At 41.2% G+C, this 144179-nt stretch overlaps 2 protein-coding genes across 7 annotated transcripts; both read left to right on the top strand.

The window, feature by feature from the left end:
- The first annotated feature begins 43435 nt into the window (after positions 1 to 43435).
- Positions 43436 to 90358, top strand: CPT1A (carnitine palmitoyltransferase 1A). Of its 6 annotated transcripts, XM_075711754.1 has the most exons (21): positions 43436 to 43554; positions 44427 to 44557; positions 47379 to 47561; positions 57069 to 57223; positions 58557 to 58696; positions 59098 to 59269; positions 62497 to 62598; positions 63297 to 63434; positions 64033 to 64110; positions 64779 to 64886; positions 65961 to 66048; positions 70244 to 70439; positions 71528 to 71716; positions 72747 to 72852; positions 74673 to 74789; positions 75651 to 75815; positions 77079 to 77213; positions 81719 to 81871; positions 84114 to 84218; positions 86246 to 86338; positions 87898 to 90358. In XM_075711754.1, exons 4-21 carry the CDS (start codon positions 57083 to 57085, stop codon positions 88030 to 88032), a joined length of 2361 nt encoding a protein of 786 aa, XP_075567869.1. In that variant the 5' UTR covers positions 43436 to 43554; positions 44427 to 44557; positions 47379 to 47561; positions 57069 to 57082; the 3' UTR covers positions 88033 to 90358. The 6 variants fall into 6 exon arrangements, with proteins under 6 accessions (XP_075567869.1, XP_075567871.1, XP_075567872.1 ...); XM_075711756.1 differs by lacking the exons at positions 58557 to 58696; positions 59098 to 59269; XM_075711757.1 differs by lacking the exons at positions 58557 to 58696; positions 59098 to 59269; positions 62497 to 62598.
- A 5366-nt stretch (positions 90359 to 95724) lies between these two features.
- TESMIN (testis expressed metallothionein like protein) lies at positions 95725 to 117769 on the top strand. The gene is given in 9 exon segments (XM_075712438.1): positions 95725 to 95758; positions 96492 to 96550; positions 98562 to 98682; positions 110455 to 110531; positions 111949 to 112040; positions 113792 to 113894; positions 115280 to 115417; positions 115969 to 116144; positions 117577 to 117769. Coding segments are annotated over 9 exon segments (993 nt in total).
- The last annotated feature ends 26410 nt before the right edge of the window (positions 117770 to 144179 follow it).

Below are 144179 nucleotides of genomic sequence, written 5' to 3'. Positions count from 1 at the left end.
GAAATATTACAAATGTTAAGGGATTTCTTCCACAGCATAGGTGTAAAGGCTTAATGCTGTTGCTGGTTCTCACCTTCCCTTGCTTGAGCTTGCACAGACGCATAAACACTGGGGCTCTCACATTGCTTTACATCCTATAGGGTACCCATCTCTCTCTCTCCCCATCTCTCTCTCTCTCCCCCCCGCCTGAGCTGCTCCAAGTGGCACAGCCTTGTTGAACTTTTGCAAATGTTGAGGGATTACTCCCACATCATAGGTGTAAGGGGTTAATGCTTTTGCTGGTCCTCACATTCCCTTGGCTGAGCTTTCACAGCCCCACAAGCATTGGGGCTCTGCCATGGTCCTACATCTTATACAGTCCCAACGCTCGCACTCTCTATTTCTTTCAGGATCGGCGCATGCCTACGCAGATATTGCATACGTTGAGGGATTTCTCCCACACCATAGGTTTAAGTGCTTAATGCTTTTGCTGGTCCTCACCTTACTTTAGCCTAGCTATCACACCTCCACAAAAAGTGGTGCTCTGTGATTGTCTAACCTCCTGTATCATCCCAACACTCACTCTCTATTTCTCTCAGGATTGGTAGAGCCCTACTGAAATATTAGAAATTTTGAGGAATTTCTCCCACTCCATCGGTGAGAAGGGCTTAATGCTGTTGCAGGTCCTCACCTTCCCTTGGCTGAGCATTCACAGACCCACAAACACTAGGGCTCTCCCAATGCCTTACCTTCAATAGGGTGACAACACTATCTCTCCTAGGGTCAGCACAGCCCTTTTGAAATATTACAAACGTTGAGGGATTTCTCCCACTCCATAGGCCTAATGGCTTAATGCTCTTGCTGGTCCTCACATTCCCTTGGCTGAGCTTTCACAGACCCACAAACGCGCAGGATCTGTCAGTTGCTTACCTCCTAGAGGGTCCCAAAACTCTCTCTCTCTTAGGGTCGGCACAGCCCTTCTGAAATATTACCAAGGTTGAAGGAGTTCTCCCACACCATAGGTGTGAAGGGAGTAATGCAGTTGATGGTCCTCATGTTCCCTTGGCTGAGCTCTCACAGGTGCACTAAAAGTGGGACCCTGCCAGTGCCTTACCTCCTATCTGGTTCCAACAGTCTCTTGGTGTTTCCCCCATGACCTGCAGAGCCATACTGAAATATTACAAGTGTTGAGGGATTTCTCCCACACCATAGGTGTAAGGCATTAATGCTGTTGGTGGTCCTCACCTTTGCTTGGCTGAGCTTGCACAGACCCACAAACACAGCGGCTCTGCCATTATGTTACTTTTTATAGGGTCCCAACAGTCTCTCTATTTCTCTCAGGGTCAGCAGAGACCTACGAAATATTGCAAACATTGAGGGATTTCTCCCACACCATAAGTGTAAGTGTTTTATGCTGTTTCTGCTCCTCACCTTCCCTTGGCCTAGGTTTCACATCTGCACAAAAAGTGGGGCTCTGCCATGGCATAACCTACTATATGGTCCCAACACTCCCTCTCTCTCAGGATCGGCACAGCCCTATTGAAATATTACAAATGTTGAGGCGTATCTGCCACACCATAGTTGTAAGAGATTAATGCTTTTGCTGGTCCTCATGTTCCCTTTGGTGAGCTTTCACAAATGCACAAACACTGGTTCTCTGACATAGCCTTACCTCTTATAAGGTCCCAGACCTCTCTCTCTGTATTTCTCTCAGGATGAGCATAGGCCTGTCGAAATGTAGTGAACGTTGAGGGATTTCTTCCACACCATAGGCGTAACTGCTCTATGCCATTGCTTGTGGTAACCTTCCTTTGGGTGAGCTTTCACACTCGCACAAAACATGGGGCCCCGCCATGGCCTTACCTCCTATAAGTTCACCACAGTCTCTCTCTCGCTCTCTCCCCCCGTTTCTGCAGAGCCCTATTGAAATACTGCAAACATTGAGGGATTTCTCCCACGCCATATGTTTAAGGACTTTAGGCTGTTGCTGGTACTCACCTTACCTTGGCTGAGATTTCACACCTGCACAAAAAGTGGGGCTCTCCCGTGGCCTAACCTACTATATGGTCCCAACACGCTCTCTCTGTCAGGGTCAGCACACCCCTACTGAAATATTACCAACATGGAGGGATGATTTCTACACGAGAGTTGTGAGGGTTAATGCTGTTGCTGGTCCTCACCTTCCCTTAGCTGATCTTGCACAGCCCCACAAACACTGGGGCTCTCCAATGAACTTACCATTTATACGATCCCCCCACTCTCTTTCCCTCTCCCCCCACCTCAGATCTGCAGAGCGATATTGAAATGTTGCAAACGTTGAGCGATTTTGTCCCACACCATAGGTCTAAGGGCTTAATGCTGTTTCTGGTCCTCACCTTCCCTTAGCCTAGATTTCATAGCTGTACAAAAAGTGGGGCTCTGCAATGGCCTATCCTCCTATATGGTCCCAACACTGTATTTCTCTCAGGATCAGCACAGGCTGACCGAAACATCAAAAACATTGAGGGATTTCTCCCACACCATAGGTGTAAGGGCTTAATGCTCTTGCCCCAGCCTCACCTTCCCCTGGTCTAGCTTTCACACCTGCACAAAAAGTGGGCCTCTCCCATGGCCTTACCTCCTATGGCTATGGCGATCCAGAGAGAAATAGAGTTTTGGGACCATATAGTACATTAGGCCATGGCAGAGCTCCAGTGTCTGTGCAGCTGTGAAATTTCAGCCAAGGGAATGTGAGGACCAGCAATAGCATTAATTCCTTACACCTAGGGTGTGGGAGAAATCTCTCAGTGTTTGTAATATTTCAGTGGGCCTGTGCCGATCCTGAGAGAAATACGGAGAGTGTTGGGACCACATAGGATGTAAGCAATGGCAGAGCCCCAGTGTTTGTGGGGCTGTGAAAGCTCAGCCAAGGGAAGGTGAGGTCCTGCAGCAGCATTAAGCCGTTAAACCTATGGTGATGGAGAAATCCCTCAATGTTTTTAATATTTCAGTACACCTGTGTCCATCCTCAGAGAGAGACATCATTTTGTGCACAGCCCTGCTCCGAAATTGCAAATGCACAGCGATTTCTCCCACAGCAAATGTGTGAGCATGGAAAGCTCCTGCTGTTCCTCACCTTCCCTTGCCTGCGCTTTCACAGCCAAACACGCACAGGGGATCTGACCTTGCCTTGCCTCCCAGCACTCCGAAAACACATTCTCAAGCTCACTTGCTCCCTCGGCAGAGACCAGCTCCCAAAGTGCATACATCTGGCAATTTCTCCCACACAATAGCTCTAAGGCCTTAGTGCTATGAAAGTGATGGAACAGGAAGGTGAGGAGCAGCAAGAGCTTTCCATGCTGGAACCTTTGTCATGTGTGAAATCACTGGATGTTTACAGAGTTGGACCAGGGGACTGCTGATCATGACAGTGAGACAGTTTTGGCAGTGTTACGAGCTGGGCAAGCATGCAGCCCCTGTGTGTATTTGGCTGTTAGAGCACTGGCAAGGGAAGGTGAGGACCAGCTAAAGCACTAAGCCCTTAGAACTATGATGTGGGAGAAATCGATGGACGTTTTCACTTTGGGAGCTGGTCTGTGCCAAGAGTGAGAGTGAGCTTGACAATGGGTATTGGGAGTGGTGGGAGGCAAGGCAAGTGCAGTTCACCATTGTGAGTTTTGCTATGTAAGCGGTGGCAAGAGCCCCAGTGTTTGCTGTGCCATGAAATCATTTCTATGGCAAGTGGAGGGCCAGCAACAGTTTTCTGTCCTGGCACCTCTACTGCAGGAGAAAAGGCTGGATACTTGCGATTTCAGAGCTGCGCTCTGCCAAGAGTGATAGTGGGAGATATAGATTTGGGACCTTTAGGAGCGAACTGAATCGCAGAGCTCCAGTGTTTTTGGGGCTGTGAAAGGTCTGCCAAGGGAAGGAATGGACTAGCAAGAGCTTTCTGTCCTTGCACCTTTTGTGCAGGAGAAATCAGTGGTCGTTTACAATTTCAAGCTGGGCAAAAGGGAGACTGAGAATGAAAGGATCAAGCTTGAGAAAAGCAAATGATTCCCCTCCAGTGAAACAATCTAGCCAAACTTGGAATGTTTCAAATACTTTATGGGTAGATGGCCTTAGAGCTTGCTCTAAGATTAGACAAAAGGGAATTCATGGGACATTGTATCCTTCAGTAGAATACATAAGGAGGGCATACTAGAATAAGCTAGTTTTGTATCAGTAGAATTGTGTAACTAAGCCAAAAATGAACCAAGCATGCCCAAAAACCTGAGTTCAACCAGGAAACACAGTGAGGAAGTCTATCGATGACCACCAAAAGACCCCGAAAGACCACCAATGGACATAAGTATGCATGCGTGAAGGACATTTACATATGTTAATGAGTTCCAAGAAATAACATGACTATGGTAACCATTTCTTGGAAATATAATGAATATGTATATCTTATATCGTATATAATCTTTGTAGTTAAGTAACCTGGTGTGCATGTTAGGTAGAAGTATCCCCCATGCACCCGGCGCCGTAATAAAGAATGCCTGCTTTCTAAAACTCCAAAAATGATTCTTAGAGAATTCTTGCAGCTGGCTTTTATGGTAACAGTTTTGGCGACCCAGATGGGACACAGCTCTTGAGTCTCGACAGTTCCTGGGATTGCGGGACTTCAGCCGGCACCGAGGGATTCTCGGGAAGGACCATGATCCCCAGACCGAAGAACCCCTGAGTGAAGACCACAGTTTTGTAAGTATTAAGGCATTCTTGTTGGAAATTTGGTTACCTGTCCGTCAGTTGCAGTGAAAGCTCCGCAGGGTTGGGTTAAGACTGAGGCTGGGGTTAGAGTCCCCGTTGGTGGGGTTAGAGTCCCCATTGGTTTGATTAAGTTTTGAAAAAAACCTGCAGTTGTCATTATAAGTGTTGGTCTGTTTGTGGTTTTGATTGTTGTTGTGGTTTTAGTGTGGCTTCATTGTTTTACTTCTTGTATTTGAAATGGACGCTGGATCATCTATGGGTGGGGGAATTTTAAAGAAATCACCTTTGGAGTGTGTTCTGGAGACAAATTGCTGGGCCTCCGGGTGGGGTTGCGAAAAGGGATGATTTAATTAAATATTGTAACCAATGATGGCCGCTATATAAATTGGAGGATGGGGGAAGGTGGCCAGTAAATGGTACACTAGATTACAATACCATGCTGCAATAAATTAATGTTGGTTTTAAGGCAGGAAGGAAAATGGGATGAAGTCATGTATTGTGATATGTTTTTCACTCTGAGAAATCACCCTGAATGGCAAAGAGAGTGTGGGGTTAATACACCACCTAGTGACTCTTTTGTTCTGTCTTTGGAGAAGGGTAAGAATGCTAATGAAAAGGTAAATAGGCTGACAAGATGTTTGGCTTGTAGTACAGGGCAGAGGTGTTTGAAATTGTATGAGCAAAAACGAGAGGAGGACACCAAGCTAATCATTGCACCTCAAAGGCAAATGGGTCCTCCTGCAGAATCCCATGCAGATTCGGGACCAAGCAATAGAATAAATGATCTAAGGAATATTGAACTCTCCAATTCTAGTCCTATAGAAGGACAAACTAGAGGCAGACAGGGAAATGTGCTTCAAGCCCTTCTCTGCCAAGCAGTCGGCAACGAAGGATTGGTAACTATAAAGGTGCTGCTCGTAGTATTGGGGAAAATGTTTCAAAACAGAAGAGATGTGCACTTGTTGGCTTCCCCAGATAGGAATCAGGATGTTGTTGTTGGTATGAGAAGGGGTAGCAAAGAATTTAACCCTGTAGTGGGCAGAATGATTTGGAACGAGTCTGCTGGGTCATATCGGGAAAATCCAGAGAAAATTTATCATGACCCGGATTGGAAAGATGTGCACGTGTTGCTAAGCACTTTATTCCTGCCTAAGGATAGGAAAATGGTGCTAGAAAAAGCTCAGGAGGAAAATGAGAGACTAAATGCAAGGATGGTCCAGATTTTTTTATGCTAGCACAAGAGCTGGACCAGGATCCAAATACAGGGGTGGACTGATTAATGAATAATCAATATCAGCAGTTGATATTATATGGAATAAAGCAGGGGGTAACTAGGCTTAAAAATCTTGCAAAACTATATCAGGTGGTGCAAGGTAAAGATGAGGGCCCCCTCTGTGTTTTATAAGAGATTGTGTGAAACAGCCTGGAAGTGGACGGATTTGGATCTTGAGGATGAGGCTAATAGAATGAGTTTTACTACTTTGGGGGGCAGTGAGCACTGGACAGAAGGAGATAGTTGCAAAAGGTAGATGGCATGTCTGGAATGTCAGTATCTCAGTTCATAGGAATTGCATATAAGGTATACAATAATCGGGAAGGATTGGAAAGGAAGGAAAAGCAGAAAGGGAAATTGAAGGATAGAAAGCAAAATGCTGCAATTTTAGCGGCTGCCTTTGCCCAAGCACAAATTTCCTCTCAGGGAAGAGGTTTCCTGAGAGGGCAGAGGCACGAAGGGGGATGAGGCGCAAGAAGAAATATAGGAAAGAGAGTTCCTTTAGGGAGAGATCAGTGTGCTTACTGTAGAGAAGAGGGACACTGGAAGTGGGAGTGCTCGTGTTTGCAGAGGAGTAAGGAACCATATACATCTATACTGGCTGTAGAAGCTAGGGACTGAAGGAGACCGAAGGAATCTACCCCAGCAGAGCCTCTGGTTAAAATCAAGCTGGGGGAAAACGAAACAGAATAGAATGTTTATTTGATACAGGGGAAATTTATTCAGTTTTAAATACAAAGAAACACAAATTGGGATATGATACTGTAAGAATTATTGGTGTGACAGGAAAGGCAGAGACATGGCCCGTCTTTAAGCCCCTTAAGTTTAAAATCGGAAAACAATGGCTAACACACCATTTCCTGTATTTGCCTGGTGCACTGAAACCCCTAATAGGTTGAGATTTATTAGAAAAATTGGAAGCTGAAATAAAGCTCAAAAATGGGGAAGCAGAAGTGATAGTGCCTGAATCTAACTTTGTTCAAGCTTCAATATTATTATTGCAGGAAACAGAATGGACGGAAAAGAAAATCCCAACTGAAATCGAGAATGCAGTAATTCCTACTGTCTGGGCAGGAGAGGTACCAGGGAGATCAAAGAGAGCTGAACCTGTAAGACCTTAAACTGGGATCAGTGCCAGTAAGTTTGAAGCAATATCCTTTAAAATTAGAGGGTAAAATTGGGCTAATATCTATTATACATAATTTTTAAAGTATGGATTGTTGGGAGGATGTGAATTTAAGTATAATACTCTAATTCTGCCTATTAAGAAAGCTGATGGGGAAATGCTGCAGGTTAGTCCAGGATCTAAGAGCAGTGAATCAAATTGTCCAAGATCTCCACCCTGTGATAGCAAATCCATATATGCTGCTGACAGCTCTACCAGAGCAATATGGGTGGTTTACAGTTCTAGATTTAAAAGATGCCTTTTTCTGCATTCCGCTTGATTTTGACAGTCAGGATTTATTTGCTTTTGAGTGGGAAAATGCTGAAATGGGAAGAAAGACCCAGTATACCTGGACAGTATTACCACAGGGATTCAAAAATAGTCTGACAATCTTTGGAAATCAATTAGCAAGGGAATTGGAATTGTGGAGACAAGACAATAGGACTGGAATAATGCTACAATATGTGGACAATATATTGCTAGCTGGGAAATCTTGGGCAGAATATTTGGAACTGGCAGTCAGTTTATTAACTTTCCTTGGATTTAGTGGTTATCAAGTATCAAAAGAAAAAGCTCAAATCGCACAAGAAGCCATAACATATTTCGGGTTTGAAATCCTGAAAGGACAAAGACAGTTAAGTAATGAAAGGAAAGAAGCTATTTGCCAACTTCCAGAACCTCGGAATGTCCATGAACGGAGAACCTTTTCACAGATGGTGTCGCTTATGGATTGTTAATTATAGGCTAATGGTGAAGACCTTGCACAAGTTATTGAAATCATCAAAAGGCCCCCTGCGATGGACCAGTGACAGTTGAAACGCACACACTCAACTTAAAAGAGCCTTGATGAAAGCTCCAGCCCTAGGCCTGCCTGATTCAGAGAAGCCTTTTGAACTATTCACCCATGAAAGACAAGCCATGGCTCTCAGTGTTTTGACTCAACGCTTGGGAGAATATAAGTGAGCAGTGACATGTTTTTCTAAACAATTGGATACAGTAAGCCAGGGGTGGCCTGGATGTCTGAGAGCAGTAGCTGCAACAGTAGTATTACTGCAGGTCAACCAGGGGATTGCAGGTCAACCAGGGGATCAGGACCAGCCAGCATGGGTTCATGAAAGGCAGGTCCTGCTTGACCAACCTGATCTCCTTCTATGACCTGGTGACCCTCCTGATAGATGATGAAAAGGCTGTGGATGTCATTTACCTAGACTTTAGCAAAGCCTTTGACACAGTCTCCCATAATATTCTCCTTGGGAAGCTGGCAGCTCATGGCTTGGACGGGAGTAGTCTTCGCTGGGTTAAAAACTGGTTGGGTGGCCAAGCCCAGAGAGCAGTTGTAAATGGATTTAAGTCCAGTTGGCAGCTGGTCACGGGTGGTGTTCCCCAGGGCTCCGTTTTGGGGCCAGCCTTGTTTAATATCTTTATCGATGATCTGGATGAGGGGATTGAGTGCACCCTCAGTAAGTTTGCAGATGACACCAAGCTGGGCGGGAGTGTCGATCTGCTCGAGGGTAGGATGGCCCTGCAGAGGGACCTGGACAGGCTGGATTGATGGGCCGAGGCCAACTGTATGAGGTTTAACAAGGCCAAGTTCTGGGTCCTGCACTTGGGTCACAACAACCCCATGCAGCGCTACAGGCTTGGGGAAGAGTGGCTGGAAAGCTGCCTGGCTGAAAAGGATCTGGGGGTGTTGGTTGACAGCTGGCTGAACATGAGCCAGCAGTGTGCCCAGCTGGCCAAGAAGGCCAACAGCATCCTGGCCTGTATCAGGAATAGTGTGGCCAGCAGGAGCAGGGAGGTACAGTCCCCCTGTACTCGGTGCTGGTGAGGCCACACCTGGAATACTGTGTCCAGTTTTGGGCCCCTCGATACAAGAAAGACATTGAGTTGCTGGAGCGTGTTCAGAGAAGGGCAACAAGGCTGGTGAAGGATCTGGAGCACAGGCCTTATGAGGAGTGGCTGAGGGAACTGGGGTTGTTTAGCCTAGAGAAGAGGAGGCTGAGTGGAGACCTTATCGCTCTCTACAACTACCTGAAAGGAGGTTGTAGTGAGGTGGGTGTTGGTCTCTTCTCCCATGTAGTTAGCGATAGGATGAGAGGAAATGGGCTCGAGCTGCGCCAGGGGAGGTTTAGGTTGGAAATTAGGAGAAATTTCTTTACGGAAAGGGTGGTCAAGCATTGGAACAGGCTGCCCAGAGAGGTGGTGGAGTCCCCATCCCTGGAAGTGTTCAAAAAATGGGTAGATGTGGCACTTTGGGACATGGTTTAGTCTAGTCTACCCTTGATTGGTTTAGTGTGGACTTGGTAGTGTAGGTTAATGGTTGGACTGGATGATCTTAAAGGTCTTTTCCAACCTAAACGAGTCTATGATTCTATGATTAATACAAGCGACACAGGAGCTTACTATGGGACAGAAAATAACTGTTTATATTCCACACATGGTGATTAGAGTACTGAATCAGAAAGGCGGACATTGGTTGTCTCCTAGTAAAATGCTAAATTATCAAGTGGTACTAGTGGAACCAGATGATGTAATCTTAAAGACCACTACTATAATTAATCCTGCTATATTCCCCTCAGTTCAACAGGAAGAAGGCAAGCTGGAAAACAATTGCTTGCAGACCATTGAAGAGGTTTACTCAAGTAGGCCTGACTTAAAGGACATCCCCTTGCAGAATCCAGACTGGGATTTGTACGTGGATGGTAGCAGCTTTGTAAAGGAGGGAAAGCAAGCATCAGGATATGCAGGCACTACTGTCAACACAGTGGTAGAAGCACAGGCCCTACCTACCAAAACATTGGCCAAAAAGGCTGAATTAATTGCTCTTACCCGAGCTTTACAATTGAGCAAAGGCAAACATGTAGATATTTGGACTGACTCAAAATATGCCTTTGGAGTAGTGCATGCGCATGGATCTGTCTGGAAAGAAAGAGGATTACTATCTGCCCAAGGGACGGGGATGAAATTTTGAGTTTACTGGAAAGTATAACAGCTCCTGTTGCTGTAGCTATCACGCACGCATTGCAAAGCCCACCAATCAGGACAAACCACTCAGGAAAAGGGAAATAAAATGGCCGATTTGGCTGCAAAGCAGGCTGCAGAAAAAGGCTTAGAAGAAGAAGTATTAGCTATAGTACCGGAGAGGAAAATTTCCCTTCAGGAGAACCCTGTCTGTGACAAGCAGGACTTAAAATTAATTGAAACCTCAAAAGCAGAAAAACAAGAAAACAAGTGGGCAGTTACGTCCTCAGGCCTAGTAGTAGTACCCTATTCCATTATGAGTAGTCTAGTAAAGGAGGAACACAATGTTGTGCACTGGGGAACAGAAACTATGTTAAAACATTTACAAAAATCAGTTATTAGTAGGAATATGGTAGAAATGATTAGATCAGTTACAGAAAGATGTGAAATATGTTGTAGGAATAATTAAAAAACGCAGAATAAGGTTCAGTTTGGAAAAACTGCTGAAGGACAGGCACCGGCAGAATATTGGCAAATAGATTTTACCAAATTGCCAAGAAAAGGAGGGCTAAAGTATTTATTGGTCCTTGTGGATAAGTATACAGGTTGGCCTGAGGCCTTTCCATGTCACACCAACAAAGCAGGAGATGTCATAAAAATATTGTTGAAAGAAATAATTCTGAGATTTGGAATACCTCTCAGAATGTCATTGAAGTCCGCATTTTATAGATAAAGTAGTTACCGAAATAAGTAGAATGCTAGGTATTGGTTGGGATCTGCATACCCCCTATAGACCTCAGTCTAGTGGTAAAGTAGAAAGAACGAATCATACTCTTAAAAATCAGTTAAGCAAAATATGTCAAGAAACCTCGATGAATTGGATTCAGGCTTTACCTTTAGCCTTGCTAAGAATTAGAGTCCAACCTCAAGACAGACAACATTTTCGCCCGTATGACTTAATGTACAGGCAATCATATCAGACACTTGGATTACGAGGAGAGATGCCTTTTCACGCCTTTTGTGCTCCACTGGCCCCCAGGCAGTACGTCCCTTGGTAGGGGCAGCAGGAGAGGCAGGGCCCCTTGTTCCACAGACAGGGTCCACAGCCAATGAGGCGCCTTGGCTCTGGGAGGCTTCTGAGCTTCATGAGCAGTTACGACCACAGCTCAGATCCGACCCAGGGTATACATGGGGCGCCGCTGGAGACCCCCTTTGAGTCATCTTCTCAGAGCAGTGGGTCTGTGTTTGAAACCTCTCCCCTTGGGTTGGGACGCCAGCTGAGGAAACTTCCTGGGATCGAGTGCCCTCACCTCCTTTTCATGAGTGATTTCCTTCTGCATATATCCTTGAGTGAGCCCTTGCCCCTTGCCCCCAGGTGTGTGATGGCATCTTCTGGGTATCCACGAGAGAAAGAGAGAGAGATTTTCCCTTTGTGAGTGATGTGGGTGCACTTTGGATCATCATTCTTGCATGCGTTGACATGTAGCAACGATATCCTGAGTGACACCGTGAACCTGTTCAATGTTATTGGAATGTTGATTGTTTTTTGGTTTAGCCCTCTTTCTCATTGGTTTCTGTTGTGTGGCTTTGGCTGTTTTGTGAAATAAAGTTGAATTTGTCTTTCATTTGGGTTAGCCTTAGTGTACTTCCGTGACGTTTATAATTGGCGCAGCAAGCAGGGTGTCGATGGAGGAATTGTTGATGAGGCATGGCTGTGACCCCTCTCCCTTAGGAATGGAATGGGTGAGGGAGAAGTGGTGTGAGCCCGAGGCTGTTGCAGAAAGGATAGAGAAATGCCATTGTTGTCCAAAACTGACGCTGTTGTAGATGTCCATTATAAGGCCCTACCTTAACTATGCTTTTGTTTAGTGAACAGATTGTCTGAGAGCAGAAGTCTAGGTGATGTATTACTGACTTGATCAGTAAACCATGAGAAGTTGCTTAAGATCTGCCAAGAAGGAAATTAGGAGAAAGGTAATGCCAGCAGGGGGAAATAGCGACCACCGACTCATGAGTCCCCTACCACAATTACATCCCAGACTCAAATTGAAGGACAACCAAGCATGCTCATTCATTTAAAGAGTAGGCAAAGAGATTTGAACCAATCATAGCACTGCATATGTATTAGGGAATTGAATACGGTAACGAATGTGTATAAATAGATGTTGACTTGATTCGGTGTGCTAGCTTTGTGGAATTACCACCTAGCACACCTCTCTGCGCAGAAATGAAATAAAACAATATCTTGTCTCGGTGTGTGAAGCTTGCCTTATTGCACAGTGGGTAAATGAGCCCTGTTTGGCCCAACAGTTTTGGCCACCCGGGTGGGACCGCACTGAAAAAGCCTTGCCCAGATCAACTCGCTGCAGCTAGCAGGGAGTACTGGGCTGATTGGACTCCAGCACGTACCGAGTAGTTTTTCGGGGACTCTGTCGGCTCATCACCTTGCTGGGCGGTAAGTGACACAAAGGTGCAATGCTAAATCAAGCTATTGTGAAAAAGGGGAAACTCTGATAGAGGAGCAATTTGAATTCTGGTATTTGAATTTGAATGTGAGTTTGAATACCTCTGCATAAGTTGCTCCATGAAAGGACTGCTGCAGTAGGATACTTCATCCACAGAGATGCTAATTGAGGCTAAGTGTTTGAAATTGTGGATAAAGCAATTTCCTAGGAAATACGGGATCTGGCTCCTCTACAGAAGTGCCCCCTTTTTCTCCTTTCGGATTCACCTTGAAACATTGGGGAAAATTTGGTGGGGATCCACAGACAACAGAAAAATTGAAAAAGTATTGCAGTCAGTGGTGGCCAACATGTAAGTTAGAGGATGGAAAAAAATAGGCTGAAAATGGAACGTTGAGTTATAATACTATTTTGCAATTAATGTTGTCTTGTCAGAAGGTGGATAAGTGGGATGAAGTTCCATATCTTGATCTGTTTTTCATGTCACGAAATGATCATGATTCTGGAAAAGAATGCAAATTTATAGATGCAGTAGGATCATACAGAGATAATCCGGAGAAGATGCATAGATTCGGACAAACAATTATGTTAAATCATAATCCTACTTGGGGAGATGTACAAACATTGTTGAATACCTTTTTTCACTCTGGAAGAAAAATGACTGGTATTGGAAAAAGCAAACAAGGAAAATGAGAGACAGAATGCGAGGGATGATCCATCTTGGTTTATGCCAAAAAGGGAACCAGATTGGGACCTCAGTACCAGCACAGGGAGAGCAATGATTAAACAGTATCAGCAGTTGATCTTGTACAGGATACAGCATGGGGTTCCTAAACAAAAAAAATTTTTCTAAGTTATATGGGGTAAAACAAGGAAGTGATGAAGATCCCTCAGCATTCTATGAAAGGTTATGTGTAGCAGCTAGGAGATGGATGGACTTGAACCCCGAGGAGGATAGTAACAGAATGATATTTAAGATGTTTATTGGGCAATCAGCACCAGATACTAGGAAGAAGTTACAGAAGGTGGATGGTGTGGAAGATATGACTATTGCACAGCTAATAAGTATTGCTTGTAAGGTGTATAATAATAGAGAGGAAGTGGAAAAAAGAGCAAAACAAAAAGATAGAAAGATGCAAGCTAGCTTGTTAGCTGTTGCAATAGCGAGTGCCTCTCAAAGCTCTCAAGCAAATGTGAGATTGGGGATGAGAGGGATAGTGTTGGGACCTTTAGGAGGGAAGGCAATGTCTGAGCCCCAGGGTTTGTACGGCTGTGAAAGTGCTGTGACGAGAAGGTGAGGACCAGCAACAGCTTTCAGTTCTTACACCTATGGCATGGGAGAAATCGCTGGATGTTTGCAATTTTGGAGCTGGGCTCAAGCCAAAGTGAGATTGTGAGTGAGAGAGCGCGTTAGGACAGTTAAGAGGTGAGGCAAGCACAGATCCCCACAGAGCTCCAGTGTTTGTGGTGCTGTGAAAGCACTGCCAAGGGAAGGTGAGGACCAGCAACAGCTTTCTGTCCTGAATTATTTGATGTGGGAGAAATCTCTGGATATTTACATTTTCAGAGATGGGGTCTGCAGAGATTGAGAAAGACAGTGTTGAGACATTTTGCAGGCAAGGCAATTGTTGAGCCCCCAGGTTTGTATAGCTGTCAAGACTGAGACAAGAAGGTGAGGACCAGCAACAACTGTCAGTTCTTATACCTTTGGTGTGGGTGAAATCGCTGGACATTTGCAGTTTCAGAGCTGGTCTCTAGCAAAGGGAAGGTGAGGACCAGCAACAGCTTTCTGTCTTGGATTGTTTGATGTGGGAGAAATTGCTGGATGTGTACATTTTTGGACCAGGAGTCTGCAGAGATTGAGACACACAGTGTTGGGACCTTTAGGAGGGAAAGCAACAGCTGAGCCCCAGGGTTTGTATAGCTGTCAAAGTGCTGAGATGAGAAGGTGAGGACCAGCAACAGCTTTCCCTCCTGGCACCTTTGGTGTGGGAGAAATTGCTGGACACTTCCAGTTTCAGAGATAAGGTGTTGTGGTTTAACCCCAGCCACCAACTAAGCACCACGCAGCCACTCACTCACTACCCCTGCCCAGGTAGGATGGGGGAGAGAATTGGAAGAGTACTAGTGAGAAAACCTCCTGGCTTGCAATAAGAACAGTTTACTAATTGGAATAAGATAAAGTAAAATAGTAGTAGTAGTAATAACAATGTAATAATAGTAATAATAATATACAAAGCAAGTGATGCACAATGCAATTGCTCACCACCCGCCAACAGATAAGCAGACAGTTCCTGAGCAGCAATTGCTCCCACTGCAAATAAGGCAGGGCTGAAAGGTCTTGCTAGTCCTCCCCTTCCCTGGGAAGCGCTTTCATAGACCCACAAAACAGGGAGGGTCTCCAATTGACTTAGCTCCTAAAGGTCCCAAAGCTGTATCTCTCACTCTCACTCTGACCGAGCACAGATACAAAATTGCAAGTGTCCAGCCATTTCTCGTACAACAAAGGTGCCAGGACAGAAAAGTCTTGCTGGCATTCCACTTCCCATAGAATCCATATCAAAGCACTGCAAACACTGGAACTCTGTGCTTCCCTTGCCTCCTAACACAGCCAAAACTCTTGCTCACTGTCGGCAGATCCCAGCTCCAAAAGTGCAAACGTACAGTGACTGGTCCCTCACCAAAGGTGCCAGGAACAAAAGCTCTTGCTCATCCTGAACTTCCCGTGGCACCACTTTCACAGCAACACAAACACTGGAGCTCTGTGCTTGCCTGGCGTCATTACAGTCCTAACATGCTCTCTCATTCTCAGGCTCTCTTTTGCTACAGCCCAGCTCTGAAATTGCAAACGACCAGTGATTTCTCCCACTGCAAATGTGGCAGGACTGACAGCTGTTGCTAGTCCTCCCCTTCCCTGGGAAGCACTTTCACAGACCCACAAACACTGAGGCTCTCCAATTGACTTCACTTTTAAGTGTCTCAACACTGTAACTCTCACTCTCGGCAGAGCATATGTCGGAAATTGCAAGTGTCCAGCGATTTCTCCCACACCATATATGTAAGGACTGAACTCTGTTGCTGGTTGTCCCCTTCCTTTTGCAGGTCTTTCACAGCCATAGAAACACTGGGCTCTTTGCTTCCCTTGCCTCCTAATGCACCTTAATCTTTCTCACTCTCAGCAGAGCGCAGCTTGAAACTGCAAATGCCCAGCGATTTCTCTCACACCAAAGGTTTCAGGACTAAATGCTGTTGCTGATCTTCACCTTCCCTTGGCACCACTTTCACAGTAACACAAACACTGGAACTGTGTGCTTGCCCTTCATCATTATGTTGAGTAGCCTTAGCCTCTGTGTCCGTTAGAGCTGTCACCCACTGCTGGCTATGATGGCTCAATGTATTGTTAGGGGAATACAAGGGCTGTTCTCTCCCTGTGGGGCCCCACATCCTATTGAATCTTAAAGGGGAATCCAGAGCCAGTCGGTCCATATGAGTTTTGTATATTTTTCCAGTGAGCTACTGAGGCAAGATTGGGTTATTACTTGCTCCTGGTGTACTCTCCTGCTTGTCACTTCCAGATGCATCAGTTTTACTCTGCCCCCTCTGCTCCCTGGTCCCACTCTTGAAGTAGGCATTCTCCTAACTTTTCCCCAGGCACTGCATGAAATTGCAGAGTGCTTTGTGTTGGAAGCAGCCTTCAAAGATCATCTAGTCTAATCCCACCACCATGGGAATGGACGTCTTTAGCTCAGGTTGCTCTAAGGCCAGTCTAACCTGACCTTGAGCACTTCCAATGATGGGCATGCACAGCTTTGCTGAGAAACCTGTCCCAGTGTCACAGCACTTTCATAAAAAAATATTTCATCCTTATGTCCAATCTAAATCTACCCTCTTTCAGTTTATAACCATTGCTCCTTGTCCTGTCACTGTGGGCTGTGTGGGCCTTTCTCAGTTTTTTCCTTCTAAGCCACCTTTATCTATGTAAAGACCACAAGAAGGTGTTTCAGGGACTTCTCTGCTCCACACTTTACAACACCAACTCTCAGCCTTTCTTCATGGCAGAGGCGTTCCAGCCCTCTGAGCATTTTCGTTGCCCTCCTCTGGAGCCACTCTAACAGGTCCATGTCTTTCTTGTACTGGGGACCCCAGAACTGTATACAGTTCTCCAGGTGGGGTCACACAAGCACGGATTAGAAGGGCAGAATCACATCCCTTGACCTGCTGGCCACACTTCTTTTTATGCAACGCAGGACATGATTGTCTTCCTGGGCTGTGAATGCACAGTGCCAGCTCATGTCCAATTTTTTCACCCACCAGTATCCCCAAGTGCTTCTCTGCAGGGCTGCTCTCAACCCAGTCATCCTGCAGTCTGTATTGATACTGGGCTTTGCCCTGACCTAGCTGCAGGACCTTGCACTTGGCCTTGTTGAACTTCATGAGGTTCATTCACATGGGCCCACCTCTCAAGCCTGTCAGAGATGCTCTGGACAGCATCCCTTCCCTCTAGAATGTATCAGCTGCACCACTCAGCTTGGTGTCATCTGCAAATTTGCTGAGGGTGCACTCAATCCCACCATCTATGTCATTGATGAAGGGCTTAAATAGTGTTGGTATACTCCCAGTACAGTCTTGAGGAACCCGCTCTTTACTGGTTTCCAGTTGGCTATTGACTGTAACTCTTCAGAAACAGCCAGCCAGTTGAGTCCTTATCTGTCTAACAGTCCATGCATCAAACTCATCTCTCTCCAATTCAGAGGAAAGAATTTTGTCAGGGGGCTCTAGCAAAGGCCTTACACATGTCCAGGGAGACGAAAACCAATAGTTCTTCCTGTGTTCACTGATGCAGTCACGCCATTTGTTGTGTTTTGGCCTCAGCCAGCAACTAAGCACCACGCAGCTGCTTGCTCACTCCCCCTACCCTGATGGGATGGGGGAGAGAATCGGAGGAGTAAGAGTGAGAAACACTCCTGGGATGAGATAAGAACAGTTTAATAATTGAAACAGAGTAAAATAGTGATGATAATAATAATATAATAATGATGATAATAATAATAATAATAATATACAAAGCAAGTGATGCACAATGCAATTGTTCATCACCCGCCAACTGATACCCAGACAGTTCCCGAGCAGCGATCGCTGCCCCCCCGGCCAACCCTCCCCAGTTTATATACTGAGCATGACATCATATGGTATGGAATAGCCCTTTGGTCAGTTTGGATCAGCTATTCTGGCTGTGCCCCCTCCCAGTTTCTTGTGCACCTGGCAGAGCATGAGAAGCTGAAAAGTCCTTGACTAGCATAAGCAGTACTTAGCAATACCTAAAACATCAGTGTGTTATCAGTATTCTTCTCATATTAAATCCAAAACACAGCACTATGCCCACTACTAGGAAGAAAATTAACTCTATCCCAGCTGAAACCAGGACACCATTGTAGAAGGCCACTGTATTAGACACAATTTGCTCTTGGTGAAACCAGACTGGATCTCTCTAATCACCTCCCCATCTTCCAGATGTTTCAACATGTCTTCCAAGAGGATCTGGTCCATGACTTTTCTGGGCATGGAGGTGAGGCTGACTGGTCGGTAGGTCCCGGGGCCCTTCTTTTTACTCTTTCTAAAAATGGGTGTGATGTTTTCCTTTTTCCAGTCACTGAGGACTTCTTCACCTGACTGCCATGACTTTTCAAATATCGTGAACAGTGGCTTGGCAACTACATCAGCCAGTTCCTGCAGAACCATGCAATACTTTGCTTTGGGGCCCACACACCTGTGCATGTTCAGGTCCCTCAGGTGGTCTCAGTCCTCATCTTCCCCTAAAAGGGGAGGGACATCATTTCCCCCAGCCCATGCCTTCAGGCTCAGGGGCTTGAGACCGATGGGAAGAGAGAGTGTACCATTGAAAACTGAGGCAAAAAAACCTGTTGAGGTGGTGCGCCTTCTCCATGTCAGCTGTCACCAGTTTGCCTGTCTTATTGATCTTACTTACTTACTTTCTTTAATCTTCCTTCTTTGGCCAATGAACCCATAGAAGCTGTATTATTATTCTTCCCATCCCTTGCCAAATGCAGCTTCAACTCTGCCTTAGCTTTCCTGATCCCATGCCGACACAGCCAGGCAGCATCCCAGGATACCTGTCCCTGGTTACACTGCTTGTGCGTTTCCCTCTTACACTTTAGTTGTGACCAGGAGGTCTGTCCTGAGCCATGCTAGTCTCCTGATCTCTGACATGGTGGAATTGAGAGCTCTTGCGCTCTAAGAAAAACGTCCTTAAAGAGCCGCCAGCTCTGTTCAGCACCTGTATCCCTGAGGGCAGTTTCGCAGGGGGTCCCATCCACTAATTCCTTAAACAACTGAATGTTTGCTCTCCTAAAACTCAGGGTCCTGACTCTACTCTTCACTTGGCCCATAGCCCTTAAGAGTGTGAATTCCACCAGGGCACGATCACCGCAGCCCAGGCTGCCACCATTCATGACACCTCTAATCAGTTCATCCATGTTGGTAAGCAGCAGGTCTAGTAATGCTTCTCCTCTGGTTGGGCTGTCTATTCTCTGAATGAGGAATTAGCCTCAGTGCACACCAAGAATCTTCTGGACTGCTTAGGCCTTGCTGTGGTGCTTTTCCAGCAGATGCCAGGGTGACTAGAGTCCCTCAGCAGGATCAGAGCCTGCGAGCCATGATGCTTCCTTGTAGCTGACGTAAGAACGCTTTGTCAACAGGCTCCCTATAGTAAACACTGACCACAAGGTTTCCTTTGTTGGCTTGGCCCCTAATTTTTACCCATAAGCTCCCAATCTGTTCATCTCTGGTTTTCAAAGACAGTTCTGCACGGTCAGTCCACTCTTACACAAAGACCAACCCACCCCACCAGGCTGCGTCGTCCCTCCTTCCTGGCCTGCACTTTCTGAACAGTTTATAGCCGTTGATTGCTATGCTCCAGTTATGTGATTCAGCCCACGACATTTCAGTGACAGCAATTAGAGCACAGCTTTCTAGCTGCACTGTGGCTTCCAGAGCCTCCTGTTGGTTACTCATGCTGTGTGCATTGGTGTAGAGGAACTTCAGCTGGGATATCAACCTGCAGCCAGGCATTCGTCTCCTGTTCATTTCATCTCTGCCTTCCTCAACCCCTTCTTCTGACAGGGACGCTGAGGAGAACACCACTTGTGCTCCAGAGCCTTTTAACATTTCTTCCGTGGCCATACAGTCTTTTTTGATGGTTCTAAGTTGTCTTGTCACAGTATAATTAGCCTCTCTGTAGCTGCTCTCGCACTCAAGCATCACCATCACCAGAGGGCTCCCACAAATAAGTGGCAACAGCTAAAAGCTGTTGCTGGCCCTCACCTTCCCTTGGCAGGCCATTCAGAGCCCATCAACATGGGGAGTTGCACTTGTTCTGCTACCTAATGTTTTCCATCACCTTCTGCCTCCTCTAACCACACCTAATAAACAACAGAGGAAAAATTCCAGGTAAGGCTCCCACACAGAACAGGCAAGAGCTAAAAGCTGCTGTTGGCCCTCACCTTCTCTTTGCAGACCTTTCACAGTCCCATGGACACAGGGATTCTACCATTGCGCTAAGACCTAATCATCACCCTCTCACCAGAGCCCAGCAAGAAAACAGCCAGCTAGTGCCACAGAGAAGTGGCCAGACAGAAGGCTGTTGCTGGTCCTCGGCTGCCCTTTGCAGCTCATTCACAGCGCCACCAATGGCAGCACTCTGTGTTTGTTCTCACATCGAAGTGTTCCCTCTCCTACATCTTCACTCTAGCCAGAGCTCAGGTCCAAAAGAGGAAAACCTCCAGTGAAGGCTCTGACAAAGGGGGATCAGGGCTGATAGCGCTGAGAGCTGTTGTTGGCCAGCACCTTCCCTTGGCAAGCTGTACCAGCGTGGAGGAGGGGGTGTTTCTGTGCTTCTGCTGCCTGCTGATTATCACCCTCAAAACTGCCTCATCATGTAGTATCATTAAACTGTATGTGGAATAGTAGGAGTGGATGATGATCTGTAGGAGGTGTCACCATGCTCGGCTGCCTCTCAGTGATGCCAGAAATTTGAGTTCCTGGTAGGCAGAAAACTTCTTTATAGAAATTGTCTGGATGGCAAATGGGTGCTTTGGTGCTTCTCAGTAAGGAATCTCGAATTACTAATATTTTAGGTGCTTTTCTGATGGCTCTATTTCTAATGTGGGTAGTTGGATCAGGTTTGCGTAGCAGACTTCTGGATCCTGTCTGTTACTCACTTGCTTTTCTTTCTCTAACCCTAGAGCATTGTATCTGTTATGTAGAGGCACTTTAGGGGAAGTGGGAGGAGTCTTCCTTCTGCTCCTGGCAGAGACAAGGGTCCTGTCTCTTTCATCTCCTCAGTTACTTGTGCCAGTCAGCTCAGGCTTAACTTCCCCTTGCACAGCCTTAAGGTGGGGCTGTCACTCAGACTGGGACAGTGCACAATCTCACGTATCAATCTCCCCCTCACATTCCAGGATACTGTGGTGCCTGTTGAGCTCCTCTTGTAAAAAATAGCTACTTTTTTGAAGAGTTCTAGCTGGGCACTGCAGCAGCTATGAAATCCACTGCCGCCTTCCAGTGCTAGGAGGACTTCCAGGTACTGGAGCTCCATGCAACCTAAGGTCTGAACAGCGATTTCGGTCCTTAGGAGGTCTGTTTGGCTGGAGACATCATTACACATAGGCTGTGCTTCTGTTTGGGTTTCAGCCTCAGCCTTGCAATTGTGGTAGGCTGACACCATTTTCTTCCAGCAGGTCACAGTCTCCTTGTAGCCCTCACAAAAAAATGGCCCAGTTATAAAATAGTAGTTCTTTTGAAAGATGTCATCCTTGTAATTCCTTGGAGACCTCAAACTTCTGGGTAGGCTTGCACAGCCACCAGCTAGCCGGAGTGACCATCGGGGCTGCATCTTAAGCTTTCAGGTGAGCAGAGCAAGCAGCAGCTTGACAGCTGGCAGAGTGTGCTGCCCTTCTTGCACACCCTTCCACACAAACTGCTGATGCCATGCCCTCCTCACGGCAGTCCTGGCCTCTGGTGCTTCATAGGGGCCAGTTATATACAGGTTCCCACAGTCTGAGTTGGCTATGGGGACCGCTGGCACTGCCTAGTTCTCACCTGTTCCTCTGGCGGGACCAGTCGCCTGCCAGCTGGTCCTTCTGACACACACAGCCCACAGGTGCTTGGGGCCCAGAAACCTCTTCAGACACCCCTGGGGACCTCCCAAGCCTTGCACTTTTCTCAGCATGCAGAACAACTGCTGCCGCTGCTGCTGCCAGTGTTTGAACTGCTTTTGAACTTGTGGTTTGAACTGCTAATACAAGTCTGCCACATTCTACACTGATACTGTGTGCAGGGGCACACCAGGAGGTCCTTTTTGCTTTGTTAACAATCAAAGGGCATGCAAGGATTGCTCTACCATTTTTGTCCTCGGACCCTTCAGTCCATTGCTTGGTAGAGGAATCCCAGCTGAGTCCATCCTAATATTCACCGGGCTGAGTACATGACCCCTAATGACTCCATTACCCAGTACAGACACTATACCTTAACTTCTGAACTGTGTGTACTTGGATCTCCAGCATACCCCCCCTGTACTTGGGCTTCCAACAAGATGTGAAGGGGGAGGGGGAATATATCAGGCTTGCCTGTGACAGGCTGCGGGATGGTACGCAACGGTTAGAGGGACAGGGTGCTACTGTGAGCCCTCAGCCTGTTGCCCAGAGGCATGATGGGGATGCTGCAACACAGTTGAAGTCTTGCAGAGATGAGCTGGGGGCTCCTGAGATAGATAGAGCTCGCAAGGAAACCTTCGTGAAACACCCCAAGGGAAACAAGGGATGTTCCACTAAGAAGGTGACACGGCCAACAGCCCAGATGAAATGCCTCTACATGAACGCACACAGCATGGGGAACAAACAGGGGGAGCTGAAAGCTGCTGTGCTACTAGAAAGCTACGACCTGATTGCCATAACCGAAACTTGGTGGGACGAATCCCACGACTGGAATGTGGCTATCGATGGCTACAGGCTGTTCAGAAGGGACAGGCGAGGAAGGAGGGGCGGAGGCATTGCCCTCTACATAAAGAAATCAATACAGTGTGAAGAGCTGTCCCTGAAGAATAGCCACGAGCAGGTCGAAAGCTTATGGGTAAGAATCAGAGACAGAGGCAACAAAGGGAACCTTGTGGTTGGTGTCTGCTACAGGCCGCCTGATCAAGGGGAGCCTACTGACGAAGCCTTCTTCCTCCAGCTCTGGGAGGCTTCACTCTTGCAGACTCTCGTCCTGCTGGGGGACTTCAACCACCCTGACATTTGCTGGAAAAGCAACATGGTGAGCTGTATGCAATCCAGGAGAGTCCTGGAATGCATTGAGGATAACTTCCTAGGCCAGGTAATAGACACCCCTACCCGAGGCAATGCAATACTGGACCTGATGGTCACCAATGCATGTGAGCTCATTGGTGATGTCAAGACTGGAGGCAGCCTGGGCTGCAGTGATCATGCATTGGTGGGGTTCACACTCCTGAGGGACATGGGAAAAGCGAGGAGTACAGTCAGGACACTAAATTTTAGAAAAGCAAACTTCCAGCTCTTCAAGGAGTTAGTCAGAAGGACCCCCTGGGAGACGGTCCTCAGGGACAGGGGAACAGAACAGAGCTGGCAGATCTTTAAGGACACCTTCCATAGAGCACAAGAGCTATCAGTCCCCAAGTGTAAGAAATCAGGCAAGGAAGGGAAGAGACCAGCATGGCTGAGTTGAGACCTGCTGGTCAAACTAAAGAGTAAGAAGGAACTGCACAGACAGTGGAAGCAGGGACAGGTGTCCTGGGAGGAGTACAGGGAAACTGCCCGGTTGTGTAGGGGGGGGTGGGTCAGGAAGGCCAAGGCGAGGATGGAGCTGAATTTGGCAAGGGATGTAAAGAATAACAAGAAGGGCTTCTACAGGTATGTCAACCAGAAAAGGAAGGTTAAAGAAAGTGTACCCCACCCCGATGAACAAGAATGTCGACCTTGTATCAATGGACAAGGAGAAGGCTGAGGTACTCAACAACTTCTTTGCCTCAGTCTTCACCGGCAACCTCTCTCCTCACCCCTCCCAAATCAGTGGACCAAAAGATGGGGAGCAGGGGGGTAAAGCCACTCCCACTGTAAGGGAAGATCAGGTTCAAGACCACCTGAAGAACCTCAATGCACACAAGTCTATGGGACCTGATGAGATGCATCCCAGAGTCCTGAGGGAATTGGCTGATGTAGTTGCCAAGCCGCTCTCCATGACATTTGAAAAGTCATGGCAGTCAGGTGAAGTCCCTGCTGACTGGAAAAGGGGGAATGTTGTGCCCACTTTTAAAAAGGGAAGAAAGGAGGACCCTGGGAACTACCGACCTGTCAGCCTCACCTCTGTGCCTGGGAAGATCATGGAGCAGATCCTTCTAGAAGATATGCTCAAGCACATGGAGGACAGGGAGGTGATTTGAGACAGCCAGCACGGCTTCACCAAGGGCAAGTCCTGCCTGACCAACCTAGTGGCTTTCTATGAAGGAGTGACTGCATCAGTGCACAAGGGAAAAGCAATGGATGTCATCTACTTGGATTTCTGTAAAGCGTTTGACACAGTCCCCCACAACATCCTTCTCTCTAAATTAGAGAGATATGGGTTTGATGGGTGGACTGTTTGGTGGATAAGGAATTGGCTGGATGGTCGCATCCAGAGGGTCATGGTCAATGGCTTGATGTCCACATGGAGACCGGTGACAAGTGGAGTCCCTCAGGGGTCCGTACTGGGACCAGTGCTATTTAACATCTTCATCAATGGCATAGACAGTGAGATTGAGTGCACCCTCAGCAAGTTTTCAGATGACACCAAGCTGAGTGGTGCAGTTGACACGCCAGGAGGATGAGATGTCATCCAGAGGGACCTGGACAAGCTGGAGAGGTGGGCCTGTGTGAACCTCATGAGGTTCAACAAGGCCAAGTGCAAGGTCCTGCACCTAGAACGGGGCAACCCCCGATATCAATACAGGCTGGGAGATGAAGGGATTGAGAGCAGCCCTGCAGAGAAGGACTTGGGGGTACTGGGAGATGAAAAGCTGGACATGAGCTGGCAATGTGCGCTTGCAGCCCAGAAAGCCAACCGTATCCTGGCTGCATCAAAAGAAGCATAGCCAGCACGTCGAGGGAGGTGATTCTGCCTCTCTGCTCTGCTCTGGTGAGACTTCACCTGGAGTACTGCGTCCAGCTCTGGAGCCCTCAGCACAAGAAGGACATGGACCTGTTGGAGTGGGTCCAGAGGAGGGCCACAGAAATGATTCGAGGGCTGGAGCACCTCTCCTATGAGGCCAGGCTGAGGGAGTTGGGGTTGTTGAGCCTGGAGAAGAGAAGGGTGCAAGGAGACCTTATTGCGGCCTTCCAGTACTTAGACAGGGCCTACAGGAAGGATGGGGAGAATCTTTTTAGCAAGGCCTGTTGTGACAGAATAAGGAATAATGGATTTAAACTAAATAAGAATAGATTTAGACTAGACATAAGAAAGAAATGTTTTACAATGAGGGTGGTGAAGCACTGGAACAGGTTGCCCAGAGAGGTAGTGGAGGCCCCATCCCTAGAAACATTCAAGGTCAGGTTGGATGGGGCTCTGAGCAACGTGATCTAGTTAAAGCTGTCCCTGCTTACTGCAGGGGGGTTGGGCTAGATGACCTCTAAAGGTCCCTTCCAACCCAAAGCATTCTATGATTTTATGATTCTATGATTCCAGTTTATCCAAGCTCAACTGGTTCTTCAAACCTTCCAGTTTTGCTTGCAGTTGTCTTGTTTTGTTTGGTCGTTTTCTAGGGCATCCAGGTGTCCAGATTTCCAGTTGTGCTCACAATTCCCTTGTTTTCTTTAGCTCACTTTCTAAGGTCTCCCCCTGTATCTGGGCTTTTTTGGCTGGAGACATCACTACACATAGGCTGTGCTTCTGTTTGGGTTTCAGCCTCAGCCTTGCAATTGTGGTAGGCTGACACCATTTTCTTCCAGCAGGTCACAGTCTCCTTGTAGCCCTCACAAAAAAATGGCCCAGTTATAAAATAGTAGTTCTTTTGAAAGATGTCGTCCTTGTAATTCCTTGGAGACCTCAAACTTCTGGGTAGGCTTGCACAGCCACCAGCTAGCCGGAGTGGCCATCTGGGCTTCAGATTTTGACAGTTGGGTCTTCAGATTTTCCAGTTGTGCTTATAATTCCCCTGTTTCCTTTCATCCACTTTCTAGGGTCTCCCCTGTGAGGGACGAAACGGCTGAACATTTGTCTCAAAGCTTGCCCACATGAAGCTAACAGAATCTTGCAGGAATTTGCAGGCAAGATATATGGCAGCAAGGCCATAGTAACATCCCGCTTGGTGTAGGTAACTGGCTGTGGGCGTGTGTACGCGGTTGGCACATGAGACCCCGGGCACAGGGGGGCTCGGAGACGTGTGATACGTGCCATCACCCTGGGCAAGCAGGATGCAAGGGAGTTCTGCGCAAGCGTGAAGTTGTTGCCTCAGGCATGCAACCTACACAAGAACCCCACCCCAGACCCCAGTGTGATCACTCACTGCCAAAGACCCCAGAAGCACAGACCCCCGGGACACCATGGATCCATGGTGGCGACTATTTGTGCTTTTCTATCCCAAACTCTTTCTTAATTTTCCTATCTTGCCTTCCTTCCTTTTCTATTGCTGTCTCTCTCTCTTTCTTACGAGTGGTTAACAAACAAGTGGACTTATGACATTTGACCTCGTTTGTGTCTTAATCTCACTCAATAGGATCGAACCTGAAATGAGAGGTCAGTCTAGCCGCGCCTAGCCCCCCAGACTCATCTGAGGTCTGCTAGAATGCAAGGGGGGCCTCCTCTCATCCAAATCGGATTGTAACATCCCCTTGTTGCTGGAGGCAAGATAAAAATAACCAGATACTACTTCAGTCTTGTTGCCCTCTGCCTCATCCTACTCCTTGCTTCTCTAAACATTGCTTAATATCCTCAGGGGTAAGGTACTGGGGTAATTCCTTCTTAGATTCCCAAAACACTGGGTGGGATGTGGTGGGGTGGGATGGGGTGGGGGTGGGGGGGCATCACCCAGTATAAACACTGTGTGACTGGCTCCCACAACTGTGTGCAGGGACACCCTGACCTCATTTCACCTTTTCCTGTTCTCCCCTATCACTCATCCAAAATGGCATTTCCTATTGAAGGCCCATCGGTTGTACAGTAAAGGCAGTAGGAGGCCCTGGGATGCATGGGTACATAAGTACTTGGAGCCCCCAGGTAGAACAGAAAGGCACTTGGAGGCCCCCATTGCACGTGGAAACACACTTGGAAGTCCCTGGGGTGCACAGAAAGGCATGCCAAACAAAAAAGCTTTCAGAGGCCCCTGTTGCACACATAAAGTCACTCAGAGGATTCCAGGCAGCATGAAGGTCTCCCAGAGGCCCTGAGAACAGACTGAAAAGGTCTACACACAGAAGCAATCAGAGCCAAGTATCTGCACAGAAAGGCACTTGAGGCACCTAGGCAGCACAGAGATGCACACAGAAGCACATGGGCTAAACAGAAAGGCATCCAGAGGCTCCCTGGGTTCAACAAAAAGGCACTTGGGAGGCCTCTGGAGCACACAGAAAGGCAATGGAAGGACCCCTCGGGACAAAGACACTAAAAGTTTGCACAAAAAAACATTCAGAGGCCTCTTGGTCAAACAGAAAGGCACTGAGAGGCCCCTGTCTCTAACAGAATGGGATAAAGAGGCACCTGGGAGACAGAAAATCACATGGAGGCCCTTGGATTGCACAGAAGCTCACTTGGAGGTCTCTGGGCCTCTGAGAGACTGAAAAAGTTAATGTCTCAAACATTGTGGTGAGGCAAGTTAAGGTCTGCACAGAGACAAGTTAAGGTCTCCATAGTGATAAATTGGGGTCTGCATAGCACCACAGGTGAGAAGCTGATTGGTGCGGAGCTGGGAGGCTTGTTAGAGGATGTGCAGTTCTGCCTTCTGATGCCTGAAGATTATGCAGAGTTCATTTGAGGAAGGGGCTCACGACCACCCAAAAGACCCCTCGCAACCACCACCCCCCCCTCCAGTGGTGCCTGCGGAGAAGATGAAGAACATTCTGGAACAAGCCTCAAGGGGGCAAGACTAGAGACGGGGACTAGCCTATAAAAGACACAACTCCAAGGAGCCACGTGCGCACCCCCACCACTAGAGGACTCCATGCTGCTGCTCCTGCTCTGGACTGGCCTCCCCCACCCAGTGCCAGTGCTGCTGGAGGCCCTGCACTCCAAGAGCATCGTGCCTACGACCAGAGGACTGCTGTGTTTACCATTGACATTGTGGTATCCAAGGGTGGTGATATCTCTCTCTCTCTCCTCTTCCTTCCTTTTCCTTTCCTCTTATAAGTATTTGAATTAGAACCTATGTTGCCTATCATTGTGCTTTCCTGGTTTGGGTTGCCTACCGTTATGCTTTCCAAGTTCAGGTTGGTGTTTACCATTAATAAAGTGTTTAACCAATTGTCTGATGTTGTTTCACCTTAATCTAGCCCAGGGGAATCACAGAACCTCCATGATCCCCTCTGGACAGCCCAGTTTGGGTTGTGACAGGGCCATACAGAAAGGAACTCAGAGCACCCTGCATCTAATAGAAAAGCTCACAGAGGCCCTTGGTTCAAAAAGAAAGGCACTCAGACACCCCAGAGCCACAGAAAAACACAATCTGAGGTCCCTTGGTTGAACAGAAATTTCATCCCTATGTCCTCCAAGTCCCTTTGCTGCCCAGGGAGTTTGAATGTCTTTCTGTTAGAGCCTGGGGCCTATGAGAGCTTATGTGTTTGACCAAATGGCCTTTCTCTGCATTCCAGAGGCTTCCAAGTGCCTTTCCGTAAAGCCCAGGGGACTCCAAGGGTCCTCTGAGTGCTGTTCTGTGCAGACCAGATACCTCCAAGTGCCTCTCCATGCAGCCTAGTGGCCCAAGAGGCCTCTGGGTGCCTTTCTGCACCATCCCCGGGGCCTCCAAGTGCCTTTTTGCTCATGCTAGGGATATCTGAGTGCCTTTCTGTGTGCTTCACTGGCCTCTGAGTTCCTTTTGGTGTGTCCAAGGCCCACGGCCTACCTTTCTCTGCAGCCCAGGTGCCTCCGAGTGCCTTTCCATGCAGCCTAATGGCCACCAGGTGCCTTCTTGTGTGGCCTTGGGTTGTCTACGTGCCTTTTGGGATGGACCAAAGGCCTCCATTTGCCTTTCTTTGCTCCCTAGTGGCAATGTTGTGTTTTTCTGTGCACCCCAAGGGCCTTCCAATGCTTTTCAGTGTCTTTGGAAACTTCCAGAACTTTCTGTGTGGCCCAGGGCCCTTCATGAGCCTTTCTGGTGATCTCTGCCCTTTAGTGGCACTTTCTGTGCAGCCCTAGGGGCTTCCTACAGTCCAGGGGCCATGGTATGGTTTTCTGTGCATCCCAGGAGCTTCTGAGCCCCTTTTGTTGTACCTAAGGGGCCTTGGATTGCCTTTCCAGACACTCCAGGGCCTCTAAGCACCTTTCTGTGCACCCTAGGGGCCTCCAGGTACCTTCATGTAAATGCCTCAAGGGCCTCTGAGTGCCTTTCTGTGTATCCCAGAGGTCTCAGAGGGCAATCTGTGCAGCTGAGGGGTATCTGGATGCCTTTTGTTGTGTCCATGGGACCAAGAGCCCTTCTATGTGGCTGAGAGACATCCTAGTACCTTCCAGTGAGACCTCCATGGCTCTCTGTGCCTTTCCATGTTGTGCAGGTGTCATGGGATGCTTTTCTGTGCACCCCAGGGACCTTTGAGTATGTTTTGGTGCACTCCTGAGGCATCCAAGTGCCTTTCTTTGTGGTCCAGGGGTCTCCAAGGATGTTTCTCTTCACGTGTCAGCCCTCAGTGTCACTTTGTGGCTCCAAGGCCTCCAAATGCCTTTCAGTTAGACCCATGAACCTCCTTGGGCTTTTCTGTGTGCCCCAGGGGCCACTGTGTGCATCTCGGTGAGACGCTTGGACCTCTAACTGCCTTCTGGTGCATGTCAGAGACCTCCCAGTGCCATTCTTTGCTTCCCAGTAGCCTCTGAGTGCCATTCTGTGCAGCCCTTGGGCTCTTGATGCCCATCTTTGCACCACAGGGCCTTTGAGTGCCTTTCTGTGGGACCCAGGACCATCACTCAACATTTCCTAGGACAAGGTTGTTGAATAGAAAGCACCGAGAGCATGAAGACATGCCAGGCATGCAGCAAATAAATAACAACTTGAGACTGCCACAAGAGCTGGCTTTAGTGGTTTGTTTCACTTGCCAGTCCTGCTCTCCCCTTTTTTAAAGCTTACCAGGTTTTGTCTTTTATAACCTGTGGGATTTTTCTGTGTTATAGTCAACTTTGTTCAGTTAAATTGAATGAAATATTTCTGGGAGCACTTAAGTACTTCCAGGAAGTAGGTAACTAACTCATGTAGTACATAAGCACACCTTAGTTTAGTAAGTCATCAGGTTACAGGAGATTCTATCACAATTTTGTGCCTTTGGTTCTGAGTCTGCATGTCTCAGCAACTTGTTCTGTACCTCACACACTCTTATTCCCAAACCTTAAATATATATTTTTTTGAAAAATATTTCTGAAAATTAATTGGTTGTGGCATCTAACAGAGAAGAGTCTTTCAAATACCAGACATACACCAAAAATACACATTCTTTGACTCTTTCTGTCTTATTTGTCACTGCTGTTAAGTGGTGTTGGTGGTCTTGGAAGTTGAACCCCAGGTCCCATTCTCTGTGGTTGTGGAACAATCTAGACTGCAAAACCTAAAGGACTTTAATATAAAAAAACCTAAAAGACTTTAATATAATAATCACTGCTGAATGTAGTTGTTGGAGCATTGATAAAGTTCAGCACTGACATTTCGATGGAAGGCCTGAAAATCTTAACAGTGAGAAGTTCAAATTCAAAAAATTTACATTAATGATGCTCTTGGTGTTACATATTACACAGCATGTTAGGGACTTGGTGTCCTCTCCAACAGCCATCAAAATGGAGGTTCATTTTTAAGCACATGAACACTGTCACAGAATGCACATGTAAATGGTTTAAGTAAGTGCTTTGCTAGGGACTCAACATCTCATGGTAGTGACCTCTCTTGGGAAGACGGAGGATCTACAGCTGACTTGGGTTCTGTTCTTGATAAGAATCCATCATTACAAATGGTAAGGGCCTGCCCCAAAAGTCAGTGAGGACTATATTTAAATGTAACCAGGATGCAGGTGTGGTAAGTACAACTAGTAATTTTACTGAAGTGCTGCAGATTCTTTAGGCTGTGTGTGCACTACAGGCTGCAGCCTAGAAGAGCATGGATGGGCTTGAATGAGCTACTCAGAATAGTCAAGGCAATCAGCTGTCTGAGCCAGGATGTCAGCAGGCCAAATTAGTAGTCTTGCAGTGTGGTGTAAATCTTTCTGTAGCTTCTTCACCCAGCAAGCCAATGCCTTTCATAGAGCATGTCATGTAAAGGTCACCCTAGGCATTGCCACACTGTGGGTGTAGCCAAGAGAAGTGAACTGAGTTGGATTTCATAGGAGACTCCATCAAAGTGCAAGATATTTCTTGTGAAGCCCTATCATTTTAATGAAGCTAAAATGAGTCACTGCAACTTTCTTTCTTCATTAAGGTAAAATATTTTGCTTTAAAGTTAATTTTTGTATGATTTCCTTTTCAAATTAAATGTTTTATTGTTCCAGTTGCTATATAGATACAACACAGGTTATAGTCAGAGTACCAGATTTGTAGCTCTACCTCCCACAGACTAACTCTTCACTCACATTGGAAGAAATGGGGCTAACTGTACAGTACTGTGGTTATCAGCGGGAGCAGGCAGGCAGTATTTGGCTATAAATAAACATCACTGGACCAACTTATTTGTGGAGGAATCCATCTCACTTAATTTTAGGTGTCTAAGAATTAATTATCTAAGTATAAGATAGTGTTGCAGGCTCCTTTCTTATCCCTAGGGAGTGATGGCAATGCCTGTGGGCCATGCTCCAGCTGCCTGGAAGAAGGTATGCTGGCACTGCTCACAGAGGGACCTGGGATCAGACTTAGTGAACTAAGTATAAAAGAGCCACCATGAGGTAAGACAAATTCAGTCTTGATGGCAGATTTAGTTGGGTCAACTTCCTGGATGATGGAAGACCTTCATTAAAGCTGGGTTGCTGGGCCTAAAAAATACCACCTTGGTTTTATGTGCCCTTCTTTTTACTATCAAGCTTTACACTTTAGCCTCCTGAATAAACTGTGTTTTCTCCTTCCATGGCAGAAATCATAAACTCCCCAAGTACATGAAACCATCAGTGCCCTGCTTAACCAGTGCAGACTAGGGTCTATGGCCATGTGAAAAACCTGTGCCACTCTAGAGAGCCCCCCGAGAGCTGGGGCAGCAGAAGCAATGCTTTCTTTAGTAATTTTACCAACCAAGCATGTTGCTTAGTTTTCTTTTTCTTTTGACTTGTGTGAACATCTTGAGCAGTTGTTTAACCACTTCTACCATGTCTGGTTGGTATTTGGTGGGACTCTGCTGAACAAGATATGATTGAGCTACAATTGTCCACCTTGTCTGTCAGCAGGCTGCAGTGTAAACACCAGAGTAGGTGATAGTGTCCTAGCACCAGTATTTACAGAGAGAGAAATAAATAAGTTGCTAAACCTCAAACCATATATCTTTTCCAGGTCAAGAGTCCATTTTGGACAAGGGTGCCAAGTGTTTTTGTGCCTGTGGCCTTCTTTTGAAAGGACAGACTGTTTGACAAAGTCTCTCTCCATTTGTCCCCACCATTTTTGTTTTTAAAGGCAGACTGAAAGGTCTCCAACTGCCTCTTGACTGCAGCAACGATGTCTGGGAGGGAGGGGCAGGAATGGAGAACATGCCTCTATTTTCCCAGTGAAGTCAGGTCGTATACCTGATATTTACCCTACAAATATACTGCCATATGCATACCTTGTGCACCTGCACATGCCATATGCATTACTTAACATGCCTGGTTCAGGTAAAGAGTGTGGACAACTGATAACATCCTACACACGAAACTCCAGGCAAGAACATCTTTGGTGGGTAATGACCTGTCATGCAATGGTGGCGTCTCATTACATTAGAGGGTGGTGTTTTCACTTGGAGACTGCAGGTACAATGTGGGAAGGTCAATCATGAGCTCACAGGGCTAATGTTATCAGTGTAATCACCAGGATTAGAGGAGGATTATGAAGGTATGCACCCTGTGGAAAAAGACCCAGAGACTGTGCAAGCTCATCTGTGTTGCATTATTATTATAGCTGTTAAAAAGTAGTGATGGAGACACCCAGGAGCCCCTCCACAAAAGCTAGCAATGAAAGGGGGTGAGAGACGTCAGCTAATCTCCAAACAGTCCAATCATATTTGCATCAATATTCATGCATTTTGCACACTTTCACAGGAAACCCAGCAAAACTGTGCACTTTTCTCTTTAGAAGTCATGTCCAGCTCAAATCCCATGATAGGGGGGAGAATTGCAGATATCTGTGAGGAGCCTGCAATGTGTGGGGTTTTTTTTATGAAGCTAAACATGAACAAACAAACAAAAAGCCTTAAACTTTCAAGGGGGATTAATAGAAGTACCCTCTGAAAAAGTGTGAGAGCAGAGTAACTCTGCATTTAGCTCCTTTCTCAAATACAGCAATCAAAAACTGTTTAAACACATTTCATGCTGGGTTTTTAAGAGCACTGACCTCCATGCAAGTAATCCTACACTCCTGAGAAAATTATGAAATAACAGAAGATCAGTCACAAAAATTACAGGATGAAAAAATGAATCCATAATTTCCTTCCTGTCTCCAAACAGAAGAGCTAAAATACCTTCTCAGGTTTAGAAGAGCCCAGGAATAGTCAGACAATATAAGATCGCTGGGTCATCTAGTCAAGTGCTGGGGTATGACTAGTCACAGCTGCTTCAAAGGCAAGAAGAAAAAGTTTCACGATGAGAAAAATGTGCACTCTATGCTTTGTGAGTACCTGTTCCTAGTAGTTATGTTGGATTAAATCCTGAAGAGTAGATTTTTAAAGGTGTTTGGGTTTTTTTTAGCAATAGCCACACGAGGGCAGTACGCCTTATTTTCTACTGAAGGGAGTATTTTTTTCCCTCAGGTTCTGAACATGTTGCAGAAAGTGCTTGTTCAATAACATATGCAGCTGATATTTGCACAGTAAGTACCTAATGTGAGACAGTGCAGTACCTCACCAAGTTTTCAAAGGATCACTCTGATATCTTGAATCAAAACCAGGATTCATGAAAATAAGAACATTTATTAGAGACCTATTTTTATGGCCTTTTAAAAATGGCATTATTCTAGAGCATGTAATTTTCCCACATGTTCTTTCTACAAAGTCATTTTCATGTATTTGTTTCTAAAACCAAAATCTGTCTGCATCAAGTTCATGATTCAAATCATATTAACTTCCTAGAAAAGCCACGTAAAATCAATCACTGGCAGAGTCATTAACACTTTGCTACAAACGTTAGGCCTGCATTAACATATCCTGAGAAACACTGTTCTACTATTTTCATGGACTTTGGCAGAAAGCAGTCTTTCCTTGAATTCTATGATGTTTCACAGTATTGCTTTTCTCCACTATTCTTCATTTTAAATCATTCAAATTATAGTCTTTAAAGGAGAGGTGCAATTTCAGTCCCTTCTCTGACCAATTAAATTTCTTCTATATTGTAATATAAAAGAACACTGAGACTTCTCAGCCCTATAGGCTTTTAATAATTACACATAGTGATGGCTTTCTTACCTATTTTTCCCTTGATCCTTCTGTTCCTTCCTTAAACTGTGGGAACATATTTATGTGTGGTGGTATTCTAGTCATCTAGCAAGCCATCTGTGCGATTCTTAAATTCATTAGCTCCCCAGGCACAAATGCAACCAAGACTTATTCTTACAGACAATGAGAGTGTAAAGCTCCAGCAGGCAGATCATGGGGCTTTGCTATAGTCATTCCCTGGCTGACAGTATTTTGAAAAGCAGCCTGGCAGATACAGCTGACATGCCTACAGGTTAGTGAATAGCCCACAGAGTCACGTCAATTGTATTTCTTTAGGTCCTGGAAAACTTATTTGTGAAACATGTTGATGATCTGTGCTTCCAGTCACCTTTCCTTATCTGTTCTCCGCTCTTTATGTGGTTTTGACGTGTGTTTTAGATATGTATGGGTAGAATTTGTGCTTTGTTTATGACCACAAAACTGCGCAGAATTACACTGAATTGAACTATTCAGTCACAAATATGGACAAAGTCCACTGGGTGCTTACGTCACTTCAAAGAGTCAGCCAAACAGCACAGAAGTACTTGTGCACTGCTTGGTTTACTTTCTGCTGCCCTTCTTGATAGGACCTGAAGTTAATGCTGGCAAATAGGTTAGTCAAATATTTTGCTTTCTGTAACAATTTTTATTACTCATTAGGATGGTTTGATAAACACGAGGCTGTTAAACGTGACTAAATACTTCAATTTCTCCAGAAACTGAAAAATACTATGGTGCTTTTGTTAGCTATTTACCCACAGAGCCAATATTTCAACTACTTATATTAAGATGAAGAGTACCACAAACTTCACTGCCTCCTGTGCCAAGTGCAAACCACTTTTTGCGGACTTGCTTTGCTTTTATACATGTAGATACATCAATGTGCTCAGGAAAAACTAAATTATAAAATATAAAGGCAATACATTTTGCCAATTAAGTGAGGAAGAAAGACCAACAGGACAAATTGTTTGTTCTGGAAAGGGCTTCCTCATGCAGGGAGAAGAATAAATACAAACAGCAGAACAGAAGACTACAGAATAAAACAAGCCCCAAACTAACTTTTGAACCTGTAATTCTCCAGCCTTTAAACAATTTTCCTCTCTAGTAAGGCCTTACTGGTAAAAACTAGCCATTGACTTTGTTGGTGTTGGTGTCAGTTTCTGATGGGGTGGGAGGAAGGCAAAAAAAAAAAAAAAATCTTGCTTGATGTCAGAGATTCCATGGCAGATGAAAGAAAGGTTTTGGCTTCTAATTTAAACATTTAATAGCATTACACAAGATCCTGGTTTTGCAGCTACAACTTTGAGCATTATAGTTAGGATCCACCTGTTGTAACGCTGTATTTAAAGCACATTATTGGACAGGCTGCCAACAAGTTCATCACACTATGCTGCTTCACTCTTGGAGAACCAGGGCTAGTATCAGAACATTCCCACTTCTTCATAGTTGTCTTCAGCAGTTATGAAATCTCAGCATAACTGTGGGTACTGCCCATTTTTGGTACTATTTGTGAGTATCTGGCACTGCTTTGACAGCTGTGCTGCCCCCCTTACCCTCACAATATTCTTAGAGACCACTTGAGAGGTTATAGCAATGTTTGCTTGCCTTTTAAATGCACGTTTCTTCTCTTTCCTGTAAGGATGCAAGAAGATTCAAAGCGCCATCAGGGCCAGCAAAGGCAACAGGGCACAACAGGAGCTGAAAGGGAGGAAAGTGAATGCCAGAACCCTGCAACAGAATTCATATAGGCAGAGTGAGGAACTAAAATATCTTTATGCAAGAACACCGTGAATCCACAAAAGAACTGTGATATGTGCTGCCACAACAAGCACACAAGCATACCAGAATATCTGGCGAGGAAGATGACCAGGTGCTGAGGGTGTGGAGGGTGCTGAGGCCCAACAGTCATGGCAAGGACAAACCACAGGGAATCATGCCACACTGGACCTGCCCCCAGCAGCAGCCTACACACCACTGCTTCAGGTGAGGACCTGCATCAGTAACTGGATGTGCAGTATAACTATGCAGGGAGATTTTAAACTGCTTTTCTTCCAGTGCAAACATTGTCCATGCTCAGGCTGCCTCACACTTTCTCATGTCCTGCTCCAATTTCTGGAGGATTTTTCCCTCTTCTTACCCACTCAGCGCTCTGCTTCGCTTGAGTTGGTGGTACTATAGAAGTTAAAGGAAACACATTGCAAATAAATTATGCTTTATTATGGCTGCAGATATAGAAAGATAAGGAAATTCAATAGAAAAGGTACAAAGGTAGATTTTAATCATATATGTGCACTCAACTTTGACTTGCATACACTGCAAATATCTTGGTTATGCATTATACATCTGAAACAAAGTCTATGGAATTGAGCTCATATTGCAGCCTGTTTATGGAAACCTATTGGTGCGATAAGAGAGCAACTACAGCACAGACAGTTTTTACTTTGGCATGAACATTATAATGAAAATGAGCCCTCTTTCAGGATTTTGTGTAATTAGAGTATCCCTTTCTTTCCTGAAATGGTGGTTGGGTCTTTGTAAAGAGTAGCACTGTGGATCTTAGTTTGATGCTGTGACTATGGTTTTCAGTACAGGATACTTTATCTGGCTTAGTTTGGAAATATTTCTGGCACTGATATTAGATGCCAAGAGAAGCTTGATGGGGGCAGGGTTGGTGTGATCCAAATTTCCTGCGTTTTCTGGGAGGTATGCTGAAATGTAGAGCAAGAAAATCACAAAGCACTAGGCAGAATGGAAGAATATGTCCTCACACAGCTGTACTCATCACTAAAGAAAGCATGTCTGAGTGAGCATGACAATAAGGAAAATGAAGTGTGGATGTGCTTCAGTCACCTATGGATGAACTGTTGGCATTTGAAGGGAAAAAAGTACACTGACACAGCAATGCTACGTAACCAACAAGTGAGTGTTGCGATGCTTTGGGGGTTTTATTTTATCTGTTCAAAAGCTATGAAGAAAGTGGAAGGAGAAATCTTTTCATCCACTCAGCTGGAGGCATATAGTGTTATCCTGTGCATTTTTCATTCTGTCTAAAAAGGCAAAATCATGTGAAATAAAGGGAAGTTTCTCCTCCTTACTCTCTACCTGCACTAATTGGTTTTTGCATGGCTTTCCCATGTGCTCTACTTATCTTGAACTATGAATACCATTGAGGAACTCAGCTGATATGCTTTGTCCCTAAAGTAGAATAGCAAGGAATTGAACTCACTTCCTTCATTTTAGGCTTAGTCTCTAAACAACAGTTCGATCTCCTTCAATCTCTGGACGCAGTCTGCGAATTACTGTAAGGCACATAATTGGTATACTAGAAATCAAACAAATACTCACAAATAGTTAATACTATTTTACTTGCAGAACTATGTGGGTAGCAAACAAACAGTTCTGCTTCCATCCAGTAGATTGCAGTAGGAAATAGTACATACAGTATCTGTTGCCCAATGAGAGAAAAAATCTGCAGTACAAGCCCCTTCAATTATGCTTCCCATTTGAAACTGTGAAGGAAAACTGGGCTATGAATCTGTTAGCAACTGTTAGTCTGAGTGACAGATTTTCTTTTGACAGTGGATTATTTTAAATATTTTACATGTGGACATAACAGTGTCTTCCCAAAAGTATCTGCTAGGTCCTTAAATCTGAACAAACAAACCTCTAAATAACCTTCCAAATAATCTCTAAATAAACCTCTACTCTTTGCTAGAAATGATGGTGTGTATTTTCAGGCCAGAGAGTTTTCTTTCTCAAAGTTTTGCAGAGCTTAGGGGGTGTCACAAACACAACCACTATTAGGTTGCAACATTCACTGTGGCTTTTTCTAATATACAGTGACCTTTAGTATTGTATGTTTGACTTGTGCCCTTACCTTAGAAAACTTCCAACTACATACTTTCCTTTCAAAGCTAGGCCAGGCTCCATTTTGCTACTGTTAACACAACCTTAGGCACATGCTATGAGGCTTGTAAGTAATGTCCTTCATACCTGGGATGTCATCCATCTTCTCACATCCGGGATGGTGTCAGGAGATCCATATTCCTCACCCAATGTGACTGTGAAGGACAAAGCCAGGAGTCATAAATATGCAAAGAAATAGAAAAGAAGTGAAATTGAAACATCAGAAGGAGAGAAATGAAAAATGGGAGATCTAAAAATCTGTGTGTGGGGCAGATCTGTCACTTGCTGTGGATGTTCCTACCAAATAGCCTCTTGACCTATTTTTCTGAGTGGAGGGTCCCCTATGAGCTTGCCCAGAAGGGCTATCTCATCTGTATGCCATGACAGCACTATTCATTTTGCTCTTACTGGTCAATATGTATTAAAAATAACTTGGAGAGACAGTGAATTGCTTGGAATATGGTGTTTTGAGTATGCAGATGTCACTTAATTTCTTTTGGACTTTTCTGACAAAGATGCTCAGGCACTTTTAGAAAATCTCAACAGAGTCTACCCATGGTCACTTGATTATAAATTTAACCTTTCCTGACAAACTTCAGTACCTGCTAAGTTTATGGACATTTTGGTCAGCAGTGTATTAGACCTATACCTATCCACTTCTCAATGGATATTGATTAGTGCTTGTGTTCACTTTGTCCCCTGGTCATCTCTTTGGAGGTAATATTACAATAGGTGAGACTATCTCAGGCATACAAAATAGTAATACCAGACACTGGGAGCATAACCCTAACCATGGAGAATCCTTGGATCAGATCTGGGGAAGTTACATGGGTTTTTACCATCTGAAAAGCTGTCTTGGTGTCATTTCTAAAGCAAGAATGTATTACTTACTGGTTAAATGGCATCTACAAGTGTTCACTTTCCAAGGACTGGCTAGTTTGACAAAGCACTGGAAAGGTACACTTGTTTTATTTTGATTATAATCTCTAAGCAAAACCTGTGATGTTCTGAGTGATTATTTTGCAATTCCTTAATCAATGAATTTAAAACCAAAATGCTTGTCCGACTCGAGAAAAATTAATATACTAAAAGTGAATTATCTGTTTTAAAAATTACATTGTTTAGAAGAAAAGGGGCACATTTATTTTCCCCAAACATCTTCCTGCTGTTGCAATCACTGATGCACACCATAAGTTCTCTGCTAGGTCTGACTGCCACAGGATAGGCTGACAACCCTGTTGACAACTCAGTCAAGTGAGGTTAGTAGTATCCATTTTATCTGATTAAAAAAAGCAGGGCAAGACATGGCAACTCACTCTCTTCTGTTTAAATATCTGTTGAATTGCTACTGTATCTTCATGAGAAAGTATTTAAGAATGGACAAAGATCAAGCCAGATCAAAATCTGAGACATTACTATGCTGGCAGAGCTTGGTGTTATTCAGTATAACAACAGTGGCTGAGTTGATTGACTCATAGCAATAAGGGCTTGGGAGACAGGAGTGGCCTGGAACATATTAAAAAAAAAGAGGATGTGCCAGGACATGGGCATTATTCATGGTATGTGAAATCACTTTGATTTTCACTGGTCAGTAAGGTGCACTACACAGTTTTGCAACATTTCATTCTTGACAAATAAAACCCCAACCCTATACCCTTTTGGACATTGCATTTTGTAAGGACCTTCACTTTTCCTGCATCATCTCACAGAAATGTAAATGTGGCCATTTTGTGAGAGTGTACACGTGTATGTGTACATCATCAGGGCCCTGAGGATATTCTCCCATCACCGCTCCTGCGCTTTTGTCTGCCAGACCTCTGAGCCTGCTTAGACACAGGGTGCAGGTGTCTGGCCTTGAAATGAGCTGTTGGGGGAAGTTGCACTACAAGGCCTCAGTGGGGCTCCCCACTTTGCTTGGGAGTAGCTTTTAAGCTGAGGCTCTCGTCCTCGGTGCCCTCCTGCAGCTGCCTTGCACCTGGCCATGCTTCCTGTCGACCTAGACCCTAATCCTGACTCAGTTTTCCAGCTTGACAACCTTGGACTTGCCTCATCACTGAAGACATGTCTAATGATCTGGCTCACACTGTTTGCTGTCACAGGACCTGTCCTGCTCACCTTGCTCAGATGCCATGGGAAGGTGCCTTTGTCAGAGAGGGCCCTGCCCTGCCTGCTTCATTCTCACACTCGGTTCCCTGGCATACAAACATACATGCACCTACCTATCTACAAAAAGTTACATTTTGAAGCTGTTTTTCAGTTCACTTACTACCAATTTGTTTTGCCACTCAGGCTATCAGTGGCAAGTTGCTATGGGACACTGACTTACCTGTGCTTATGTCACTATGAAGTGGAAACCTTCATTTTCAGATAGCATGGGAGATAACATGAAGGAAAAAACCAAATGATCTTGATCCTGTTTAAAATGAAACTGCAGTGATGTTTTGACTAGCAAGCAAACTGGGAAAATACCTGCTCAAGCAACTAAGACCGCACCCAATAAATTTGTGCTCTGAAGGTCTTGAATAATTCAATTCCTTATTGGAAGCCTAATTCTGTTTCAAGACAGCAAAAAGAATCTCTTGTCTATGTTAAAACTGCTTGACTTAAGCAACTTGAGAAACTGAATTAATTCAAAAAAATACACCAAACCCAGAATACCACACAATCACACTGGAGATAGCCAGGTTTCCAGACCAGATCCAGGTTTAAGGTATAGTGGTTTGCCATCATTAAAATCTGTTACAAAATAGACAAATCTAAAAATAATGAAAGATAGGTATACTGGATAAGAAAAGCTGCTACAAAGCAGCCATGTAGCATATGCAGAAGCCAGGAAGTCTTGAAGGGCTGGGGTAAGACAAGCAAATGTATTTAATTCAAGAGCTATATATCCATTGTGGTAAGCTGAAATTATTTGCATCTGCCAAGGCACAGATAAATGTGACCTGTCATTGATATTTTGATTTCTTTGGATTACAAGGATCAGAATTAATTACTAGGGAGGTCTTACAGCAGCAAGCACATGTGGTCTGTGCTGATGACACTCATAATTTTTTAGAAATTAAAAATATGTCAATCATGGGAGGGGAAATTGACTTACCTTTGCTGAGCAGTGAAAGGTTGGTACAGAAGCACAGGTCACACTGTAGGCCTGCAGATGACTACAGCTGCAGCCATGAGAGTCAGAATTACCTTATGCTCTTAGCTGAAGAAACACGGTTAGCAGAGGAGATAGAGCACTTCAGCAGTGCATGTTGCCACAACAAAAGACACACAATGTTCTTACTAGGACAGTCTTGCAGAAGTATCTAACTTGCTCCTTGTGGGTTAATGGGTGAATAGAGCCTGACCTAGGTGTCAGTGTCAGGACCACTGGGAACTAGTTACAGGATTATCTGTAAGGTTTACATTTGCCAGTTAAACAGAGACAAGTCAGATTTGGCTAAGTTGCAATCATTGCAGCCTTAAGTAACACAATACTTTTCAAGTCTTTACTAAGGTTAGCTGCAGGGAGCTTAGAGTCATGTTAAAGTAAACACTCTATCTTGGTGCTCCCTAATTCATGACAGCTTGCACAATCATTTGGAGAACAAAATAATTAACACCAACATCTGTTCTCAGCTGACTGATTCCCTCCTGATTACTGCATAGATGAAAATGTTGAATGGGGACTAAGCTATGTATGAAACTCCTGGTGAGTTTCGTGAGTGAGTGAAAGCAGATTTGGTTTATGTTTTTAATATTTCAAAGGTAAAAAGCACCTGCAAGATGAAAAAAAAAAAATGACCTAACAACATTTGAGGTTGCCATTGTGCATGAAGAAAAACATACAGATAATTTTTTCTATTTAAGCTATTAATTAACTTCTTGTAACTGTCCAAATGACATTCCTATCTGCTATGGCTAAAAATGTGTAGATATGAATGCTGCTGAATCTGGGGGTGTAGCTGGATTTGTAGTGATTTATTCTTTTGTTTTCATTCTCCTCCTGCTAATATTAATAGATCCAAATTCCTTTCTTCCCCCCCCCCCCCCCCCCCCCCTTTGCTTTCTCCTAAGTTTTATGTTTCTTTCTGAAAGAATAACATCTTCTTACAATTGCATCATTAGGCACGTAACACTAGAGGGGAAAATTCTGACCGGAAGTGGTTTTCTTTTCATTGACATTGCATGATCTTAATGGTAAGGAGAGGCTTAGTCTGTAGTGTCCATGCTTCTGGATTTGGTCATATGTTTGTGTGCTTTGGAGCCTTCAGCCACACCCTGGAAATTGCAGGAGGCAGGAGTGTGTGGCTGGGTGGCTCTGCGCACAAGGGAAAAATGTATGAATCCCAACTCATACTAGTTCAAAGAAGAGACTTCACACTGACACCACTGCAGTCTGACAGGCCATGACCTCCTTTTGGGACAGAGCAGCCTTCCTGCCGTTATCATACTGAAATCAAACAGAGCATGACATATTCAAGCTCTGAGCTCTTGAGTGACTGGCCCTTTACAAATGTAAACTCATTTCAAATTGAGTACCATTCTGCCCTGAGACTGACACATATGCTTTCATTTGAATTACTTTCATGATTCTGCATTTTTTAAAGAATGCAATTACTTTTGCTGAGGTGTATTGAGTGTACTGATTTCCTTCAAATACCAGTGTTTGCTGGAGCAGAGTGGTCCATCTTAGCTCCATGGCTACACCCCAAATAGGTCCCCAACGTGCAGTGCTTCCCCAGGGTGCACCTTTTCCCCGACACATTTACAACTCCAGGGCCTCTCCTCGCAACCCGTGGAGTTTCCTTCCCCAGGACGGCTATAAGACTACAGAGACTGTGTTTCGCTGTGCCTCCAGGAGTCAGCCTCCCTCAACCTCACCCTCACCCTCACCCTCACGCCCACGCCCACGCCCACGCCCCCCGACTTCCCCCTCAGGTCCCGCAGGGCCTCCCTTTGGCCCTGCCCCGGGCTCCCCACCAATCACACAGCCCAATCCGCCCCTCCCCCGCCTATCGGTTGCCACCTCCCTTCCCGCCTCCGCTCCGCCCACACGGGCCGCGCCCTGCACCTCCTCCCCTGCCCCGTCCCGGAACCGCCCCCCTGCCGCCGGCAACCAATGAGGGAGCGGGCGGCAAGCCTGGCTCTCGCAGGGTGCGTGAGGGAGCGGTCGTCGTCTCACTTGCTTCTTGCTTGTGTTGCTGCTCGCTTCAGCTCAGCTCGGCCTGCCCCTCCTGAGCGTTGGTAACTGCCCTTCTCTCAGCAGGTGAGTGGGACGGGGGGCCTGCTCGCCGACAGCAGGCCCTGGGCATATGTGAGGCGCAGGTCCTTGATCGCTGGCTTTCCCGGCGCGGCTCGGCTTAGCTCCGCCGCCTGCAGGCGGTGGGCTCCGGTGGTCCCAGGGAACGGGGTAGGGGGCAGCGGTGGGCCGTGTTCCTCTGTGTCCGGCTGATTCACTGAGGGCTGTTGCTCCCCCTCCCCCTGCTCCCGCTCGAGCTGGGACACGCCCGCAGCGCACCGCCTGGGGCTGAGGGAGGACGAGACTGGGGTCAGGCGGACGGGCTCGGTTGGTCTGTTTTTAGCCGAATTATTATTTTCATTAGGGCGAGCACGAAGTTCTGTAGTAAATGTGCGAGTGCGCTGGGTGCTGTCTCCTGAGCGGGGCTTATCCTTGCTCGAGTAAAGGGTGAAAACGCAGGGAGGGTGGTGGGAGCGGGGCTGCTCCCCGGCGGTGCTGGCGGGCGCGGGTGGGTCCACACGGGCGCGTGCGGGAGCGCCCTGGAAAGGCAAGGTGTCCTTGGCATCCCACTCCTGTTTTCCCCTGCCTTGCGGGTTAGTTCGTTACTGCTGCAGATAAGAGAGCGGAAGAGGGGAGGAGATGGGGGCAGGGGGAGCGGTGTTACAGAGTTACACGGGGAGATGCACTAAACCTACGCCGCGTAAACGAAGACGAACGACATTGGTGACCCGCAGCTTCGCGGGTTAGTGGAGCTGCTTTGACCCATTACCAGGACGAACTTCAGCTCTGTAGAAGTGTGCACGCGGCTTGGTATCAGTGGTGGGTTTTCAAGTGTGCGTAAACTAAATATTTAATTGTGTGCGTGAGAGAGACTAGTCCATATACTCATATAATTGCAGGCTGTGAAAAGTACAAAACCCGCAGTCACTGCAAACAGCTTTTGAGATATACACAGACAGAAAATGTTATATTTTGTTCATGGCATGGCAGGTTTACTGGATGAGAATGCTAACTAGACTTGTTGCAAAAGGTAGGTTAAGATTTTTGCAGCATCTTGGAACTCCATTTTCTTGCCTCATTTTCACACACCTTTCCTATTTTGTGCTATGTTTTCTGGTTTAAATAGAAAACTCAACCTAAAATATGACTTCAGTTATAACAGATCAATACTAGTGTTGATGGAACTGTAACAGGAAGCACCTTTTCTGGAAAGAAAAAAGTGCGACATAGTATTAAGAGAAATATCTCATTCTTCCTCTTATCTGGCAATTTGTCAGCACTTAGAGGACAAGCATATTGATACTGTGCAGTCTAGAGGAGATTACTGTACAGAAAACTACTTGCTTCCTTATCATGTTTGTAGGACTGTAGCACTGAGAATGAATGGGGAAGATCTAATGCCTTCATTCTCCTTTCCTTAACCAATTAAGTTTTCCTGAGTGTCTGACCTCTTCAGTTTCCAGATCTACAAGCTCCTTTATGTGTTTTCTGACCATTGTGAATGATGTTATGTAAAAAAAAGTATTGTAGTCTTCAGTGGTAATTAGCAGGTTCTTTTCCTGTTGTAAGCATATCGATATACTGATATAAACTAATAATTGATAGTTTATAATAGCACAGGTGATAGTGTAGGTAAGTATGATGTGGATCTCTATTAGTTTAGAAAATATAACTTTACACAGGTATCGGGCTCTGTCATAGCTGTGACTTGGTTTGAAAGAGAAGTTAATCTGAGGGCTCTTCAAAATTTTGGGGTGTTACAGCCTTGATTCAACAGCCTCTTCCAGGAAGAAAACATTGGTTTTGGTTAAAGAAAAGTGTAACATCAAACAACTGAGACTTTTTAGCACTGAGAACCAGAATAGAAACTACTAAGTTGTGCAAGGTAAGTACACCCCTTTTTTTTCTCCTCGATACACTTTGAGATACACTTTGTTTCCTTCATTTGCTTGCGGTCCTTCTCTTTGAAAACTTGTTTGGCGTTGGCGGTGCCTTTGCGGCCCGCGTAGAAAAGCCTGGAGATGTTGGGGGTGCCGGTAGCCCGGGGCGGGGCTGCCCCCGCCGCAGGCCTGGCTGTTGTTGGCTTGCGCGGCGCTGCGGCGGCGCGACCTTTCACCCACTTCTCGGGAGTGGTCACGTGAGCAGGCCCGGAGAGGGGAGGAGCGCCTGGGGGAGGGGGTGCGCCCCACAGGGGCCTCCCCACGGAGCTCGGCAGGGAGGATGTTTGTGTTTGCTGCATGCAGGGGTAGCGGAATGTTGAATCCCCAGCATGACTGGTTCTGGAAAGTCTTGGGTAAAAGGCGACTTAAATGAATGCCGGTACTTAAAAACGCCCCAAACCTGTATTTTTTTTTTCTTTTTAATATTGCAAAACCATTGTCCTGCAGCATACTGTATCATAGCCCTGAACACCACAAGTTCAGAAAAACAAGATCTAAATGACTGAAAAGCAACCCCCTTTTTCCAAGTCTGCATTAACTTTATTTTGCATGGTCAATTTAAATATTTGTAAAACGGAACTGGTTCTTCAGTCTTTCAACCTTGTACAGTAAATAATCGTTGAACTACTGCGAGAGCAATCCATTCAGTTTGCCTTTGGTCACCAAACATTGTTGTCCATCTTCCAGGATCTTCAAAGTCCTGAAATGTAACATGTTGCATGTCTTGTAAAAGTTTTGCCATTCCAGAAATATTTGTTGTTATAGAGAAGATAATAATTCTTCTTTCCTACATGAGCATAGAAGCTCATTAGTGCAAAGGGAGAGAGAAGGGATAAAACTCATATAATCTAAATGCCTAGGTATGTCTTTTTATGGCAATATTAAAAAGAAATACCCAGATCCTTGAGCCTGTTTTTGGGGGGTGGTGGAGGTTTCTGCATGGTATAACAACTGTGCAGTGGTTTAGTTTTGTATGTTTATCTCTTACTCAGCAAGATTATTCTCAATTTCTAGAAGGTCAGAGGAGGTAGCTTGCTGGGATGTGTACAATAAAACATCTATCAGAATAGAGACTAGAATAATCTAAAAGGTCTAGGAACAGTATAGTATGTCCTACACTGTATAGGAAAAAAAAACCTGTAAAGAATATGACAGTTGTAAAAGTTTCTGTTTTGATTACAGTTGTGGAGCATGTCAGTGGTTTTGGTTGGGTTTTTTTTTCCTTTTTCCTGAAGTTTACATTTTGGAACCATCTTTTACAGGAGCTTGCTATTTGGGAAGAAGAGAGAGGCCATATGATCCAGAAACTGTAGGGATTAATATTCCTTAGTGTTAGCCTAGTAATTAACACATTATCTGCTATAGCCAGTCTCCTCTACTTCTTTGCTTGACTGTCTTGAGTTTGATCAGGTGAGAAGACAACTTACTATCTGTGGCTTTTCTCCGAAAGTGCCAGTGAAAACAGTCTGTTCTGTGAACATCTCTCCAAGAAATCTTGACAGCATCTGTGTTGACTCTAATGGGAGTTTAAAGCCTGCACGGAAACACTTGGATGTCTTAAACTGAAAGCAGAAGCTAGCGTTGGAGTCTAGCCCCTGACATCACCTTGCTTATCGCACTAGCTAGCAATCACTAATTTGAGCCCTCAGAAATGACTGAGTGGGTAGCAGATGAACTTTCTTTCACCCCACAGCTCCTCACCATCTCAGACCTGTTAAATGAGACAGACTGATCCAGATAATGCAGTCATCCAATGTAATGGAAAACAGTGTTTCAGAACTGCTGTTTGTGACTATTCTCTCCATTGCTATCAGTTTTTCTCAAATGCTTCCAGTCTGATCCAGTCCTTCTGAGCGGTAGAAAGCTGTGTGAATCAAAGCTCAAATTGTTTTCCTTGACTTTCTATTTCAGAGCTACAACTGTTTGCCATTGCTGTAGTGTAATGTCTATTAGGACCTAGCAGCATTGGAATGAATCTGCCTCTCGGTATGTCCTAACCTATTCAAGATCCCAGCTGCCGTGAGCTTCTGTGACAAAAGGTTTCTGTGTGACAAATAGAACTCAAGTCTGCTTTTAAGGAAGACAGCTGTTCAGGTATGCTTACATTTCATTCATTGGTCTGTTTATTACTATCTCTTCCCTTCCATATATGTCCGTTGCTCCAGTTTAACACTTGGGAAGGGGGTAAAGAAATTGGCCCAAGATTCCAAAGGAGATGCCTGCAGAGGGTAGCTAATATTCACCCACAGGTGATCTTGGAAAACAGCTGAAGACAGGACACAAGCTGATAGGTTTGTCAGTGGGACAGCAAGTTACTGCAAACTCCTTAGCTGTTCTGATTTCAAACTGTCTGCTGTGGGTGAGGTTTGCAGTAGGTCCCAGTGTTGCTGTACCTGGGCAAATACATGTATTCACTTCTCCACCTTGGCTTGAACCACAGTATTTGGTAATTTTTTAGGTGTGAGAAATCCTTTAAGATCTTTGCAATTCCAAGGGACCACAGCTGTCAGCTATAGGGGAGGGTGGGAAGGATTGGAGCCAATGATTAGCAATAAGCAAAGATGAGGACTTGAAATTTACATGTCAAAAGATGGCTGTTGGAGGAGAAACTTCTGTCACTTTCCAAGTGACTTAAGCTACTTCAGTCATGGCATTGTAATTTTACTTTGGGGCCCCTATGAGAGAGAACTGCTGCATAAAGAACAGATTCAGCTTTTAGGAGGCTTAATATGGTTTTAACATGTGCCAGTCACAACTGAAGTGGCATGAGAGAACCTGTCAGTTTAACTTTGTTTTTGTCAGATCAAATGATAATTGATTGAGTGCTATGTTAATTCAAGTTTTAAAGGAGAGTGATTCTTTGGTTTCTGTTTCATTTCTATGCCATAGTAATTAGGTTCACCTGAGAAGCCCTGTTGAGTGAATTTAATCCACATGACTATTGCACAGAAATGGTTTGGCTTCACTCCCCTCAGATTTCTCTTAATGATTTTGTGTCTGTAGAATATGATTAATCATTGTGAGGTAGGTGAGTTATTGTTATCAGAGTCTTTTTATATGCTGAAGCATGATTAGATATTATTGAAGGTTAGTATACAAGGAAGCTATTTAGAAATAGAAATTCTCAAGTGAATAACAGTGTCTGGTTAATCTTTATAGTAAGTTCAGCACCTTGTGGAATATCACATGAACTATGAATAAGCTCTCTACTCTTTCTGAGGCTTTGATATCGTGTTACCTTTTTGCAGAAGTATAGTATACAGTGCAAGAAAGTGGCATTAGGTAGCAGAATACCCAAGAAACAGATACAAGAGAGACCAGACAGTCTTTTTGGTCATATGTTTAAATGTTTGAGCTGTATATTTTATACTCTTTACTGAATATTTTATCGATCAAAACTGAAATTTCCTTTGGAAGGCATAAAACTCTAGACAACTTTGATCTTTCTTTGGATTTCTGTTAAACTGAATGCTTTTTCTTTAGCTTTAGTTTTAACTTTGTTCAACTGTGCATCAAAGGAGCACCAGATGCACATGAGTAAAAGCATTTTTGGCATTCTCTGGTTAGCTGTCTTACTTAATTGACCTTCTGGCATTATGGCAGAATTTTGGTATTTATGTCAGATAGTGGTAGGGATGCAGTCACTCAAGAGCGGATGGGACCTTGAGTTACTGAGTCAGTGCTGGATGCTGCTGTACAGCATATTCTTTAGTGTTTGAAACTATTGCATTTATAGCAAACTCCATGAAAACACTTGACTGAAGTCACATCGGTTTTGTTATTGATAATACAGGATTTCTTAATTTGATAGGAAGAGTCAGTGTTTCCTCTAGATAGGTATATACATTTACCATTAAATTCTAAGGGTTTATTTTTTTTATTAGGAGTTTATACTGTTTCCCACCATATCACTGCAGTATACATGGCACTTAAGGTCAGCTCCAGAAATCTACCTGCTGCCTTAAGACTAGCCAACTCTCATTGGACAATGTAGCGGTGTTTAAAATACCAACATACATTTAAAAATCTTGTATAATGATGTGCTGGTGATTTTTACTGAGGACAAAGTTACTGGAATAATGTTGAAAAACTTGGATGAATCATTGTCTGAAAAGTTAATGCAAAATCTCTGTAAAAATTCTACTGCAAAATCCAGCTTCTTTTTATCCTCCAAACTAATAGTACATTTTTGTCAGTTGCAGAAAACTTGCTGGTTTTGAATATTTGACTGCTTCTACCAACTTGACTTCCAAAGTGTGCTGTTCATTTAAAGCAACTGAAGCACACAATTTCTTGTTCAGGCCTTAGTGTTCTAAAGTAAGTTTATTTTTTGAAGCAGATCTATTGTAAAACCCCCTGCCTTAAATTTCATAAAGCATCTCTGCTAGGTATATGGTTAAAACTATATAAAAAAATAGGATTGATACTTCAAGCCCTTAATCCTCTTAGTGGCTCTTCACTGGACTCTCTCCAGTAGTTTCATTTCTCTCTTTTACTGGGGAGTCCAGAACTAGCCACAGTATTCGAGATGGGGCCTCCACCAGTGCTCAGTAGAAGGGAAGAGTCATCTTCATCAGCCTGGTGGCAACACTCCTCCTAATGTACCCCAGGATTCTGTTAGCTGCCTTTGCTGCCAAGGGCACCTTGCTGGCTTGTGTGCAACTTGCTGCAAAGTTGTTTTCCAGCCAGTCAGTCTCCAGTGTGTACTAGTGTATGGGGTTACTCCATCCTGGGTACAGGACTTTGCGCTTCTCTTTGTTGAGCTGAATAAGGTTTCCGCCTGCCCATTTCTCCAGCCTGTCGAGGTTCATCTGGATGGCAGTGAAATCCTCTGGTCTGTTGGCCACTATTTCCAGTTTCAGTCCCTGTACTTGTAAATACATCTGCAGTTTGGTTCTTTTTTAATTTGGTTTTTTTTTTCTGTCTTCAACCTTTTAAATAGGTTTGACAGCTACTACTTTTGCATTAAACATATGGAAGGGTGTCAAATTGATAGACTTCAGAACCTCTGCAGAATTCAGACAGGTGAAGACATTCTTGATGAATGTTACAAAGAGAGCTACACTTATAAAAAGTTTCTTTTGGAAGACTAACCCTTTACATTTGTGTAAGAAGAGATCCTGCTGCGTGATGTTAAGTATTTGATACACTTTTTGGATTGGAGGACCTTGTTTGCACGAGTCTTTTTCAACAAAACCAAAAAAACTCCAGCAACCTTGATTATCCGTAGATTGCATCCACTTCTGGGATGGCTGTATAGATCAGTGTTGCTGTTAAACTGTAGTTAGTGGTGAAGTGTGGAAGTAAATTAACATGCTAGCAAGCTATTTTAGGATGTTGGCACTGGCTTTGTTGTCCTTCACTACATATCATTTCATTGCAAGCACACTATCTAGGCAAAGTCAGCTGCCATAGGGTAGTCTGAGTTACTTTGTGTAGGTGGTACTGAAGGCTTGGACTGATGGGAGCATCAATTACAAAATCTGAAGAGAAATTTGGAGTACTGCATGAAGAGACTTGGAGGGAGATCTCTGTGTTTGGAATTCTCTTGCTTTTATTTTAGTATCTGGTATGAAATCAACAGATTGAGCATAAACAGTTTTTCATTGATTTTATAAAGCAAAATGCATTCATAGTTCTGGCTTTCTAGGAGAGCAGAAAATGCAAATTTTTATAGTAATAGCTTAAAGAGGTGAGAGAAAATACTTGATCACCGTCTCAGCACAAACACTACTCAGGTGTTCTAGTGTTTTAATACTGGCTCTGATTTCATTAGGTCTGTCCTCAGTCTCTTGGAATTCAGTGATCTATCCTAAAGTGTCAAAATATGTTAACAAATGAACATACAATTGAAACTTTTTGGATGTGTGTTTTCTTCCAAAAGCTGTAGCAAGCTCATCGCCTGAAGGAGGATCTGATGTGTGGACAATAAAATACTGGATAAAACTTCTTCAATGTTTTCAATATTTAAACAAGTTTCAGAGTTGAAGTCTTTTAAAAGAACTTGTGAGAGCTCCAGAATTTTTTTCTCCTGTTCTGTATGACTGTTTGTAACATTCAAACAGTAACTCTTATTGCTTTGCATGTTGATAGAAATTGAATTTTTTCCCCCTATTTTTAATTTGAAATAAACTGTTTTGGGGACAAAGACATTGGGACACTTGCTTGGTTTCCCAAGACCTTCTGAGTTCAAGTTGTCTAGCTTTAAATGGAAATCTTAATATAGTTCTAAGTATGTTTTGTAACTAAAATTTGGTTTAATGTACTTTCAACTGATATCTCTCACCACTTCCCATCTTGAAAAATTCCTTAAACAATGTAATTGGAAATGATTTAGTATCACTCTTTTTTTTCCTCACCAGTCTCTACTCCTATCTGAAACCTAAGCACTAAGCTAAATTTTGAAGTTGTAAGTTTATTTTCATAAAGGAATGAAGAATTCTTCGGGGTCAGGTTTGTGGTTGTTTGGGGTTGGTGTGTTTTTGTGGTGGTGGTTGGTTTTTGGGTTGGGGTTTTTTTTTTTTTTTTTACTTTTAAGCTTGCTAGTAGGAACTTGGCAGGAGCCAGAAGACATTATCTATGTGATAAGATGCTTCTCATTGCTTTATTGGTAGTACCTTGCATCTGCATGAAGTTATGAGGGCTTCCAGGTGCTTCTGAATTCAGAACTGCCATCATAGTTCAAGATGCAGCATGTTCTAGCTCTTAGCACAGGGACATGTAATGCTGCAAGTCTGCCCACCATCTATTAACAGCCTGTGGTTTGGGTACCAAAAATGTCTATTTGAGGGCTCTGACAGTATGAAACCTGTGTGGGGTGGTACATAGCAGTGTTCTCAGAGAAACTGTATGCAGCAGTCACTGCTTTTCCAAGAAAACTGTCAGCCTTTGATTGTCAAAGTAGAATTTGTTTTGTGGGCTTAGTTTGGTTACTGACAGGTGTATGCCCTGTATATAAAAGCTAATCTACAAATAGATGTCAAAAATCTGTGAGGAGAGCCTCAAACTAAATTGTTGAGGTAGCTTGCAAGTGAAAGTCATAGAATTAAGTCTTTCACCAAGGTTTTAGCTATTCTGGGCCATGACCTTTCTCTCCAGTTCTCCTCTGCATTTGTGAACTTGCTTCCTTTGCAGGAAAACGAGCTATAGATGTGAAAGCTACATTTAAATAATGTATCTCTTTCCAGTGGATATTTGGACTCCTGCCAAGGAGAAATGGCAGGGTTTTCTCTATTCCAAGAGGAATAGGAAATGGGGGAAAAAATGGATTGCCTGAGTCGAGCAATGTACGGGAAGTAAGTGGCTGAGTTCTGAGAGAAGAGGTGACACGGATATCTCCTTAAAGCAGAACAGTTGCTTTTTGTGAGGTAGAGGTGGTGACTTTACTTTTTTTAGTGCTATCATTTATCCATATAATGCTTATAACACCTACAGAAACATAGAAAGGTTCATACTCAATAGCATTTCCAAAAGTAACTGCTTCAGGAATTAATACTTTTTGTGCAATGTACTGTAATACATTTACCTTTTGTATCATGGTTCGGTGCTTTTTAAGATGCACATGGTAATTCTTTCACTGTCTTTCAGACATTCTGTGTTCTGTGTTGTATGCTTCAGAGAGACGTTATCAACCACAAGTGACTTCTTGTATGCCTGACTAAATGGAAGCATCCTGCACATCCTCTTTTAGCATTAGATTTTCCAGAGCTGAGGCCCTCATCTCCTTCTGTGGCTGTAGGAACATGTAAGCCCTAATACAGAGTTGACTGTTCAGTGTCTGTGACCTGAAATCATAAGGTCTGAGTTAAACCTCAGTCTTTGTAGTGTAAATATCCTGAAACTGCAAAAACAGCAGTTTGAGGAGGCTTTATGCATAGTAGGCATAGCAGCATAGTTTTTCAGACCATCAGGTCTGTCGGGGCTTAGGCTTTCTGGTGTGCTATGTGTTTTCTTGACTTAAAAGGGACATCCAACCTAGCAGTACTTGTTTATAACAGTGGAAAAAAAATTGTGGTAAGTTTTGATTGGCTCAAGCAGACGTATGAAAAGAGAAGAGGAGAAATGTCTGCAGTTGTTACAGAATGTTTAAATTGAAGTAAATCCAGAAGAGAGCAAGGAACAGGCAGCTTTCTCCTTTAATTAAAAACAAACAAACAAAGAAAATGAAACCAAGTTTTAAGGGGCGAGTGTGCTTTTTAAGATACACTTATATTATGAAAGAACACCGAAAGGAATGAAAATAGCCATTTCAGATTACCTTTAGAAATTGTGTTCTTCTTTCCCCAAGTAAGACTTGGCCAAACGGCTAAGAAAGTCAAAAAGCTCTTGTTTATGGCTCTCTGTTGGGAATGAGGTTAATTAGTATATGCTGTACAGAAGCATTTTGCTAACCAAAATGCCTGAAGTTAGAAGTATTGTTTCAGTGTTAGTTAGCTCATTGATGTGGGTGCTGCCTTACTAACATTGCAAGTCAAGTTCATAAGTCTAACGCATGCTCCTCTGGCCTGTGCCCTTTTACCTACTTTGCTAGCAAGCATGTGACAGCAGAGGAATGCAAAGGAGGGGAAGTGTACAGCAGCTTATGATTAAATTGGCCTTTAAGGAGGAAAAGTAGTGTTCAAAGAAAGGGACTTGAGGAAGTCTTTGGTGTTCAGCCATCATAATTCAGAACGGTCTTAAAGGCTTACAGTTTTCTTAAGTAAAGGAAAAGGATATGAAAAGAAACAAGCTATTTGATTGTTTCACATCTTAGAGTCAAGTAATACAGTCCTAGAACTAGACTTGTCTTTGTTTTCAGGGCTTGTTTACTTGATTCAGGATTAATTCTTGCTGGATTAATATTTCTTCACTTGGGAACAAGGAATATTTTCCTTAATGAAGCTTATTTAATTTTATGCTCATGCTAAGTTTTAATTCATTAAAGTATTGGGTTTACTGTTTATGGTTAATGCTATTTATAATCTTTTTCTGCCTTGGACAGTAGAAATGCATGTGCCTAAAAAGGGAAGGGTTCCCGAAATTCTTTTTCTTCAGAAACAGAGAGGAGGATAGTTACAAATTCCCAGGCTAAGAAGTCACAGGGGAGTTGAAGGGTAATAGAAACTAGCTGATCTGGTACGTAAGACATTGGCATTCAAGAATACAAAATTCCATGAGTAAACTGGAGAGCCTGTTGGCCCTTCTTGAGACAAATCTAGGTGGCTGATACTCCGTATGGGGATATGGTTGGTTTTGTTTTCATCCCAGTCTTAATAGTACTGCTAAACGTATGATGAATTCTTAACTTTGAGTACTTTCCCCTTTTGCAAACCCTCTTGAGTCCAGGGTATACCATGTATTACTGCTGCCTGTCTCTGTTTTATTGCTGTCTTGCAGTGTTGGTCTCTACATCTAACTCATGATGCACAATTTAAATGAATGAATGGACAGCTGACTTTGACTTCCTGATACTTGTCTACAGCAAGGCCACTCTGAATAAGCAGTTGTTAGTGACAGTCATTAAGTACTACAAATTGAGCTGTTAGCATACAGGGCTTGTCTTAAAGGTTTCGAAACTGGTGTTCAAAGCTGATTTGGTTTCTTTGTTGTCTTAATCAGACACTGTACATGCGTAGATCAAATTGTGTACTATCTGTATGACACTGTAAGCTTTAGCTACCCTTCTGGAAACCCAGAAGCCTGATTCACCCAGGACTCAGCCTCTAAAACTTGAGCAGTGCTGATGGATTTTGGAGATCTGTGAATTGCCATCAGCCACTGTAGCAGTAGTTGTATTGCAGAGGTTGATCATTGCAGGCTGCTCTAGGGACAGGCACTTTAAATATTGCAAACAGTCACTACCTATTGGTCAGCAATCTTACTAGAGGCTGCGCAACAGCACTTATCTTGTTCATTTCTGCCTAATGCTCCTTCTCTTCCTATATTGTGTATTTATTTCCTAAGCCTACTATTACTGCAGAACTCCCAGTGCTTACATTCCCTTGTTGTCTACTCATACACCTTTGCACTCCTTCTTTGTGCTCCAGATGACTTTGCCATAGTAGACTATGTCAGACTAGAATATCATTACAGACTAGAGGAGCAGCACTACAGTCATAATAAGCTGCTTTTGAAGTGCCCAGCTAAATGTCGCTGGTTAGCCCTCACATGCTGTTGAACAGGGGATGAATGTTTACCAGAATTTAAGTTTAATTACAAAGTCTAAGCTTCAGGTTTGCAAAAGAAATGTAAATTTCAGTGTTTAGGATTCAAAAGATGTGAAGTAGTTGAACTTTCTTTTGATTTTTGCTTAAATAGAAATGCCAGTGCCACCTTAAAACACTTGGTATTGATAACATTGTGTTTTGTACCAGTAAAAATGTGAAATTACAACTTGCCCTTGAATCCTGACCTACAGGTGGGATTATGGATTCCTCTACTTTTTGCCATACTTCTAAGAGGATGTTGTTTTTAGGATTATACACAGAAGTTTTGGTAAGCTAATAAATGAATGTGGATGAAAGACTTTGGAATCACAGTGGTCTCCTCAGGAATATATAGTTTGGACCATTTCAGTGGTATACATAGAGCCTGTCTGCAGAAATCTGTGTTCTGATTGTAAGTGCTCAAACAACGTTACTTTGAATTAATGAGGAGTTGGGGTAACTTCCAGGATATTTATGTAGAAATGCTGGTTAGGAAAGAAAGAAGCTATGAAGATGAGCTGATAAATAAGAGCATACAGTTTGATTCGAATTGGCTGTATCCTCAGACAGGGTTGAGACATAAATATGTAAACAGAATCACAGTTACATTTCTTTTTTAACTTCCAGTGGTTTTTATTTGAGCCTGTTATGCCTGCCCATTATGATGATCTTTTGTCTATATTGGCATCATTATTGATATTTGTTTAGGCAGTTAAGCTGAGGTGCAGTTCTATTCAATTTTCTGGTGAAGGTAATTTTCCTGACAGTTGTGATTTGGTTTCCTCAACTCTGCATAGTTTTGATTTTGCATTTGTTTGCCAGTCAGAACTCAGAGCCACAGGGGCTGCAGTGTTTAATTGCTGTGACTAATCAGCTTGAAATTAAGATATGAAAAAAATTTTAGAGGAAGTTACAGCCAGAAGCAGCTTTGTTTTACTAGCTGGTGTGAAGACTTTAAATACCTTTTGTTTCAAAATGATAAAAAAATAAAAACACCACACCACATTTTCTAAATCTCCTTTATCGTTACAGGGTGAGAACCTGTGTACTTGCGATACCTTTTTTTTTTAAATATTATGGCTTTAATTTTCTGCTGTGCTCTGATTTTTTTATATATTGCATGTATGCACGATATTCAGCTTGCTGCAATCCTGCCAAAAGGCCTAAGTTACATGAGAGTGTTTTGCTTACATTTTCAGCTGTTGTGGTTAGAAGAGGTACCTTAATTGACATACTGGATGCTTAGAGTGAAGTGCAAGCATAGCCTGTAAGGAAGAGACAAGTACTGTATGTAAACCTGGCATACTTTGAAATATTTTCCAAAATTACTGTGTAGAAGAGATTTTGCTAGAAATGGACTAGCTCCTAGTTCTTTTGAACAAAAAGGAAATACTTTTTTAACTTTTCTTTTTGACAGAACTCTCTCTGAAAATGGCAGAAGCTCATCAAGCAGTAGCTTTTCAATTTACAGTAACTCCAGATGGGATTGACCTGCAAATGAGTCATGAGGCACTCAAACAAATTTACCTATCTGGTGTCCATTCATGGAAGAAAAAGTTCATCAGATTCAAGGTATTTTAAATTAGTCAAGTCCACCAACCTTGAGGGTTATTTAATGTTTTATAGGTTTATTGAAATTTTGGTTAGGTAAGACTTAATTCTTTTTCCTTTATGGCAAATAAAGTTCCTTATTGTTCAAGACTTGTGTGGGTATTAGTGGAGACAAGGGATACTGAGGAAGGTAGCACTGGGTGATGCTGTAAAGACTGAAAGGGTATACATCTTTTTGATTTATTCTATGGAAGCAAGATAAAATGTAGAAATTAACAGCAGCTTTAATTTGCTTCATTCTCTTCATGGCACATCATGTAATTATGTAATCTTATGACTTATGTAAGTCAGAAATATAACTAGTTGTGATTTTTAGTGTCATATCACTTAGAGGTACAAGACTACACTCTTCATTATACGTATTCTTTGCCAAAATTACATTTGCAAATTAAGGACAGTGTTTGCTGTTTTCAAAAAGTTACCTTAATATCTATTTTGTACAAGTTATGCTAAGTAGTAATGTTTCTGATGAGGTATTTGATACAAATTGATATAGATTGATTGATTTGATATAGATTGCTGTGAATTTATTGTTTTGTTCATGGGATCATAAATGTTAAGTATCTATTTTATTAGTAGCAGACTAGATAAGCTACATGCTATCTATTTTGTACAAGTTATGCTAAGTAGTAATGTTTCTGATGAGGTATTTGATACAAATTGATATAGATTGATTGATTTGATATAGATTGCTGTGAATTTATTGTTTTGTTCATGGGATCATAAATGTTAAGTATCTATTTTATTAGTAGCAGACTAGATAAGCTACATGCTATCTTCAACACCTCTTTCAAAAACATATTTTTAACAGTAGTCTTAAAATTTTCTTTAAAGCTATGAGAAGGACTGTTTAAATGATATATAAAACAACCCCTTGATTCTGGTTTTCAGTGTCTTGTTCAGTACAATATTTTTGCTGTGTATTCATTTAGAGGGGCCTAACTCAGTGTAAGTGGGAATTATTGAAGTATCACTTTGGAACAAATGACTTTCTAATTTCAGAATTTTTAGTAAGACTTGCAGCAGGATCAAATATTGTCTACAAAAGAACTTAAAATTTCCTTTAATTCTTGATATCATTGTGACAATTTTCTGTAGCAGTCATGCTTAACTAAATCTATTCGCTACTCCCGAGTTAAGCATATGTAAGAAAATGTTGCATAATCTTAACTTCTTGTTTAAAACTTTTTTAAAACTAAAATCACTTAAATGTGTTGATTTTTGTTTCTTTCCATGGTAATATGAAGTCAACCACTTTGGTATGAAAAAATTATGTGAAGGCTTTTCTTTCCAGAATGGAATTATCACTGGAGTTTATCCTGCTAGCCCATCTAGCTGGCTTATTGTAGTTGTGGGTGTGATGTCAACAATGTATGCCAAAATTGATCCTTCTTTAGGAATAATAGCTAAAATCAACCGAACACTTGATACAACGTAAGTAGACTGAGAAGTTACTGTTCTTCTAAAGGAAATTGGTTCTATTTGTAGCTACTCTTAAAGCTAATCCTGTTAAAGTGTATCAGTTTTTGAACAGTATGTTTGTGATGAAGAAAGCCCAGTAAGCAGATGTATGAGGGCTGTTAGGTAGGTTGTTGTACCGGTATTACTACATTGTTTTCTGAGTATTTGGGAAGCACATCTGACAATTTCTGTGGCCTTTGATATGGCTGCATGAGAGGGTGTTTTGGAAAGGAGTTTATGGAAAAGGGCTAAACAGGCACAAAGCTTGTGTGATGCCTGCATATAGTACCATTAGACTTAGGTTTGCAATATTAGGTTCTCTTTAGAACTTAAACTGACATTAACTGGCACATGCTGGCTTTTGTTTTAAATAGTGGCTATATGTCAAACCAAACACAGAACATCGTGAGTGGAATACTTTTTGGCACAGGGCTTTGGGTTGCCCTTATTGTCACAATGCGCTACTCTCTAAAAATGCTGCTTTCCTATCATGGTTGGATGTTCGCTGAACATGGCAAACTTTCCGCAGGCACCAAGTTTTGGATGGTAAGGATATATTGTCTTCCTGTTTCATTTTAACTTCTATCTGATCTGTATTCAAAGCCCAAAAAGAGAAAACTTTGTAGGTTTTTCTTGCTTGTGTTTTCTGTGTCATGGGACAGGAGGCTGTTAGGTAGATATTTCTACTAACTACTGTCATCCTTCTGATGCTATAATTAAACTATTCAGGATGGTCTTGTGGAAGGAAGAGTAAATACTTCAAGAATAACTTCTAAATTTGCCAATGGTTTGGGACTGTGTGACTCAAATATCTACTTTTTCTCTATGTGCAAGTAGAGCTTAAAGAACTTGGGCTGCAGCACCAAAGAATCTTGTCCTCCCCAGAAAGTGCTTTGAAGTTCTTTGTTGAAATGTTAGGATTTCTAGTCATCCATTCTAAAATTAATCTTATGCTTGAAGAAAAGAATATTGAATGTCCTTTCAGTTGATTTAGTGGTATGCATCCAAAAGGAGTTGGAGAAAAAGCGTAAGGTGGGTAGCTTGTTACGCAGTTTTTGCATAAGGCTAAGATGAGAGTGATCTGGCTCCTGTTGATTATTGTGGTGCTTTGGAAAAGGATTATTGAAGGATGTGATGGGTATAAAGTGAAGAAATGTACATATAGGTGCTCCAAGAGATGAAGTGGGTTTTTGTTACTTGGACTCAGTTGTTTCAACTCACTTTTGCCACTATTGTTGTAGAAATAACTTAAGTGCCCCACTATGATAAAATTAGTCTCTGCAGCCTCAAAAATTAACTGACATGTGTTAGACTAACAACATGTCATGATTTATTATGAAATATGTTTAGGAAAAGGTATCCAGAATGGTACACTAAAATAGAATTTAATGTTCATCTGTTACAAATGAAATTTCTAATTGATAGTTTCTTCCGGAAGCGGTATCAGGAGCCTCATGACTCGAATTTGTACAGTACAGGCTCTGAATGGTAAGGCTTTCTGTTGATTGCTTGAAGCTGTAGCTGTCTGGGTTTTCAGCATGTCCTACCAGATAGCTATTTTAAAGCTGTTAATATTGCCTTATCAACCTTAAACAGTATGAACTGTAATGCTACTTACCATGCTTTGTTGCATATTGTATTTATAAATTTGTCTATTTTATATGTTGCAAATCTATTTTGTTGTGTATTATATTTTGTTGTGCATTATAAATGTTTTAAAATACAGAACACTTTAGGTGTATGCCCAACAGTGTCTCATCTATACTTAATACGAAGCTCTATTTTAATACCTTATTCTTTCTTTAGCTAGTCCCAACAAAAGAAGACTGGTTTCCCTAATAAAACAGTACCAACTACCTTAGCTTTCTAGATTTTTATTATCCTTTAATATTGTATAATTTTCTGGAGGGGTCTTCCTGTCGTGTGTGGTTTTGTTTGTGGTCCCCTTTCCCCCCCCATTAACAGCATGAAAAATGCTATCATGAATACACTGTCTTCTGTTCAAATAGTCATGCAGATCAAAAACCTTAGGTCTGACTTCAGTCACAGTACAAAGTGATTTTCAGGCTGATTGGAAGTTTGGTGGCACTTTTAATGAACATATTTCATCTTCTAAAGTCAAATTTCCTGTACCAGGATTAGGGGAAAAGTCCAAGTATTAGTTGGTGTTTTAAAAAATAAGTTAAATAATAATGATCTGTGAACAGATGGAATGCATGCTAGAATGAGATCATTTGCTGTGTCTGCATATGAAATCAGAGATGTAATTAACTATGTGTCTGTCAGGTCACTTAATCGTCTTGAACTGTTATAAATTCTCTACTACAAGTTCACTTAAGAGATAAATATTGTGAAATGTGTTTGCTGTTTTTGTCAGTTGAGCAGGTACTCTCTGAAGATAATTTCAGCCTTTCCTAGCTTAAGAGTTCTGGAATAAAATTGTCTCCAAGTATGGAATTAGATTTTCTCATGAAAAGCTGAGCTTTTTTTCCTCACCTGGCTTCAAATTTATCTTGTCATGAAGCACTAGATTTCATTGGGATGATCCCTGTGGTGCATCCATGTACATCTGATGACTCTCTGATACAGATCTATTTGCAGGGAGGTCTTTGGTGGTAATACTCTGCAATTCTCCATAGTTTTGTGCTGCCTAAAACAATCTCCTCTAGCTATACTGACCAAGGAAATTGAGAGGGGGCAGAAAAACTCTACATTTTAATGAGTAGTTTTGTCAGTTTTGGGGGGGATAGAAGGGAGAAGTTCTAGGAATTTAGTAGTGAAATAACATCCTCTGTTTTCTTCTGTCTTTAATCTATTGGCCCATATACAATATGGTATAGTATATTGGACCAAGTTTGGACTTTGACAATAAACATTCCACTGGATTGTTGGTGTAATACTTGATCTTACTTTGCTGAAATAGGGTGATAATGTCAAAGTCCTTTCATGTGTAGCCTAGAAGTTGCATAGTCTTAGACTTTCAGCCTAGTGGGTGTCACAGCTGAGAAGTAGTCGTAGACAGAAATGCTGGTTCTGTATTCATGGAAAACAGGAGATGCTGTAATATCTGAAGCTAAGGTGGGAACCATCATCTTTGGCTTTTTTGCTTCATTGTTGTTGTTTTTTTCTAACACAAGCACCAAGTATAACACTGTCATGCTTGCACAATTTGGTATTTTCAAATTACACAGTAGGCTACCTGAGAGACACTCATGCTTGAAGAAACTCCCTGTAACATCAGTACTATTACTGATGTTGAGCTATAACTTTGGAAAATATTAAACCATAATTTCAAAGCATAATTATTATTTTTAAAGGTGGCTGTAGTTATCTGGGATCCTTAGCTGAGTGACGGGCTTGATAACAATTCCTGTTTTGAAGCGCAATATAGATATTTTTGTAGTATCTACTATATAGTAAAAGATCAACTGGTAGACTTGCTGTTTTAATCTTTACAGAGGGAAATGTGTGAAGAAAAGAAGTACTAAGTAACCCTGTTTTTATTTTCTGTTGAGATCAAGGTGTGCCATTCATAAACAACATGACTAGGACCGTCTTTCTCTTCCACTGACACGTTATTTATCCTTCAGAAAGTTAGTTTATGTCAGTGCCTTTTTTATTTGTGAAAGTGATAAAAATCTAATAGTTTGCTAGATTTAGTACAGTATAATTTACCAGTGAAAAGAACTGTAAGTTACATTACACTTTATTTCTCTGTCATTTTTCTTTTGTTGAACGTAATAATTTCACATGTGTGTTTTGGTTTTCTTCAGGCACTTGTAAAACTCTTCTCAGGACGTAAACCTATGTTGTACAGTTTTCAGACTTCTTTACCACGATTGCCAGTTCCAGCTGTTAAAGACACAATCAATAGGGTGTGTACATTCATTAATTCATTTTCTTCAGTAACACGGAATCCATATTTAGATGTACTTGTGGGTTTTTTTTGCCATGTCTTATAAAAGTATTGCATGGTGGTATTAATATAGTGTAATGGATTAAAACTTCCACATAGAAGTTAAAATAAAGGGTATACAAACCAATGATACTGGTGGCAATTTGAAGCTGGCTAACTCATATTGGATGATGTGATGTCTGTTGATGTAAGACTATGTAATAAAGTGTGATTTCCAAGGCTTCTGAAACATTGGTTTTGTTACCTTCTGCAGCTTGAACATATAAATGTGTGTTTTATGACACAAAACCTTATAGCAAAGTGTGTAAGTAGGGACAGTATGTCAGAGAAACTGAAGGCTTGATTTTTAGAGACTAAAAAAATCTCTGCCTGATACTGAAGAAGCAGTATGTCTTCGCCTCTTAAGTGGAAAAATCTATCTTTAGAAAAGTGACTTCCACTTGTGATTTGCTGACAAATGTGTGGAAAAAGATCTCTTTTTTTTTCATTTGCAGGCAGATGTTTAGAAGAGTGTATACTCTAACAACATAGTATTTGCAGCCTTATGAATTTGAGTCTGGATAATCTTTGTCTACTGTTCAAATGCTTTGCGTAGGAATGGCAAGAAGCTACATATTAGTTACCAATACAGATGCTGATTGTTTTCCTGTATTCTAGTATCTGGAATCAGTTCAGCCACTTATGGATGATGAAGAGTTCAGAAGAATGGAGGGTCTTGCCAAAGATTTTGCATTTAATTTGGGGCCAAGGCTTCAGTGGTATTTGAAATTAAAATCCTGGTGGGCCACAAACTATGTGAGTAGATAAATAGGGGCCTCAATCGTTCAAATGACGTAACTTAATTTGTTCCCTGTTGCCTTTTTTGGCTTAACTTTCTTTCTTAAATGTAAAAGAAGGCAGTTGAAACTGCCTAATATTTTTGTAAAGTGCATCAGAGACCAACTGATTTACACAGAAATGATTTGTGATTTTGTAAACAAGCAGTGTGGTGAATGGAATTTGAAAGCATGAATCCTCATTTTGTGTTTGTTATTCTGGAGCCGGTGACTTAGCTTTTGCTAAGTGAGAACTGTAATATAATTCCTTCCTGATATATTATCTAACATCTAGCTATACCCAGTAGCCTAAGCTGAGCTACAGTGTCCTGGCAAAGGCAGCAAAACATTCAGGAGATCTGATACATTTTAAATATTAACTGAAGATGATGACTTCTTCAGAAGCTTATCAGAGAGTTACAGCTGAATTTAATTTAATTATCTCACCCCTTTTTTGCTGTTTTCCCTAACATTTAACACGAATTAGGTTTTGTTTGTCTTTTTTCAAGTAGGGGGGCAAGCTAACAAACTGTGGAAATGATGAGATTTTACTGCTTTTGTTTTCCTTCCCGCTACAGGTTAGTGATTGGTGGGAAGAATATATCTACCTTAGAGGACGTGGACCGATTATGGTTAATAGTAACTATTTTGCAATGGTAGGTAAATACTGTAAACACATTATGTGTCAAAGCAGGATTGTAAAATTTCTGCCGGGTATCTTATTTCGTGATATCTTTCTGTTTAGAAATCCATTGCCACTGAGTACCTGACCTTTCTTTTTCTTTCTGCTAGTATAACCTGCAGCCAATGTCTTCAAGTACAGTGTTATCTTAATAATAAACTTAGCACATCTCTCACTTAGGCAAACTCATGCACTAATGACTTAGACTTAGTTTTGTGCTTACTGCAACCAGCAGTCTTTCAAAAGCTCCATGTAAAACTTCATGGGTAACACAATTCAAGGTGTGTATTCATATTTGCAAATGTCTGTATGGGAAGTAAAATTGTAAAAGACCCTAAAATTAAAATCAGAAAGAGGGAATAATGTAATTCTGGATTCAAGTTTTAAGTAGCATTATCTGTTCTACTGGGATGATTAACAGCTATCGTATGTTTTAGGACTGATGCTGTTTAAGGAGATTGTGACTGAAGAAATTTAAGTCATCAACTCACTGCACTAGTGCACTTCATATGTTTTAAAGCCTTTTTGATGTTGACCAGAATAAACTTTAAGAATGTGGATGAGAAGTACTATCGGTATTTTTTTCTTTTTTTTAAATGTAGTCTGGTAATCATTAACTTATGATTCTTATGTACTTTACAGGACTTTCTTTATTTATCTCCCACAACCCTGCAGGCAGCTAGAGCTGGTAATGTTATCCATGCCATCCTGCTCTATCGGAAAAAGCTGGACAGACAAGAAATCAAGCCAGTATGTATATCAGTTTAAATGGCTTTTGATCTTTTTCCAGCACAGTCTGTAAGAAGTTGATCAGTTTTCAGAATGGGAGAGGAGAGGAATGTCTTACTGTCAGAACTACATGTAAGATGCAACTAAACTTGTGGTCCCAAACATCTTGGTTATCACTTCAATTGCACATGGGCAGAAACTACCGACTATCAAAAATACAGGGTTCTGTCATGCCAGCTAATTGCAGTATTTGAAATTAACGTGTGTACTTGATCTCAAAGGTCTTTTCCAACCTAAATGATTCTATGATTCTATTTGCCCAAAAGACAAATAAAGGCTTGTACTTGAATATGTTAAGTATTCTGTATAACATGTTATTGGTATGTGCTAAGCATGTAATGGTACTTTTGAGCCACTGAAGTCTGAAAGGTCTGTGGTATAGTGTAATGCGAACACAAGGGGTGGTTGGGACAAAGGCCTGGACCTTGAGGCCAAGAGTGGGCCAGTGGCAGCCCACCATACTTACAGATGGCGATAAAATCCTGTGTTGCACTAATTTCTAGGTAGCAAAGATAGGCAAGGTGAATCCCATTCTGAATTTCTGTTCTGTCCAGTGGCTATGTGTTGTAGTGAACTAATATTGTGGAAACAATTAAATAGTTTTGTTGAAGGTTATGGCAGGGATGTGATGTAATTACAAATCTGAGAAATGTGAACTTTTGTTCCTACACAGCCAGAAATAGCTTTAAAAGAAGAAATTAAGGGGTAATGCATTTTTCACATATAAGTTTTGCATCCGGACCGGCCATTGAGAGCTCTTTGGATTTCAGATGCTTGCTAGCTTCAGTCATCCCTCCTGAAGGGTGAGATTTTGGTAGCAGGGTAAAAAACTACAGCTACTGGAATGTTAGTGGAATCTTTCACATGTAGTTCAAGGAAAGACAATGAAAAGGGTAGGGGGGGAAACCCCCGAGTTCATGTATTATAAATTGTACTGTTCTACAGCCTGTCTTTAACCAGGTCCTGTTTTGTTTTCCTTTTTAATTTGCTAATTGTATATGAAAAATTACATTTTAATGTACACCTGCGGCACAGATTCTTCTGATGGGATCTACTGTTCCACTCTGCTCAGCTCAGTGGGAACGGATGTTTAATACCTCCCGTATCCCAGGAGAGGAATCAGGTAAGCCAGGCCAGGCAAGGAGAATAAATATCTTAATGGAACTCAGGTTTTGGGATATTTTCTGCTAAAATAATGTTTTTCCAGATAATGATCTGACAGACACAAGGACACATCAATACTGTGTTCTGATACTCAGGAAGTAATGAATTGCTGTAGAGTGCATAGATGTTTTTCCTTTTAGGGTGATTTTGAAACTTCTTCAGTGTTTTTTGTCTTTTCCTTTACTTAAATTAAAAACTAACTTCAACAAACTGTTGTCTGCCCTGTGTTTTTAATTTATAAACAACCTTTACTTTTCTCCATTCTACTCTTTCATGATCTTTTGATATCCAACTTTTTATCTTTGTAGAAGTTGTGTTCTCTTATCTCAACCATTTTAAAATCTTTTGCTTGCTTGACTTTCCCTTTTTCCTTTCAGCTTATGATTCACAACAACATCCCAATGTGGTGTTCTCAATATGAACATAAGTTCAACACTAATTGTTTAGAGGCAGGTACAGTCTTAGTCCTGTCAAGGTTTTTAATGCCACGGTTTCCTTGACCTTTTATGTGCACTGTAAGATATCAGCTAAGAGAAATCACCTGTAATAAGGACTGTGTCCAAAACTTTCTCTGTAACACATTAAGAAAATATATACTCTGGGTTTCATTAGTTCCTGCCCTGCCCTAACTCCCAGCAATGGTTTGATTATCCTAAGTTATGAGTAACTAAGTTTTCGCATTTTAATGTTGAAGAGGGGTGTACTTGTTGACTTACAGTATGGTCATTTTCACCTGAGTCTGTTCCTGCAACTTCTGCTTATTGTGGGAGACTAAAGATATGTTTACATGATCACAAGCAATCATGTTAGCTAAGTAAAAAAAAAAAAAAAAATTTATCTGTAAATGACAGTTCATATCCACTTTCTCACTTTAGGTCTACATTGCATGCATTCATTAACACTGCCTATAGACATAAAAGCATTTCAGTTTAGTCATTGGCAGACCTTTGATAAATTGTTTGTTGTTGTATCTCAGCATAAAAATATAATATTTTTTTGATGGTCAGTACATCATCCAAGATCTTGAGGCTGATTCTTTTCCATATGGTGTTATTTTTCTAAAGGTAATGTATCCCTAAAGCTTCATCATGGATTTCTCCTGAGGGTAGCCTCCAAAGCTCTCCATCAGCTTATCCTAAATTTTCCAGACTCAAGCTGGTTTTTATGATCTTAATATTAAAGTGGCTTTTTTGTTGGTGTTTGGTTGGGTCTCCCCCCCGCCCCCCGAATTTTGTAACTGTAAAAGGAGGCAAATTGCATCTAGAAATACTAATGTTTGTAGTCAGCAGGTGGAAGAAAACGTTGCTATTCATTTTCTTGTTCTTTGAGAAGCAAACTAATAATTTCACAGCAGATTTGAGTGGAGACTTCTGTTGTTGTGTTTTCTACAAAAGCTTAAGCTATATCTAGGTTTCTCTGATCTGGTTATATGCTGAAGAGCCTCTTAGAACTGAGTTCACATGTTTATCCAACACTGCATCATTGTGGCAGCATCAGAATGAAATACAACATTTGGCAGAGTTATCCTGACAGTCATAATTAGTACAGAGGACAATTCACTAGGAATTTGGAATGCAAGGGGTCATTGGTTAGTCACCTCCATTGGGAATGTGTGTATGGGCTGTTACTTGAAGATAGGATTTTTTTTTAACTTTCATTGATATTTGTAACTCACTTTTATGTTTCAAGCTGCCTTTGAGCATGTTAGTCCCACTCAACTGCAGAACAAAAACCATAAAGTTTCTGAACAGACACAGGGATGTCCCTGCTTTTCTCTGCTGGAGGTCTGACATTTGCTGTACTGTGTGAAGTTGGGTAAGTGGGGGAAGTGGCATTGGCTAGTGGATAAAGCAGTAGGTGCATATGTCAGATAAGAATTTTACTCTCAGTTCTGCTGCTGGCCTCTGGTAGATTACTGAGGAATTATTTCCCAGCTATGCCTCAGCTTCCTTTATCTGCAAAATGGAGAAAAACATATCCCTGATGCGATTACCCCCTATTAATGAACTAGTAGCTGAAGTAGACTACCAAGTTTTAAAATCTCTATTAGACAACTGTAGTGTATGAGCTATTGTTTTTTAGAATATTTCAAGTACTGAAAGTGCTACCCTTGCCCTTTCCGTGTCCTCAATAAAATAAAACGTATGAACTGTTTGCATTTAGCTTAGGATTTCGGATTCTCTTAGTCTGAAATGAGTTTTGCACAAAAATGTGGAAATGGCCTATTCTAACTATAACACCTGATTAAAATACATTCTATATATCTTAATGGCTCTCCTCAGTTTCTCCAGCTTAAAGTCTTTCAAATTACAGTCAGCATCATAAAATTACCTTATTTTCCTCCTAAGCACTTCACATTTCCTATTTTACTACTTCAGTTTTTCATTGTTTCTGTTTTTCTAAAGGGAAAACAACTGTCATTCTGTATCTAGGTGAATGAGTTAGACATTTTTCCCAGATTTTCATGAGTGGCTTGATTTCTTGCCCCCTGATTTCAATTATATTTTAAGTATTTTAGGTATGTTACAGTTCCTAAAGGAGCAGCATATTAAAAAAAAAAAAAAAAATTGTGGCATGTCTTCATGTTAATTGGTAGTAAAATCTTAATGAACATCGCATCCTGTCACCTGAGCTGTTGTTTATTCTTCATGTCTTTTAGCAAAACACACTATGGAGTGAACCACGTCTTTTAAGCAGGGAAGATCCTTTATGTCCTTCCACTTCCATATTTTTTAATAGGAAACTCACGCAGCATGTTACATGCATCTTTAGATGTACATAAATGACTTCTTGGACTGGCAAGAAAAAGGAAAGGATCTTTTTGTATTACAACAAATCTGAACTCCAGGTTCATAAATCTGTATTTAGGCCCATAAGAAAGGTGTCTGAAAGGTAATTGCCAGGGCTCAACAATTGTTGTGAAGTCAGTTGTTGACATAGCTGACTAATGATCTCACTTTTGCTTTTTACAGTCAAGAGGTTTTCTTTTTTGTACAGGCACATCATGTATATGAGACAAATACTTGGGGGTGTCCTGACTCAGGTTGGGATTATAGAAGAAGTTACCTCTCTAACAGATTGCTTTGCTGCTTCTTTCTCCCCTCTGTGAGGTTTCTGCTCAATTCACAACCCATTATATTAATGTGCTTCATAGTTGGAGTGATACTTCTGCTAATCTTAGCACTTCTATCACAGGCATCCTGTCTCTGGCAGAAATGCAAAGTGGATAGCTAAAGGCATGATTAGCATACAACTGCTTCTGATCAGTAGATGGAGCATACCTACCAAAACTTTACTGATAGCTGAGAGCACCCAAAGTATAGAACTGTTTTCTGGTACAGTGTTTCTCAGATCTCTCAGAATCGTGACTTTTAGGTTCAGCCCTCATTTTTGACATCTATCTTCACCATCTCTGTAATGGGCCTTTTCAGATTCATAGAAATATAACAGTTCTTTGGGGTAGTGAAGGAATTCAAATAACAGTTTTCATTAAGGGCTTTTCCTTGCTGCTGTAGAAGTCTTCATCTGTGGTTTGATACAGTACCTTTATGACTAGGTTCAGGCTTATTCCCATTAAGCCATATAAATAATAGTGTGGAGAAATTTGTGGCCTATATTTGTGCTTCACTGACTTCCATAGCACTGCACTTTTTGGCCATAGATGGAGTATTCACTCTGTATCTGCCAGGATAAATGTGAACAAAAGCCTATGGAACTAAATTTGGGCTCTTTTAAGACTCCCCCACAGATTGTACCATGAGTTGTCTAGCACTTGAATGCAGATGATTTAAAAGTACCTTTCATCAGACTCATCTAGCGTGTTCTTTTGCTGACTGCTTATTCAGACTACACTACTAGTGCTCACTTTTCAGATACAGAAATACAGATTTACTTGCTTAATATTGGCCTCCAGTGTGGAAACTGGTGGTGCTATATATGCGAGTTGCTATGAGATCTGGGTATTTGACTGTTTCATGCAGGAATCTGTGCTGAAATAACATGGGGGAGCAGTTTATTCCACACTATTTATTATTTTGTTAAAATAAACAAGCTGTGGCTAACTGGTAGTGCATGCAGTAGGCATTTGATGTTACTTAGTGCATTAGTGTTTTGAGACTTCAGCTTTGTTTTCACATAAGTGATTGCAATTCTAGATACTCTGCAGCATGTGAAAGACAGCAAACACATTGTTGTGTATCATAAGGGCCGTTACTTCAAAGTGTGGCTGTACCATGATGGTAGACTGTTGAAGCCCCGAGAAATTGAACAGCAGATGCAAAGAATTCTTGATGATGATTCAGAGCCTCAGGCTGGTGAAGAGAAACTAGCAGCTCTTACTGCAGGAGATAGGTATGGTGGTTACTATTTTTTAAATTAACTTGAACATTTAGAAATAGTTGCATAACATACTAATTGAATATTGGCTTTGGAATTTTACAATAGTCTGCAGGCAGTTGATTATACTTTGATTACTGGTTTTGTATATTGCTGACATGTAACAGCTCATCAGTCATTTGTAACTACATGGAGTTAAAAGTAATTTTGCAGTGGCAACCCTGTATACAGATTGCCTATACTTAGCTGGAGAAGTTTGGTGAATTGTGGTTATCATAAGAGTTTTATATGTACTGTGGGGTTCACTGGCATTTTAAAGAATATCTTAAAAAATTAAGATTGGGAATGTGAATTCAGTAACTGTTACTCCACATTCATGACTTGCACCTAGAAAATAAAGCAGTACGTACTCGGTTCTAGGTGCAAGATCATTGAATTAAATTAAATTGTGACAAACTTAGTTCAATCTGTCTAGTTGTTTTTGAACAAGGGAGAGAAAGACCTGTGGATTTTAAAATACTTTCTTAGTATGAGTCCTTCCTTTTTCTCACTTTCTGCTTTAAAACAAACTGAAATATTTTTTTCATTGGGAAAACCACATTAATTTATAAATAAATGTTGCACAACTATACAGAAATCACATTGTTCAGGACTTCTTTAACTTCAGATCTGTTTCAGGCGTTTACTATGGAGCTTTTTATTGACAATTGTCCAGACTCTTAGATTTAGGTGTTATAACAATGGATGTTAATATCTGTTGATTGTTTTCATTATTATTACTATTTGCATCTTTCATATAATAGATATTTTAATTTGTTCAGTTATAAACGTAGATGAACTATGCTTATATGTATTGCATGCTGCAGAAATGTGACTTTCTGAGGATTAAGCTTCGCATATGTGTAATGATATGTTGAACTGGTTTCTAGGATTATACTGGACATGTATTTTGAGACCTTTTCACTGCTGCTATTGTTTAAATGCAATGAAAGCAGTTGCTTCAAATTTGATAAAAGTAGGAGGAATGTCTTGTAGTGATCTTAAGGGTGATGAAACAATGACAAATTCACATAATCTGGCTATAAACCAAATTCTTTTTGCAGAGTACCATGGGCTAAAGCTCGACGGGCTTATTTTAACTGTGGAAAGAACAAACAGTCCTTAGATGCTGTTGAAAAAGCAGCATTTTTTGTGACATTGGATGACAGCGAGCAAGGGTACAGGAAAGAAGATCCGGTGAGGTCACTGGATGCGTATGCAAAATCCTTAATACATGGCAGATGTTATGACAGGTATAGTATTGACTCTGTGGAAAATGCCTTCTCTTTTTTAGAATTTCACCGATTCACATGGCTAATACATATGAATTAGTGACTTATAAGCTGATAAATTTCATAGAATCACAGAATGGTTTGGGTTGGAAGGGACCTTCAAAGATCATCTAGTCCACCCCCCTTGCCATGGGCAGGGACATCTTTCACTGTATCAGATTGCTTAAAGCCCTGTCCAGCCTGACTTTGAACACTTCCAATGATGGGGCATCCACAACTTCTCTGGGCAACCTGTTCCAGTGTCTAAGCACCCTCATCGTAAAAAAAAATTTCTCCCTTATGATGAATCTAAATCTACCCTCTTTCAGTTTATAACCATTGCCCCTTTTCCTGCTACTATGGGCCCTGCTAAAGAAGTCTTTTCTTCTAAGCCCTCTATATATTGAAAGGCCACAAGAAGGTGTCCCAGAGCCTCTTCTTCTCCAGACTGAAGAACTACAACTCTCAGCTTTTCTTCATTGGAGAGGTGTTCCAGCCCTCTGACCATTTTCATGGCCCTCCCCTGGAACTGTTCTAACAGGTCTGTGTCTTGTACTGGGAACCCCAGAGCTGGATACAGTACTCCAGGTGGGGTGTCATAAGAGCAGAGTAGAGGGTCAGAATTGCATCCCCTCGACCTCCTGGCCATGCTGCTTCTTATGCAGCCTAGGATATGATTGGATTTCTGGGCTGTAGGCACACATTGCCAGCTCATGTCCAATTTTTCATTCACCAGTACCCCAAGTCCTTTTCTGCAGGGCTGCTCAATCCATTTATCCCTCAGCCTATTGATACTGCGGATTGCCCTGACCCAAGTGCAGGACCTTGCACTTGGCTTTGTTGAACTTCATGAGATTCAAATTTATGTCTATTTATTTAAATAAACTATTATTTTTTTTTAAAAAAAGCTAAGAACTAGTGCATTTGAATGTGAATTTGAGAGGTGAAGTTATAGTACAAAGCTGCTTTTGAAATGTACGAAAACATAAGGATATCTTAACTTCTTTTGTAGGTGGTTTGATAAAACATTCACTCTTATAGTATTCAAAAATGGCAGAATGGGTCTGAATGCAGAGCATTCTTGGGCAGATGCTCCTATTGTTGGACACCTGTGGGAGGTAGGTGTTTAGTACAAAAAGCTAATGCAAAAGATAATGTGATATGGTCCATACAACAGTCCTGAAAATCAGCAGTTACTTCCAATCCCTTGCATTAATGTTGCTGATGAGTGATTATAGGCCTGTGGCTACAGCAACTGTAGAATTTTTAAAAAAGCCCTTTGCTTAAAAGAAAAGGTTGCTGTCCTTTAAATTAAAGGTCTTTATTACATTTTTATGATCATAGATGTCTTCACAGAAAAGTGATGCAGCTCCCCATCTAATTTGTTTATAATATTCTAAATCCATAGATTGTTGCCTTTTTGATACAGCATTGTATTTTGCGTATATACATGCACCTGAAGCACTTAAGCTTTCTTGAGCTATAAAAATCCCACACTTACTTTCACAATTTAAAGAAATGGTACAGAGTTTAACTTTTCCTCTAAGCCATTGTTTGATGAGTTGCAGATTGATATGCTGTTTAAATTATCTCTTGTATTTATTTGCAATGCATGGAGCACTTTTTGTCAGGTTTGTTCATCATGAGCTTAGTTTATTGCTTGAAATCCTATTTGATTTTTTTCTTTTTCTTTTTGAAGCTTAAACCCCTAAACAATTAGATGACTCAATCACTCAGAACTACTTCATAAACATTAGCTAATTCTGATTTCATTATGTATTTGTGCAAATGGGCCTTGGGTCTGACTGGTGCCCCAAGTAATTTCCTAATTTTATTATATAAGTGTTTCCATGTGTGTAAGAACAAAAAATGTTCACTGCATTCTCTAACCAGGGAAGAAGGCCAAACTGATTTGAGTTTGCCAAGTCAATGCAGTTTACACTAGCTCAATGGAAAAGAGTAACTTTGTTTTCTTTTATTGAATGATGTTATATGCTTTAGTTCATATCTCTGTACTTACTGTTAGTTGGTTCATTTCCTTCAAGAATTAAATGACTAAAATAAATTAAGTAGGAGTTAATTTCCTGAAAAGTTATGTTGTTAGCTCTTTATAGATTATCTAATTTTAGAATAGAATAAATTAAGCTTTATTTCATAGTTGAGAATAGAAAGAGATTATTTCTATAGAATCTAGAAATTTCTATTTTCATAGAAAGAGATTAGAAATATATATGTAGAACATGCAATAGATTTTTGTCAAGCGTTTTCTTTCCATATTAAGCAGATTCAATTTTTTTTTTTTTTTTTACATTGAGAATGTTGTTTGAAATCTTGTAAGACAGAGCCTTTTTTGTCTGTTGTTCAAGTTGTATTGTTCCTCTTGGAAACATTCTACTTGCCCATCCAAGAGTTCTAGTGCACTTATAAAATGAACTGCAATTTTAAGTGGGATGCAAATCTTAAAAATTATTAAATTCTTGCAGGGATATGCAATTACTCTGAAAAAAAATGTTTCTTGATGAACAAGTTTTGACAGATAACAAACTTGCAGAAATTCTCTAGAATCTAGATTGAACAAAAGTTGTGAAATCTAAGACTCTGACTGACATTTTTTTTGTACTACTGGTAAGTTTGAGGTGGGTTTTTAATTGAAGTATTTTGATTAATTCAGTAGTATCTAAAACAAATGCACCAATGTAATTGAATAGGTGTTTGTGCATACCTGGTATTCTTCCCACTTAGAACATGAGTAAAATTGCCTTAAAATAAGAGGTAAAACAGAGGGCTTCTCTTACAGCTGTTTTCAGTATTTGGAAATGGATTGTATATTGAATTTCACTATGTACTGAAAATGGGTTATATTGATTTCACAATGAAATCCTAATTCCTCAGCAGTATGTAACATGTTGCAATTCTGAAGAAGTATCATTCTTTGCAGAATGTAATGGCAACTGAGTATCTTGAACTGGGCTATTCAGAAGATGGGCATTGCAAAGGAGATACCAATCAAAATATTCCTATTCCTACCAAACTACAGTGGGAAATTCCAGAAGAAGTAAGTATAGAACAGCTAGTGGTTTGAGGAAGAAGCTCCTCTTTTCCTGAGCAGTCAAATCATTTAAGTAATACTGATAACCCTATAAATCAGCTTTTAAATTCCTTTGAGTCCTGTAAGATGTGCATTTCATGTATGGACATTACTGAGTTTACTTAAAAAGATATCAGGGTTTTTTAACATCACTCTTTAAAAATTCTGGCCAGGAAATGTCAACTTTTTACTAGGAACTTCCTTGGCTGGTGACATGTCAAAAATAAGTGGACACCTATTTTAAATAGTAACTGTATTAAAATTAAGTTTAAGTTGCTGAGGTTTCATTACAATTGTCATAATAAATGCTCTTGCATAATAGTTCTTTGAGATTAGCTGCCTTTTTGTGTTCAAAATTCTGTGTACATGTCTAATAAGGTTTCATATTTTTGCCTGAGTTCAAGGCAAACTGCCATCACCTATTTGGATTTTAATTTTGAATAAAAAGTTAATGGTTGGTGATATGTTTAATTCGGCATGTATGGCAGATTGGAAGCCACACAACTATTGTCATTCTGTCTCTGTGGGTCATTCATTTATGTTCTCGTGATCTGAACAGTCTTAATGCTGGTGTTTTCTTTTAAAGTGTAATTTTTGGACTCCAGATGACTTATTTTTATTAGCTTTTTGCATTTTAACTTTCTGGCAAAGATAGCTTCTCCTCTTTCTCCAAAGGGAGATTATTTAGGAAACGATGTTCCTGGCATGCATAAATGCAGCATTACCTATTTATCAATTAAAAATACTTGCACTTTTTCAACAGTTCTCTCAAATGCCATCAGATGCATGCATATGCACATATGTGCATAATTTATTTATTTATTTTAGTGTCAAGAAGTGATTGAGAGATCTCTGAGCACTGCCATAGCTCTGGCAGATGATGTGGACTTCCATTCATTTTTCTTTGATGCTTTTGGGAAGGGACTAATAAAGAAAGCAAAAACCAGCCCTGATGCCTTCGTGCAACTTGCCCTGCAGCTTGCTCACTATCGGGTAAGAAGAACTGACTATTTCTGGCTTATAGAATCTCATTAAATTGGGTATAGTATGTTTGTAACTACACAGTCACATGTGTTAAAGTACTTTAGAGTAAACTTGCACTGCTTGTGTGAGGTTATTAAAGACATTCAATGGAAATTGGTACAAACCCTAAACATTACTAGCTGGAAATTAATTATCCAATGGTTGGTGTATTGACACTCATGCAGTTTTTTCTCTTCTGCTTAGTTGGTCTATCCCTAGGCATTTTGAACTTGAAAGAAGTAGATACGAAACTTAAATTACCTGTGTTTACATTGTAAACAACGTTACACTCATGTTTTTGTTTGGAGTCGCCCTTAATTCAGTAGTCATGGACACTCCCTAATAGGATTAACAGAAATGCCTGCCTGTGTTTTCTTGTGCTAGTTCACCGTTAATATAACATGCTTTCAGAAAACACCAGTGCAGCAACATGCATGTTTTTCATTTTGCTTTCTATTTGTCACTGAGATACTGTTCTACTTTTTTTTTTTTTAAAGTAGTTCCAAATGTTTTTTCAAAGCATCCAGATTTCCTGGCTGTTATCACCACTTACAGTCTTTCTTACTATTGGTTAGGGTAGCTACATGTCAAATAGTTTGATTACCCACTCACCTCTTATTTTGAACACCCATCCTCTTAATCTAAAACTGAACAGACTTTCATGAGCTGTTCTGATGTATATTTCAGACAATTAGAGTTGCTAACATGTTAGATAAGCTTCTATCATTTGGCAACTTTTGATCTATAGGTTGTGCACATCTACAGGAAATATGAAAACCACACTTCCTGGAATTTGCAGGCTGTTTTCAGTTCTCACATTCTTGAAAATCCCCACACTGGTATGCATCTCCATGCTATTAAACTTTTAACTGAAAATACTTCTAAGGTTGTTACAGTTTTCTCTATTACTTACCACAGCTGTGTTAATTAGGAAGCCACTGAACTTTCAAATAGGGTTTTGATAGCCTTTAAATCAGCTTCTGAAGAAGACTGAATATAAAACGCAGAGGGTAGTCTTTGCTAGTTTGGTTGTTCTATTAGCGTTTATCAAATCCTGCTACTAATCTTATTTTTGCCTTTATAATCTTAGGTAAGACTGGTGGGCTACTAAAAACTTATGTTGACTTTAATTTGTGGAGTGATTCATATCCTGTGTGCTTGCTTTGAACTGTTGATTAAGAAAGAGTGGCTAAGTCTGGCTAAACCTTTAATTCTTATTTTTCCCTTTTCAAGGACATGGGAAAATTTTCTTTAACATATGAAGCCTCTATGACACGCTTGTTCAGAGAAGGCAGGACCGAAACTGTTCGTTCATGTACTGTTGAATCATGTAATTTTGTTCGAACCATGGAAGACCCAACTGAAAGTGTAAGTTCACGGTGTTGTTGCCTTATACAATCCATAAGGTACATGAGTTATCACTGGATATTCGTACAAGTTCCCAAATAGTTTTTAAACACTTAGTGATGCCTTTTGTTTTTTAGCAAGGAAGTGCAGCATAAGGTAATCGTCCACATTTTCTGTCAATGTGGCAGAAATTCAAGGCTGTATCAAAAGAGAATGGCAGTAACTTAGCCAATATGCCATTTTTTTGCAGTTCTTGAACTCCAGAAAACTGAGATTACTTGTAAAACTCAAACATAGATTTGTAAAACAAATAATCTCATGCCAGTTAGGCTTTTCTTTGTGATAGGGAAACAAGTATTATTCACAGGAAATAAGTAGTTGCTCTTACATGTTGATTTCAATGGGCTTTTTAATCTTTCTTGTGATGTTTTGATTAGCAAACAAAGGAAGCCTGGTCTAGGGGAAAACTTCTTGGTTTGGAAAACTTGCACAAAACTGGTTAAAATATTTGCTGTCAAAGTGCAAGGGTGGAGGATGGTTGTCTTGAAGGCTGTCTGTTCTTTAATCCACTGCTAGTCACAGTTTTCACAGATACAGCTTAGAGCTGATGAAATAAATCATTACATTTGCAGGTTTTGCTAAGCTGAAGGGGATTTCCATTTCCTCAGAGTCAATAAAAATTTGACATGAGAAAAAGGATTTTGTTAAATAGGAATGTACTCAAGGTATTGCATTGAGGCCTGAGCAACAGCTGCATGGGTAGAATTTCTAATAAAAAAGATCTAGGACTGTAATCAGTAGATGAACACTTACATAGCACATTCAGTGCTCTGCCATTGGGAAAAATGAGCCCTCACTTTAGTTAGTCTTGCCCTTTATTTTTAGTAGTCTTTTGTCTCTGCAATTTTTTCCTAGTACAGCATTAGCTGGGGTGGTGTGTCCAGTTTTGGATACCACTCTTGAGGTATGGATGGATTGGAGAGAGTCGAAAGGAGAGCAAGAAGGATGGTTAGAAACCTCTGAAGAGTATCTGTGAGGAGAGTTTGAACTTAATTATTCTTGTCTAGTCTAAAGAAGAGAGACCACTGTGGAAGAGGTAGGGAGCCTGGTTGTGCTCAAGAGGATAAAAAGGCTGATGCAGAGATGATGGGAACAATCTGTTCTCTGTCCCAAGAAGTAATGGACTTAAATTGCAGAAAGAAACATGTTAGGGAAACTTTTTCTGCTAGTAAGAATAGTGAGTAAGGAGGGAAATAAATAGCGAGTAAGGAGGGAAATAATGAGAAGCCTGAAACAGATTACTTGGGGATGTTGTTTTTTCACTTTGAAAATTTTTAAAAGTAAGTTACGTAATGGTCCTTCAAGAAGGGGTTTTAGTTGATCACATCTTAGGGCAGAGAAATCCAGGATGAACAGTTGAGGTTTTTCTAGCCCCATGATACTATCAATAAATCTTACAGCAAGAAAATAGATGCACAGAGAAAGAGAGAAACTTTTTTCTCTCTTTCTGGCAGTTCTATGTAGGTAAAATCCCCCATGATTTCTCAATATGCTGTGCTGGGAGCTGTGATCAGACCAGTGCAAGTCTGGAAATCCAGCTGTGTCAACATATCATACCTAACTGTATGGCACAGCTACTGTACAACTACCCTTGTGTATAGAAAGTAATTTTAACGTAGTCCTAATGTCAGAATTAACTGCTGTTACATCTCTGCAGTTAACACCTGCATTTTTGTTAAAGGAATAAGGTAGCCCCATACGTGGCAAGATCATATATGTATATAGCAGACTTCATTCTGCTCACTTTTTTTTTTATGGTTACTACAAACATGATTCTTTTTCAGACTTGTTGACTCATTACTGCCCTTCATCTGGAATGATCCTTCACACAGCAGAGGAACCCTGTCTTCATAATGCAATTTTTAGTTTTTATGTGTTATGAAAATTCTAATATATGCATTTATATATTATTTTTAAAAGAGTTGTCTGCCTTTACTGCTTGCTTCTATTTTTCTCCGGGTTTTTCCTTAAAATTTTTCCTGAGCACTTGTATCCTGCATGGACTATCCACAAAGCTTTACTCCTGCAGGCCAATGGTAGGCATGCTTAGCATGACTGCAAGTGATATATTAGTTTCTCATGCTGAGGGCAAATAGGCTGCTCACTCTGTCCCACACAAATGGTGTAAAATGCAGTGATACTGGAGATAAGAAGTGACAGGTTGCCATATAATCAGTGTTTTGCATTCCACATTATAAAGTCTTAACAGAATGGCTAAGTGTTTTGAACAGACACTTTCTTTCAGCCCTTGCAACATTCATACAGTGTTCATAGAATCATAGAATATCTTGAGTTGGAAGGGACCCATAAGGATCATTGAGTCCAACTCCCTGCTCCTCCCAGGACTACCTAAAATTAAACCTTATGACTAAGAGCGACATCCAGACACTCCTTGAATTCTGACAGGCTTGGTGCCCTGGCCACTTCCCTGGGGAGCCTGTTCTAGGGATCAAGCACCCTGTCAGTGAAGAACCTTTTCCTAATGTCCAATCTGAGCCTCCCATAACGAATCTTCATTCCGTTTCCTCGTGTCCTATCGCTGGTCACCAGAGAGAGGAGATCAGCACCTTCCCCTCCACTGCCCCTCTTGAGGAAGCTGTAGACTGCAATGAGGTCACCCCTCAGCCTTCTCTTCTCTAAGCTGAACAAACCAAGTGACCTCAGCCACTCCTCACAAGTCTTGCCCTCTGCAAGGCTGTTCTCCAGCCTCTTGTCCCCCAGTTTGTACGTATAACCAGGATTACCCTGTCCCAGGTGCAGAATCTGGCACTTGCTCTTGTTAAATTTCACATGGCTGGTGATTACCCAATTCTCTGGTCTATGCAGATCTTTCTGTAAGGCCTCTCTACCCTTGAGAGGGAGTCCATAGCTGCTCCTAATTTAGAATTATCAGCAAACTTGCTTAACGTACATTCAACTCCTGCCTCCAGATCCTTTATAAAAACTTTAAAGAGCACTGGCTCCGAAGTTGGGCCCTGGGGAGCCCCACTGGTGACTGGCTGCTAGCCTGATGTAAGCCCATTTATTGCAACTCTTTGAGCTTGACCCATCAGCCAGTTGTTCACCCAATGTATTATGCACTTGTCTAGCTGTATGCTGGACAATTTGTCCAGAAGGATACTGTGAGAGACAGTTATGAAAAGCTTTGCTAAAATCCCAACCCCCTCCCCCCCCCAACCTCTACTGGCTTCCCTTGGCCAACTAGATGGGTGACGTTGTCATAAAAGGAATTAAGTTAATTTAAACAGGACTTTCCCCTCATGAACCTGTGCTGGCTATGACCAATGACTGCATTGTGTCTCAGTTGTTTTTCAATAACTCCCAGAATAACATTCTCCATGATTTTAGCAGGCACTGATTTGAGACTGACAGGCCTGTAATTACCAGGGTCTTCCTTCTTACCCTTCTTGAAAATTGGGACATTTGGTAGCTTCCAGTTGACTGGGACCTCTCCAGATTCCCAAAACCATTAAAAAATAACGGAGAGAGGTCCTGCAATAACATTGGCCAGCTCTTTTAGCACCCTGGGATGAATCCCACCAGGCCCCATAGACTTACGTACCTCCAGCTGGAGCAGCAAGTCTCAAACAAGTCCAGAGTTGGCTGGGAGTTCACCATATCCCCAGTCACAGTCGTCCAGCGCAGGTCTATGGGGGTTCCAGGGCCATTCATCAGTGCTAAAGACAGAAGCAAAGAAGGCATTAAATGTCTCTGCTTTGTCTACGCCCCTATTTGTGAGGAGCCCTTTTTGTTGTCCGTCACAGCACTGACCAGCCTGAACTCTAATCAAGCCTTGGCCACGCAAATTTTCGCCCTGCAGTGGCAAACAGCATCTCTGTAGTCCTCCCGTGTTGCCTGTCATTGCTTCTAATGTCCATTCCCTTTCCTTTTCCACCTAAGTTCCAGAAGAAGATCCCTGCTCAGCCAAGCAGGCCTTCTGCCCCGCTTGCTTGGTAGCTTACACTTTGGAATTGCCTGCTCCTGGGGTCTTAAGAGAGGGCTTTTAAAAAATGACTGGCATTCATGGACCCCCATACCTTCAGTGTTGTCAGTTTGCCTTCTAAAATGGCTGCTGCTGTTCCAGCTTTTCTTAAATCATGTTGAGATTTGCTCTTCCATATCTTTTTAAGACCAGTGTCTCTAGAAACTAAATATATGATAATGTAGTAAACTGGAGGTGTAATTATGCTTGATTCTGGTGTTAGATAGCACTTAAAATACAATTTTGTTTTCATTATGCACTGTTTACAGCAGGTGACAGTTGATACTTGCTAATACCTGAAATTGAATACATGAGGTTGAAAAGCCAGAGGATACTAGTATTTGGTGTTAGTTGCATGCATTGTCTTGTACTTGACCCTTAAGTGCTCTAGGTTTGAGAGTAATTGCTGTAACTTAGTCTCTGCACCTCCATCCTCAACCCAGTTCACTTAACTGATTTTTCTTCATCTTTTTTTCATTGTTAGAATGAAAATAAGCTTAAGTCCTTTCGGCTTGCTGCTGCGAAACATCAGCACTTATATCGTCTTGCCATGACTGGTGCTGGCATTGACCGACATCTGTTCTGCCTTTACGTCGTGTCCAAATACCTTGCTGTAGATTCTCCTTTCCTTAAGGAAGTAAGTGACTTTTACTGATAACTAGTAATTACAGTAAACAATACTTTGTTTACTTAGTGTTTTGTGGTATCTGCTTATATACTTGTAGAACTCTGGCTTTCCGAAGAAAAAAGGTAAGAGTTTAGCTAGCATTGCTTAACATCTGCTGGTAGATTACAAGTTATTTTCATTTGGCTTTATGTATACACTTATCATAATGCTTTCTGTGAGCTTTGTAGTATAATACATGTTATTAAGGTTTGCAAGAAAGATACAGTCTGTATTACAAAAAAAAATATTGGATGCATGTGGTTTTTGCATATTTTCAAGGCAGCGTAACAGAGGCTGTGTGTTTTTTCTCAAGGATGTTCTTTTGGAACTGACAAAATGACTTGCTTTTCAGTTACTGTGAAAGGAGCTGTATATTGTCCTTTTTTTTTAATGCCCAACATTAATGTCACTGTTTATTACTGCGACAAATGCTTTATTACTTAAACTATATTTTAAAGTTGGGCTTTATAAAAGTAATTATATTGCACTTGTTCATGTTTTCTGATTAATAAAAACTGTGTTCCAGCTTGCCTCCAAATTAAGCTAGTCACATTTGTCTGCTTGCCCTCCTAAATGTGAGTAGTGGCTAAGTCAAGAATAAAACAGCTTTCTAAAGTTTCCACAGACTTTCAAGATACAAGTTTATTGTTAGAGATTTCACAAGCTTCTGACTTGCTGTAGTATCTTACTGGGATTTGAATATGGCTATTAATGATCTTGTTAACAAGATCTGTTATGCAGAATTTACCAGGCTATAGACCAGATTAATCTGTTTTCAAATAACATTTCTGTTCAAAGAACTTTTATTCTCTTTGAGAAATTGACATCATAGAAGCATTTAGGTTGGAAAAGACCTTTAAGATCATCCAGTCCAACCATTAACCTAACACTACCAAGTCCACCACTAAACCAATTAAGGGTAAAGTAATAATTAATTTCATGTTTCCTGGCTTGGTGGCTGGATTATTTTTTAATGAAAGTAAAACTAGAATAGAATCATTAAGGTTGGAAAACACCTCTAAGGTCATCTAGTCCCACCATCAACCCAATACCACCACGCCCCCTAAACCATGTCCCGAAGTGCCATGTCTACACGTTTTTTGAACACCTCCAAGAAATGGTGACTCCACCTCCTCTCTGGGCAGCCTGTTCCAATGCTTGACCACCCTTTCTGTGAGGAAATTTCTCCTAATTTCCAGCCTAAACCTCCCCTGGTGCAGCTTGAGCCCATTTCCTCTCGTCCTATCACTTCTAACTTGGGAGAAGAGACCAATACCCATCTCACTACCACCTCCTTTCAGGTAGCTGTAGAGAGCGATAAGGTCTCCCCTCAGCCTCCTCTTCTCTAGGCTAAACAACCCCAGTTCCCTCAGCTGCGCCTCATAAGAGTTGTTCTCTAGACCTTTCACCAGCTTCAGTGCTCTTCTCTGGACATGCTCCAGCAGCTCAATGTCTTGCTTGTACTGAGGGGCCCAAAACTGGACACAGTAATCCAGGTGTGGCTTCACCAGTGCCGAGTACAGGGGGACAATCACTTCCCTAGTCCTGCTGGCCACACTACTCCTGATACAAGCCAGGATGCTGTTGGCCTTCTTGGCCAGCTGGGCACACTGCTGGCTCATGTTCAGCTGGTTGTCAATCAGCACCCCCAGTTCCTTTTCCACCGGGCAGCTTTCCAGCCGCTCTTCCCCAAGCCTGTAGCGTTGCATGGGATTGTTTTTACCGAAGTACAGGACCTGGCACTTGGCCTTCTTAAACCCCATACAGTTGGCCTCGGCCCATCAGTCCAGCCTGTCCAGATCCCTCTGCAGAGCCTTTCTACCCTCCAGCAGATCAACCCTCCTGCCCAGTTTGGTGTCATCTGCAAACTTACTGAGGGCACACTCATCCAGATCATTGATAAAGATGTTAAACAAGACTGCCCCCAAAACTGAGCCCTGGGGAGCACTGCTTGTAACTAGTTGCCAACTGGGTTTAACTCTGTTCACCACAACTCTCTGGGCCTCATATGTTAATGGTCTGCATATCAGGACAAGTTTAGCTGTTTCTTTTAACCTTCTTAATTGTTCATTCCATTGAAATGGGAACTGGAGTTATCCTTAATATTGCTTTAGTGAGTGCTTTCTAACTTATCTTGACTAGTTTTTGAGAAAGTTGCATGTTCTTAAATAGCGTGTTATACTTGTTTCAATCTCTTTCATATTAAATAAAGGTTTTGTCAGAGCCTTGGAGGCTGTCAACGAGTCAGACACCGCAGCAACACATTGATCTAAAGAAGAACCCTGAGATGTTATCCTGTGGTGGAGGATTTGGACCAGTATGTTTGCTAAATACAAGTACCCCTTTAAAAACAGTTTTATTCTGAGATGTTTAGACTGGCATATTCAAATCTGTAATACCTTAATGTTGCACATCAAAGGTGCAACAGATGCTTTTAAATGCATGTGTTTAATGTGGATGTCCTCAGAAAAATCTGCATCACCTTTTTATGATATTCCAATATGAGAATGGATTATTCTTAAGGAAATAAACAGTTATCAAATGTGGTACAGAGCTCCATGGCAGAGAGATCTGATGAAGTGAGGACTTTTATCACATTACCTATGCCCAGAGCTTCTGTATATCAGGCTATTATTACAATGACAAATGCTTTATTACTTAAACTAGATTTTAAGGTTGGGATTTGTAAAAGTAATTATACTTGATTCATTCTTCGTATTTGTTGATTAATTAAAAAAATGTGTTAATGCTTTCCTCCAAATTAAGCTACTCACATTGTTCTGCTTGCCCTCCTAAGTGTGAATAGTGGCTAAGTCAAGAATAAAAACACATTCTACAGCTTCTGTAGACTTTCAAGAAACTAGTGTATTGTTAGAGATTTTACAAGCTTCTGACTTGCTGTAGTATTTTACTGGGTTTTGAGCATGGCCATTGATGATGACAATGTTGTTAAGAAGATTTGTTAAGTAGACTTCATGGGGTTATAGACTAGATTAATCTGTTTTCAAAAAGCATTTCTACTGAAAGAACAATGAGAGGGATCACAGGACTGCTCTTTGCCACACAGAAATTAGGATGACAAGTACAGTGTATTTTGGCTAGTTTGTCAAGCTGGAAGTTGGTTTTATTTATTTATTTATTCATGTTTCTGATACAGCTTTCAGTAGTTCTTGAAGTTGGAATGAGTTTAAATTGCAGTGCCAAGGAAGCCTAGCTATTGCAATGATGCTCATTCATGAGAAATTGGCTTGTTCCAGCAGATTATAAAGTCAGCATTTAGAATCCCCAAAAAGGTGTGGTCTGGCAATAAAATAGGTTATTGGCTGCAGGAATTTCTAACACTTTTTTCCTTGTGTTTTTGCTAATGCTACATTAACTACTCCCTACTTACTATGTCTTCATTCCTTTAATTTCCTTCCTTCAGTTGTCTGCCTTTTCTTATAACCCTGCTTTCATTTCCCTTCATTTCTTGTATCCTTACAAAAACCGTGCTTTGGTTTGCTGAAGTAGCCCAGAGATTCAGTACACCAGGCTTTCCATGTGTGTGTATTGCTGGTTGATTTTCGCTTTTTTTTTTTTTTAAAAGTGTTCTGTAGAATATAGCCTGGTAGCACTAATGGAAAGAAGACTATCAGGCTGCTTAGTGGCAGTGGCAGCAAAAAACTTGAAGGCTGTGATTCTTTGAGTTAGGATAAAGAGAAAGGAGGGTGGCAGCAGGATAGTCTGTGTTTACTAGGCATACTTTAAATATAATATCAGACTGAAACTTGGGTCAGTTAATGCTGCTAATGATGAAATTGGACCAGGGCTCTGCTCCTGATACAGGTGTTCAGAATCATATCTTTGCTGTAGAGCTGGATGACTTTGCCTTTGGGCAAGTTTTCGTAAAACAAGGCTTGTATACTGTGTATTTATATACTGTATTTGTTTACATCTGCAGAGTGATCCCATGAAACAGGATGTTTAGGTATACAGCTGAACTATTTTATTCCTTTCTACTTCAGCACTGAAACTGTATAGCTGCTTAGGACCAGACCTTGATAGGAGAAGGTGTTTGAACAAATATTCTATTTCAAAATACTAAAGCTGGGAAATATTACAGACATATATTCAGAAAATGCTAATTCCCTGCACTTCAGGTGAGACTAGAACTGTTTCCCTGAGTGCAATCAATCTTCAGAAATGATGCAATAAATGTGGAAGCTTAATTTTTGCTTGAGGAGAAGTTGCAACTGATTTTTAAAAAATGTACAATAAGAATTGTGTAATTATGTGTAAGATAACTTAGAAATGGAAGGAAAAAATAAGTTTAGAACTTGTTTTTTCTCTTCTTTCTTCCCCTAGGTGGCTGATGATGGTTATGGTGTTTCTTATATTATCTTGGATGAAAATTCTATCCATTTCCATGTCTCCAGCAAAATATCTTGTTCTGAGACGGTAAGGGTCAGTCCTTTCCTATGGTTTAAGAAATCTGTTCTGATATCTGCTTATAAAATTGTTCTACTCATTGTCTAAAAATATTTAATAGGACTTGCAACATACAGTTATAATGTGTTTCTTCTTTCTCAACATATGCTGGTTTTTTTTTTTTTTAATCTCCACTTCTATAAATTTAATAGCTTTATGAACCAAGGAAACCATATTCTATTTCACTTATGCTTTCAAGCATAAGGAAAGCATGTGGCCCAAGATCATATTTACACATGTGTAGTTCCCTGGAACTCATGTAAAATGCCTCATATCTGTCCCATAGGCAGCAAGATGGGTGTCTCCTGATTTTTGTTATTGCAGTTCTGCTTTGATTTTTCTGTGGCTGCAGTTGTAAAGACAGAGTAAAATGTATGCTTCCTATTTTTTAAATCTTCTTGGTTTAAATCGTACTGAAAGAAGCTGGTCCACAAGTTGTAATCTGTGCTTGAGAAACACAATTAATCAAAAATTTATTTGAATAACACCTCTTATTAGAATGTAGTAGATGTCATCTATTCAGTATCCCGCTGTTGCAGAGGCCTGCTTTGAGTAAGCTTCAATTCCTCCTTCCCCTTTAGATTTTTATGACTTTGATAAACATGCTGAGTTTGTTCAGGATTACATAGCTGAACTAGTTTTCCTCTTTTGACCTGAACTTGTCCGAGAGATCTTGGTGCCTTTGGTTAATCATTAAAGATTAGGAAATACAACTTTGTTTTTTCATGGTTCAAATTGTTCTTCAGATGCCTGTTAGCTTGTACTTTAAATTCCCCTGTATTTTTCACTGATTAGTCAAGTCCAAGGTCCATACAGAAAAGGCAGCATTTCATGTGCATGGCCTTTGTAGTGGGCCCTGTAATGTAGCGAATAATTTATATTTGCAAATAATTTATATTTGTATTCTTAATTTCTTCCTTGTACCATTCATCTGACACTTAGAATAAACAGAACAAGTTCATAGTTTGTTTACACTTAGATAATTATTATTTTAGTTTTTAATACTTATGTAACTTTTCAATGGCAAATGATTCAGGATTCTGATAGGAACTCAAATACAAAATGTTTTTGTGCTCTTTCAGTACTTCTGGGTTACTAGTCATACACTTTCTGAACATTCTTTTGTTTTCTGAAAATTAGCTTCTGCAAAATCTTGTATAAAAAACCCAATACTGAAACCCAGCTATTTTAAAGTAACAGAAAGCTATAGATGCATCTGATTTCAAAAGGAGTGATGTCAGTTCTGTCTGTAGGAAAGTAAATGCATAATGAAGAACTTATTAGTCAGTAATAGCATAAATCTAGATTAATTTGTATAGCATTAAAATTTTTGTGGCTTACTCTTTATTTAATACTTCTAATTACTTTAAATACTTTGTACTTTACCCGTTTTATGGTAAAATACATGCCCTAATTCCGTAAGCTTCAAAATTACAAAATGTTAAAAGGTTCCTTCTTTTGCCTAAAAGATAACTGTTGATTGACAGTACAAGTCTTTAGTTTTGTTTTTTGTTTGTTTGTTTTTAAAGGATTCTCATCGTTTTGGGAAAAACATCCAAAAAGCAATGGTTGACATCATGGGTTTATTTAACCTTAGTAAAAACTGTACTGGTGCCAAGCAATCTCCTGTTGTTGGGATGAGGACTTTTCTGAACAGTGAATGAGAGCAAGGTTTGTCAAGCAGTAGCTGGCAAAGAAACTGAGTCAACATCTTCTTGATCACCTATGAAAACCTTAGCAGTGTATCGAATGTTTCTTTTTTTTTTTCTTTTTTTTTAGTAGTTTGGAACTTCCAGAGTTTATTTCCACAAAGGATGAGTTTTGAATTCTTGCATGTTTCTAGGGATGAAGCATAGTATCATTGCATGAAGTCATGTATATTCTAACTCCTGCAGTTTTCTTTTAATTTGTATACACTTGCTCTTTTTTTACTTAAAATTAGTCTACTTGTATTCCAGAATCAAAGGGATAAAACACACCATCTTAAATTGTAAGACAAGTTTGATTTGCTGTGTGTTAATAGCAGAATGTTCTTCAATGTATCTGCTGCTTTATGTCAATGAATGACAAAACTTGTGGCTGTTTACCTTCATTGGGGTTTTTTGGTTTGTTTTTAAAGGTAATTTCTGTAAAACATTTTAAGAAAAAATCCCTGATATAACACAGAGTAACATACCAAGTTGTAGAAATTTTATGGTTTTTGGAAAAACAAAACATTGGGTAGTAAAATGTGTTGCCTAATTAGCAGATATCACATTTTTCTTATTACTTACAAGCATGTCTGCCACATTGTTGATTTTATTTCCACGTAAATAAATGGACCTGTGTGCTTGTTCATGTGAGTGCCTTAGAAAAAGAAAGATCCTAAACCCAGGAAAAAAGCTTATTCTGGGAGTTGGTTTTACATTGTCTTAGTGGTGAAGGAGGTGAAGTAGTAGTAATGCAGATCTAGTTTTCAAATTATAAGTTAGGTTGATGTGGCAAAAGTAGACTTGAATATGTTGCCGTATGGTGCAGTTAGGTTTAAAGCTCTAATGAAATGCTCCCATCTTAAATGGCAAAGATCAGTCCCTATGAAATGCAGGAGTAGCTTTGTTTCAGAGCTACAGATACTCGTGTTTATTTTGGTGAATGGTATTGGTGGTCATTTGAGATGAGATGCAACCTGTTGGATAGTCTACAAAGCAAGGCTGCCTGTAGAGGCTCATCAGTTGTAGTTTGCTTGCTTTCAGCCTGGAAGGACCACTGCTACATTGCCAACCATCTGCATGAGAAGGGCAAACTATTAAAGCTGTGGAAAATAGCTCCAGAATGGGAAAATCCTGGCCTTCTCAAACCCCTTCTGGGAGACGCTCTTGGTAAAGCACAGTTTCTGAAGGACACAAGGAGGGAGGGGAAAGCTGTTTCACTCAAAGAGAAACATAATGTTTCCAAGTGCAGAAATAAAATGGCTACTACAAAATGCAGTAACTTTGTGCGTGATACTTCTCTTCCCCAGGCTTTTATAGGTGTGGTTACTTTTTGCATCCTGCAATGCAGTAAAGTGTACATGTTAGTGCAACAATTTGTTGGTTTTTTGGATTTTTTTTGGTTTTTTTTTAAATGTAAAGTACATGGTGTTTAGTAATACAGTGAATGCTGCTCTAGAGCTATGCTGATTTTAAAAGGCCTTTGGTGTTGATATAAAACTTCTATTAGACTTTGAATGTTTTCTGGTCAGTATTTCTAACTTTCTATGCCTCTTCATGATTTTGTTTCCTCTGATCTACCTATTAAAACACCTGTGTATGTATGTTTGAGGTGGGAAGCCTCAAAGATCACAGATGTATACTTAAGCAAATGGATGCTTACATAAATGTAGGAACCTTCACAGGAATTGGCCAAAGACACTCATTATTTGATTAGGTACAGTGTGTGGGAAAGGACACTTTGAAATAAGGCTTACTGCAGCTGGCAGACCTGCAGAAGTAATGCACTGTTTAATTATTTTTTCTTATTCCCCACTGACCAATCTGTGCTTAAATTAATATTAGGCCATATTAGCTTATTAGCTTGTAGGATTTTCTTTTTTAAAAAAAAAGTTTAGATTTGACTCTCAGGTTTTAAATGTTTCAAGTCTAATTGTAGTTAGTGCTGTTATCAATGCAATTTCACATTCTTAGAGAGTAAGTATAATTGGCACAGAAAGCTGTTTTTTATTGTAAATGTTTTAAACATTTTGTGGTGTTAAATGTATCTTTTTTTTTTTTTAATTTGGGATAGATCATAATTCCTAAACAGATAAGATTTTATTTCATTTTCTTTAAAATGTCAACAGCATGTAAATAAAATATGCTTTTTGGATGTAAATCTCAGAAATCCACAGTGAATGTAGGTTATTAATAAATAATTAATTTAAATCTTGATGTTCAGTATTGTGTACATGCAGTAAAACTGCTTGCTTTTTTGCTCAAAAGCCATAGGAATGTAACTGAAATTACCTAGATTTGAATGAACCTTCTAGTACAGTGTACTTTACAATAAAGTAAAATGTTCATAGTCCAGAAAAAGTATTAACTTGTTACTAAAACCTTGAATCTCTTATTCTCAGTTAGTGATTTAAGAACTCAACTACCAAACAACAACAAACAACCCTCCCCCCCACTGCCCCCCACCACATAGTTTTGTGTTATAGACCATTTTCAGTCATTTAGTTTGCTGCTTTTCTGGGTGTTGCAGCCTTTGCTACATGAAAGAACACAGTGATTTCCATTTCACACTTAATCTCTTAGACACTGTTAGTTCCTAGTTGTATTTCAAACATCTCCCACCAAGGCTGGATACTGAAGTTGTAAACTGAGATGTTCAATCTGAACAGAAATGCTGCATGGAAACTTTCTAGGCACAGAAAATACTAATTTTTTTTTTGTTTTGTTTTTTTTTCCCTCTCTTCCCTTTGTCTGTTTTTAAGGGTAGCAAGTATAAGATTCATCTTATACTCAGAAAATGTTGCTGTAGTTGCACATGATGCATGGGATTAATCAGCTCCAGCTGAGATTAATGAACTCCTATTGGAAAGTACTAGAATTAAAAACTTAGCTGTTAGATGAAACCTTTGAGAGGGGAGGAGAAAGCATGGGGTTTCTTTGTTTTGTTTTGTTCTGTTTTTCTCTAACTTTCATGGCTGCAGACCTGGGGCCAGCGGGGTGGAAGTTTGTAACTGAAAGTGTAAGGAAAAATTGATTCTGGTTTCTTCTTGGATTAATTGTATGGCATCTTGTGGAGGAAAGGTGGCTTTAAGTTGTTATGGGTGTTTTTAGTTGCTGTGGTTTTTCTTTAATACAAAAAATTTACTAAAAATGAAGACATTAATACACAAAGTGAAAAACTCAGGTTCAATTTCTGTTTTTAAGGAAACCATGTTTTATCTTAAATGGCCATAGGTAGTGGCCTGGTAGGTTTGGAGTGTTTTCTAAACTCTGAAATCTTTATGGCACTGGGGTGACAATTCCAAGATTTACGTAGTGAGTTGTAGAAAGGGCTCTAAAAGCAGAAGCTGGAAGCCAGTTATTTCACAGAATCACAGAATGGTTGATGTTGGAAAGGACCTCTGGAGGCCATCTGGTCCAACCAGATGGTTGCCCAGGACCATGTCCAGATGGCTTTTTAATATGTCCAAGGGTGGAGACTCCACAACCTCCCTGGGCAACCTGTGCCAGTGCTTGGTCACCCACACAGTGAAAAAGTGTTTCTTGATGTTCAGAGGGAAACACCTGTGTTTCAGTTTGTGCCCTTGCCTCTTGTCCTGTCACTAGGCATCATGGAAAAGAGCTCCAATCTTCCTTGCACCCACCCTTCCACTTTATATCTCTAGGCTAAACAGTCCCAGCTCTCTCAGCCTTTCCTCATAGGAGAAATGCTCCAGTCCCTTTGTCATCTTCATGGCCCTTTGTTAGACTCTCACCAGTATGTCCATGTCTCTCTCGTACTGGGGACCCCAGCATGGGACACAGTAGTCCAGGTGTGGCCTTACCAGTGCTGAGTAGCACTCTTCTACATGGATTATAACAACCTTTTACTCAGTACTAAAGTCCTGGTTAATCTTTGACTCCTTGTAATGTGAAATAATTTCCAAGGGAAATTATACTTTAAATGCAAAACAAACAAAACACCCAACCTAATTCGCAGGCCCTGTGGGCTCTCACGGCTGCCTCTGCGGAGGGCGAGAGTCGCCCGCGCCTGGGGACGGGGGCGGGACGGGGTGGGGCAGGCTCGGCTCGGCTCGAACCGGCGCTCTGGCGCATGCCCAGCCCCCGTTAACGTTCTGGCGCGCGGTCGTCACTCGCTACTTACTGAAGGGTGGTGCCGCCTGTGGGAGGAGGTGAATTGCTTGGATGAAGGGGAAGAGATATGCCCTCTGCTGAGGGCCCGGCGTGGAGGTGGGGTCTGTCCCTTTCCCTTCTGCCCTGGAAACCAGCCTAGTGATGTGGGGGGAGGGAGGAGGACAGCCGGAGCTTCTGGGCAGGGACTCTCTGCCTCGAGGAGCAACCTTGAGAGGTGCCCCAGCTCAAGGGGAGATCACTGCCATAGAGCCTAGCAGTCAGAGCTCAAAGAGGGCTCACTTAGGCTGTCATATTTATAAGATAAAGTGGTTGGCTTGTAGTCAAATTACATGTGATAGGAGAAGTATGCATGAGGCTCCTTGTACCCATGACTTTGTTCCTGGAAAAATGAATCTTAGAAAAGCCACCTGCTCTTCATGTGTTAATCGCATGGTCAGTGTTCCAAGCTCATATGCATTGATGCTCTCTCACTTGGCTCCTTTGTGGGTTCTCAGAGAACAGATAAGAACCAGAGGACTCCTTGGCCTGGCTGTGGCTCAGGCCTTTACCTCCTTTGGACCCTGTACCAAAATACTGCTAGTTTGGTTAAGAGGTTGAGTGCATCCGTCACAACTACTGAAGTGAAGTAGCAAAATTCTGATTTAAGTGTGAATGCTGTTAATGTGTTTAAAAATTACAAAGAATGTGTCCTTATGGTAAAAGCAGCTTGTTTGTGTTGGCATGGTGGCCTGTATTTTCTGAAAGTTAGGTCCAATTCAGAACCCCAACAACCTCTTCCAGCATTATGTTTTTAAGTTTCACAGTTACATGTTAATTGGGTTAATCTTCAGTATTATATATACATGTTGTTTGGTTAAGAGTATTTTGTTCACTTCTAGATAGAAAACTATTCAGAAGAATACTGAAATAGAAAATCTAATTATCTTCAACGAAAAAAATAAATATGAACCAGCTGACAGTTTGTCCATGATTATGGAGAATCAGATATTGCTTGATATAAGATCAGTAATAGACAGTGGCCTTGTAACTGAAGTATTTAGTCAAAATAGTCCTGTTAGTTCTGAAGACTTTAATCTGGGAACTGCAGTAATTAATAATCCCTTTGAAGAAGGATTGCTGTCTAGTGAAGACAATAATTTATGCACTGCAAATGTGGGAGAGACTTTGTTAGATCACTTCAAGTATCCACATACCATTGAAAATCAAAATACAATAGTAAAAGTTGAAGTACATCAGCACAGAAGCAACAGCTGTGATGATGAAGATCTTGAAAAATACAAGGAATTAAATCTTCCGGAAGAAGCTAAACATATGTCTTCTCCTTATCTGCCTTCAAATGGTGTCCACTTTCTTTCTTCTGTAGCAACACAGCATAAAAATTGCAGTCTTCCAACTTCAAGGATTTTCTTTCCAGAAGGAACAGTCAATCAAAATGTCAGAATGATACCAGTAAGATTAAGTGAAATAGGAATTTTTATATATTCATGCTTATTTGTGACTTAAATGTGGGAATTGCCACATTAAAACTTCTATGGGATCCACATAACATTTAAAGTTATGACATAAATTTTATACTAGAACAAATTTAGTAAATACAGAAATTTGTTTTATATTGCCAGAAATAGCATGCAGTGTGAACTTGTAGTTCTGACTCCTGTTCTTTTTTGTCCATGTTATGCACCGTATTTTTAAATGGCTGGGTAGTCATTTTGCTCATTAAAAAAGTCTTACCATGTGACAAATATACCCACTTTGGTTTTATATATTACTGTCTGTATTAGCAACTGTTAGATAATTGTGCAAAGTACAAATAGGTTATTAACTTTTTTCTTTAGTTCCACAGATGACACTTGTAATCTTAAAATTTATAGTCCAAATGAGTTAAAAAGTAATTTATTTGCAGCAGTAAACTGTAGCTGTATTGTTAAATCTCCATGGGGAAAGTAGTTTTGTAAGAGAGGGAGGTTTTCCATTGCTTACCCCATTTGCCAGTGTTTCTGTATAGTTTGAAGTTACATTTTCTATGTTGGATCAATTACTATCTAGAAGGGTACACAGCATAAAACTTCTTGTGATGCTCACAGGACCAAATCCGTCTACTTAATGCAGGCTATTCATATGTAGGATACTTATGTGTCCTTGAATCTTTGTTTATGGCTGTAGAATATCATCTGAACAAATCTCCAAATTCTAAGTTTACACTGTGGCTGCTTCTAGAGGGGCACTGAGGTTTCCTCTGAGAAGCTATCTTGAAAGAATTAAGCACACCAGTTGACATTTTTTTCCACGTAAATATTTTGACAAACAGTGCTTTTCTCAGATTAAAAGATCAAAAGCATTAAAAAAAAATCCCCAAACTCATAAAAATCACTTGGTTGAAAATGAGGTCTGATTTTTCCTTGCAGTATCCCACTGAGGTGCCAGGCTGAAGCCAGGTGGCAGCTGCAGGGCTGTCTATGCAGGAAACCCCCTACCACAGAAATCATTGGTGACACTACCCAGCCCAGTGTGTTTCCCAGTGGCATTTCATCCTGAGATGCTTGAGGTCTACCATGACAGTTATCTGATGTGTTTTGGTTTTCTTTCTGATTTCAGGTTATGGTTCTAGTTTAAAAGTATCTCTGGCTTGGGAGGTTGTATATGCACATGTTCAATATTATCAGCAGTTCCTTAATAATCAAGACCTTCAATCTTTTGAACTGTTAATAAGATCGAAAAGACTGATGGAAGCCTCTAGAAAATAGATTTGATTAAGGCATAACAGTTGCTTTCTTCAAAGTCGAGTTGAAGCTAGTGAAAATTTGTTATTCTCTGTACAAGGAGTTAAAAATAAGATTTGGAAAAAATCTTTCTGACCAGCTCTCTTCCTAGTATCCTTACAGTTTATCACGCTAAATCTGCATGTTTCCTTAATTTGCCCTGTTTCTTGAAGGTATTAGAACAAAATTCTAATCAGGTTATAAATAATTTTATTGAAATAAAGCTGATTGGTTGTTTCTACGCTGCTTACTTACTCCCCTAAACTACTGTCTATATTAAGAGGAAGCACAGCACACAGAGATAGAGAGCAAATTGTCTGGTTTGAACAATCTCAATTCTAATTTGAAACTCGAAAATAATTGGTTTCTGTCTTTGTTCCATTTTCTGTTCATTTGGTTTGTTTTTGAAAATACAAATGTAGGTATGAAGTATGATGCTATTATAGTTGTAAATGCATTAGATCTGAACCATAACTATATATTGAGCAGAAAAAGAAATAATATTCAATTCAAATATAACAGATCTGGTAATGCTGAATAGGCTGCAGCATTTATGTGCTTAATTATGTCAAGAAAATGCAAATAACTTCCAATTTTCAAGGTCACTAAGTCAGTTTTTTGTTTATTCATTTGGCTTTTAAAAAATTAATAATGCATAAAATAGTTATAAATAAACCATTCTTTTCTTCAGGTGTTCAGATCATTCATACCTCCAGTTACAGGTGAGAATAAATGTATTTGCTATGATTAATTTAAAGGAATCCAAAACAGTACTATGCAGTTACAAAACTTGACCAATTACTTAAATGGTAAGTGCCCCAAGTGATTGAGAGGGATTTTTTTTTTTTCTCCTCCTATAATCATAGGGAAGGATTTAAATAGCTAAATAAATTAATTTCTGGATTTGGCAAATTGCAGTATGAGTCTTTTCTAGTAATGTTAATATAACTAAGAATGTTTGAAAGGAGAATGGACCACTGTTTGTTCATGTATGTTCATGTTGCTTCAACCATGTAGTTCAGTCTTTTCATTTTCCCTTCCTCTCATACCACCTGCCCATTCCTTCAGGGGACTGTGAAGAAGATATTCCTTCTTGCAGCACTTTTTTTTTTTTTTTTTTTTTTTTTTTTTGTTAGTTGAACAATGTTTGTATTTCACTTTGAAGTTTGAAAGTTAGGTTGTTTGCACTGATGCTGCTGCTGACTATAAGCTTGTGAGCAGTTGTTTGATGTGTTCTGGACATAACCTGTTCACAATCCTGCTCATGGTTAAACTGACTGCTAGGTTTGATCTTATGAGGTAGTTTATCCTGAAGCTAAATGAATTTTACCAAATGGGCACAATAAACCTTTTAAAGACATCCAAAAGACCCAAACTGAAAAAAACCCAGCAAGTCTGTTACAAAAGAATATTAAATATTTCTTTCACAAGAATGTAATGCTGTAGTGACATCAAAATCTCTTTTATTGATGCAGTATAGGAGTTCTTGCTATAAAACACTGATTTTTTTGTAAACAAAACGTGCTTTATTTTATCTACTAGAATTTTCCAGTGATATCTGTGGCTTACCTCAAACTAGTGCTTCTGTCTATGATGAAATAGTCAGTATGCATGCAAGATTTTTTTATTATTGGAAGAATCTGTCCAAGTGTTGAATGTCTAAAATGGGATTTATTCTAAGTGCCAGGTGAAAGGTTCTTTCAGACAGTCCTGTCTGATCTGTTCACAAAAGAGAGGGAAAGAAAAATGTTGCTCCATAGATTTCCTACGCTGCTATCGTGGAGGAAGGAAGAATAGCATCTGGATTTTTCACCTGTTTCTGTTCCTATTGGCTCAAGTCTAGTAGGCTTGTGTCTGCCACTTGCACGTTCTGGTTCCAGTTCAGGCCAGTTAGGGAGGGGCCTTCTCCTAAGGCCACCTGAACACAAACTGCCTAGTGGGACTCAGCCAAATACCCTTGGTTGGCTGATTAGTATTTGAGCCTGTATCACATGTGCAGTGTATATAAATGAACAGAGCTGAGGATGGAAAATCTGGCTTTAACATTAACATACCCTGCCTATGGAGAGATGTTCTTTGCAACTTAATTATTCTCTTAAAATGAGATTTCTGAAAGTTTTGTAGCCAGGTTTTTCAAGGTTGTCCATTTGGTGTTTAAAAGTGTGTACTGAGAGGAGCAAGACTTCATCTGGAAGTGTGACTTTTGTGAAGATGACACTGTAATGTGTAATGTTAATGGATCAGCAAGATTGGTGATAAATTAGTTTTCAACAAATGCAAGTAGCACCACATCTATGATGGAATGCCATGACACACAGTAGTTGATCACCGTAACAAAAGTTCATTTTGGAACAATCTGATTTATAGGTATAACTGCATTTGCAGTCCAATCTCAGATGACTATTTCTTTCTTAGACTAAATCCCAATGATCCCCAGTCAAGTTATATAATTAAAGATTAATTCTTATTTTGCATAATTTGCTGTGACTATTGCCTAGCTTCTCCAAGGCAGAAGAACACAGTTGATGCTTCATGATTTTGGAGACACTGAATGCCATTGTTACTGTGAAGTATGTTACTGTTCATTGTTATTCTTCAGGAATATTTTTACTTATAAGCAAAAATCATTCTGCCATTGACAAGTAAATTAACTATTCTCAGTATTATATTTGAATACAATCCTTGCTTTAAAATGTATGATTTATGCAGATAAATTTTTAAATTTATTGTATTTGCTTGGAATTTAAAGTAGATTATAAAGCATGCCTGTTATGATTTAAAACTATATTTCAGGCTGAGGTAAGAGAGGCAGTTGGTAATGTTATTGAGAATCACGAAGACAGAGCAATTTTTCAGAGTTCAAATGTTGACGAGTCTGGCTGCAAGTTATTAGCATTGCACAGTGTAGCAGAGGAATCCAGATATTCACACAGAAATTATTCCAACCCTGTGGTAATTATATCCTGTAATTGATAGCAAAATTATGTGCTAGAGAAAATTAACTTACTTTTACCATGCTAGCATCAGGAAGTCCCACTTAGTACGTGCTGTATCAAGAATAATAAGGCAGTCCCTTCCTTGGACTCACAGTCTAAATTTTATCTAGATATCGTGCTATTTTATATATATCTATAAACCCCCATATTATTTTCTATTTAACAGCTGGAAACAAACAAACAAACAAAAACCCCAATGTGAAGATTACTTCATCTGAAGGAAAAGTCTTGATTTAAAATCACAGCTAAATAAATTAAATGAAACATGAACAATTACAATGGCATGTTCTGGTTAGGAAACTGAATCTGAAGCCAGCACACTTGTACATAGCTAGAGTATACTCTACAAAGCCCCATGGAGCAATTTAGAGAACCAGGAATCCATATCACCTAGGCTGAGGGGCTACAGTGTTAGATCTCAATAGCTGTTTCCAAAAATAAATTAAGGGTCAAAAATCAAACATCTTAATGCATAATGATCCATTTGTTTGAGAGATTCCAGTCTGTGATTATGAAGCTTTGTAAGACAGGTGGTACTCTTACAGAAACCTTTATATCTATATGCTTAGAATTACAGTTTCTTAGATGAAAGCTAATCATTCATTATTCATTCCAGGTTATCTGCCAGCTGGAAGGAGGTACTCAAATACTCTGTGTAAACAGTTGTGGCACACAAGAACTCAAACCAATTCATCTAATTCCTGAGTATCACGACCAACATAATTTTCTTCAATCAGGTACAATATAAATGAAAATTATCTTCAGTTTGTCAGATAGTATATCATAGATTGTTAATGTGCAGCTGTATGTGTTTATGTTCTGTCGTGGTTTAGCCCCAGCCAGCAACTAAGCACCACGCAGCCGCTCACTCACTCCCCCTACCCCGATGGGATGGGGGAGAGAATCGGAGGAGTAAGAGTGAGAAACACTCCTGGGTTGAGATAAGAACAGTTTAATAATTGAAATAAAATAAAATAATGATAATAATAACAATACAATAATGATGATAATAATAATAATATACAAAGCAAGTGATGCACAATGCAATTGCTCACCACCCGCCAACCGATACCCAGACAGTTCCCGAGCAGTGATCGCTGCTCCCTGGCCAACCCCCGCCAGTTTATATACTGAGCATGACGTCATATGGTATGGAATAGCCCTTTGGTCAGTTTGGATCAACTCTTCTTGCTGTGCCCCCTCCCAGCTTCTTGTGCACCTGGCAGAGCATGGGAAGCTGAAAAGTCCTTGACTAGCATAAGCAGTACTTAGCAACAACTGAAACATCAGCGTGTTATCAGCATTCTTCTCCTACTAAATCTAAAACACAGCACTATGCCTGCTACTAGGAAGAAAATTAACTCTATTCCAGCCAAAACCAGGACAGTATCCACCCTTTATTCTATACCATCTACGTCATGCACAGGCCCTCCCCTTTCCAATGTGTTCTAATTAGTCACTACCACTTTCCCTATCTTGATATATACACACAGATATCATTCCCTTCGTCTATGGGCCATCCCTCTAAAATGTCCATTGAGTTCATTTAGTCCATGACTTTGGGTTCCATCTGTCATCACAGTCTTTCAGAGCAGGAGAGGTGGTGTGCAGTGTTGGATTGTTGCATGCTGAAGCCAATTCTCATTCCAACACGGTTTTATCAAAGTTCATTTTCATTAAGCTGGGCAATTCTTACTGTAATACCATTGATGTGGCATATAGCAACCATAACATACAGTATTATATACTTAACATTAACGTACTATATTGTTATATTAACATGTCATGAATGCAGGTTTGTGAATCCTGCTGATTATGTCAATTTACTATGAATGAGTGACTTTACACAGTTTGATTTAGTAACAGTTAGAATTTACTTGCAGCAAATTGCAGAATTTGATTATAATATTTTTAATAGCACTCAATCATCAATGATTAATAAAGTGATTAGACAAAATTGATCAAAACAGTGTCTTAGTTACAGATTCAGAGATGGCAAGGTTCACTCTATTACTACATGGAAGTGCATAAAGGAAAATTAGGTTACACTTGGGTGAGAGAGATTGTGGATGCTGGGGATAAGGAGGACCCTCCTGTTGAGTCACGAGGTTCAGAATAGACCCCCTTGCTTTCTAAACTCCTTCTCAGAGAGGAGTCTAGGTGTGGCTAGGCCTACTCTTAGTCTCAGACTTGGTCAATGGTTTAAAAGGAATAAGGATAAGGCAGCAGTATAAGACTCACTTTTAAATTAAATCGTACATCTACAGACTACTTAAACTGATTCACACATGCATACACACAAATATGTATGCATATATAAAAATGGTATACCTGTTAAAAATTCCCCTCGAGTTCAGTGAAATACATCTAATGTCTTGGCATTTCTCAACAGGCGAGGGTTGAGCCTCAAGGAGTGAAGGTTTTCAGCCCAGGCTCCACTGTCAGTCTTCGGCAATGGATTTCTGGTTGTAGCAAACTTTCAGGGTTTGCTGGCTCTGAGAGGTGTCTCGCTCAGACGGAGATGCTGGTGCAGCCTGTGGCAGTTCAGGAGAGCTCAAAGGGCCTCACTTAGGATTGCTTTTTATAGGATTGTGAGATGATTGACTTTAATCACCAGTAAATTTCCATCCGAGCCACAATTCAGGTCAGCTATCGTTGGAATTCCAGCAGCGATGATATCACTCTGTTTCAAGACTGTCGGGGTAGCTGTTTGTTCTTGCTCCCCTCGTTAGCCATAATACAAAGATTTTGATAAGGACAGGGCCGCTCTTTGCTTCAGCCATGTAGGAGTTTCTGGTACAATTAAGGGGTGCTTAACTGACCAACTCGCTACACAAAAGCTGCGGCCTGGAATTCCTGAGATGGTAAAGTGGCCAAAGAGAAAGGAAAAAAAAAAGAGGGGGGTGGGAATGCACCACCACATAACATTATACCATATTATTATATTAACATACAGTTAAGAGATTACATACAGTATTATATAGCAATTAACATCATACAATTCAGTTCATTGATTATTTTCACCCCAAATCAGATTCCCTTGAGGTACACATTGGACTTTCCCATCCTTTCACATCACCCACCAAGTGCACCCAGGTCCTTGAGCAAAAGCAGTCCCACAAATGGGTTTGCCTTTGCCAGGGGGGGAAGTAACCCAGACTGTCTTCCCCAGCATATTTTTTATGTGCACTACAGGGACTTCATCTCCTTCTACAGTACGTAAAAGTTTTGATTGGGCAGGGCCAGCTCAATTGGCAGATCCCCTGGTGTTGACTAACCAGCTGGCTTTTGCTAAATGTGTATCCCAATGTCCCACCACCCACTGCTCTCAGGGTAGTCTTTAACAGTCCATTGTATTGTTCGATTTTCCCGGAGGCTGGTGCATGGTAAGGGATGTGATATACCCACTCAATGCTGTGCTCTTTGGCCCAGGTGTCTATGAGGTTGTTTTGGAAATGAGTCCCGTTGTCTGACTCGATTCTTTCTGGGGTGCCATGTCATAGAATCATAGAATCATAGAATCATCTAGGTTGGAAAAGACCTTTAAGATCATCCAGTCCAACCATTAACCTACACTACCAAGCCCACTCTAGACTAATCAAGGGTAGACCAGACTAAACCATATCCCGAAGTGCCACATCTACCCGTTTTTTAAACGCCTCCAGGGATGGTGACTCCACCACCTCTCTGGGCAGCCTGTTCCAATGCCTGACCACCCTTTCCGTAAAGAAATTTTTCCTAATATCCAGTCTAAACCTCCCCTGGCGCAGCTTAAGCCCATTTCCTCTTGTCCTATCGCTAGCTACTTGGGAGAAGAGACCAACACCCACCTCACTACAACCTCCTTTCAGGTAGTTGTAGAGAGCGATAAGGTCTCCCCTCAGCCTCCTCTTTTCCAGGCTAAACAAATGTCACCACAGGACTTGCTTTTCAAGGCCCAGGATGGTGTTCCAGGTGGTGGCATGGGGCATGGGATATGTTTCCAGCCATCCGGTGGTTGCTTCCACCATGGTGAGCACACAGCATTTGCCTTGGCGGGTTTGTGGGAGTGTGATATAATCAATCTGCCAGGCCTCCCCATATTTATATTTTAGCCATCGTTCACTATACCAGAGGGGCTTGAACTGCTTGGCTTGCTTGATTGCAGTGCATGTTTCACATTCATGAATAACCTGTGCAATACTGTCCATAGTTAAGTCCACCCCTTGATCACGAGCCCATCTATATGTTGCATCTGTTCCTTGATGGCCTGAGGCATCATGGGCCCACCGAGCTATAAATAATTCACCCTTATGTTTCCAGTCCAGATCCACCTGAGCCACTTCAATCTTAGCAGCCTGATCCATCTGCTGGTTGTTTTGATGTTCTACAGTGGCCCGACTCGGGCACGTGAGCATCTATGTGACGTACTTTTACAACCAGGTTCTCTACCCAGGCAGCAATATCTCGCCACAATGCCGCAGCCCAGATGGGTTTGCCTCTGTGCTGCCAGTTGCTCTGCTTCTATTGCTGCAACCACCCCCACAGGGCATTTGCCACCATCCATGAATCAGTATAGAGATAAAGTACTGACCACTTTTCTTGTTCAGCAATATCTAAAGCCAGCTGGATGGCTTTCACCTCTGCAAACTGACTCGACTCCCCTTCTCCTTCAGCAGTTTCTGTGACTTGTCGCACAGGACTCTATACAGCAGCTTTCCACCTCCGATGCTTTCCCACAAGATGACAGGACCCATCAGTGAACAGGGCATATTGCTTTTCATTTTCTGGCAATTTATTATACAGTGGGGCCTCTTCAGCACGTGTCACCTCCTCCTCTGGTGATATTCTAAGGTTTTTTCCTTCTGGCCAGTCCATGATCACTTCCAAGATTCCTGGGTGACTGGGGTTTCCTATTCGAGCCTGTTGTGTGATTAGTGCAACCCACTTACTCCACATAGCATCAGTTGCATGGTGCGTAGAGGGGACCCTGCCTTTGAACATCCAGCCCAGCACCGGCAGTCGGGGTGCCAGCAGGAGCTGTGCTTCAGTACCAACCACTTCTGAAGCAGCTCGAACCCCGTCATATGCTGCCAATATCTCTTTCTCAGTTGGAGTATAGCGGGCTTTGGATCCTCTGCATCCTCGACTCCAAAACCCTAGGGGTCAACCTCGAGTCTCCCCTGGTGCTTTCTGCCAGAAGCTCCAGGTAGGGCCACTCTCCCTGGCTGCAGTGTAGAGCACATTTTTAATATCCTGCCCTGCCCGGACTGGCCCAAGGGCTACTGCATGAACTCTCTCCCGTTTAATTGGTTCAAAGGCTTGTTGTTGCTCAGGACCCCATTTGAAATCGTTCTTCTTCCGGGTCACTTGATAGAGAGGGCTTACGATCTGGCTGTAATTTGGAATATGCATTCTCCAAAAACCCACAATGCCTAAGAAAGCTTGTGTTTCCTTTTTGCTAGTTGGTGGGGACGTAGCTGTTATTTTGTTGATCACATCCATTGGGATCTGATGACGTCTATCTTGCCATTTTACTCCTAAAAATCGGATCTCCTGTGCAGGTCCCTTGACCTTACTTTGTTTTATGGCAAAACCGGCCTTCCGAAGGATTTGGACTATTTTCTTTCCTTTCTCAAAAACTTCTTCTGCTGTATTGCCCCACACAATGATGTCATCAGTATACTGCAGATGTTCTGGAGCTTCACCCTGTTCCAGTGCCGTCTGGAACAGTCCATGGCAAATGGTGGGGCTGTGCTTCCACCCCTGGGGCAGTCGGTTCCAGGTGTACTGAACACCCCTCCAGGTAAAAGCAAACTGTGGCCTGCACTCTGCTGCCAAAGGGATGGAGAAAAACGCATTAGTGATGTCAATTGTGGCATACCACTTGGCTGCCTTTGACTCCAGTTCATATTGAAGTCCTAGCATGTCTGTCATGGCAGCACTCAGTGGCAGTCTAACTTCGTTCAGGCCACGATAGTCCACTGTTAGTCTCCACTCTCCATCAGACTTTCGCACTGGCCATATGGGACTGTTAAAGGGTGAGCGAGTCTTGCTGATCACTCCTTGGCTCTCCAGTCAATGAATCAGGTTATGGATGGGAATCAGGGAGCCTCGGTTGGTGCAATATTGCCGCCGGTGCACTGTTGTGGTAGTGGTCGGCACCTGTTGTTCTTCGACCCTCAGCAACCCCACAATAGAAGGGTCCTCTGAGAGACTGGGCAAGGTGGACAGCTGTTTAATTTCCTCCGTCTCCAAGGCAGCTATACCAAAAGTCCACCGGTACCCTTTTGGGTCCTTGAAATACCCTCTCCTGAGGTAATCTATGCCAAGGATGCACGGAGCATCTGGACCAGTCACAGTGGAGTGCTTCTGCCACTCATTCCCGGTTAGGCTCACTTCGGCCTCCAGTACAGTTAGCTGTTGGGATCCCCCTGTCACTCCAGAAATACAAATGGGTTCTGCCCCTCTACAGTTTGATGGCATTAGGATACACTGTGCACTGGTGTTCACTAGAGCCTTATACTCCTGTGGGTCTGATGTTCCAGGCCATCGAATCCACACAGTCCAGTAAACGCGATTGTCGCTTTCCTCCACCTGGCTGGAGGCAGGGCCCCTCTAACACTGGTCACAGTATTCGCTGTTCACTTCCTGTAAATGTGAATCAAAAGTCCCTTGATTAAGATCGGAAGTAAAATTAGCCCTCTTACTCTGTCTGGGGAACTGCTCACTGGAAACTGGAGCTGCAATTTTCCTGGGAGAACTGCCTTTTGTAATAGTTTTTCCTTGCAACTCGCGCACCCGTGCCTCTAGGGTCGAGGTGGATTTTTCCATCCCACTTCCTCATGTCCTCTCCATGATCATGCAGTTAAAACCACAGGGTGCCCCGTGGTGTGTATCCTCTATATCCTCTCTCTTGAGCATAAGGACGTTGACTGCTAATGGCCGAGATAGTGGTCCATACAGGTGGGGAGTAGGACAGATCCTCTCTGAGTTGTTGGAACTCTTGGCACATTTTTTCAGACAGTTTTTCCACAGCCGAGACACAGGCCCATAGGGAGTAAGAGATACTTTCTTCATATTCCCAGAGTCGGCCAGCCACTTCATCCACCATTGGTGCCTCGTCATCTTTCCAGGCCAGTATTGCCAATGAGTTGGCATACGATGTTGATGCACTCTGTACCACCTTCCGCCACATCGGTTGTGTGCACCTGATTTCATCTGGATCTTTGGGTAACTGCTCATCGTTCAGGTCACTATAAATCACCTCCAGCACGCCTAATTCCCTCAGGTACTGGATACCCTTCTCTACAGTGGTCCGTTTGCCTGGACGGTATATAACATCCTCCTTGAAGGGATACCTTTCCTTCATGCTTGACTTCATGCTCGCCTCCAGAGGCTGTGTTTTTGCCCCTTTTCCAATTGCTTTGTCAATGCCCCCTTCCCTAGAAAGGGATCCCAGCTGCTTGGCTTCCTTACCCTCTAAACCCAGGCTACTGGCCCCGTTATCCCAGCATCGGAGCAGCCAGGTGATGATGTGCTCACCTGGATGACAACTGAAATCTTTTCGCATATCTCACAGCTCACTCAGGGATAGGGATTGAGTGGTTACCATCTCATTTATGGGTTCTTCCTCCTCTGGTTCTCGTGAAGGCCCTGGTTCATCTTCATCCCTTACTAAATGAGCCGATTTCCTCGTGTATTTTTTCTTCTGTATAGGGCCAACTGATACTGGCGCGGGTTGGTCCTCTGGTTTAGCCGCAGTACCTGTTACTGGGGTTGGAGTGGTATCAGTACCTGTGGTGGGAGTTGGCGTAGCCGCAGTGCTTGTGGCTGTGGTTGGAGTAGCTGCAGTGCCTGTGGCTGTGGTTGGAGTAGAATAGAATAGAATCATAGAATCGTTTAGGTTGGAAAAGACCTTTAAGATCATCCAGTCCAACCATTAACCTACGCTACCAAGTCCACACTAAACCAATCAAGGGTAGACTAGATTAAACCATGTCCCAAAGTGCCACATCTACCCATTTTTTGAACACTTCCAGGGATGGTGACTCCACCACCTCTCTGGGCAGCCTGTTCCAATGCTTGACTACCCTTTCCGTAAAGAAATTTCTCCTAATTTCCAGCCTAAACCTCCCCTGGCGCAGCTTTAGGCCATTTCCTCTCGTCCTGTCGCCAACTACATGGGAGAAGAGACCAACACCCACCTCACTACAGCCTCCTTTCAGGTAGTTGTAGAGAGCGATAAGGTCTCCCCTCAGCCTCCTCTTCTCCAGGCTAAACAATCCCAGTTCCCTCAGCCGCTCCTCATAAGGCCTGTGTTCTAGACCCTTCATCAGCCTTGTTGCCCTTCTCTGAACACGCTCCAGCAACTCAATGTCTTTCTTGTATCGAGGGGCCCAAAACTGGACACAGTATTCCAGGTGTGGTCTCACCAGTGCCGAGTACAGGGGAACAATCACCTCCCTGCTCCTGCTGGCCACACTATTCCTGATACAGGCCAGGATGCTGTTGGCCTTCTTGGCCAGCTGGGCACACTGCTGGCTCATGTTCAACCGGCTGTCTACTAACACCCCCAGATCCTTTTCAGCCAGGCAGCTTTCCAGCCACTCTTCCCCAAGCCTGTAGCGCTGCATGGGGTTGTTGTGACCCAAGTGCAGGACTCGGCACTTGGCCTTGTTAAACCCCATACAGTTGGCCTCGGCCCATCGATCCAGCCTGTCCAGATCCCTCTGCAGGGCCATCCTACCCTCGAGCAGATCGACACTCCCACCCAGTTTGGTGTCATCTGCAAACTTACTGAGGGTGCACTCAGTCCCCTCATCCAGATCATCGATAAAGATATTAAACAAGGCTGGCCCCAAAACGGAGCCCTGGGGAATACCGCTCGTGACCAGCCGCCAACTGGACTTAAATCCATTCACCACAACTCTCTGGCCTCGGCCATCCAGCCAGTTTTTTTACCCAGTGAAGACTACGCCCATCCAAGCCATGAGCTGCCAGCTTCCCAAGGAGAATATTATGGGAGATGGTGTCAAAGGCTTTGCTAAAGTCCAGGTAAATGACATCCACAGCCTTTCCATCATTTACCAGGCGGGTCACCAGGTCATAAAAGGAGAATCAGGTTGGTCAGGCAGGACCTGCCTTTCATAAACCCGTGCTGGCTGGGCCTGATCCCCTGGTTCATCTGCACTTGCCTGTTGAGTTCACTCAATGTGAACCTCTCCATAATCTTTCCTGGCACCGAGGTCAGGCTGACAGGCCTGTAGTTCCCCAGGTCCTCCTTCTGGCCCTTCTTGTAGATGGGAGTCACATTGGCAAGCCTCCAGTCATCGGGGACCTCCCCTGTTAACCAGGACTGCTGATAGATGATGGAAAGTGGCTTGGCAAGCTCCTCTGCCAGCTCCCTCAATACTCTTGGGTGGAGTAGCTGCAGTGCCCGTGGCTGTGGTTGTAGTGGCCACAGTGCTTGTTGTTTTGTGATCAGATCCAGAGACTTTCTCTTTCACTTGAGGGTGCTGAATAGTGTTGAACAGGGCTCGATAGGCGTGGGCCACTCCCCAGCATGTTGCAATGATTTGTGTCTCTCTGGAGTTGCCAGGGTGACAACATTTTTTTTTTCAAATACTTTACTAATTCTTCGGGATTCTGCACTTGTTTAGGGGTGAAGTTCCAAAACACTGGAGGTGCCCACTGTCTTAGGTGCTTGCCCATACTATCCCACACACCCTGCCACTCATAACTCTCCAGGCTTGGGGCAGATCTCTGGATGATATTCTTAAATTGCTTACTAACCTTTGTCAAAACCAAAACAATATTCCCAAGTATCAATAGAAGTATCTTAACTGCCCAGGGATGTTCAAAATACTGAAAAGGTTTTGTAATGAGGGAGGAAGCATTATAGAAGAAGGCAGTGAAGGTGCCATTTTGTATTTCCTCCACAACAAAACTCTCCGAGGAAAAGGTATAATTGCTAACTCTCTCCATGAGGTGGTACCCAAAGTACAGTAATGACTTGTGTGTGAAACCCAGATACCAAGCAATGCTCAAGGTCAGGATTTTGATAAGCAACCTCCCTAGCAAAAGATCATGAATCACTGCAGAGCATAGCACACTGCACAAACCAACAACAAGCTTTAACATGTACTGCAAAAAAAAAGAATATGGCGCAGATCAGATGAACTAATATCGCGACTGGCAACTGTTAACAGACTCCTTAATACACGCTTGTTAATCTGTTATTATCTCTAACCCTTCGAGCCCCATGTTGGGCACCAAAAAGGACTGTCGTGGTTTAGCCCCAGCCAGCAACTAAGCACCACGCAGCTGCTCACTCACTCCCCCTACCCCAATGGGACTGGGGAGAGAATTGGAGGAGTAAGAGTGAGAAACACTCCTGGGTGGAGGTAAGAACAGTTTAATAATTGAAATAAAATAAAAATAGTAATGATAATAATAACAATACAATAATGATGATAATAATATACAAAGCAAGTGATGCACAATGCAATTGCTCACCACCCACCAACCGATACCCAGACAGTTCCCGAGCAGTGATTGCTGCTCCCTGGCCAACCCCCGCCAGTTTATATACTGAGCATGACGTCATATGGTATGGAATAGCCCTTTGGTCAGTTTGGATCAACTCTTCTTGCTGTGCCCCCTCCCAGCTTCTTGTGCACCGGCAGAGCATGGGAAGCTGAAAAGTCCTTGACTAGCATAAGCAGTACTTAGCAACAACTGAAACATCAGCGTGTTATCAGCATTCTTCTCCTACTAAATCTAAAACACAGCACTATGCCTGCTACTAGGAAGAAAATTAACTATTCCAGCCAAAACTAGGACATGTTCTTCAGCAGCAACAGTGAGAGATGAGCCTAAGCTAATGTAGCTATCACCAGTTATTATTTTACTTTCTTTTATAACTGAAAAATTTCTAGGCACTTCAGTGTAATAAGAATGATGTAATGGGTATGTTGAATTTATTGAAAGTTTTTAATATACAGATTACATTCCATATAAAGCACCTGCATACATTTGCATTTACCCTAGCTTGCCACCAAGTGTCACTGTTTCTCTATAAATGAAAAGCAGTGTTGCGGGCTATGGATATACTTTAGTTTTGGGATTCAGAATGCCTCACTAATATTTACATAATTATGTGAACTTGAAATGCCATCAGTTTTTAAAGTCGTTTCTGAGATCCTAAAGTTAATGCTATTTAGATGGAGTAACACATTTTAATCTGAGCAACAACAAAGTATTTGAGTGTAGTTTAGTTTTAATTTAAAGAAATATTTCTTTACCTAAATATGTCTTCCTCAAAAACATTATTAACATGGTTTATTTCATTATTTATTATTATAATTTTATTACAGTGATGTATTTTGATAGCAATGTGAAAACAAAGCCTTTTAATATTGGGCATCATACAAGCACAAATATTGCTCTCGATATCAATAGGTGCTGAGTGTGACTATCTCTGACCAGATGGTCCAGGTATGGAGCCTGTTTACTTATATTTGTCAGAAGCCATTGGAAGAGTAAACCAGGGACATTCAAGTTAAAGGTCATGTTCCTTTATGAAATTCAAACTCTCATTCATTTCCTGTAATGTTAGGGAAGAAAAAGCTGAGGACTGCACTGGCATATGTTTTTTAGTTTTTATTTGCTTAAGCTTTCTTCTGTTTTACTCATCTTCATAGCAAGTAAAAGAATTAGGTCCAGAAATTATATAAAAAAGTTTCTGGGGGCTAATCTCTTCAACTTTTGAATTAAGCTGTCCTTTAGCTTCTTCTTTTTTTTTTTTTTTTTCTTTCTTTAGATGGGAAGGAAGGAAGTACAGGTATAAGATTCATCTTGTAATTTTACTATGACTGATGTTTGCTTTTTTCTGCATAGGCTAGGATGCTTATGTACTTACATGCAGTTCTTCACCAGGACTTACACAAAGACTTACTCTTACAGCTATGGTTTTCTCCACGGGTTTTTAGTAATTTTTTTCATAAGTTAAAGACCTCTACTCCAAATGCTCTCTCAGAACTCTGGAAATCTGTAAAATAAGAATTCAGGATAAATATATTTAATTGTTTCTGACATTTTCTTATTTTATCAAAATATTTCAAGTCTGTGGCATTTGAATTTAAATGTATTTGATGTCATAGAATAAAAACATCCTGTGTTCAAATTTCTAGCTGACAAATTGGTGCTGGGTTCTTCTGTCAGGGGTATTTTTGTTTGGTCAGGTTTTTATTCTTGTTTTTTCACAATGAGAAAAACATTTCTGGAGAAAAAACTTCTAGGTCCTTCATTGACACTATTTATTGTACAGTAAGTTTGGATTCAAAACTAAATTCTAGGAGAAAGTGCTAACAGAGGACAGACAGCCTCAGGTAATTTTTTTTTATTAACAAAAGAAGTTGAAGATACCAATTTGCCTATATACTTAATTCAAAAAATATTTATGCATAAATGAAACTTTATACACTGTGAGTAGTCCTGCTGTCTTCAGGTAAATGTCTTCTTTTCAGATGCGGACATCCCTGTGACAGCTGTACTGGGGCAGTTTTTGCCTGTTCCAGGTGAACTAGTTCTGAATGAACAAGAGGTAAAGAAACTTTATCCTTTAAACTTGTTAAGTACAATATACACTCTTTTGCCTTTTCTTAAAATGGGTTGTTAAGTCTATGTTGGGAAGTAACAATGATATGCATTTTCTAAAGACACTTTAGCTAGTTTGGACAGATTAGTTTTGCACTCAGTATACTTTTTGCATATAAAGGTTTCTGACTTCAGCATTTTCTAGAAGTAATACCAGAATTAAAAATACAGTTTTCCATAAGAAAAATAAATTTATTCCAGTTTCAAAACCTTGAATTTGGTATTATATAATTATGTTATTTCTAAGAACCATTTTAAGACTCTTTTGGAAAGCACATTAACTTTTACCAGAAGAAGGGGAATATTTTCTTCCAGTAGGATTTTTTACACTCTTTTCTCTTGATTAGGATTTAACAGTCATTAAGTCTTTCTAATTTTTGTCAATTATCTTTTTGTTGATGAAAATCGAACAGAAGGCTAAAAATCTTTGCAGGTGTTTGGCTTCTCATGTGTTACTTCCAACAGAGCTGGTAGGAAAAATCACTGCAGATTTTTAATTGTTAACTTTTGATTTGTGTGAAGTGAATATGTGATGTTGGTACAAACACAACAAATGGTTTGTGGGTAGCAGCCACTATCATAAAACAGGGAATGAAAAACCGAAGGGTCAGATCAAACAATTACTGTCTCTAAAGGCAGTATATCTGAAAATTGGTGCCTAAACATTCTGGAGCAGTGATGTAGACAGGCTTGTAATACTTCTCTAGCTTTATCCCAAATTAGTCATTCCCTAGATTTCTTCTCTTGCTTTAAGTATATGAATTTTCCTCCTCTTTATGGTCAGCTAGATTAATCACCTATTAAAATAACAGTGATGTTCAATTATTCACTGTTCCTCCATTACCAGTAATATCAGGGTATTGTTTTTCCCTTGTCTCTCTCCATAACCAGGCCCTTATTAGTCATATGTCTGAAGAGACAACAGATCTGCAGTGTGTTTTCTTGGCCTGTGAGCTGATTCTTTTTTTAAATTTTGCTTAGTCTTCAACCAATTAGATGTCATATTGCAGCTGAACATAATGTAAATCATCCAATCACTAGTGAGTTTCAATTGACTACTAGAATTAAAAGCAACTGAACCTAGAATTATCAGTAAATTGAAAATAATGCACCAACACTGTAGCACTGAAAGCTGGTTTTGGTTCCCTGCATTGGGAGAAATGGGTTTCCTGACATACTGAATGGTTTCCAAGAAGAGATGCATGCCGTTTTCATGACTCTACTTCCATGAGTTTTTATCAGTAACCTTGGCAATCAAATTATCCCTGAAGTATTTTCTTTGTGTTACTTTTTCTCTGTTAACTTACAAGAGTATTTTTTAAAAAGTTAGTATAAATGGGATATATGCATTTTATCTTGAACAGTTTGAAAATGGACCCTTACAGCCAGTAGCTAGCACTGCTACATTCCATCTAGAATCAAATCTGCACAGGCCAGTGAAAACGACCTCGGAGGGGTAAGATGTGTGAAACATCTTGCATCCATGATGACTTTTGAATTTTAAACTGGCAGAGAATCCTAGACATTTTCATGTTGCATTGCTGCTTCTGTCATAACAAAAATGCAGTTCTGTAAGAATGCTTTATGTATATAGTGCAGCAAGTGATGTGTGCTAATTCAATATAAACTAGCACAGAGTGGCACAAAACTACAGTATTCTGCAGTATTTGTGAACTGTAGTGTTCTGAGGGCTTGACACAGCACTTTCCTACATAAAAAGGGTTGCATTGTGTGCAAAGATGTGAAAGAAACACTGCCATTCAGTGTGTTTCAGCTGTTTATCTGTAGGGAGTTAGTATTTGCTGTCTAGTTTGTTTCTTTGGTGTTGTGGTTTTTTCTTTTTTTCAGAACTGGTCAGACACCTTGCATGATATTAGGAAAAATTTCTTCATGGAAAGGGTTGTCAAGCATTGGAACAGGCTGCCCAGAGAGGTGGTGGAGTCACCATCCCTGGAAGTGTTCAAAAAACGGGTAGATGTGGCACTTTGGGACATGGTGTAGTGCGCATGGTGGTGTTGGGTTGATGGTTGGACTGATGATCTTAGAGATCCTTTCCAATCTTAATGATTCCTAGTTTTTACTTTCATTAAAAAAATAATCCAGCCACCAAGCCAGGAAACATGAAATTACTACTCTACCCTTAATTAGTTTAGTGATGGACTTGGTAGTGTTAGGTTAATGATTGGACTGGATGATCTTAAAGGTCTTTTCCAACCTAAACAATTCTATGATTCTGTGATCTTGGTAGTCATGATGCCAGTCATGCCAGGAGGTCAAGACTATGTAGCATGGTTTCAGGTTTTCTTAGGATCAGTGCAATTGTGCTGTCCGTTTGACTGAAAAATATTTAATTTTCTAAGTTAATTGATAAATTTCCAAATCTAATTAGCATGTGTTTTGCCTGTATTTCTAATACTAATGGAATTCTTTTAATAATATTTAATTGCAGATAATTTTTAAATAAGAGGCAAATGCAACCCCAGTGCGAAAGGTGGGAGAGCTTTGCAGTTGCACAACCATTACCAGGTTGTATGACTAAGGGCAGACCTGTCCCAAGTAGTGAGAGCTGGTGGATAGAGGGAGATTACAGGTTGCTTATTCTCTTTTTTCTCATGCACTCTGTGAGGCCACAGTTATTAAGTAGCACCAATATTGGTGTAAAAAAATAAAATCAGTATTTATTGTTTCAAAACTACAGAATAATTAGTTTTCATTGTAGTTGTATTTGTATAGTTTTTTCTAATTTTTTTTTCCTTTTTCAACCTGTGTAGCTTACCTTTTGGTTCAGGGGTGACAAAGTCTAAGAAACCATGTAACTGCACAAAATCTCAGTGTCTTAAATTGTAAGTAATAGTTTATCAACATTTAATAAATGCTAATAACAGTGTATGGATGAAAGGACAAACATACAAGAAATGTGTGCTTTAAAATGAACAGTACATACTTGTCAAAAATTACTCATCTGATACTGACTTCAGAAGATCCACAGTTGATGTAAACTAGTGTCACACAAGCTCAAAATTTGGTGCAAAGGTGTAGATGACTGCATATAATCCAAAGTATGAAAAATAAAAGTAGAAGCTAGAAGAATTGTTCAGAGCATATCTGGAAAATTCTATGTAGAATATAAATGCTGTATACTAAAATATAATTTCTTTGTCCAGTTAATCTTTTAATTTCTTATGTTATTTTACATGTTAATCATAGATATTGTGATTGCTTTGCCAATGGTGATTTTTGCAACAACTGCAACTGCAATAATTGTTACAACAATCAACTTCATGAAACTGAGCGATTTAAAGCCATTAAGGTAAAAAAAAAAGAAAAAATACAGTACATATTGGTATCAGCTTCATGTACGAAAAATACAGCAGTATTGTTTTTTACATTAGTTACAGTATTTGGAATATGTTATTTTTAACCTAGAGAAAGCTAAGCATTGCCTCTGTTTATTCTTACATAAAGAAATTTAGGGAAGGAAGTATTCAAATCCAAACTTAATTTCAGAAATTTTTTTCACTTGAAGAGAAATTTATTGTATCACAAAGTCAGACAGTAGTTAAAGGAAAACTATCCAAATTATTATTCTCATTGACAGATCTTCTGCAGTTGTCTGTGTTAGTCTTTCTGGTTGACCCATGCAGCAATGCAAAGTTGGCTTTCCTGGCAGTGGCACTGAACCCTGCACTAGGGAGAAGCAGGTTGCCTCTAACTTTGGAAACTGATTTTATTAGTGGAATAAAGAATAATATGTGGGCTAATTTTTGTGTGTATATCAAACTGCACAATCTGGGCAATAATTTAATCTAATATGTATGTTATGTTTTGTAAGTTTTAAAATTATAATGAAAAGTCTTATTCTACTGCTGATGCTTTAAGGATATGTTAATGGCTGTGTGCTTCTTGTATGCAGCCCTCCAGAACTCTTTTTGTGTCATTCACATCATTGCAGGATTGTACAAGATGTTGATCTAATTAGTTAGAGCTTTGCTACATCCAGCCAGTGACAGCCACAACAGTTTTTGCTGTCAATATGCAACAACTAGTTGTCAAATCAGATGTTCAGCTGATGTGGTTGTTGCTGTCTAAGCACTCCTTTCACTGCTGTAGATGGCAGCTTGTAGACCACAATAGATCTTGTTTGTCACTGATGAAAGCATGCCTGTGCCATCCATAAATATTGTACATAAAGAGCATATAACATATTTAACCTGCCTTTTACTAGTCCATGGCATTGTGAGGTCTTGGGACCTTAATTAAAATCTGCTGTTCCAATCCAATGCTGATTTCAGTGAATGGTCTTTGTATTGGGCCACTAATAAAATAAGAAATGTTTAAAACTTCTGAGACGTATGTTACTATGTATGCAAGGGTTCTTTCTTCACTGAGAACTTTTTATTTCTGGTGAAAGTAGTGTCAGCAGTGCAGAAAAACCAGCCCCAAGAGAAAAGTAGTGGGTCATGTAGGTTATTCCATAAAAACGATGTAAGTTGCTTCCTGTGGTAGAGCCAAGTTGGCTTAGTGTTCTGGAATCTTTGAATTTCTGCTCTCACATGCCATGGAAGACTCCTTTATCCATGGGCTTCATACCACCAGAATGGAAAGTAAGAACTTTGTTAAACATTGGATCACAGTCATTCAGGTGTTTAAAAAAATGTCATTGAATTTCTCATAATCTAGCAAAAAATGTTTTAGGCCTGTCTTGATAGAAACCCAGAAGCTTTCTTACCAAAGATTGGGAAAAGGAAACTGGGAGAAACTAAACCTCGCCATAACAAAGGATGTAATTGCAAGCGCTCAGGATGCCTCAAGAATTATTGTGAGTGCTTTGAGGTGAGTCAGGTGAACTTTCATCACTTACTACGTTAACATTGAATATATTCTGTAACTAGCAGTTGCTAAAAATAATCACTTCTCTTTTTCTTTGCATTTTTCATCATAAAACTTTTTGAACATAGGAGGCACAGTCTCTTTCTTGTCATGTCTTTAAATAACTGAATCTTGCTGAAGTTGATCAGCTAAATTTTTCGGTATCAGGAGCTGTCAGCCAATGCCTCACTCCAGAAGAAATGAGGAATAGCTTTCTGCTAATCCTGGTAGTTTCTTTGCATCCATGGTATTTTGTTATCTTGCAAAGTTATCCACAAATTGAGGGGAGGAGTGATTTGTCCATGTACAGAACATCAATCTCCACAGAGAATCCATGGAAAAAAAACTGTCTTGCCTACTCCTTACTGTGTTGATACTGATGGTCTTGCTCTGGGAGTATCCAAGACCAGCACATCTAGAATAAGTCCCTGGTGGTATAGCTCCAGTGGTTGCTCAAATGTATGTTTATTTTAAGATTTATAGAATTTTTATTCTAAATATTCTATATTTGCCAGGCTAAAATTATGTGTTCCTCTATTTGCAAATGCATTGGTTGCAAAAATTATGAAGAAAGTCCAGATGAAAAAAAACAGCTGAATGTGCTAAACTGCATGGACATTCGAAATAATGAAGGAAATAGCCGAATTTTAACATCAACATTCAAAACATTACCAAAATTCAAGAAAGGCAGGTGAATATTTGGAAATAGCAATGAATAATCTATTGGTCTGAATTCATTAAGTTTTCATGTAACCATTATCATAATTATCTAAGAAATGGTAGCTAAAATGACAGATGGCTTATATACGAGGAATTACTTCACATAGCATTTGCCATCTTGTTTCTATAAATAAAAAAGTCTCTAAAGGAGAGGCTATAATTATCATTTGAGAATATAGCATACAGAGTTCAGGGATGTATTAGTTCTACTTACAAAACAGCAGTTATTTATGTATCGATCACATATTTCATTCCCTCAACTTTTTTCCCCCTTAGATACTTTATGTTTTTCTGTTCTTAAATTTTTCTATGTTCAAGCATTTATTTCTAACAAAACCTTTACCAAAGAAGTACTAAGAAAATTATCTTATTAATATGTTTGTGATGTTCAGTTAACAAGCATGTTTATATTACTGCTTCTTTCCCATCTCTTCTTCCTTTGGTCCACCTCCTGTCAATTTTATTTGTGTTGGCAATTTGGATTGTAAAATATTCTAAGGTGGCTGTGGTATCCTGATATTGTTACGCTTTCTAACATAGTTGTAGCCTAATCTCTATTTTTGGTTGGTTTATAGTCATTTGCCTAATAAATAGAAACACCTGTTAATAACAACTAAAATTAATTAAACCACCTCTTAATTGATTTTAGGGAGCTTTACTCCAGGTTCTAAAATTTTCAGTTTATATATGTAATTTTTTTTTGCTTCTTTGCATCAAAGATTACCTTGAAATTCTTATCTGAATTTCATTTTTAAAATACTTTCTGATGATCTATTTTAAAAATATTTTAATAATTTCTGCTGTTGGTTGTGTATTGATGGGGCAGATGGTGCCAAGTTATGCCTTTGCTTGAATCACACAGTAGGATGAGTTAAGTTATTAATATAGTAGAATGAGTTATGATGTTAACTACTAGCAGTTTCAAGAGTTTATTCAAAGCAAGGCTGCTACGGTGCCATTCAGGGAATCCTTGAGGGGCTTCGTGCTGTTTCCTTTAACAGCAGTAGACTGAATTTACATTTAGTACTTCCTAGACCCTGACTAAGCCTTTTTAATACATTTCCTTGTATGTGAGGCAGGATCTGACTGCTACATGCAGGTGGAGGAAGAGGCTTGTTTTATAACCTTTCTCTGTCTGCACCTGTTGTGCAGCATTTGCATAGATTAATTATGTAGTGTGAACACAGTCTTCCATGTGACAAATTAGAAAAAACTGAGAAGCAGAAGGTATTCAGTGTGGAACAATGAAATTCCTACAAGGATGTATCTTACAGTAATAGTGCAGCTATTCTGATTCAGCTCTGTGCGTTCCAACTCGTAACTAAGTTTTGCAGTTTGTCTTTTAAATTTTTTTGTGTATTTAAAATGGAGATACTTCATACTAGTTTCTTTTCCCCTGTCAGACAACCAGCTGTATGTATATCTTGGGAAGAAGTGAAAGCAATATGTGCTCGTCTCCTGGTGCAAGCTGAAGAGGCAGAAAAAAGAGGTTACTCTGTCTGTCTAGCTCAGTGGATGATTATGGAGGAATTTGGGAGATGTTTATCCTAGATCCTGTGTGCATAATTGAAATCTAAAGGACTGAAAGTTGAATAATGTTCAATGCATTATAAAGCCAATAAGTATTAATATTGATATGTTACCATAGTCTCCACAATTTTGCTACTTAATGATCTTACTTTGATCTTTCCTGGGAATAATTTCATTGACTTCAAGCTGAATTCTTTCTGAATTATGCTGGTGTAAGTGAAACCAGCATGACATCCAGCATTTTTCCAAGTAACTTAATACTGTAGAAAGCTGCTTATATTTTCTACTAAAACAGATTTTCTCTGTAGTTAGGGCTTTTCTGAGCTGATTCTTCAGTCTTTACCTAGACTTTTATTAAAAGTAGGTTTAATTTAAAATTACTTTATTGGATGTTTATGTGAGTGGAGATGCAGTAAAAACAGTAAGAATCTGTGATCTTAGTTTGGTTATTTTATGAATTGTGAAACAATACCATTTCTAGTGGTAGCAGGCAAATCTACTAAGTTTAACTTTGGGTCTTCTTTATTTTGGCAACTTATTTCTGCTGTCTGCACATGTACTATTTTTGAGAAAAACAGAGCAATGTTGTCAGTAGGTTTGCTATTTACTGTTGGGAAAAAACCTCCATACCAGACTGTTCAAGATTAGATTTGTTAGACAGATGAGCCGTATAAAGAATAGGAGGAAGATGACCTCCTTTTTACTCCTATTGTAAAGTACAAGAGTTTGTGATGGGAAAATCTTTTATGTACCTAGCATTTAGAATTGAAATTTGCCGAATCCCATATTTGCAATCCAGTTTCCCTTAAAACTTGGAATAGTTTTTTTTTAATTATTCATTTTTTCTTATGTGGACATTTTCTATATGACATTTCTTCCTCTTCTCATTCTCTCTGTTGAGATAATAGTAGATTTTATTTTCTCTAACAGGAGTAAGCTATTTGCTGCCGTGTTTCTGGAAAAGAAAAAAAAATTAAAATTGTCATCTAAATTAATTGACAGATTATATAAAAATTAATGGGTTTTGCTTTTAGACATTTTATGCTAAGTTAACAATATATGCTTAGATATTTTTGACATTTATACTTAAAAGAATAAAGATATTCTCTATGTCATGTTGATTCATGAGAAATTCTTGCCAGGACAGCAGGTGAGACAACATGCCATTTTAAAATTTTGTTTAGTAAGAGAGGGGGCTTTTTTATTAGTAGTAGTTGATACGTGAGTGGATTGCATTTTATATCTTTGTTTTTAACAACTGCTGCTGGAGATTGTTGAAGGAGAAAATGGATTCTCAAAGTCCTCCATAAGTGATATGGCACCATTTGTATGCTTCATGCCTTCCTGGGCCCTTCAATTCCTAAAATATTTCTCTTGGTTTTGGAATTAATACCTACCTAAAGGCATCATCTTAAAAAGTATTTATTTCCAGGTGGAGTTACTATGAGGTCATAAGTCAGAAAAGCACACAAGGGCTGTAGAGTCAATAGGTACTCCTTAAGGAAACAAAGCATGAAGAAAATAAGAAACTAGCCTGTATTACTAAATCATGCCTTCCTTGAAATGAAATCTCAGAAATCAACTCACTAAAATTCCCAGTGGAGGTGAGGTTCAGTAGGATTAACACTAGTAAACAAGAAACTAGGGTTAGAACTAGTGACATAAGTATGGATTAAAAACAGCAATTAGGAATACAAATGCAAAATAAAATTAAATGTTGGGAGGAGTAGAAAAAGATAAATACATTGTAAGATGAACTGTTAGAATCCTTGAAAAACTGAAATTAGTGTAATACAGTCTCATCTTCAGGTGCATCTTAATTTGAATAACACGGCAGGAGACAGTGACATAAAATAAAATGGCAAGTTATTAAGCCCAAAAGAAAGAGAGATGAGCTCAAATGATGAGGACAAAATGATTAGGAAGAAAAATCATAATATTTTGACTAGTCAAGAGGTTGGAAAATAATAAAGAGAAAAAAATCACAGGGAAATTTTAAAAGAAATAATACAGAGAATTAAAATAGAATTAAAGTGGGAAAGTTAGGAAAATTCTACCACCGAAAGTAAAGTGTACAAGTGTAGGGCAGAGATACAATAGCATAGTAGGGGAAATGAATGAAGAATACATGAGCTACAGCTTTGAGCAACATCCCTAGGCTCTCATTTCTGATAAACATGATATATATATAATGCTGAGACTTTCACCCAGGATGCCAGCTAAGAAGTCTTGAGGGAAGGTTTCAGCATATTCTGCATAAATTTTGAAGTCACTGTATAAATTAGATGAGCATAAATGAAATTAATATTGATTTGATAATAAAAAATACAAGGCACTAGAATGTGTAAGAGTTTACACTGAAGCAACAAAAAAACCAACTACTACATGTAAAAAGCTGAAATTAATTATCTTTGTCATTATAGAGAGGTAAAACTGGTTTCAGTTAATATTTTTTATATTACAGATGGTATAAACTCAGTCTGTAAAAACACTCCCAGGCTCTGTGGTGACTAGGATTGTAATTATATTCTGAAAACAAAAAATAAATACAAAGCAGTAGTTGGTAATATAGAATGTAATAGACAAGCCTAGCAGAAGCAATTTCTATAATTAACAAACTGAAAAACTCTGTCAAAGGTGGTTATGTATTCAATAAAGAAAGCTAAAGAGGGCTTTAAACTAGGTTTGAAGGGGGAAGGGGATATAAACAGGCCCGCTAGTAAGGAGCCCAGGGGCGGCATGGCAACATTGGGGGCAAAATCGACAGCCCAGCTTAAGTGCATGTACAGCAATGCACGTAGCATGGGCAACAAACAGGAGGAGCTGGAGGCCCTTGTGCAGCAGGATGGCTATGACATAGTCGCCATCACGGAAACGTGGTGGGACGACTCTCATGACTGGAGTGCTGCACTGGAGGGCTATAAGCTCTTCAGAAGGGATAGGCAGGGTAGGAGAGGCGGTGGGGTGGCTCTGTATGTTAGGGAGTGTTTCGACTGCATAGAGCTTGACAGTGGTGATGACAAGGTGGAATGCTTATGGGTAAGGATGAGGGGGAAGGCTGGAAAGGCGGATGTCCTGTTGGGAGTCTGCTATAGACCACCCAACCAGGAGGTAGAGGTAGATGAGGCATTCTATAAGCGGCTGGCAGAAGTGTCGCAGTCGCTAGCCCTTGTTCTCATGGGGGACTTCAACTTGCCAGACATCTGCTGGAAATACCATACAGCAGAGAGGCAGCAGTCTTGGAAGTTCCTAGAGCATGTGGGGGATAACTTTCTAATGCAGCTGGTAAGCGAGCCTACCAGGGGAGGTGCCCCGCTTGACCTGCTGTTTACCAACAGAGAAGGGCTTGTGGGAAATGTCGAGGTCGGAGGCCGTCTCGGGCTTAGCGACCACGACATGATAAAGTTCTCAATTTTGGGTGATGCTAAGCGGAGGGGCACCAAAACTATTACCATGGACTTCCGGAGGGCAGACTTTGGCCTCTTCAGGACCCTGGTTGGGAAAGTCCCTTGGGAGGCGGTCCTGAAGGGCAAAGGGGTCCAGGAAGGCTGGGCCCTCTTCAAGAAGGAAGTCTTAAGGGCGCAGGAGCGGCCTGTCCCCGTGTGTCGTAAGACCAACCGGAGGGGAAATCGACCGGCCTGGCTGAATAGGGAGCTTTTGCGGGGACTCAGGGAAAAAAGGAGAGTCTACCGCCTTTGGCAGAAGGGGCGGACAGCTCAGGAGGAGTACAGGGATCTTGTTAGGTCCTGCAGGGAGGAAATTAGAAAGGCAAAAGCCCAGCTAGAACTCAATCTGGCCAGTGCGGTAAAAGACAATAAAAAATGCTTTTATAAGTACATCAGCAATAAAAGGAGAGCCAAGGAGGATCTCCATTCTTTGCTGGATGTGGGGGGGAACATTGTCACCGAGGACAAGGAAAAGGCTGAAGTACTTAACGCCTTCTTTGCCTCTGTGTTCAACAGCCAGACCGGTCATCCCCAGGGTACTCAGGCCCCTGAGCTGGAAGACAGGGACAGAGAGCAGAATGGAGCCCTCATAGTCCAGGAGGAAGCAGTTAATGAGCTGCTATGCCACCTGGACGCTCACAAGTCTATGGGGCCGGATGGGATCCACCCGAGAGTACTGAGGGAGCTGGCAGAGGAGCTTGCCAAGCCACTTTCCATCATCTATCAACAGTCCTGGTTAACAGGGGAGGTCCCTGATGACTGGAGGCTTGCCAATGTGACTCCCATCTACAAGAAGGGCCGGAAGGAGGACCTGGGGAATTACAGGCCTGTCAGCCTGACCTCGGTGCCGGGGAAGATTATGGAGAGGTTCATCTTGAGCGAACTCCACAGGCAAGTACAGGTCAACCAGGGGATCAGGCCCAGCCAGCATGGGTTCACAAAAGGCAGGTCCTGCTTGACCAACCTGATCTCCTTCTATGACCTGGTGACCCGCCTGGTAGATGATGGAAGGGCTGTGGATGTCATCTACCTCGACTTTAGCAAAGCTTTTGACACCGTCTCGCATAATATCCTCCTCGAGAAGCTGGCAGCTCACGGCTTAGACAGGCATACTCTTCGCTGGGTAAAGAACTGGTTGGGTGGCCGAGCCCAGAGAGTAGTGATAAATGGTGTTAAGTCCAGTTGGCGGCCGGTCACGAGCGGTGTTCCCCAGGGCTCTGTTTTAGGGCCAGTCTTGTTCAATATCTTTATCAATGATCTGGATGAGGGGATCGAGTGCACCCTCAGTAAGTTTGCAGACGACACCAAATTGGGTGGGAGTGTCGATCTGCTCGAGGGTAGGATGGCCCTGCGGAGGGACCTGGACAGACTGGATCGATGGGCCGTGGCCAACTGTATGAGGTTCAACAAGGCCAAGTGCCGGGTCCTGCACTTCGGTCACAACAACCCCATGCAACGCTACAGGCTTGGGGAGGAGTGGCTGGAAAGCTGCCTGGCCGAAAAGGACCTGGGGGTGTTAGTAGATAGCCGGCTGAACATGAGCCAGCAGTGTGCCCAGCTGGCCAAGAAGGCCAACAGCATCCTGGCTTGTATCAGGAATGCTGTGGCCAGCAGGAGCAGGGAGGTGATTGTGCCCCTGTACTCGGCGCTGGTGAGGCCGCACCTGGAATACTGTGTCCAGTTTTGGGCCCCTCACTACAAGAAAGACATTGAGGTGCTAGAGCGTGTCCAGAGGCGGGCAACGAAGCTGATGAAGGGTCTGGAGCACAGGCCTTATGAGGAGCGGCTGAGGGAACTGGGGTTGTTTAGCCTGGAAAAGAGGAGGCTGAGGGGAGACCTTATCGCTCTCTACAACTACCTGAAAGGAGGTTGTAGTGAGGTGGGTGTTGGTCTCTTCTCCCAAGTAGCTAGCGATAGGACGAGAGGAAATGGGCTCAAGCTGTTCCAGGGGAGGTTTAGACTGGAAATTAGGAAAAATTTCTTTACGGAAAGGGTGGTCAGGCATTGGAACAGGCTGCCCAGAGAGGTGGTGGAGTCACCATCCCTGGAGGCGTTTAAAAAACGGGTAGATGTGGCACTTCGGGATATGGTTTAGTCTGGTCTACCCTTGATTAGTCTAGAGTGGGCTTGGTAGTGTAGGTTAATGGTTGGACTGGATGATCTTAAAGGTCTTTTCCAACCTAGATGATTCTATGATTCTATGATTCTATGATTCTAAAACTAGCTTTGTGCTCTTACAAGTAATGCTTTTTGCAGTCACCAGTGAAATTATTTGAGAACAACATTGACACAGTCACGGATTTCTTCCTCAAACAGTCAGGTAGGAAAGATGTATCAGTCTTCTTAACTAAATGTAGCCCTTTGGTACTAAAGAAAGGTTTGTTTTCATGACAAAGGTGAAAACTGTCTGGGGGAAAAGGGTGCCAGAAATCCAGTCCTGAGTTGGTCAAGGGGTTGACAGCTGTATAAAAGATTGAGAAGAGAAAATTCAACTGACTAGAATCTGAACATGTGGGTATTGTATGAGGGGGAAAATAGCTTTTCAAATAAGTTGGTAATTTGCCTTTCTGTTTCATACGAGGATCTTGGAAATTAGATACTAATGAATGGAACTTCTTCAAATGGCTTTAAGTGAATAAGAAGAGCTAAACAGAATTGCCTTCGGTCACTGCTGCTTTGAATAGCAAAAGAAACCCTGGCCTCAGCACATAAATAAATAAAAAGAAAAAGGAGAGCTAAGAGATGAAACATGGATAGCTCTCTTTACAGCAGCTATTGTGCTGTTCTTGGTAATGGATCTTTTGTTTTTACAGTATTTTATAATTTGTTCAATTTCTGAATATGATATTATGATATATCAGAAATATATGATATTCATGTTTCTGAGGAAACAACCAGAAATTAAACAACAAGCAAATCCATGGATTTGTAACTCCACGAACTACTTACATTTTAATCTTGCAGATAAAACTCAAAGAAGTTTTTGAAACTGGCAATGTGTCAGTCTCATCTGAAAGTAACAAGAAATATTCATCTTTTAAAAATAGGTAAGGATAGAGATTATTTTGATGGGTACAATTGCAAAGTTACTTAAAGCAGATGTTCTCATCAAATGTCTTTTTTTCTATTTCATTTTTTACCTATGGGTATATCAGACAGTACTCTTAAGGCTTGGTAAACTGTTGTCAAGATCTTAAGTGCAGAGACCACGGGTCAGCACATTAAAATTATTTCAGAGAGATCTCACTCCATGAGATCTTTACATAAAAATTGAAAGTTGCTATCTGATGCCCTCCCTGTTAGTTAGGTTTGGAGTTTGCTCCTGTTTGATTAGGGCAGGTGTCATCAAATTTAGTCAAGTGTTCTTAAGGATCTTAGGGATCAAATGTTTCCCTTTCAATCTACAGATTAAAAAAGTTGTAACACATTCTGACAGGAGACCCCTTCTCTTTTTAGATGACTTGGTCCATTTGAGAAGCTGACATATATGGACAGAAGAAGAAAAGGGTAAATGTCAATAGAGACCCAATTTTATTAGAGAGCAGGATGCAGAGGAACATGAAAGCAAATGGAGGCATGAGAAACGCACCTCGGAAAGAATGTCAGCTGGAGCAAAGTAGTGAAGTGTGAGAAATAGCTTCTAGTTCTATATTTGTTTTGCATCAGTTTGAGGCAAGGGGAGGTAAAAAGAAAGATGTGAATTATATGGTGAATCAAAAGGTGACTCTAAGCTACCAGTATTCATTTATTTCATACAGCTATGAAAAAGCTTAATACTGTTCTAGGGAATATTAGAAAAGATATTTTTAGTAGAGAGAGGAAAATGCTTGTATTATTTTATAAAAATGTTGCTAAATCTTCATTTGGAATACTGTGTACAGTTCTGGTCATTTGTGCTCAAGAAAGATAAACTTAATTTGGAACAGATGCAGTTCTCAGAAAGGCTCCTGGGACGAATGAGAGAATGGAATATCTGTCTTTAGGTGGAGAGAGAGAAAAAAGGAGTTTGATTTAGTTTAGGTGAATAAAGGCTGAGAGGAGATATGATTCCTATTTATAAATAAATTCAGGGGATAAATATCAAAGAGTGATAGAAGCTGTTAAAGATAAAGGATACATATCACTTAAATTTGGAATGCAAAGGAAGTTTTCCTAACCATTCAAAGAGCAAGGTTCTGAAATGGTCTTCCAGATAGTATAGTGTGAGCCAGGAACATGAACTGTTTAAAAATGGAACTTCAAAGATTGCAAATTAAAACAGATTTCATGGAGACAATAAATTATGTCTGTGGTACAAGGCTTTGTGTGCCTATATATTGGCATATTCAAGGGATTTTGAAAGGAGAGACAGTAGATTATGCCATATTTCCCTTGCATGAATCTCATTCTTCAGGGCTTTTGCTAGTCACCTATGGCACCCAGAAAAATATTTCTTCTCCTTGATATGTCATTTTTAGAACCCCTAAGTACTGAACACTAGCAGATGCTGAGGCAAAATGCAGGCAGTGTGTGTCCACCTTCCTAGAGATAATAAATTTCCCTGTTTAAATGCTCAGGCTTGAATTGATCAAACTTTGGGATCATGAAAGAATTTCCAACTACATGAGACAGGGAATTATTTTAGGATCCTCTGTGAGGATCATCTATGTTTTTTAATGTTCTGCCAATTCAAAGATTTACTTGGTGGTGATGCTCTCAGTTTCTGATTCTTTCTGTAGCACAGTATTGCTTTGAATCTCTTGATTCATGTGTGAAATATACAAGAAAGTGCTGGGAAGTGTTTGGGGAATGTGAAGTAGATGTTTTGTTGTCCCTTCTAAACTGGACACAGATGTTGCTTATCGTCAACAAGGGACTGGGTTTGAAGATCCAACCCTGTGTGCCTTAATTCCACACCAACAAAGTGCTTTGTACCTGAGCAAGAAGAGCAGAAGAGCTCTGGTGATTGTAATAAGATCAGCCTACAGTCTACTTGTTGCCAGACAAGTTCATAGTGATGAGGTAAATACAATGTCAAACCAGGAATTCAAATCAGTGAGTGAGGATCAGCAGAGTATATAACCAGGCACAGATATATCTATGAAGTAGCTCAGGAAGGAGCAAGTCCTGAGCTTAAACGCAGCTCCTGAGTGAAGTGGGAGGTCCCCAACAAGGCTTCTTGCAGCTCTTTCTCACACAAGTCTGATCCAAGGCTACAGCTGTGCCATATCAGAGCTGGTCTCCAGCACAGGCAGCCAAACCCCTGGAGGGGAGGAAGAGGTTGGAGAGTCTGTTGGTGCATTGGGGTCCTGAGTGTATGGTCAGAACAATAGGCTTATTGTGCTGCTCCAGGTTCTGTTGTTTAGGTAGAGACTGATAAAGCAGGTACCCCTTTTTCTTCCTCTCAAATAAACAGCTTGTCCCATTTTATACTTTTACCATTGTTCCCAGTTTTAATAGGGTGTGGGTTTTGGTTTTGTTTTTTTTGTTTGGGGAGTGGCAGGATGCTTCCTTGCTTGGTAGCTTCAAGGTAGCTGGCCTTTGTCAGTGACCCCAGTAAGTTAACACAAGCTTTTTCACTATCTCTTCAGTCTTCACCCAAAGGGAGTTCTGGATACTCCCTTTTCAATATTTTATATTAAGAAATTTCTCCTGTTACTGTCCTTTTAATTTAGCTCCAGGTTAAGTTTGGCCAGCTGATTTTTCCACTTCCATTGTCTGCAGTATCTGGCAATTTCTCACACCCTGTTGGGTTAACAGTGGCCAGGTCTGGCCTTCTGTATACATACCTTAACAATTAATGAGTGATGAACTTTGTACTGATATAAAATTATTATGTTCATTGCATTCTATTTTACTGCACTGATAGTGGTAGCAGCCATTTCTTATTGGATGATAAAACTCTAGTATCATCACTTAATCCCTGTGTTTAGGTGATTTTTGTTTACATTTTTCAGTTGCAGGAATGAAAAAAAAAACAAAAAAAAATTACTATACTTGTTTTAGTGACAGTTCTGTGTATGTTTGGTACTTTGGGCATGTCTGTATTTCTGCTTCTGGGGTAAAGCAATGGTATGTCAGCTCATTCTGTAGAGCTACTTGTAATCAATTAATAGAGTACATGGGCAACTGTACACAAATGGTCTTCATTCCAACTGTTGCAGTGTGTCAACCTGCTGTGGCATACTTTATGTTGCTTATTCATTATAGTTCTTTTTTACAATCATAGTCAATAACTAACTAAGCTATGTCAGACAGGCCTTTTGAGAGGTGCTAGTAGTTAACAAATTTACTAATTAATTGCACACCACAGAGCTCTGTTTAGAGAAATGATGTGGTTTGTGGCTAAGGAGCTACAGAGGGACTTTGGAGACCTGGCTTCACTTCTTAGCTCTACTACATGCTTCCTGGGTGGTCTTGAGAGATTCACTGAATTTCCATGGCCTTGATTCAGGAAAATGTTTGAGTGAATACTGAATAATAAAGTCAAGCATGTTGTCAATGACTTTCTTGAATTAAGCCTCTTGGAAGTGGGATGACAGGCCCCTCCCTCCCCCTTGTTTGCCTTTAGTCTGCCAGTTATTTAGGGCTCAGTCCATAACCCATCCAAAAGACTCTCCATTTACTTCAGCAAGCTCTGAGTCAGGCCTTTAGAAAGAATAAGGAATAACATACCCTGAACAGGTACCTAACAGAACGGGGCCCTGATCCCAGCTGGGGCCTCTAGTATAACATAAATTATAGAAATGCTGCTAATATGCTTGGGGAAAAAAAAGATGTATATAGTGAATTTACAAAACCCAGTAGCTATCCTATAAGCATACCCCAAAATAATGCTTTCATAGATCTTCATTATAGTGTGGATATTTGCCATTTGGTATTACCCACTTCAGAGACTGAATGTGACTCATTATTAAATTACTTCAATCTGTGATGATGTAGAAGCACCCCTGACACATCTCTTTGTGAGCCATTTCTTCAGAGTAATTGCATTAGTAATAGCCGATTACACAGCAATCTTATGTTCCTACAAAATTAAGGTAATTACTGTAGCTAGAAACATATCCCTCTGTAGTCTGTCCTCGCAAGGAAGCTGGTAAAAGGCAATGTAATTCTTCAATTCTTTGTAACAAGAGAAACATTAAGGTGTAATTATATTATTGATGTGGTGTAGGCGTTTTCATATCTGAAAGGAGCATGGAAACAAAATCATAGTTTGAAGCTACAGATTCCTAGTCCATAAAGGGGAAAAAAAGATCTTTTGTGTTTAGGTTCCTTAACAAGTATGGAGGAAATGTATTTGAAATACGTGAATGAATTTGTGTTCTGTACTTTGAAAGTAGTAGATGTCTGTCTTTGAAGTAGACTTATTATGTAAAAGGTGCATTTTTCTTTGAACTGGATTGTCCAGAGAAGCTCGTATGGATTTATTTTTATACTGAAGTAAGTAGGTATTAATTTGTTCATATGGCAAACCTCCTGAATACTAAGGTCAGCTTCTAATTAGTCTGCATGCTATAGAATTTAATCTTTGTTTTAATTTTCACCTTTCTTGGTGTTTTTGAGGGAAACCAAACATTTCACATTTTCTTTAATACATTATTAGATGTTTAGTATAACAGCTGAAGAACAGGCCATTCCCTGTAAACTTAGCTAAGTGATTCAATGCTAAATAGTCTAGAAGGGATACTGAAAAGCCAATCTCTTCACAGGTATTATACAGTGTCAAAATTCATAGACAGAGGGTGCCACTAGGTCATTTGAGAGTCACAGTTTGTGTTTGGGTGTGGGCTGATGAAAGTGTCTTGTATGACATAAATACTCCTTGCAGGTTTTACTTTCTGTTGCATTAATGTGCAATCTTTGAATTGCTGAGTGCAAGCTGATGGCCCTGGCATAGAAAAGAAGAGTTCACTTGTGGAATATTCTTGCAATATATGATATACAAAACTGGTAAGAATACCATGGTGCTCCAAATTGCTTTGATTACAAAGGTCAAACCCAGCAACTGAGTATGGATTGTTCAATTAACATAGCAGAATATGAGAAAGTCAAGTGTCAGGTTAAGCTAAATTCCTTTGATACAAGGATCTTAGCAAATGTTGTATATAGTTGCCATTTATTAATAATATTTATGGTGAATGAAGTGGCTCCTTTAAAATGTCTAAAAATGAGAAATCTTATGGGATCAGTGTAACAAATTTAAAAACAACTTTTTTGCAAGAAGAGAAATTATGGAAGAAAATACTGTATTTTTCTGTGACATACCGACAGGACTAGGGGCAATGGAAAGCAACTTCAGTAGGAAGCTGTCCAAATTTACAGTTTTTTCACATTTTCATAGAATTAATCCAGCCTCATTTCACTGCATATCTTTTCTCTTGTGTCTTCTTAAGAAACTTGTAAAGATGTACATACTGTCAAAAGCAGTAAGAGGCAGGCCTCAAGAGAGATTCTGACTGCAGTGAGTATAATAATAATTGTCAGAGATTGCTGAAGGTCTGCCATGATTTGGAAGCTGCCAATGCTAGTGCAGATATAATTATGGAAAAGGTATAAGTGATACATTGTCAGAGTCTAGTAATCATATTTGAATTTGAATTTGAGCTTGGTTAGGCACTACTATTTGAAAAATTAGAAGACTAGCAACAAAAACATTAGCATTTAAGTTTATCTGTATTGTTGATTGTTTGTTTGTTTGTTTGTTTTTAATCAAGTGGAATGCAGTACTGCTCCTCTCTGTCTGGGAGTAAGATTGTGTTACTGAGCATTTCTATTGTTTGTTCCAGTCATAGAAGTTTTTAAGTAATAGCGCACATCAAAATTCAGACCACTGTACTAATGCAGCAAGAAAATATCTCCCTGTAAGCAGCATGGTCTAGCTCACTGGTGTAAATGGTGAGTATATGGGAAGTAAGTAGATACACATGTTTTTTCAGAATGGGAAGTTTTGAAGTTTCAGGCAACTTTTTGGTTTAGAGCCATAAGTATCAGACTGTGTGTTGCTTCACAGAGTCACCCTGAGAAACTCAGTTTTGCAGTTTTCAGATTATGCACTAAGTAAGTGCTGAGAAAATTTGACATAGGCAAGTGAATACAGAATAGATATCTTCACTGGAAGCGAATATGTGTGTGTACACACATCACTTCTTTTTTTTCTTTTTTCCTTCAGTAGAAATGAATAAGCATTCTTTTTTTTTTTTTTTTTGTCACTTCTATGGTTTAACATTTTTGCTTCATTTACGAAAGGATATTTTTGGAGCTTCACACTGTTTTACTGAGAATCTGTCTTGTAGAATCACTTTCTTTGTTTTTACAACATACAGATCCCTTTTCTTTGCTCCAAATGGATATGAGTACATGTAACAGCTATGTTCTTTATTGGAACAAGAGATACGGAGCACTGAAAAAATTTCTTCCTTGGGACCTGTCCTTGCAATTGGAGCTGCTAATGGGATTTTCATAGCCACATGGGCCATCTTGAATATGTTCTTTTCTGCATTATAATACCGGGACAGGCAACAAGGCAAGATTTTCCTTTCTGATGCAGGGGCAGGATTGAGCAGTCAGCAAAATCAGTAGAAGTCTTTCACTTGACTTGTCAGTTATGAAAGGCAGTGGTCTTATACATGGACTTGCCTATACCCCCTGCTTTGTTCCTTTACATCTCACCCACACACAACTTTGTGTCTTTTGGAGAGAAAATCTTGTATTTGTGCAGTGTCATTCACTGTTTCCTTTAGCTCTGCTAAAACAAATAGTGAAAAATAAAGTCTAGTAATTTTTCCTGCTTTACTAGAGCACAGAAGATAGAACAGGTGTATGGTAAAAGTGGCAACAAACTTCACTGAATGCAGAACTGAGTGCCAAGGTGCTATTTGGTATTTATCAGGAAGAAACAGCAGGCTCTGTGATCCTGGATGATTCTTTCAACAATAAACTATGCAGAGATGGTGAAAATTATCACAATTTATTACAATTAGAATATATTAAACTTAGACTAGGGCACCTGGATTTCACTTTTATTCATGTATGTAACCATTGTGCCTAGGACAATTGTAACACAGTAGGACTAGGACTCTCTTCAACAGCAGAAATTCAATCAAAGTCCCATAATGGTGAATTAAAAATTAAACCAAACAGAGATGATTAAAGAACATTGTAAACTAGTGTCAGCACTGCAGTAGAGAAATGGTAAGATGTCACAGAGAGAGCAGCGCTCAGGTCAGTATTTGAAACTTATATCACCTTCATACCCAAACACAGACCACAGCTGTTTGCCAGATCATAGCAATATAAATAATTTGATCTGCTTTATGGAAGTGAATGTAGCAGCTGTCCTTTGTCAGTATGATGGGTGAGCAGCTGAGGCAGCTTTTCAGTGGCTAATTAACAAAATTTAACGTTTGCACAGAAAAGATCAGAACAAGCTTGCTTGTGAGATGCTGTTATTTTTTCTAGATCTTATGCAAGAATCCATCATATTTTTTAGGAAGGCTCATGAAATTGGCAGCAACAACATCCATTAAATATCTGTTCAGATTTCTGAGCTCTGTTGTAGAGAAGTTGGAGAAGAAAACAAACACTGTAAGTTTAATTGAATTAAAAGATACAAAATAGTAACAGATGAGATGTATCTGTTTATTAATGTTTCTGGCAATTACCTGAATGAGGGATAGGCACACTGTATTTTTTAATGTCTTTTTAAAGATAGAATCATAGAATCGTTTAGGTTGGAAAAGACCTTTAAAATCATCCAGTCCAACCATTAACCTACACTACCAAGTCTACTCTAAGCCAATCAAGGGTAGACTAGACTAAACCATGTCCCAGAGTGCCACATCTACCCATTTTTTGAACACTTTCAGGGATGGGGACTCCACCACCTCTCTGGGCAGCCTGTTCCAATGCTTGACTACCCTTTCCGTGAAGAAATTTTTCCTAATATCCACTCTAAACCTCCCCTGGCGCAGCTTGAGCCCATTTCCTCTCGTCCTATTGCTAACTACTTGGGAGAACAGATCAACACCCACCTCACTACAGCCTCCTTTCAGGTAGTTGTAGAGAGCGATTAAGGTCTCCCTTCAGCCTCCTCTTCTCCACACTAAACAACCCCAGTTCGCTCAGCCACTCCTCATAAGGCCTGTGCTCCAGACCCTTCATCAGCCTTGTTGCCCTTCTCTGAACACGCTCCAGCAACTCAATGTCCTTCTTGTACTGAGGGGCCCAAAACTGGACACAGTATTCCAGGTGCGGCCTCACCAGTGCTGAGTACAGGGGGACAATCACCTCCCTGCTCCTGCTGGCCATACTATTCCTGATACAGGCCAGGATGCTGTTGGCCTTCTTGGCCAGCTGGGCACACTGCTGGCTCATGTTCAGCCAGCTGTCAACCAACACCCCCAGATCCTTTTCAGCCAGGCAGCTTTCCAGCCACTCCTCCCCAAGCCTGTAGCGCTGCATGGGGTTGTTGTGACCCAAGTGCAGGACCCGGCACTTGGCCTTGTTAAACCCCATACAGCTGGCCTCGGCCCATCGATCCAGCCTGTCCAGGTCCCTCTGCAGGGCCATCCTACCCTTGAGCAGATCGACACTCCCACCCAGTTTGGTGTCATCTGCAAACTTACTGAGGGTGCACTCAATCCCCTCATCCAGATCATCGATAAAGATATTAAACAAGGCTGGCCCCAAAACGGAGCCCTGGGGAACACCACTCGTGACCGGCTGCCAACTGGACTTAAATCCATTTACAACTACTCTCTGGCCTCGGCCACCCAACCAGTTTTTAACCCAGCGAAGACTACTCCCGTCCAAGCCATGAGCTGCCAGCTTCCCAAGGAGAATATTATGGGAGATGGTGTCAAAGGCTTTGCTAAAGTCCAGGTAAATGACATCCACAGCCTTTCCATCATTTACCAGGCGGGTCACCAGGTCATAAAAGGAGAATCAGGTTGGTCAGGCAGGACCTGCCTTTCATAAACCCGTGCTGGCTGGGCCTGATCCCCTGGTTCATCTGCACTTGCCTGTTGAGTGTACTCAAGATGAACCTCTCCATAATCTTCCCTGGCACCGAGGTCAGGCTGACAGGCCTGTAGTTCCCCAGGTCCTCCTTCCGGCCCTTCTTGTAGATGGGAGTCACATTGGCAAGCCTCCAGTCATCAGGGACCTCCCCTGTTAACCAGGACTGCTGATAGATGATGGAAAGTGGCTTGGCAAGCTCCTCTGCCAGCTCCCTCAATACTCTCAGGTGGATCCCATCCAGCCCCATAGACTTGTGAGCATCCAGGTGGCATAGCAGCTCATTAACTGCTTCCTCCTGGACTATGAGGGCTCCATTCTGCTCTCTGTCCCTGTCTTCCAGCTCAGGGGCCTGAGTACCCTGGGGATGACTGGTCTGGCTATTAAAGACAGAGGTAAAGAAGGCATTAAGTACCTCAGCCTTTTCCTTGTCCTCGGTGACAATGTTCCCCCCCCAACATCCAGCAAAGGAGGGAGATCCTCCTTGGCTCTCCTTTTATTGTTGATGTACTTATAAAAACATTTTTTATTATCTTTTACAGAATTGGCCAGATTGAGTTCTAGCTGGGCTTTTGCCTTTCTAATTTCCTCCCTGCAGGACCTGACAAGAACCCTGTACTCCTCCTGAGTTGCCTGCCCCTTCTTCCAAAGGCAGTAGACTCTCCTTTTTTCCCCTGAGTCCCCGCAAAAGCTCCCTATTCAGCCAGGCCGGTCGTTTTTGCCCGCCTGTTTGTCTTATGGCACACGGGGACAGCCCGCTCCTGCGCCCTTAAGACTTCCTTCTTGAAGAAGGCCCAGCCTTCCTGGACCCCTTTGCCTTTCAGGACTGCCTCCCAAGGGACTTTCCCAGCCAGGGTTCTGAGGAGGCCAAAGTCTGCCCTCCAGAAGTCCATAGTAACAGTTTTGCTGCCCCTCCACTTGGCATCACCAAGAATCGAGAACTCTATCATATCATGGTCGCTAAGCCCAAGACGGCCTCCGATCACGACATCTCCCACAAGCACTTCTCTGTCTGAAAACAGCAGGTCAAGCGAGGCATCTCCCCTGGTAGGCTCGCTTACCAGCTGCGTCAGAAAGTTATCCTCCACACACTCTAGGAACTTCCAAGACTGTTGCCTCTCTGCTGTGTTGTATTTCCAGTAGATGTCTGGCAAGTTGAAGTGCCCCACAAGAACAAGGGCTGATGATTGCGAGACTTCTGCCAGCCACTTGTAGAATGCTTCATCTATCTCTGCATCCTGGTTGGGTGGTCTATAGCAGACTTCCAACAGACATCCGCCTTGCTGGCCTTTCCCCTCATCCTCACCCATAAGCACTCAACCTTATCATCACCACTGTCGAGCTCTATGCAGTCAAAACACTCCCCAACATACAGAGCCACCCCACCACCTTTCCTTCCCTGCCTATCCCTTCTGAAGAGCTTATAGCCATCCAGTGCAGCACTCCAGTCATGAGAGTCGTCCCACCACGTTTCTGTGATGGCAACTATGTCATAGCTATCCTGCTGCGCAAGGGCTTCCAGCTCCTCCTGTTTGTTGCCCATGCTATGTGCGTTGGTGTACATGCACTTGAGATGGGCTATCAATTTTGCCCCCAGCATTGCCATGCCGCCCCTGGGCTCCTCACTAGTGGGCCCGTTTATATCCCCTTCCCTCTTCAAACCTAGTTTAAAGCCCTCTCAATGAGTCCCGCCAAATCATGGGTGAGAATCCTTTTCCCCTTTGGAGACAGCTGATCTCCATCAGCCACCAGCAGGCCCGGTGCCATGTAAACCTCCCCATGACTGAAAAAAACAAAATTCCACTGATGGTACCAGCCTCTGAGCCACCTGTTAATCAGGTGAGTTTTCCCATTCCTTTCAGCATTCTTCACTGCCATTGACGGGATTGAGGAAAACACTACCTGCGCTCCCAATGCTGCGACCAATCACCTCAGTGCCCTGAAGTCCCTCTTCATTGCTTTAGGACTTCTCTCTGTAATCTCATCACTGCCAACCTGTACAACCAGCAACGGGTAATAATGGGAGGGCCTTACGAGATCGGGGAGTTTCCTAGTAACGTCCCTAACCCAGGCCCCAGGGAGGCAGCAGACTTCCCTGTGGGATGGGTCCGGACGGCAGATTGGGCCCTCAGTTCCCCGCAGGAGGGAATCACCCACCACAATTACCCTCCTTTTTTTCTTAACAGGGGCAGTCATAATCTGTGGGGTTGACTGACTGGCCCTTGGCAACCCCCTGGCTGGACCTTCACTGTCACCTCCCTCCCCACTTGCCTGGCCCTCAACTTCCAGAGCCCCGTATCTGTTGTGTGGGGGCAGCTGGGGAGGTGAGGGAGGTTGGGAGGGAATTCGCCTGCCTCCCTGGGCAGGGACCTGTTTCCATTCCCCCCTGTCTCTTGGATCCCCTCCTTCTGCTTGCCGGCAAGAGGGCAGGGGATCCTCCGCTCCTTGTGGGGCCTCTGTCTGCTGCCCTGGCCCCAGGGACGGTAGGGTGCGGCTCCACCAGTCATTTCCCTCTCACACTCCCTGATACTCCTCAGCCTTTCCACCTCCTCCTTCAGCTCTGCCACCAGGCTGAGGAGGTCATCTACCTGGTCACACCGAAGACATTTGCCGTCTCTGCTGCCCTCCAGCACAAGCGACAGGCTCAGCTTCTAGCTGCACTGAGGACAAGATCTTTTCTCTGACATAAACAGGTGTTGGATTTGGGTCTTACATCTGTAGAGCAGCTGCTGCAGATGTATATCTGTCTCTTACAAGCCTGGAATACTGTTCTTGCTCATCCAGCCTTGAAAGCATGTACTTAGCTAGTCCCATACTACGAATTGAAAGCTTAACCTTGAATGCCCAGCTGAACTGTGGCACTTTCCACAACAGCAACCCAAGTATAAGGGAGAGGTTGCGCATTCAAGAGAATTGCTTTTACATTACTTTGGTCTATTTTCTTTTAACCTCCCAGCAGCATCCCTATGGGCTAAATCAATGAAATCAAAACTTCTAGGGCTGGCTGAACTGGTGTTGTGAACATCCTTTACTTTCCCATTTAAAGCTTAGTTTCTGCCATTAAACTTCTACAGGCACTATTCTAGGAAGATTCTGGAGCATATATTTAAAGTCCATCTCTGCTACATATGTGTTTAATCACCCTTCTTGCAGAAGAGTTCCCTGAACTGTTGACCTGGTCTGCAAACTGATCTCGTAATGCTACCAATTTCTGATGTTTTTCAGAAGCAACTGAAGAACTAGGGATTATGCTGAAGACTCCCAGGTCTCTTTCTTACGACTACTCCAAATTCACTTTTTCCCACATTAAAATAGTGGGAATGTAATCTGTGTGGCCCCACTCCAGAAAAAGTGGAATCTTCAGATTGTGTTGCTGCATTGTGAGACAGTGGTGCTGTATCTCCAAACACCCACTTCCCAACAGTATATCTCTGCTTTGTACTCACAAAGGGAGATTGTAGTGTCATAAGCACTGAAGAAATTCTACTTGCCATAACACTGAAATTGCTCTTTCTTTCTGCCACCTGGCATCATCTCTTGATGTCTGTATGTGGTAGTTGCGCTACTTCACTGCATCCTTCCCTTGTCAGGGCTGCTCCTGTTCCCTGCTGTGATCCTGTTGCAGTCACAGTTCTTTTGGGTGTTGGAAATGCACTAAACTGCTGCTGGCCTTTTCTCCACTCCAGATTTACAGAAAGACCACCAGACTTCTGGTGTGTTTTTTTTTTTTTTCCAAGAAATAGTTGAATTCTTAGAATACCACTGGTTTTGGAGGGAAGGCAGTGCTGTGTGCTTGATTAATTCTGCTCTTAGAGAATTCAAATTGTCACAGGCAGCAGAGACAGAATAATTTTGACCACATTGAAAAATCCTGACCTCCATCTGTTTTCCCTTAGATTTCAGTTGGTGTACTAAACCACGGAATGAATCCTCTGTAGTGTAAATAATCACATGGAGTTAGAACTACTTACACCAGCAAAAAAGGATTTTGCTTTTAATATGATAAAAAGCAACAGATATTTATCTCTAGCTAGTATACTGGTAAATTGTGTATATTTTTTCTTTAAAAATTACTTTTTGAAAACACACTGAAGTCCTCCAGATTAACCTTGTAATACCGTCCATCATTGTCAGAGGCATATCTCCTGCCATATAGTAAAAATGAGAGAAACAAACAATGCAGGAAAACCATTCCATCAACACAGCATCTAGTTCAAGGCAACAGGTATTGGTGTACTATGTGTATAAGAAGCAGACTGGATCTGGGCAGTGGAATAATTGTGCAGCTGCTTGCTACAGAATGTCAACACTAACTTTAAAAGGCAAGGCTCTGGCCCTGGGTCAGCTAACCTGAAGGTTATTGCAGTAACTCTGAGCTGAGATTTGCATTGCCCAGGCAATTAGTTAGATTAAATAGTTCAAATTCCTCATGTAGTGTTTTCAGCAAAGAAATGATATGGCTCTTGGGTCCTGCTTATCTCTATGGGAGGAAAGATACTGTAGTCCTGCACAGTTGTTTGTGCTTGTAGACTGAGATTCAGCCTGCCTGACTTTAGACATGGCTACACGGACATTTACATTAAGCTAGTTGCACCAGCTTTTTCCACCATCAATGAAGAAGGAGGGCAAGAGCAAAAGAGAGAGGCCTCCAAAGACAATTAACTGATTTCTGGACATATTTCTCTCTCTCTCCCTCTTCATTGATGGTTTGATCGCATCTGAGGATGGGATACAACATCCTCTGGAGGTGCTTCTTTTCCTCTGCCTGAAGAGGAAAATTGGACAAGTAGCTTAGACTAGATAACTGACTTCTATCTAGTTAAAATTTAGGCAAGATGAATTCCAGCCCTGTGTCAACTCTGCCATCTCAGAAATACAGTTGAATAACACCCTTACTAGGCTTAATGATGGAATTAGTTAAGCCATGTATGTGGACTTTTTGGAGGGTGAAAAGTGCATAGCACAGGTCAAAGGAGGATATTTCATATAAAACATCACACGTCTCAGTTTCTCTGTATAATATACTCAGCCAAGTCATGATACCCTGCACTTCTCAAACATCTTCACATTCTGTACAGTGGCTATAAGAGTATAGATACAGATAGGGAAGAACATGAGACCTCTGAAAAATCAGTTCTAGGAGCTTGAGGTCAGCTCCATGGTTTGGTGTGATTAGAACTAGAAGATGCCTCTCATGTTTTGGAGTTTCTTGCTGTTTTAGAGTGGTTTCAAGGATTCCCAGGGAAACAATGGCATGCACACACAGACTACCTAGCAGCACAAAAGACTTTATTAACTACACTACAAGAGTTTAGCAAAGCAATAGTCTTACCAACCCGAGGACCGTGAGGAAGATGGTCCATCCGTACATTCTTGTGCCGTCTTGCGCTGCGAGTTCAACCCAGCAGTTGGTAGGTGCCAGCTTTACATGGGCATCCCCACGGAGGCAACGGTGACCTCTCCGTACACTGGCCCACCCCTCTTCAGGAAATCCCAGTATTTATATTGCAGAGGAAAACGGGTTTCGACACACGTGACCAGCGGGTGCCGAAAACACACCTCAGTTGCAACGAAGGGAGACTATGGCGCATGCACCCACTGGTCAGGCGCGCTGCACATGACATAGTCATCCTATCTATTGGTTCATGGGCTTTGTTCACGTGACATATTACCATAATCCAGCAGTCACGTATCAACCTTGCTCAAACCAATAACAAGATGCTTACAAAGCAAGCAAAATCATGAGCTGTGCCTTCTGTCTTGCCAGTTGCACCTCCTTGCTGACCACAGAGATAAGAAAGCTGAGAAACGATCCTCCCTAACATCTCTCAGCCCCCTCAACTCTGCGATCAGCATTTCAAACAATAAATTATCTGCCTCCTGTGCTAACTGCATTCCTCAGCTATCTAATTCTCACCCAGTGTCCATCCACGGACCAAAATTCCATCTTTTAACCCTTCTGTACACACTTGCCCTTGAGGTGGCACCTTCAGTTGCGTATGTATAGTAGCGGTACATTGAATAACCCAGAATATATCTCCCAAAATAATAAAATGAGTAACAATTACAACATCTGCCACGATTACTCATTGCCAGCTCCTTTTCATCTTCAGCATATGATATTCAGATCACTTATTTGTCTGTTGTGTTTGGAGAAGACTCGTGGTTTGCAGACAGTATTTAGAATGGAGATGAGGTCAAGGTAACTATTTGTATGAGGTTATCTTATGACTAATATAGGTTGGGAAAGGAATCACGTGATTATGGTACCTAGATATGAGTGGTCTGATGCTTTAGCTGTGATTTTATTCGTCTGAGTTGATTTAATTTTATAAATATGTGATGTAATTCCTTGTAGGGGAGTAGGAGGTACCATGAGCTGCTTACATGCGATTCTTTGGCTAGAAAGCATATATGAGAGGAAAGTCTGTAGTTTATATAATCTCATGCAAACTGCAAGTTCTTTGGAGGAAGGTCGTGAGCATATGATTTCTTTTGTCATATGGCTATTTTATGACAATAAGGAAGTAATCCATCATCATCAGGCTTGTAAAGAGAAGCAAAACTTGTGGCCTAATGGGTTCTCTAGTATAATCCCTGTTTGTACATTAATATGTAAATATCACCTATTTACTGGTGCTATTTGATTGTAGAAAAAAATGTATGGTTCTTCAGAAATATCCCATGATCATAGATGGCAGGAAAAGATGCAGGTAAGATAGTTGGCTTGCACCTAAAATCTTTAATTCTTTGCAATTTTGGAAGCACTAACACACATATAACTTACAGATTTTTTTTTTTTTTTAACATTGCAGCAACATTTTCTTTGGTTTTTCTGTTTTTTTAACTGCTGATCCCTATTTACAAACTTCAAATCTATATGGAAACTTTTCAGAGGAAAATGAAAAAAAAATTACTGAAGTAATAGCAAACTCTAGAAGAATGTCACTGTGGTATGCTTGGTAAATTTAGAACCCTAACAGAAATATGTTTTGTAGTAGCGCTAATATTGCTATAGAAGTCCATGTGGTTGTACTTCTTCAGGCATAGTCCTTTTTATCTGACGTCAGTGTTACAAGGTTTTATATTAGGGCCTTCACAGTTTTGTTTCAGTGGGCCCAGTGCTGGGGTTCAGCTGCAAATCTAATGCAAACTAGATGGATTAGGAGAGCAAAAGTAGTTGTTAATCCATCTCCTTATTGCTTTGATTATGCTTTGATTATAACCTGCTGTTGACCTGCACTGATTTTTCTTCCAGCACAGATTCAAAAGCATGGAGAAGATATAACTTGCTGCAATTCCATAAAGCTATTCTGGAGTAATGTGGAAGAATCATTTGCTACTCATATTGCCTTTCACTGTTCCAATCAGAAAGAGGCAACTGGAATATGGCATTAATAACATCTCATTGCTAGCCAAAGATTATCCTACCTTGAAGAATAATCCTGTGACTGGTTAAATTCACCTCAGGCCTATTGTATATGCACCTCCAAAATATTTTCATTTCAACTTGAACCCCTCCAAGATCATTCTAGTAATGTCTCAACATAGAATAAAACTTCTTAGGCAAGGCCGACTTCAGAAATTAGATACCAGAGGACATACAGTATTATAGCAATGACTCCTGGGTTGTCAATCACTCTTTTAAATTGTTCCTAAGATATGTACGTAATTCCCTAAAGTCAAGAGTAGGTCAGATGCAGTCCACAATCTCTAGAGCAAATGCCACCTGAATAATATCTGAAGGTACTGAGTAGGTGTACTATTCTCTGTTCTTTAAGTACCGTATTAATTCAGATGTCTTGTTTCAAAGATATTTGTAGAGGGGCTGCCTACTCAGTGACATTCTGTTGTCAAACAGAAGCAAGCTTCACATTCCACTCAATCATTACTCACAAACACTTGTCTTTTTCCAGTTATTTAATATAATAAGATGATTGCATACCATGTAGATTCCTCTAAGTATCAGCAAAAACAAACCACCTATTTACTAGCTAGCCTGAAAAATCAGCAGAACTGGAGTTTAAAACCCTGCAATAAAATGCATAGTTCAGTTTGCAGGTAGAAGGACAGGTCGTTATGTTTGCTTATTTTTGAAAGCTTGAATACAAGCAGAAATATAAGATAAAAGGTGTGTTTCAGCCATGTGCCATCAAACTACTACATGAATTAAGAATCTTGTAATTCTGCAAATACTGCTGGACAGTTTCTCCATGAGAGGCACATGTAAAATAAATATGTATCTGAATAAAGTATTATGGCATAAACATAAAAAAAAAATCTGCTAAAACCAATTTATACATAATACAAATATGCTTACAAGAAATTTCTTATGGCCATTTCCTAATAGAATGTATTGATATGCATAATTTCATTTAGCACAGCTGTCATATAAACAATCTGATTAGCATGCTTTGATTTTCTGTGATAGTTTAAATATCTATTAATGTTTTAATGCTTTCCAAATAAGCATATATCTTCATTGTTCACAGGACAAGATTTTGAATATAACTTACAATGTCCTTTGAAGTATAGCATTGATTGTGGGCCCCAGCTTCTCAGTACGGCTTTACTCTGCAAGTTACAGAAAGAAAGGTATTATTTCACCAGAAATTAACCCCCTCATAGGATAAAGACATTTTTAACACAACGTTTACCTTTGGAGTACACCCGGTTTCAACTATAAGAAAAACTATGAAGATAGTACAGGCACAAAGCACAGCAGCTTTATTTTTCTGAAAGAAAATAACAATAATTCTATTCTTTTTCCTGATGCAGCTAGCAAAAAGGAGCAGTGAGTATGATAAACAGCTACCTGCATATACTGTGATCTTACCATTCTATCACATCTGCTGTCACTCCCTTCTATCATCCAAATACTGTTAAAGATTTGCTTTGCAAGACTTTCACCTGTAAAGAGCTAAGTAGCTGAAGACCATAAAATATACAAATCTCAGTTCAGTTTGTCATGGTCCTTTCCAGTTGTCTGTCTTACAGGCAAAAATGTTTGCATGCAGATTAGTTTGTGAGAATTAGGTATAAAGTATTTACCTTCTTTTGTGATTAAAACTAGAAAACTATGTCAGGCTCTTTTGCATCAGGGTAATTAATGATAGTTGGCCCCAGGAGATCTGGAAACAACCTGTACCTGAAAGAAAAAAAACACAACACAGAAGGTGACTAAATGTCAAGCATACTCGGTAGCTGGTGCACACATGTAATCTTCACCTTCAGTCCTGAATTCTACTACAGCGAACAACTGACTATCAGAAGATTTTTTAAAAAGCCTCCTTTCTTAACTGACTCCATTTATTATGTGTGCATTCTTCTGTCACATTCTTATTTACATTTTTTGTAAGTTATGTGGTGTCATAGCATTCATGTATCTGTAAAGATTTTGTTTTACATTCAAGTATTTTTCAATGCATTCATTGCAGCCATTATTTATGTTTATATTGCTCCCTGGCTTGTTATATAAAAATACATTCTTATTTCACTTTTTTGATATTCCTGTTTCAGTCCTTTAATAATTTGATTGCAAAAGCAATGACTATATGCATTTAAGTGACTATTATAATGGTAGGATTCATTAGGAAAGTAACTTGTACCTGTTAAGAATGCCCCCGTTGATCACATAATCAATAACAGTAACTGTACTGTTATTGTTATGATTTATAGATTTAACAATGATGAGATGAAAAAAAGCAAAAAGTTATTTAACATCTTACCCTTACAGAACTCTCCAAAATTAAAATCTCTTTCAACCAAAAAGAAAGGTTGCTTTTTTTATACACCCATATAAGAAAATGAAGCTAAGGGTTATAGCAGAATATTTTGTCCAGAGTGAAATAACACTAAGGAACAAAGAAGGTATAGTATCTCCAAGATTCCTGCTTTGCTGTTTGGTATATTTAGAAGCACAGCCTGAAAGAATGAGATTTGGTTATGACAGCATGAACATGTTTTTCTCTCCAGTTCTCCAGTTGTTAACACCACTGCCTATGCCTCATTTGCAGGAAAGTCACTTCTTATTTTTCTGACCTTACAAAGGGCTTCCCAATGGATGTAAGTTTCAGTTCCCTCTTTTTAACTTTTTGTGGTGCCAGAATGGTTTGAAGACTTGTTTTTACTATACGATGAAGAAGATAGAATCTGATTTTGTGTTTCTTCTCTTAGCTGACAGTTCCTGTTGTAGTTAAATGGAATTTAGGAAAGGCCCGAAAGACTAAAGGGAAGACAGGCCAAATTTTGCTCTAAATTTTTAACTTGCACAGTATTGAAGTAACCAGTTTTATACCTTGTGGAATGCAACACTGCAATAGAGCCCTAGGATCTCAGAAGCTGTGTTACCAAGCAGTGGCTCATCAATCAGTGAACTTAGAGATTCACTGTGTTTGTGACTAGATACAGAGAGAAATTACACAAAGTCTCAAAGTGCATGGTATTTAGGCATTTCTCTGCTCAAAGCTGCCTTTTGCCTGTATTTGTTCCTATTCAGGACAATGAGGTGAGCATGTTCAGCAAGTAGAGTTCCACTGCAATTGCATGCAGAGATGTGACAACCCAAAAGCTTCAGTAGCACCTGTGGCCCCTACTCTGCAGCTGGGTCAGTGGCTTTTGTGTCCACATGACCTGGCTAGAACTCAGAAAACTACCCCAGAGTTTGTGTTTAACAACCAACAGTGTTCTTGAGCCCCCACATAGAGACTCTCTTGTAATGTGGAGTTGAGCTAGCTGTCTGTTCCTCTTCTTTTCCTGGCTTCCTCATCTATTTACCACGTCCAGAACACACAGGCAGATGCATCCACATGAAGCAGAAACCCCGTTTAAATATAATTTCTTGTGGTGAGGCAGGGGAGTGTTATTTTAAAATCTGTACCTGTTCAATGACTAAATGTATCAATACATGTGTTCTTTTGTTCTCAAACTGGTAATATTTTAACAAATTGTAGCTGATGTTATTTTTGTGACAAGTGATTACAGTGCTTTTTAGGCTTTAAACAAATTATTTTCTTTATTAAGTGTGTTCAATT

The sequence above is a fragment of the Pelecanus crispus genome, chromosome 6 (assembly GCF_030463565.1).
Source record: "Pelecanus crispus isolate bPelCri1 chromosome 6, bPelCri1.pri, whole genome shotgun sequence".
NCBI lineage: Eukaryota > Metazoa > Chordata > Aves > Pelecaniformes > Pelecanidae > Pelecanus > Pelecanus crispus.
This window is presented reverse-complemented; position numbering and strand designations above follow the sequence as displayed.

Excerpts from the sequence above, each read along its gene's own strand:
- CPT1A (XM_075711754.1), top strand. The coding sequence starts at position 57,083 with ATGGCAGAAGCTCATCAAGCAGTAGCTTTTCAATTTACAGTAACTCCA. Across the intron at positions 77,214-81,718 it reads TGGAAGACCCAACTGAAAGT|AATGAAAATAAGCTTAAGTC; the intron begins GTAAGTTCACGG and ends TTTCATTGTTAG. Across the intron at positions 81,872-84,113 it reads ATTCTCCTTTCCTTAAGGAA|GTTTTGTCAGAGCCTTGGAG; the intron begins GTAAGTGACTTT and ends TATTAAATAAAG.